The sequence below is a fragment of the Sebastes umbrosus genome, chromosome 4, assembly GCF_015220745.1.
Source record: "Sebastes umbrosus isolate fSebUmb1 chromosome 4, fSebUmb1.pri, whole genome shotgun sequence".
Classification (NCBI taxonomy): domain Eukaryota; kingdom Metazoa; phylum Chordata; class Actinopteri; order Perciformes; family Sebastidae; genus Sebastes; species Sebastes umbrosus.
In genome coordinates, this window is record NC_051272.1 from 16,561,607 (window position 1) to 16,705,785 (window position 144,179).

The 144,179-nt window shown below is 40.9% G+C and overlaps 2 protein-coding genes across 7 annotated transcripts; one reads left to right on the forward strand and one right to left on the reverse strand.

The window, feature by feature from the left end:
- Positions 1 to 1,793: 1,793 nt before the first annotated feature.
- tln2b (talin 2b) lies at positions 1,794 to 107,399 on the reverse strand. 6 transcript variants are annotated; one of them, XM_037767601.1, is made up of 58 exons: positions 107,251 to 107,399; positions 66,226 to 66,399; positions 66,042 to 66,139; positions 65,730 to 65,859; positions 64,602 to 64,757; positions 64,033 to 64,175; positions 56,225 to 56,352; positions 55,875 to 55,938; positions 55,563 to 55,667; positions 51,616 to 51,771; positions 50,886 to 50,987; positions 50,719 to 50,795; positions 48,961 to 49,144; positions 48,226 to 48,339; positions 47,687 to 47,795; positions 46,979 to 47,187; positions 46,684 to 46,782; positions 44,825 to 44,992; positions 44,217 to 44,511; positions 42,878 to 43,044; positions 41,021 to 41,149; positions 39,722 to 39,835; positions 38,230 to 38,343; positions 37,982 to 38,116; positions 37,640 to 37,768; positions 37,409 to 37,511; positions 35,384 to 35,592; positions 34,878 to 34,997; positions 34,506 to 34,703; positions 32,545 to 32,684; positions 31,958 to 32,051; positions 31,417 to 31,506; positions 31,176 to 31,298; positions 29,423 to 29,566; positions 29,005 to 29,190; positions 28,743 to 28,883; positions 27,538 to 27,719; positions 25,951 to 26,083; positions 25,736 to 25,837; positions 25,441 to 25,611; positions 24,263 to 24,409; positions 22,144 to 22,245; positions 21,895 to 22,014; positions 21,064 to 21,210; positions 19,261 to 19,427; positions 18,364 to 18,547; positions 17,812 to 17,937; positions 15,230 to 15,346; positions 13,972 to 14,157; positions 13,443 to 13,550; positions 11,545 to 11,650; positions 10,773 to 10,778; positions 9,486 to 9,610; positions 5,459 to 5,584; positions 5,298 to 5,360; positions 5,040 to 5,222; positions 4,835 to 4,960; positions 2,640 to 2,774 (listed from the first exon to the last, which is right to left on the reverse strand). In XM_037767601.1, the coding sequence occupies exons 2-58, from the start codon at positions 66,359 to 66,361 to the stop codon at positions 2,646 to 2,648; spliced, it is 7,665 nt and encodes a 2,554-aa protein (XP_037623529.1). In that variant the 5' UTR covers positions 66,362 to 66,399; positions 107,251 to 107,399; the 3' UTR covers positions 2,640 to 2,645. The 6 variants fall into 6 exon arrangements, with proteins under 6 accessions (XP_037623533.1, XP_037623531.1, XP_037623529.1 ...); XM_037767602.1 differs by lacking the exon at positions 107,251 to 107,399 and adding an exon at positions 77,686 to 77,822; XM_037767605.1 differs by lacking the exon at positions 107,251 to 107,399 and having other exon boundaries at positions 1,794 to 2,774; positions 29,029 to 29,190; positions 66,226 to 66,361.
- Positions 107,400 to 111,073: 3,674 nt separating this feature from the next.
- On the forward strand, positions 111,074 to 113,125 carry c2cd4a (C2 calcium dependent domain containing 4A). Its single transcript, XM_037767719.1, has 2 exons — positions 111,074 to 111,543; positions 111,666 to 113,125. Exon 2 carries the CDS (start codon positions 111,693 to 111,695, stop codon positions 113,034 to 113,036), a length of 1,344 nt encoding a protein of 447 aa, XP_037623647.1. The 5' UTR covers positions 111,074 to 111,543; positions 111,666 to 111,692; the 3' UTR covers positions 113,037 to 113,125.
- The last annotated feature ends 31,054 nt before the right edge of the window (positions 113,126 to 144,179 follow it).

Sequence of the window (144,179 nt, forward strand, 5' to 3'; positions counted from 1 at the left end):
TGTTAGTCATTCACTGACTGTGAAAAAGGACAAAATAATCTTAACGGTACTGGTTGTTTGAAACTCTTTATTTTTTGGTGAATACAAAAAATACTTTTGTGACCAGATAAATATAATACATACAGCATCAAATCATAATGCAGTCTGTTAAAGAAAGCACAACACCTATTCATAACAGAGCTAGTAACTGTTCCTAAATTCCGTTAATACTCGGACAAATCAGTTAGACAATATATTTCAGGGTAATTCTTACATTTACTGATAAAAACATATTTTTTTTTAATAGTGGTTAGACAATGAAACAAGGAAGTAATTAAGTCCAACATTTAAGAGAGACTTGGCATAATGATTTCAACATTTTCTTTTTTAACTTCAAACATAAATTGCCACATGCTCATGGAATGCAGTCTAGTGTTAGTCTCCCAACATCGTCTCTATATCCTAAGGTATCCACAGATGCCCTTTTATATCAGCATTATAATATTGTAGGCAAGTAGGCCACCAGCCAAGGCATTGTATTGTATGGCAAAGGACTAGGTGACAGTTTATAAAGACCCCGATGGGGATTAGACTGGCATAATGTTCTGATCCAGAGAGGACAAGGCTCAGGCTCCCACTTAGCCCGATCTTCAGCTGCTCGCAGGGCAGACTCATAAGGCACTAGTACACAATGCAGTCCAGACACTGGCATGGACAGACTGAGGAGATGAACTGCTTCCAATATATTATACATTAATATACTAAAGAAAGGGGAAAAAAAGCATTGAATTAGTTTCCTCAATCAGAGTTTGAAGCTATTTCCTTCTAGTTTGTAAGGAGAACGTCCTACATTTAATATTAATGGAAGCTTTGAATTGCCTTCTTCAGTGCGTATGTTTATGAGCAACTTCAGTGCATAACGTATGCTCGTTTCATTCAAGAGCCCAAAGCCAAACATCATTGCACAAAACCAATCTTACAACCAATAACAGCGCAGACTCTCGTTATTATTACCTTGCCAGGATATTCAGTGTAATGTATTGCTATAGACAGTCAGTCTAAAGTGAAAATGCCTTTACCGTGACAGGGCAGTGACTAGTGGTGGAGAATAGAACTATCTGTGTGTGTAAGTGTGTGTACAGTACAGTGGGTACCTGAACACAATCTGGCCAGTGTTAATGGGAGAGGAACTAAAACATGACGACAAGAGAGAACAAATAATGTAAACATAGATTCCTTACACAGCTCCGTGTATGTGAGGGAAGAACTGACGACATGATGTACAAGCAGCATGACATATTTGGTCACATACAGTCTCCGAATAACACCTGTTTGCTCTTTAAGAAAACAATCCGCCAAGAATAAATATCTTTATATCTAGTGTTGGCCTGTTATTTTTTTATTTACTCCAATCAGAACCCCCTCGTTGTTTGGCGTCAAGCTGGACAACACATAGACTGTATATAAAGATGGACAACGCGTCTCCACTTCCACAAAATATCTCGGATACGGGAGCTGCCATCGTGAGATTTTGACGTCATTTGGAGCCAGAGTCTGCACAGCGGTGATCGGGCGATGGAGCCGCGGTATCGAGGTCACCTGCCCGAACCAATTGCGAGCCGAGCACGGACGCAGCTTGTCAGCGAGAGACTCACAGCTGTCAATCATGATGTCTCACCCCCTTTTTATAGAATTAAATAACTAATTAAAACCAAACTTATCAGAAAATCAACACTTGAACATACATCAGCATGATAAGAACTACCTACAATGACAGAAACCTTTGGGAAAAATGTATTTGATATGTACTTTGACTTTTTATGGAGGGGGCGGGATTTAAGACCTATACTGCAGCCAGCCACCAGGGGGCGATCCAGATGTTTTGGTTTCACTTTTAGGGAGCTGTCATGTCGTCCATCTTTATATACAGTCTATGGGACGACATAGTTTAATCCTTGATTTCTAAAGATTTGCTAGTTTAACAGCAAACCCCAAATTCACATTTTTATTAGTAAAATACAAGTGCCTTTCCACGCTATACTACTCTATTGGTTAGTAGCTTCGTTGATATGTATAGACATTATGGTGCATGCAAGCCAGTGGTGATATGAGGCATCCCCCTGCTGCCTTTTTTATAACCCCCTTCAGGTTTTTTACATTTAGAATACAAGCTATGGACCCTTAGGTTTGTTCTGCACAGTTGCAGAGATATCATCAGTTCATTTCTATTTGCTCTAAAACCTTCAACAATTATAGAACATTCAGTGATTATAGAGGATTTCTGCATTCGTTAACATCTTCGAATCGTGATTGTAACAGTCGGTAATGCTCATGATGCAGTAACACTCACAAAGCAATGATAGGTTTATCATACAACTTTACCATACTGTGTCGACTTGCTTATAGTGGCAACTGTAACAACCTCCTCCATATTGACCTCTGAATGCCGTTCACTGACAAATACATACACACGTCACACACACACGCACATACACGCACACAAATACACTACAGAGCACAGGCACTTGTTTTTCTCACCAAACAGGCCTGTTTCAAGTGCTGTATATTCCTCGGTTATATGAGAGCAAAGCAGCCGATCGTACGTCGGCAACATCTCCCCATGAGAAGAGGGTGTCATCATCGCGGCTCACGGCCCCGTCTGCCAATCAGCCTTCATCCTCCCTCAGCTCGCTGGGCAGGAACTTGTACTGCTGCTGTCGGATCTGAGCCAGCTTCTTCCGAGCCTCTTCCAGCTCTCGCTCCTTCCTCAGCATCTCCTCCTGAGCCGCGATGATCTGAGGAGAACGGGAACAGCTGACAGAGAAATGTGCCTTCTATTCGTCATAATCCCGTTCCTGTGGATAGCTTGATATGGAAAATCAATAGCTGCACAGTAGCTCACACCGCACAGGCTGTTAACTCCAAGTTGCAGTTTACATCCATGTCTGTCCAAACTGTCATCACTTCATTACTTTATCCTTTTAGACATTTGTGTGAAATTGTTAGAATTAGCATATGAATTCTTGAGTTATGGCCAAAAATGTGTTTTGTGAGGTCACAGTGACCTTTGACCACTAAAATCTAATCAGTTCATCATTGAGTCCAAATGGACGATTGTGCCAAATTTGAAGAAATTCCCTCAAGGCGTTCCTGAGATATCTCGTTTACAAGAATGGATCGGACGGACAGACAAACCGACAACGTAATGCATCCGGCCACGCCAGCGTGGAGACATAAAAATACAGGAAACAGTATCTTATAGTGACGAAGTATGGCTCATGGTATATTAAAATGAACCAAAATGTCCTTATAATGTCTATAAGTGGAAGAGATTGGTTGTGATGCATGAAGAAAGAAGCGTTTAAACTACGGCTGTCGAAGTTAACTTGATAATAACGGGCGATTATTTTCTTTAAGGCATTAATGCAATCGGTCTTCCGGAGGATGAAGATACTGGCACTAAATGAAACTACAAAAAACCTAAGGAATCCATTGGTACCAACCATGTCATACTAGCTTGTTAATCTATATAATAACGCATTAACGCAAATTTGTTTTAACACCACTAATTTCTTTAACGTAACTTGTGATTTTTAGCTTGTCGCGAAGGAGGTTAAATAACGCTCCAAACTTACACTAAATTTTAGCGAGGAAAAACTGGCATGGCCATTTTTACAGGGGTCCCTTGACCTCTGACCTCAAGATATGTGAATGAAAATGGATTCTATGGGTACCCACGAGTCTCCCCTTTACAGACATGCCCACTTTATGATAATCACATGCAGTTTGGGGCGAGTCATAGTCAAGTCAGCACACTGACACACTGACAGCTGTTGTTGCCTGTTGGGCTTGAGATTGTCATGTTATGATTTGAGCATATTTTTAATGCTTAATGCAGTACCTGTGAGTGTTTGTGGACAATATTTGTTATTGTTTTGTGTTGTTAATTGATTTCCAGTAATAAATAAATACATACATTTACATAAAGCAAGCATATTTGTCCACTACCATGTTGATAAGAGTATTAAATACTTGACAAATCTCCCTTTAGGGTAAATTTTGAACAGATAAAAAAATGTGCGATTCATTTGCAAATTGCAATTAATCATGATTAACTATGGACCATTATGCGATCAAATATTTTAATTGAGTGACAGCCCTAGTTTAATCACTACAGCAAAAACTTGAAAAGGTAATTTCATGACAACTTTTGGACTGCATGTACTATATTGTTGCATTAGCTGTCAACCACTGGAAGTTCATCAAACTAATTTAAATATTTTATAAACTGATTTTAGAATAAAAATTAATAATAATAGTAAGGATAATACTGTTATCATGTTGAAAAAACAAAAAAGTGGTTAAATCACAGTCTAAAGTGGTTAAAGAGACGTCGTCGTCCAAAGCTCCCCTCAGAGCGACAACGATCAGACATCAATTAGACAGTGAGCCTCACTGACGCCCAGCTGGGGTGCACCACCGACTGAAACTGGAACTCAATCAATCGAGATAAAAAGTAAAGCTTCCTGTGGCACCCTGGAGTTTAGAAAAAGAGACACTCACTCATCAATTACTTTCAAAATATTCGCAAAGATGAAAAGGAAGCCAGTTCTCAAGTCTTCAAAATGTGTGTGATGTTTTGCAGCTGTGGCTGTCTGGTAAACCTGGTAAACAGCTTTGAAATGAGGCTGATGGGCTGTTTATCACAGCAACTCATCACGATTTCAGAGAAACGACTGTGGCATTTTAGCACATCAGCGAGAGGTGCAAAAACACAGTGAAAAGGGCAAACCACACAATAGCAATGATTTATGCTCCAGGTCTCGCATAAACATTTTTCAGGAGTTTGTCTCACCTGAGCTATGCCACCAACGAATTTGGTCTTCACCACCACGCTGTCATCTTCACTCTTGTCAAATGCTGCTTTCTGAGCCGCCTTCACCAGGTTGTCTGACGCGCGCTTCACGGCGTTGCCGGCAACCTTCAAACAGATCATCTCAAAGTTAGCACATAATCTGTATATGCACACAGTTTCCATGGACGAGTTAAAACTATGTTACCTGTAGTCTCCTCATAGCTTCAGAGTCCTGGTCAGCCTTCACCTTGCAGGCCACCAGCAGCTGAGCCGTGGAGGCCGCGACCTGTTTGGCTGAAGAGATGAGCTTCTCCTCGCTGGCGTGGCCCTGCACTGAGGCGTTGGCTGACTCACACAGGCTACTGGTGGCCGCGGCTACCAAACGTGCCTACAACGAGATATTGTTTTAATCTGGGTCACATTAAAAAAGTTTATATTTGTAATGGTGCTGAAGGGAACTTACGGCCGATATGAGACCTTGCGACCACTGGCCGTCATCCACTGCATTGGCTAGATTGGATCCCACCTGAGGTTGACATTGGGTAAAAAACATAATGTGTATGTTGCTTTATATTATTAGTAATGTACAGAATCTTGCATGTCAGAGTAGGTGCGTTGACTGACCTTGCCTTGAGCCACCAGTTCTCTCTGAGCTGCTGATGCAGATTTAACAAGAGCGCTAGTCGCTGCAGCGATGGACTTTGCTGCTTCTAAGATCTGCTCCTCAAAATCCAGCGTCTCATCCGCCTGCTGAAAGTAAAACCACATATTAATTTAGACTTACTACCATAATATCCTACAAGATCATGAGTCATGAAAAAAGATTCAAATTTTATTACCGTACGTGGAGTTTGTCATAAATGTTCAACTGTATTCCTTGTAAATTTGACTCCCCAACGTGATGGTCTGAATAAGCTATTCTCAACCACGGGGCCGTGGCCCACTGGTGGGCCTCAGAGCTCCATTTAGTGGGCTGCGGAGGTACTACCAAATGGTTAGATTAGATTAAAAAAATATATTTTATGGGTAATTTTAAAAGCTAGTTATTATATCTAAATGTACTCAAGAATTCACATGAATAAAAAACATGGTAATTCAAACAGAGCATAATTACAATCACCAGTTACGTTTCTATATCACCACGCCAATCACGACACATTATCAGGTAGCTTCGCGTTAGAGACAAACGTGTTTTGCAACTGTTAGATAGCTAAAGTTCCCTCGGATGCAGTGACGCAAAATGGATTTTTGAAATGAACTAGAATTATCGCCTCGCGGTTGTATGCCTCTGCCAACCAGTCAAGTTGCAGTTTACATGCATGTCCGTCCGAAATGTCATCACTTTATCATTTTATCCTATTAGACATTCATGTGAAATGATCATAATTAGCATATACTTTCTTGATTTATGGCCAAAAATGTGATTTGTGATCAGTTTATCTTTGAGTCCAGGTGGATATTTGTGCCAGATGTAATACAATTCCCTCCAGGCGTCCCTGAGATATTGCTTTTACAAGAATGGGATGGACATGAGGTCACAGTTACCTTGACCTTTGACCGCCAAATTCTAATCAGTTCATCCTTGAGTTCAACTGGACGTTTTTATGTCAAATTTATAAGAAATGAGATATCGCGTTGGTACGGGCGGTCAAACCAAAAACATAATACCTGTGTAGGAGGAATAAAAAGTGACATTGGAGGCGACCTTGCACCAGTAAAAGCTCCAAAGCATGTGGTGGGGAAATGATTGAATACATTAAATATAGATTCATAATGGCAGGCAGTGATGGTTGAGGGTAAGCAGAATATTTATTTTGGTCATTTTATGGCTTTTTTTTCTCATTTATTTGGGAAGGTGGTCCTCGGAATTTTTTTAACAACCAGACGTGGGCCTTAAGTTACAAGAGGATGAGAATACCTGCTCTTAGTGCTGTTTCAAACACACCCTAAACACTACAGTACACTGCCAGGAATAAACTTCTGGTGGGGAAATATTGAATATTTTATATTATTTATTAATAGGCCTAACAGAGGTAGAATTTGCATACAGAGAACATAAAAAGGAGCCTATAAAATACCCACCAAGTATTAAATTTTTATTGTAGCATGTAACCCCCTCCAGCTTCCTAAAACTCACAACTTACTGAGTGCATGACCTCTGTGTTCTCAAGCTACTACCTCGAGTATAATGTTCGATTTTATCTTTCACAAAAAGCACAACATGACGTCCCATTTCCCAAACCTGAACTAAACACCATTATGAAGATCCCAGTGCATCAGTCCAGAGACCGTTAACAGCCTCAGCAGTCAACAGCATGTGATTGACCACAGAGCTCCATAAACACATAAGGCACACGTGGCTGGAGACAGGGCGGGACACTGTAGGAATATGTTTGATATATAGTTGGACTGAATAACAACCTAATATATCAAACATATCAGACAGAGCCCTGCAGAGAAGGCTTCCAGGTCTACAACGGCTCAGAGAGGGAAGGAGGGAGGGGGAGGCAGGGGAAAGGGAGCATGCTGGGAGCAGAGGAGCTCTCCCTCCTTATAGGGCGGGAGGGACGAAGAAGGAGCACAGAAGAGAGGGAGTAAAGAGGAGGACGAAGGAGAATCCCAGCTGTCTCAGACAAATAACACCTGTTTCAGATGGGCTATTTTAAAGACTTAAAGGGATAGTTCGGGTGTTTTGAAGTGGGGTGTTGTGGACGGGGGGCAGCAGCAAAATGTATTTTAGCCACCTAAAAGAAAGGCCCACCCCCAAGTGTACACTATATTTAGAATATTTCAACCAGTTTAGCCTGACAGCTATACAGTCTATGTTTCTGATAGGAAACTGAAGCTGCTATCTATGCTCTTGCCAAAGCAACCAGACTCCATTGAGAAAAACTGTAATTTTACCTCGCAAAACACGGGGGCTGCTGGTCTACCGCTGCCTCGATCGGTTAGTTTGTTTGTGCTATTGTGTTACTTTGGTTAGTTCGGATTCACCAAGGTCACACAATAACACAAACAAACTAACCCATTGAGGCAGCGGTAGACCAGCAGCCCCTGTGTTCTGTGAAGTAAAATTACAGTTTTTTTCAATGGAGTCTGGTGGCTTTGGTAAGAGCATAGATGGATGTAATGGCTTCAGTTCCCCGCAAGAAATGGCTGTCTGACAGCAAGGTAAAGCAGTGAAAATGATCCAAATGTAGCGTACACTTAAACTAATTGATTTTTGACTCCTGTTGGTTCCTCTAAACTGGGGGCGTGCCGACCGTAATCTACTGTACTGTAGGTAATACACTAACTATGGATAATACCTCATACAACCCCACTTCAAAACACCCGAACTATCCCTTTAATGCCTCTAAGAATAAAAAAAAAACTAAGGGTAGAACATTATCATAATTTCAAAAAGATCATATATGGTGCTCTGAAACGTTTCAGACTACTTTGTGGACTACAATACTTGCTTTCAGGCAGGAATGAATAATCGCTCTGAGCAATAATCATGTGTGAACAGAATATGAACACAGATTATGGATGGAGAAATATTTTAGGTAGTTTCTGAATATACAATAGGCGATAGTAAGGCATGTTCATGAATAACAATTGAACTGTCCTCACATGAGGGAATAAACATAGTAGGATTCAGTGGTACTACCCCCCGTTAAATGCTATTTGGTAAAGCTTGTTTCCTATTAGATCACTAGAGGGAGACACTGACGTCTGAAAAGAGGTAAAGCCTTTCGCTCACTAATCCCCTTTCATAAACACAAAGGTTCTCATAAATGCAGTCTGTAGCTGTGGAATTACAGTATGAGACAGAGCATTATGTGGGCTTTATTTAAAGTGGGGTAACCTAAATATATTTTCATTTATATCATACAGGCCGAGGGGTGAACTGACGATCACTGTGTGTACAAGAGGAGGTATAGAAAAGGGGGAAAGCACTACAGGCACAGGAGGAAAAGGACTCAGATCCAACTATCCAGTCTCCAGAGACAGAAAAACAAACAACACAATCATGCAGTAGCACACCACAAACACAACAGAAAAGTCATTTCACTTCCCAAAAGCACTATGACTACCATCTCCCATTTTTTTGCCTATTATGTGGTAAAGTTGCTTAGGCAACACCACGGTGTGTGTGTGTGTGTGTGGGGTGGGGTGGGGGAGATGAATAACAGGCTGAAAAAACCTCCCTCAGTTTAGTTTAGAAATGAGGAACACCGCAATAAAACAAAAGCAAATAAGTTCAATAAGACAGAGGCCCTCTCTTTCGGAAAGGGTCACAACAGTTCATCACACATTTGAACTCTTTCCAACATAAGCTCGAGCACCCAGCAGTGTAATTGCGTCTCCTGGCAACCCAACTCAAAATAATGTCCGAAAGTGCCTTTGAAGAAAGTTTTCCGAGCATCATATGTTAGCTCACCGGACCAGCTGTCTGAGTCAACACGGTATGTGTGAGGAAGAAACGCTTTTTCTCCGTTAATGACATCGAGATAGCAGCTCAGTCACTGAAAAAAGATGACTCCACATCAAAGTCAGTGTCACCTTTTTCCTACGTTCGGCCCACATCGTCTCCCTGCTGATTAATGGCAGAAAGGCTGCGCGTGGGTTTGTGTGGGTGGGAAGGATTGAGAGGGGGCACTTATACCTTGGGCTTGGCTCTGGGTTTCAGCTGCTCTAGTTTCTTGGCTGCAGCTTCAATGGACGCTGCTGCTCCGAGGAGCTCGGTCTCGGCGATGACAGTGGGGTCCTCGGGGTCCACGCACTCTGAGCCTGAAAGGGACCAACACATAGACGTAGGTTATCACAAAGTAAACACCGGTGCAATAATTCTGGTGATAACTAGGGGTGTAAATCACAAGTTTCATCACATTATGATATTATATTGAGTCTTTGGACAACAATACAATATGTAAGGGATAATGTACAGCGAGCCGGTTATTGTTGTGAAATAAACCATGACAGGGCAATGTGGCGATGGACCCTGAAATGGTTTATTTCACAACAATGACCTGCTAGCTGTACATTATCCCACTTATTACACGGCTACTTACTTAAGAAATCAATAATTTGACACAAAAACGGTCCTTCAGAGTCCGAGATCAGAACTGCGCCCATAGCAACGGTCTGTTATACATAGCAACGCTCTGCTATAAAGAAATAACAGACCGTAGAACGCCGTGATTGACCAATCAGAAATGAGTATTCAACAAAGCTGTGTAATAATCGACAATATCACAAAGTCTGCCATGATACGATTTTAATTTGATTCAATTCAAGGGCCTGTGATCGATACGAGACAATATTATATGACCATTTAACACAATCGGTTACATTTATATCAACTCACAAAAAACAGCTAAATTATGATTTGACAATTTTATTACTTGGCTCTGTAGGAAGGAGGTGCGCTTGGATGGAAATGGTGACACAGACGTGCCATGTGAAGGTCAAAATAAAGGCGTATCTTAAAGATGATCGTTAAGCATTGAGTCAATATGTTGATCAAGATCGATGTATCGTTACACCCCTAGTGATAACATTTTATTTTATGTGAAAATTACTCTTCACAGAGATGCTAAATCTCCATCTTCTTCAGCTGCAGCAAAGCCCATGAGCTCTACACACTCACAACGAATTGTTTGCAGTGTGACGGTAATGCCTCAAAGTTAAATAAGATAAACTAAAAGTTAGAAGAAATGCACATTTGATGGATCATTGTCTTTTTATAGGCTTTTAAGTGCCCATAAAACGGAGCTGTTTGGGAACAGCTTGGTAAAGCAGATGGAGCGATGTTTTCATAGATTACGTTTGAGCTCTGGGGAAATCTGTTCTGCACCCCCACCACCCCACCCCAAGCCGTCCACTCCGCTACCCCCCTTCTGACTCTATGAAAGGTGATCCGGAGGAACAAAACACACCATATCTCACTTACCTCCATCTGAGGCAGCGAGGGAAGATAGGGAGGGGGAGAGAGAGGGAGAGAGCACATGGGGCATTAGAGAGGTGAAGTGGATAGCCCCGCTGGGTCTCGGGCTATACGCTGAAATCTAATTCTCATCCAAACACAATCTATTACTGCTGTCAGATGCAGCGGGGCAGCTTCTATAGGAAACACTCGCTGTCATAACCAACCTACAGAGCTTAATTTGGAGCAATTTGCACGGCAGTCACTCTACGGTGCGATTTCAATATTCTGAAGTGATTTTCATGACCTATCTTTATTACGGATTCAGACAGGTTTGGTGGCTTGACTCAATAACACCGTAATATCATTCATGCACAAGGGGATTAGGACTCCTTTGACTAATCTCTAACATCTCCACAATCCTGTCATGTTTTTTTTTTTTTATGAAATTGAGTTGGCTCCTCTCCTCATGGAAATCCTTTTGCTTCAAACTGACTGTATTTTTGCAATTTCAGCGTTCCCAGTTTTACACTGCGGTGGCTATAATGTCTCACAGTCAATTTATAATCTAAATCTGCTGCCAACAATTTTTGGACAGCACACAAGCTTCTGTCTCCTAATAAAATAACACCGTAATGTTTTATAAGTCACTATAAACACTTGGAATACTAAACATACATAGCTTTCATGAGCCCATTGGTCTGTATAAGCAGTCAGAATGGGGTCACCGGTAACTAAAGGTTGTCTTTTGTTTGGGAGCGTTGTGTAAGAGTGTGTGACAGAGTGTGTGTGGCCTCACCTTTCATGGCCTCAGCTGCCTGGACGAGCTCCGTCACACACGCCGCCACATGCTTGGAGTGTAAGGCCAGCTGCTGCTTCTGCTCGGGGACGGGCCTGTGCAGCACCTGAGAATACAAGAGCCCACCAACACGCACACAGACACACGGACAAGAGAAGAGGCACGAGTAAATGTGATGTAAAGATGAACGAGAGTGCAACTCTACTTCTAACATCCGCATGGCTGCCAGTGAAAATCATTTATATCTGTTCTGTAACTTTTCAACAAAAAAGAACTTGGCAAAGCTAATAATGGACTTGGCAATGTAGCGACAGCACACTCTTTATACAGGACCACAAATTACAACACAAGGTACTTTTAGTGGCTAATGTCCTGCCAGAATCAACACGATGTACTCTAAACTAATTATGTAAGTGGGATAATTAATTAAGTTCATCAATTAACAACTGTTGCCCTGGAAATACACTTGTCTTGACATGACGCATGGGGAATGTTTTGAACTAAGGAATTTAATGAAAATAAGTTTAGCTGATTAATATGCAGATTTATGCAACAATATGCTCAGAAATTAAATCAAATCCTCTGCAAGGTTATTACAGTAAACAAAAACTGAAACTAAAAAAAAAAATAAGAAGTGAAATTTTTTTTGTATCAACCAAAACTAAATAAAAACCATATCCTTTAAGAAAAACTGAAACTATACTGACATGATATTGCCAAGGTTACAAAAAAAAACATGCATAGAAATAAAATAAAAATGAAAGTAAATTAATTTCAGTTTTATTTTTTTTAGCTATAATATATCACAACCGAAAAAAATGGAGACAACCCAAATTTCCATCAACTCTTGTGACATTGAACCGCATAAACTGAATGGATTTGACATTCCAGGAGAAAAAACAAACAAAAAACTACTGTAAAACAAAAACTAAATATATAAAAACTAAAACTAAACCTTTATGAAAACTGAAACTAATTTAAAAACTAGCAAACACATAACTAACAAAACTAAATAAAGCAAAAATTAAATCAAAAAGTCAAAACTAAAATAAAATAAAAACTAATTGAAAATTCTAAACTATTATAACCTTGATATTCTGTAGGGGTACACAGTGGGATAAGATATACAAATGTTATATCTTATATCATTTCTAAGATGATTGTGATTACAGGCATATGTGTGATGTGGGCATAATGCAAATTTCAAGTCTTCAGTTTTGTCATTCATTGGTGAAGACTGGTAATCATTCATGAGATGAGGCAACATTATTCGACAGTTTTCTTATTGATAACAAGCCTCAAGAAAAGAACAAAACTAACAGCGTATTAGACTTCCTTCCCCTGACTGTGGCATTCAACCCCAAGCCTATTTGTTCCGTCAGGTCAACAAAAGGCTGAGTAATTTCCTAAGACAGCTGGGCAATGAAATTTTGAGTAAACATTACTCAAAGAGGAGTGAACAGTGCATTTGTTTGGGACTGTTTTAAGACTTGCCCCTCAGCATTTAGAGCACCAGGACTGTGTACAGAATGTGGGTGTGTTCAGAGAGTGTTCATACATCAGGCTTTGGCTACACAGATAATACTTGTTTGAAGGATCAATTTGTTGTTGGTTTTGGTATTTTTGTGGGATTTGTTGACAATAAGAAACACATTAGAATATCAGCAGCCTTATTCTTTTAGTTGAAGTGATGCTACAGTAAACTCCAGCATGACTGACAGGAAGTCAGGAAAGAATTTTCAAGCATCAGAGGATTTAATCCTGCAGATAAGACCTGTGACTGGTAATAGTAAATACCAGGATCCACTCTTCCGCATTGTTGCTACACACAAATTCACATACAAATGCAAGTCACCTCCATGCTTTATTCATGAGACATGTGACTGTCTCACTCTAACCTGCAGGACTTGCTCCAGAAGGTTGATGTATCCGGCTGTGCACTCAGAGCCGTACTGCAGGGCCTTGCTCCTCAAATCCTCGCCCACTTCTGGATGGCACGCTGCTTGCTGGAGGGGGTGGGAAAACAATGTTGCATGGCGTATTTAAAAGAGGACACAAAAATTAAGTTTGAATGTTAAGATTTAAGTGAAAATGTGCATGTGAGGTCTCTGATATGTAGATTATCTAGTCACAAATCACAATCATGGCTAATAAAAACTCAAATTATTCACTAATTTCAAAATCATAGCCTACGATGCTATTGTACAGTATTCCTTCGGTTTTTCTCTACAGTCACTGAAGGACATCCTGCCCGATGCTCTGCTGCATGACTTTGAAAAGTGACTGAGTCACGACCAGCGGGAGCAGCCATAAAGCAGACTAGACTCTCCAGTCCTATCTGCTCCCAGCAGGCCGAGCTCACATGTTCCCTGGCATCCCGTGATGTCTATGTGAGGCCTGCTCTGGCAGGGCGGTGTGGATTAGCACCTTGCAGGTCGCCAGCATATCGGAGATGGCTTTGCGGCTCAGGTTGGCAGTGGCGATCACGTCCTCCTGCTGAGCAGAGTTGCCTGCGGCTACTGCCTTGGCCGTTGCTATGGTGATGCCCTTTGTCATGCGGATGAACTCCTCGGGTGTGGTGGACCTGTCTGGGACGTCCTTGGACTGGAACACCTGACGTGATGAAGACCCATAGACACAGGTAGTTGGATTATAGGCATGACAGGGGCTCAGGGATGTTAATATACATGGGAATATTCTAAAGGCCCTGACACACCAGGCTGATTCAGCATGTTGAAACTGCGGAGCCCGTCGGTGAGAGAAATCCCTCTGATTGGCTGTTCAACTTAAACGAATCAGTGCACGAGAAGAGAAACGGAAGTGAGGAAAGCAAGCAAACAAGTAAAGCTCGCACACAGATCATTTTTCATCTTCATCTCATCGGATCATTCAAATACACGGATATTTTCACAACGACACGGCCATCTGGAATGAAGCTAAGTGGTGAGTGAGAGAGGTGTGAAAACGGTCGGCAAACGCTGCTTTGGTCCATTCATTCATAACAACGGCTTGTATATCCGCAGTTCTCGGTCTTCAGGTTTCCCTTTTTCAATGACGAATACAGACTGACGCTACCTGCTGGTGTGGAGAGTAATTTCCTCTCGCACAGGCGCAGAACGTATGTGGTAGTCAGCCGTTGGCTGTATTCTTTGCGGTGTGTTCGAGTGCATCTTTTTGGCAAATATACAGGCGACGTGAGGCGACGCAATTGTCGCCCTCGTCGCCGCTAGTTCTTTGGTGTCGGTTTGGTGTGTCTGGGCCTTAAGAGAAGAAATTAGGAAGTGCACATGTAAACAAGTGAGGCGGACAGGACATCTTGAGCTGTATAATAGGTAGACTGTGTTGAATTTGGCTGAAAGCTCTTGGTAAAGCCTCCTCTCGGGCTGGGGGTCCTCCGATAAGGATTAGCAGTAAATTACAAAAAATACAAGCTCCTGAAATCTTCATCTTTCTCACTCTGCCTGCGCTTGTTACCCAGAGGCTGATAAGAGCTGTGAGAAACCTGCAGGGGCTGAGAGGGAAGGAGCTGGACAGATAATAAAGGAAAAAGAACAAATAGCTCCCCTGTTATGCTCAGAATAATAGACATAGATATCCCTGACCCTCTTTGAGCCAGCTTTGCAAAGAGGCCGTGTCGCATCGGTTGACTCTCAAAAGACCACAGAGAAGAGGTTGGGCCTCTTACTGTCAGCTCCTGCTTGATGCACTCAATGGTGGCCTCCAGTGCCCTCGTCCCGCGAGTTGCTTCATCCTCCACTGCCTTCACTGTTTTTAGAAGAGACGTCACGTTGGTCACCATGACCTGTCAAATAAAAGGGAGGCAAGATGAGGCTTAGAGTTAGACCAGGAGGTGGAGCTCTTTCTCCTCAGCTGTAAAACATTACACAATTATTTCAGCCTCCTCCTTCACTGATTCCATTACAGTGAATAATGGTTACATGTGTTGAAGGTGCTTCTCTAATGAAAATGAAAGACATCAGCTGCTGATGAAAGAATGAGGGATGTATTTCAAATTAAAAGTGGATGATTTACTGCTTGTACTACAGTATATGCACTGACACCTAGGATGGAAGAAAATCAAGTTTTATTCATGGTGACACATTCTGCTCTGTCATTCAGCAAAGTTTACATTATTAGGTTAGGAATTCGAGCAACATGATCGGCAGGAGTTTGAGAGGGGTCCCATTTGGAGGTCACCATATGTTGGAGGAACAGAAACAATCTGTCAACATAACTAGGTCCATGGGTGGCCCTAATTCCATTTAGATGAGAAAACATAAGAAACCCCACGCAACAGTTAGAGTTACAAGCTGTGCCTGGGATGATAGTTGTGAGAACAATAAATACATAAAATGAGGAGAAGACTAGGAGATCTTTGTTTCAGAGGTATCTGAGTCTCTGACACTCTCTATTCAAATGAACGCAGCAGCACTGAAGTTAGATGCAAACGGTCTTATGTCCAGTTTTTATTCTTCAGCAGTGTGACAGTCGTCATGACGATTGAGAGTAAAATGACAACTTGTGTATGTATCGTCCAGATTCTCCCAGCCCTCGGCGGCACCTGGAAGTTGCTCAACATCTTGTCTCTGATTCAGTCCCCATAAGAACCAAAGATAAACGTACATTTTGCCTGAAACTCTAAAACTTAATTTTTACTTTATATTATACTGCATTTGCTTTAGTGTATATTACACCTCATATTATAACTTTTATATTGATTTCATGTTGTGTTGATGTAATTCTACGACTGCTATTTCTGTCTACTCTGTACATACGCCACCTACTGCATGTCTGTATGTTCTTCTTCTGTATGTTTCTTTTGTTTGGAGGTTTCACCCATTTGTTTCACGTTATAATTAGGGCTGTCAATCAATTAAAATATTGAATTGCATGATTGTCCATGGTTAAATTAATCACACATTTTGTATCTGTTCAGAATGTACCTTAAAGGGAGAATTATTAAGTATTTAATACTCTTATCAACATGGGAGTGGGCAAATATGCTTGCTTTATGCAAAGGTATGTATATATTTATTATTGGAAATCAATTAACAACACAAAACAGGTACTGCATTTAGCATAAAAAATATGCTCAAATCATAAGGTGGCAAACTGCAGCCCAACAGGCAACAACAGCTGTCAGTGTGTCAGTGTGCTGACTTGACTATGACTTGCCACAAACTGCATGTGATTATCATAAAGTGGGCATGTCTGTAAAGGGGAGACTCGTGGGTACCCTTAGAACCCATTTTCATTCACATATCTTGAGGTCAGAGGTCAAGGGACCCCTTTGAAAATGGCCATGCCAGTTTTTCCCTCACCAAAATGTAGCGCAAGTTAGGAGCGTTATTTAGCCTCCTTCGCGACAAGCTAAAAATCACAAGTTACGTTAAAGAAATTAGTGGTGGTAAAACGAATTTGCGTTAATGTGTTATTATATAGATTAACTTTGACAGCCCTACTTTGAAGTATTTTATGTGAGATTTAATAATTAGGGCTGCCCCCTCTCAGTCGATTAGTCGACTAAACGTTCAATTTGGTCTCAGTCGACTAAGATTTCTTTAGTTGATCAGTCATTTTTCATGCTTTTTTCATGCTGAATGACTTATTTCCAAGAAACTTATGAGCACATCTCTGGTTAACACAAGATTTAAAGTGGTGCTTTTGTGTGATTCTTTGTGGAGAAACTCAGTTTTACAGAGTTAGACTAAGAATTTCTTTGGTGCGAGGACAGCTCTACTAATAACAGAGGGTGTCTTGTACAGATTGTAAAGCACAAACTCGTGTTTTTGAGCTATATGAATAATAAAACTGACTTGACATGAGCTTTACTTGAAGCTTCACTTAGATCAGGTCTTGACAGACAAGCTGATTCAAAAACTACTCTAGTCTCAACAGTCACAATAGAGGGAGTCCTGTGGTTACAGATAAAGCATACTAACCCTCTCTCTCACACACACAAATGCATGCACACAATGTACATCTTAGTGATGGGTCTGGTCCCACATACAGATATGACAGAAAAAGCAAATATCTTGCAAACCCTGATAAGGACTGTCATATCATTCTTTACAAAAAGCCTCATGTGCTACCAGATATGTCAAACCAAACATAGCAATAATACAAAGAGAAAATTTGTAGAATGCATATCTACAAGCAGTGTCCTCTCAGTGAGGAAGCAGAAGCGGAATAATAAATTGGAGACTCGCGTAGCTGAAATCAATACACAGCTAAACTAGATATGACAGGCATGGTGTATTCCTTTACCTTGGCGGCACTCTTCAGCTGATACATGGACGGGTCGTCGGCTGGCTTGCCCGCGGCACATTTGGTGGCACCGATGAGCTCGGCCAGAGCCTTGGCCACATCCCGCACCGCGTTTATCAGAACCACCTGAGGAGATAGAGCTGGAATCAATACGGCACAATGGTCAGAGTATAGGTTTATCAGTAACACCCTGGGGAGAGGATTTAACACTGCAGCCCTTATCACTCCCACCTAGTCATGATACTTCAGACTTAGTGAAGGGCAGAGATAGAGGCGTACACACAGAGGAGGCACAATGTGTATCAGATGAAACTGCAATTACACAGATGCTGGGTGTACAGAAAGATAGAAGACATTCATTTTAGATGACTAATATTACAGAATATTATCATGATAATGGGTTATAATAGATGGTTACAGCTCTGTGCAGCTGAATTAAAAAGTAATAACAGAGCTTTGCTAGAAAATAACAGCGTACGACTGTGACTACATATGGCTGAAACATCTGTGTTTGTATTACACAATCTTTAGTGTAAAATGTGTTTTCATCACCTGTGTCTCGGGATCCTCAGAGCCCATGCTGGTTGCTCCCAGTTTGACCACCTCAGTGAGCTGAGTGATGGTCTTGGCTGAGGACTGGGCAGCCTGGGCCAGTTTCTCCTGGCTGGATGCGGCTCCAGCAACCAGCAGCTTGGTGTCCTCCACTAGCGCCTTGGCTGTCTTCAAGATGCTCTCCCTGAGGGACGCATTGGACACATTGTGTCACAATCTGCTCCACAGTCACACACACAAGCAAACACCGGCAATATGAAAGGAAGCTGTTGCTTTTCTGACAGAATGTGTGTTTAGTAAGGACAATTTTCAATTTACATTCCTTATGTGAAATGCATCTGAATATTGAGATTTATTGGCAAACCGCACTTCTCCTGAGTGAGTCATCAAAAGAAAAAGGGAGCTCTGATGTCGCAGTGTAAAAACAACTGTCATCTTAGTAAGTTAACTCATAGCACACGTTTAAGGGATAGTTCAGGTGTTTTGAAGTGGGGTTGTATGAGGTATCCATAGTCAGTGTATTACCTACAGTAGATGAAAGTCGTCATGCCCCCAGTTGGGAGAAACAGACAGGAGTTACCGCACAGAAACAAAGCAATGTACTATGTATTATCAGTTTAAGTGTACGCTATATTTAGAATATTTTCGCCGGTTTACCTTGCTGTGAGACAGCTATACAGTCTATGTTTCCAATGAGGAGCTGAAGCTTTTATCTATGCTCTCGCCAAAGCAACCAGACTCCATTGAAAAAAACTGTAATCTACCTCGCGCTTTGGTTAGTTCGGATTCACCAAAGTCACACAATAGCACAAATAAACCAACCGATCGAGGCAGCAATAGACCTGCAACCCCCATGTTCTGAGGTTTCACATCATGTCTTGGTCAAGGTCATTGCACCTGTGGTCAGCAAAGGACTCTTCATTCTCAGGGCTGAGTGTTCCAGCCGAGGCGAACATGATGGTGGTGTCCAGGTCAGCGATGATGCCAGAAACAGCGCTGGCTGCCGTGATACAGGCCTGGGTGCCTTTGTTCCCCGCCTGCAGTGCTGACAGCACCAAGGACACCTAGAACATGTGAAGAATAGCATTAGATATGCAGAGAGGTCCTTCAAACATGCTGTTTTCAGAGGTGTAAAAAAACAGCTAAAAATAACCCTAGTTTCTGTCAGCCGTGCATATTTTTAATGATTAACCAGCAGCTTTTGCTCTCTGTAGGATGTTGACGGAGCCTTTATAAATCAGGTGAGTGAGGTTGTAAATGTTTAGAGTGAAAGATCTGGATGAGCTGGGAGACAGCAGGGTTAAACATGCATCAAATCAGAGTCTGCTGCACAATCACATTAAGCCAATGAGGCTGACTCTGCAAATCACGCATCTCCCTTGAAGACTGCCGTCTGCCCATCCCTCCTAAACAAATGGAAAGCCCTGAGAGGTACATTTCAACGAGGCACAGGCTTCACGTATCAGCAAACGTGAGACCGCAAATTATTCAAGTTTGGTATGAGCCCTGAATCAAATCATAGCCTCGGAGTGGAAAGGAATGCTAATGTGTGAGCAGCGTGGCTAGCGGCTGCCAGGGTCGCAGCGGGGAGACATTAGTATTATCATTACCTGCACAGTATGAGGGTGATCAGGAGAGCAAGCTCTCATGACCTGCATGACTGGTACAATAATACAGTAAAGAACAAGTTATTACTACCTATAGTAACACACATTAACCTTATATTCTTATTCTGACTCTATACTAGTTCAACATTAAGGCTAAAGCTGAACCTTAATAATAACTACTGTAACAGGGGTGAGGGAAAAACACGATACAGCAAAGTACTGTGATATATTTGGCAATAGTTTATCAATACATGGATGTCAAGTATCGATCTTTTACTATATAAACGATTAACGTCTTAACAATCCGACGGCCTGCCGGTGGACCCGGCCGCTATTCTGTCTTTCAGAGGTTGTAGCGGGGTCAGTCTTACAGCTAAAGAATCGATTGGTACCAACCATGTCATGTTAGTTTGTTGGGAAGGAGGCTAAATAATGCTCCAAAGTTGCGCTCAATTTTGGCGAGGAAAAACGTGGTCATTTTCAAAGGGGACCCTTGACCTCTGACCTCAAGATACAGTATGTGAATGAAAATTCTGAGATGAACAGAGTGAAAACTGCCTCTATATAAAGATAAAACAGATGTTGACAAAACTGAATAATTTTGCATTTGAAAAAAGGTAATAAATCGCAATATATCTTACCGCAATACTCAGCTTATCGCAAAATATTTTAAATCCCAATAACATCGTATCGTGTCTTAAGTATCGTGATAATATAGAATCGTGGAGCCTCTGGTGATTCCCTCTCCTAACACCTAATGAATAATAATTAAAATACAAAGCATACCTGTCAGCTACAGTATAGTAATCAATTATTCACACCTGAACTGCTTCTTTTTAAATCCTGCAGTACAGCACATACCTATATGTTCTCTATCACTTTATTTAAATAGGTATATATATACAGCAACTGTACTGCGAGATGCATGAAAAATATTTCAATAAACATGCAAATGCTGCTTCCAAACTTCTAACAGCAGAGATGGCAAATTATGACAGCAGAAATAGACTTCCTTTAAAAAGTCAAGATGTATATAAAGCTTCCTACTGCAGGAGTTAAAGATGCCGCACCAGTTCCCATCCACAAAGCTTACCTTCTCGGTGACTGCGCGGGCACACTCGATGAGCTCCCTCTTGGAGAAGCTGTCAGTGGGGCTGAGCTGCAGGGCTCCAGCCTTCTGGACCATGTAGATGCAGCCGTGGCCCAGCTCTTGCACCCGTGTCTTTATCTGGTATCCAACCTGTAAAGCATAACCAGGCATTGACTTACATCCATCTTCTCATTTGTGTCACTGTGCTACACAATAACGATCATATCCTAAACTGGCATGTCTCTTATCGAACGGAGTGGATGAAAAATGATTTCAAGCACCCTCAGAGAGGGAACGCTGGCACTACACCTTTAATTTACAGACAGAGATTCACGGGTGGGTGGTACTTCATTATGAGCATCACTACAGGCTTTTAGACTTGTAGAGACACAATGTCGCTATGGTAACCAGCAGGGATTCTAGCAGCCTGTTATATACAAGATATTGATAAGATCTGTGTGCTTATTAGTGCAATGTTTCCACACATTGCTGTCTTCTGGACTACACAGAAAAGCTTTAAGAAAAAAAAAGACTATGTGGGTGCTGAGAGCGATGGATTCAGGAGGGGTATATTTCTGTTTGATCTCACAAAGTCGGGAGCAGCCTTGAGGAAGGGGCGTCATTTCAAAGAACAGCACACATCTGCTCTGATCAGTGTGTGAGTGAATACAGCCGAAAGCATTTTTGGTGTAAAATGCAGAACTACAGTAAGCTGATATTTCAGTCTGACATTTCAGGGGCAGGATTGCAAAAAGATATACGGCTCGATGTGTTAAATCTTTCATATGTAATTTTCCCCACGTACTCCATAGGACACAGAGCGTGGCTTCTCACCTCCTCTGGCTCTGCAGTGGCTGCAGCGAGGCGTCCTTGGTGCGCTAGCTGCCCATAGTCCACCGTCACCTGAGAGGCAAGGCCGCCGAGCTCTTCAGGGCAGGTTACCGACTTAGTCATCTGTCGACAGAGAGAACACACATCATCAGCAGCGGCAGATTAATGTTTCTCTGGTCCTACTGACAAATATTGTCATTGTAGATTGGAAATGTAATGGAAAACACACAGAGTAAGGCATGAATAACTTACCATCTCCTGCGCAGTGATAGCGATGGCCTTGGAGAACTTCACCATGGTGGTCTGGTAGTCCACAAACGAGCCCTCAGGTTCAGGAGGTGTTCCTTCATCCAGCTGTGAACAAAAACCCATTAGTATGAATATATCCATAGTACATAGCTGTCCTATGAGTTTTTACACTATATACTCCAATTTACTGTATGAGACTTTTGATTTAGGTTGGTACCACTTTACAATAAAACATACTATAAAGGATTTTGAGGTTTTAATTAACCTTGCTATTAATTGTTAATAACTATTCCACCATTCAACAGTGTGTAGCATTTAGGATGATCTATTGGCAGCAATGGAATATAATATTAATAAGTATGTTTTCTTTAGTGTAAAATCACCTGAAACTAAGAATCCTTATGTTTTCATTACCTTAGAATGAGCTGTTTATATCTACATAGGGAGCAGGTCCTCTTCACAGAGCCATCCGCCATGTCTCTACAGTAGCCTACAACGGACAAACCAAACACTGGCTCCAGAGAGAGCTGTTTGCGTTTTTGCGTCGGCCACTGTAGTTCTCCTACAAGGTTGTAGTTTCAGCTGGTTGCAATCTGCAACCTCACCACTAGATGACGTCAGATCCTACACACTGCACCTTTAAATGCCTGGTCTAATAGCTTAGTTAAAGCTTCAGTAAGAAGCTGTGAATTCCTGCATTATATTATTCTACATTCTGTATTTATTATGAATGTTTTATGGATTCGTATTAAGATATTAAAATGTTAAATATGAGGAGCTTTTGTTAGATTGTATCAGCGTACAAAGAAGTGAAGGATCACATTGATTGATCACCTTCCAATGCAGCAGGTATTACTACTGGACCCCTCGCATGGACTTTTTGATCCCTCTAATTTTTGGAAGATGGCTACAGACCAAACTACAGCCAAAACATTAAATCTGTTGGAACAATATATGGTGCAATATTAGCTATCGTAAAGCTATCTATCATGTGTGTTGGCTGACAAGTAACAAGAAATTGCAGTTCAGAAATGCCAAAGATATGATTTATTAACAGTGTCTACATTATACAGTTTGTCCAACAGAGAGCACTGACAATTGTATTTTTCAACTAAAAAGTAACTATCTTGGTCACAATTCTTTGATAACCAAATTTTAGAAATCCTTATCAAAATGCATATTTATGTTGAAAAAATAAATAAATACATTAAACTTATCCGATTTTTGAACTCTCAAATATCAATATCGGTATCAAAATCAAGAATCAGTCTTAGTACAGTTGTACAGTTTAGCACATTATGACGGCAAACTTGATGGATGTTGATGAAAGAGTTTTGGATTTTCTAAATTACAATAAACTTTTGTCTGCAACTGCAAATTTTAGTAAGTCATTAATAAATTGACCTTGACGCTATGTAGGCTTCATCTAGAGAGTATATTATTGTAGGGGATAATCCAAACTTAGGGTGGTTAATTTAAGAGGCCGCTACAAAGATAAATCGGGCTACGTTATTAATACCAGTATTGGATGCACACCATTTGGCAACCCAAGTTTTTCTTTTTTATAGTACAACATGTTAATTGATATTTAATTTCTTAACAATTAAAAAGCCATTAGTGAGAACATATAAACCTTTCTTATGTATGCATTCTTGTGAAATGGTTCCACTTTATATATGCTAATGGAGTTTTAATGATGGTTGCTCTCCTATGTTTAAGCTGAGGGTAAAATTAAAAATAGATAGAAAGATAGAAAAATAAAAATGAAGGATAAGATCTGAGCCAAGTGTATATGCGTGAGCGCGAGCAGATCATTGTCAATTATCAACTGTGCTGTCGACACAGTGACATGTCCCCCAGCAGGATGAGTGACGGCTAACATCACCAGTGGGCCTGTGGATTTAAAACTTGTCATCTACTGGACTAATGAGAGTCACTGACAAGGACACACTCACCGTGGAATTACTCTTAGAAGGAAAGCTCATTTTGCCTTCAGACAAATGAGATGGGGAGTAAGTGTCAACCTGAAATCCATTTAAAACCACCTGAGCAGACTTCTCATGAGGTGTTATTATCACACATACATGCATTCTCTATCAAAACAAACAAAAACCGTACTCACCCTGCCCATGGCCTCGGCGATGGACTCCACCATGCCCCCGACCATGCCCCCTTCGCTGGCCGCCTCGTTCAAAGTCACCATGATGTCGTCCACGGCCTCCTTCATCAGCTGGGCTGCTTCAGAGATGGCATCGTGGGTGTGGGACGCCTGGGGACACAGTCAGCTGATTAACGTCTCTGTGACACTGTCTTGGCCGAGCCAGAGGGAAATTTATCAGCTTGACAACAGCTCCAGAGTGTCCCTTCAGCACGCAGCATCTCACTAGAGGACACTTCAACAGGCTGGATTCTTGCTGCTTTAAGGACTTGTTCTACCTTATTTTCTAATAATTCAAACTCCAAGTTCAAATTGTAACAATGTTAACATGCGAGACAACAGTAATATCAGAATGTAGGCAGGGGTAGATACTAGATAGGCAAACAGAAGTTCCTCACAGGGTCATTATATAAATGGGATTAGAAGTGCATAAAAAAAAAACTAAAATCTTAAAATCAATTCTAACTAGGGCTGTCAAAGTTAACATGATAATAACGCTTTAACGCACATTCGTTTTAACGCCAGTAATTTCTTTAACGCATTAACGCTCAGTTTTAAAGCTAGAGCAGAGATACTAGCATCATATGAAACTAAAAAACCTAGGGAATTCATTGGCAACCATGTCATACCAGCTTGTCACGATGGAGGCTAAATAACCCTCCATGCAGTTTGGGGCAAGTTATAGTCAAGTCAGCACACTGACACACTGACAGCTGTTGTTGCCTGTTGGGCTTGAGTTTGCCATGTTTGTCATTGTTTGCCCAATAAGAAACATATACATACATTGGCATAAAGCAAGCATATTTGTCCTCTCATATATTAATAAGAGTATTAAATACTTGATAAATCTCCCTTTAAGGTAAATTTTGAACAGATAAAAAATTACGCGATTCATTTGCAATTAATGCAATCAACATTGGACAATCATGCGATTAATCGTGATTAAATATTTGAATCGACTGCTGCAGAACCACATTCCCACCCCCCCAGGCCGAAAAGCCCAGTCTGTTCTGATTGGTCAGCTGGCTCGCTCTGTTGTGATTGGTCAACTGAACCAAACTCTTTGGACTCCGTTGCTTAATATCTCAGTTGACCCTTCATGGTAGGCTAAACACACTGTAGCTACATGAACTGCTTAGTACCTTTGGGTTTCCCCCGCCTTCCTTGGCAGCATAGAGCATCTGCAGGGCCGACTCAGACAGGGTCTTGGTCTGGTCCAGAATGTTCATCTGCTGCTGGTGGTCGTGCAGCTTAGAGGCCAGGCCCACCGATGCCACAATGAGCGGATCGAAGTAACTTGCCAGCTGGGTCACCTGGGAAAAACGAGTGTAAGAGAGCCGTCTGAGGAAGGATTGGATCACAAGATAGAAAACAGACAGAATGGGTTTTTCTTTCTAAATCCAGAGGGGATGAAGGGATATATGGTCAGACCGGCACCTTGTGTCCTAGTTGGGCAGCTTCGCCTCGGGCGGCTGTGGAGACGGGATCAATCAGATGGCCAATCTCCTGCACAGAGGATGTCAGCTGATCCTGCAGCGCCTGGTGAGTTACAACGGCAGAGAATAACGGTATAAGTCACAACAGAAAGACTACAGATCCCATTAAGTTCGTTCTCTCGGACAAGATAGAGCTGATGGGGTACTTGAACTCACTTCCATGGAGATATCATCTCTGCAGGGCAACGTCTGCCCAACTGCAGCTAGGGAAGCTTGCTCAATGTCCCGGATACACTTATTGATGTTATCAATGGAGTAATCACACTCCCTCTGTCCTGGTGCCTTGTCCCTGCCAGCAGAAATGTTGAAAAATACATACATGCAGTTCTACATTATATTAACAGTATAAATAATGCAAAGAAATATGGTACAAATATCTACATTCAATTTAAAGGAAATGTTTGACATTTTGAGAAATACTTTTTTTTCGTCACTTTTCTGACAAGACTTAGATGAGAAGATTGACACCACTTTCATATTTGTACGCTAAATATGACGCTACAGCCAGCAGCCGATTAGCTTAGCTTAGTATAAAGACTGGAAGCGGGGAGAAACGGCTAGCCTGGCTCTGTCAAAAAGGTAAAGCACATCTAAAGCTCACTGATTAACATGTTATATCTTGTTTGTTGAATCTGTGGAAAAACTGGAACATAAAATCAACTAGTTGTGGTTTAACAGGGGGTTTTGTGCAGGACTATTTTTTGTAACGAGTGGTTATTTGAGTTACTGTTGCCTTTCTATCATCTCAAACCACTCTGCCCATTCTCCTCTGACCTCTGACATCAACAAGGCATTTCCGTCCACACAACTGCCGCTCACTGGATATTTTCTCTTTTTCGGACCATTCTCTGTAAACCCTAGAGATGGTTGTACGTGAAAATCCCAGTAGATCAGCAGTTTTTTAAATACTCAGACCAGCCCGTCTGGCACCAACAACCAAAGACACTTAAATCCCCTTTCTTCCCCATTCTGATGCTCGGTTTGAACTTCAGCAAGTCGTCTTCACCACCTCTAGATGCCTAAATGCATTGAGTTGCTGCCATTTGATTGGCTGATTAGCTATTTGTGTTAACAAGCAATTGAACAGGTGTGCCTAATAAAGTGGCCGGTGAGTGTATATTACAGCTAAAAAACTAAAACTGAAATTAATTTGTTAATTTTTACTTTATTTTTATTTATTTATTTTACCCAGGAATTTTTTTTTTCAGTTTATTTTCTTTTTAGTTTCAGCTTTGGTTTACTATAATATCCCTGGTCTTAACATCCCCATGAGGTTGCCAAGCAACCAGCAGACACTGCTAAACCCAGCTAATCAGCTGTTGGCTGCATATTTTGCAGACAGACATGAGATTAGTATCTATCCTCTCATCCAACTCTTGGCAAGAGTAAATAAATACATATTTCCTTGTATTCCTTTAAAGCATACATACTTTTGCTGCTGTGAGAATAGTGCATGCATCTGATTGGAGGATGATGACGAAGACAGAAGTGGGTGGGGAACTACCTTTGATAAAATGGCTCATCATCTCACCGCTGCTCTACTAATCTTTTACAAGGCAGCAGGAATCTCAGCAGATATATACTAATGTGGCAATTTATTGCTTAGCTGAGCAGATATCACAGGATAAGCCCTCTGGCTTCTGAAACATTTTTTTTCCTCTAACTGTGAGCAAACCGTTATACACTTAGATTCAGGATAATCCTGCAGAGACAGATGTGGCAGTAGGTGGGATTAATACCAACCTGATGGAGGTGATGAGACTCTTGATGGAGTCAGAGACTGTCCTGGAGTGGCCGGCCAGTATGGACCACGTGGGAGGATCTTTGGGGTTGAGGACCAGAGAGCGGGCTGTTTCTAAAAGGTAAGAGGAGCTGTCGAGCATGGAGCGGGCTGAGCGCACAATCGGCTCCTGAGCTGCTGAGCCCTGCGGAAATGAAAAGATCAGTGCAGGTGAAACAACAGCCCAGGTAGCAGCTCAACAGCAAAGAGCAAAGAGCCACACTGGTACGACAGAGTTGTTAATATTCCTTGACTACCTTGAAGAGATCAAAGGTGCAATCAAAGGGAGGGATGAGATTAGAAAGGCAGCTTTACACAGATGCAGGAGGAAACACCTTCAGTCTTTATGATCCGAGCCAAAGCCTCCCTCGACAATTAGATTAACAAGCTGAAGATTAGAGCAGCTGTGCTGAGAAAGAGTGCCGTTAAACACTGCCCTCCAACAGATTACAGCCATAAAGCTTCGAGAGGACTGTGAGGGAACTGTTCCGCTCAGATTGAAAAATAGAAATCCATCTTTTTCCCTGAGTCTTTTCTTGACATTAAAAGAAAAGGGAAAATTGGGCCTCAATTCAATTCATCCTCATGTTCGCGGTACAAACCTTTCTGTGTTGGCTCATATAAAAGTGTCTGTTTGAAGGAGATTGAGTGCAGAAGTCACAAACATATTCATGAAATCTCTCTGAAGAATAGCTTCAAGAAGAAAAAATGACTAATTGGATGTTTCTGACAACCTTCTTACCCGACGAAAGATTTCCATTTATTTTGTATTCAGCTAAATCATAAGGAATTGCGGAAAGAAATGAAAATGAACGTCCTAAAAGGGGCATTACAAACTAGGGTTGCACGATTTCGAAAAAATATCTTAGAGGGAATGATTATTTTTACATCATTATTCCCATTTTCATTGAAAAACATATTAACATGATTATGGTGTGATTTTTGTGGAGACCTGTTCCAAACAAAGACCTTTTTTTTAAGTCTGTAGAATATGATGTGTAGGCCAGGACATCTCTGCAGCATGACAATATTTAAATTAAAATTGTATTTTGACAAATATTGCGCCTCTTGCAATTTGAAAATTGCAAGAGGCCATATTGCAATTTTGAAAAAAAATTCTATTAATTGTGCAGCCTTATGACAAACAAGCCTCAAAACGGATGAATACCTCATGGCTGATTTGCGCTGGGATGCTCGCAAACTCAGGGTTGTTGGCAAAAGTTGACAGGTTTTCCACAGCCTCGAGGAGTGGGGTCGTAGCAACACGGCATCTGTTTCTGTTGTCTTCCGAAAAATCCCCATCTGAGCACTGAAACAAGACAACGCCATATGAATATTTGACCATTCATGTTTTTGTAAGCGGCTGAATTATACACACATTTACAGCTTCTCACACGACGAAAGAATTCTGTACCAAATTTACACTCAACGTTTTGATCAGTTGGAGAGTTGACCTTGATGGTTTTGACAAGGTTGGCTGTGGTGTTGGCCACCTCTTTGGCCGACTGGACAAACTGTCTCCTCGCCACGGGGTTGGAGGTTTTAGAAGACGCCAGGCGGCAGGCGTTACAGAGAGCCGAGGTGTGCTTGGCTACGATAGTTGCTGCGGACAAGATCTGACGAACAAAAGAAGCACCAACAAAACAGGAAGCAGAGCTGTATGAAATGAGGCATGCCGGTGAGCTGTGTAGACTAAATTATTTACGACGTTCAGGTCGATTTGAAGTTTTTCAAACTTAATGAGCCATTTAATCGCAGTCACAAGAGATCTATATACACTACTGTCCCAAGTCCATATGCCAGGAAATGGTCCTGTAATGTTTTCAAGCCCCACATGGACCGCCTTACCTGTGAGGGACTACTGGCTGGGTCCACTAAGTTCTGACAAGCCATCTGTATGGCCTGGTGGGCCCTCGCAAACTGGATGGGATCCACCAGCCCCTCATGGCCTGACTGACTGTTGGGATCAGACACACCTACAAGATAAGAGGCCTACAGGGCGAAGAACAAAAGCAGAGTTATATTAATGTAGCAGTTAATGGTAGCAGTCCACATTCTCTGACATAAGCACATGAATAGATACATACATAGATGTATATATTGTGAATAACAGGAGAGCTTTCTGCAGAAGCAACAAAAGATCTGTCAGAGGGTGCCCTTTTGCAGACAAGGCAACTGAATGTTGCATGGAGGCGAGGATGTTATTTTACAGCTTCAGGGTTGGAAGTCTGTAAAACCTCCAATGAAACCTGGCTCACTGTCACGGCCAAGTGTTCCGCTAAGGTCTAAATGCCATTTATGAATGGATTCCACCTTTACATGTATTGTTTAGAGCAGGGGTTCTCAAAATGTTTGAGGCCAGAGACCCCTTACTCAAGAGAGAATTTTCCAAGGACCCCCTCTTAATCATAACACCGACCAGGCATATGATTACAACAGTTTGTACTCTTAGACCTGTTTCATAGTGATAAACACAATCACATCTCAATTTGAATCATTTTAATACCACTTATATACTTTTACTTTTAAACAGAGGGTGATTTTATTCAAATTGCATTTGGACTCAACTTGACAGCATTTATACTTTTCAAGTAATTGCTCTTAAAAGCTTTCAGAAAATGAACAGCTAGACTGGCCTAGTCCTAATAAATCCAGACGTTTAAACTTACCAGTCTAAAGATGACTGTCAGTAAGTGCTTCAACTTAAAAATAATGAACTTAATGCTTTTTGTCACAATCATATGAGAGTTTCTATTGGCCCAAAGCTAATGTTGGTGGGAGTAATGGACACAATATGCTTGTTTTATTGGTGCAAATGGTCCCCATCTGTAAATATACATTTATAATCATGCAGCACAATTCTTATAATTTAAAGCTACTATTTCGCGGACCCCCTGACAGAGTGCCACAGACCCCTGGGGGTCCCTGGACCCCACTTTGAGAATCATTGGTTTTGAGGGCTGCATCAACCTTAAACAAACACCTTCTTAATTGAAATGTAACATGATTAATTCTAAGCATATATTAAACTAGAATTACCGCCTTGCGGTTGTATGCCTCCACCAACCAGTCAAGTTGCAGTTACATCCATATCTGTCCAAAATGTCATCACTTCATCATTTTATCCTGTTAGACATTTGTGTGAAATTGTCACAATTAGCATATAAGTTCTTGAGTTATGACCAAAAATGTGTTTTTTGTGAGGTCACAGTGACTTTGACCACCAAATTCAAGTGGATGTTTGTGTCAGATGTAATGAAATTCCCTCAAGGCGTTCCGGAGATATACTTTCATGAGAAATGGACAGACGTGAGGTCACAGCGCTCTTTGCAAACCAAAATCTAATCAGTTCATCGTTGAGTCCAAGTGGACGTTTGTACCAAATTTGAAGCCATTTCCTCCGGTCATTCCTGAGATATCGCGTTCGCAAAAATGGTACGGATGGAGAGACAACCCGAAAACATAAAGCCTTTGGCCACGGTTGTTGCCGGTGAGGAGGCATAAAAAGACAAGGTGAGCAAAAACGAGTGCAGAAGAGCTCAGATGAAAGCAGAAGCATGGTAACTCAGAGTGAGTAGTTAGTACCATGCTGTGATCTCACCTGTCCTCCAGCCTCCGTCAGCCCACACAAAGCTTTGGACGCCACACCCACGCTCTCCCCGAAGGCCAGCACATCACCTGTCTTACAGTGCTGTGAAATACCTGCCATTGACTCTCCCAGGACCTGAGGCGTGCGGACATGGAGAGAAAACAAATCAGATCTTCAGCTGCCTACTACAGTACGTTAAATATCTCTGACAGTTAAAGAATATAGTTCACACCATTATTTTGAAAGCCTGTACCTTTGAATTCTCCATGACGCTCTCGATGCAGTCAAAGTAGGAGAGTTCGTTGACAGGCTCGTTGGGATTTTCTAGGAGCCCTCTGACAGCCTGTACACAGACAGAGATGATAATCTACAATGGACACTGAACATTCCTGTTATGATTTTACACTTTTATTAGCCACTTCATTTAGAGAAAGGAAACACTATAAATGTAAATCAAGCTGATGAGAACATACTGCCTTGATAAATCATGGTAATCAAGCTTTTAAAATGCAGCCTTATTGTCATTTTCAATTACTTGAGCATAAGTGAATGCAGGCTTCAGTATGCAAAAATGCCCTGGTTCAACCAGTGTCACTAATGCACTTATTATAGTTCTGAATTTAATGTCCATCTACAATTAATGTCAGTGGGAGTAATCAAATGCAAAATAGATGGAAGGAAAGGGGGAACAAATGCACCTAGATTAAAAACACACAGGCATGTACAGGCAACAGAAAACAGGCCTGACGAGAGAGAGAGTCTGTGTGTGGTCCAGTGTGTGTGAGGACGGCTACCTCCAACTCCCTCAAGGCGTTGTCACACTCCTTTTGTCCTGCTGCTTGCTGGGTACAGAGCGTGATCAGCTGGTTAATACTCTCCGTCACTGCCCTGAAACACACACACAGGCAGCCGCACAGGCTTTTTTAGCTCTCACATGTGTCCACCGCCTGCACGCACAGCCTGGCTTCACTCACACATGATGCTTTAAGCTTCCCCCTATTCAAGCCTCTCGCTGCGATGGGCTAACACGGCGCGCATAGGAGTACTGAGATTGTCTTGAGTTTGTGTTCAGCCTTGCTGAGCACAGACAGGCCCTAGCCAAGGCTTCCATCTTCCTAATTAGACAGAGAGAAGTCAGTCAGGCCCAAAGCCCTGCGGGACCAGCTGTTGGCTTCTCACTACAGTACGTACTCCCTCCAGCATCGCCGAACAGACACAAGCTTGGGAGTGGCATACAGATGCGGCAGGGAGACGTTTTGTGACATTTAAGTATAAAATCTGTTCATAACTTGATGCAGACTTGTCATATTTAGGACAAAATGGTTCAGTTTTACTAGCAAATACTGAGAAAAGAGATACATATCAGATCATCTTATCGCACCTTGCTGCCACAGCTAGAAGATTCTTAGCATTGGCTGCACCTGGATCCACAGACAGAGACTTGGCAGCCAGCAGCAGCTTACTGGACGCCATGGAGATGTTCTTCAGGTTACCAATGACTTGGATCTGGTCGTCCATGCTCTGCACAGGCAAGGAAAGAGAAAAATACAGGTGATTTTTAAGATGGATTTAGAGTATTAACTGTCGCCGACAGCTGTCAAGGGATAAAGTATTGTAACGAATATATTTAAGACTCCCCACCACCCATATCCTCTTTCCTCACTCAGCAGGCCTCTTCGAGCCTGATTAAAGCTCGGGTGTCATGCTACATCAATTCCAATCCCAGACTATCTTTCCAAATTAATGAGCAAAATAACCAGAACAAGAACATCACAAGATCTCATTACATCTGACTGTGTTAGTGCTCTTGGGGACAATCATGTGGCAAAGTGAATTAGATGAAGAGGTCTAATTAACAAATGACTTAAATAGCTTAGGTAATAAAGTCACACAAAACTATGAGCTCGACCACTCAGCATTTAAAGGGTAACTTTGGTATTTGTCTACCTTTTTCCCCTTGTTTTTGTGTCTAACTGACTAGGGACAACAATTTCTTAAACTGGGGCAAGTTGACACCGTCATTTATGTCCACTGAATGTGCTTGTTTTTGCCATGACAGGCTTTGATTGTTATTATAATCGTTTGACATTATGGAAAGAGTCTCGCTCAAGGTGAAGTCTCGTTCTGAAATCTGGCGAAGTGATGTGTTACCGGAAGACAACGGTGGAATAATGGAATACACAAGGGTGAAAGTAGGTCGGTAAGGTCCAGTGCTAAAATTCAGTACCGGTACACAACCATGGAAACGGCATATGTGCACTACTGTAGGCTGTGTCCCTAATATATCCCTAATCACAGCTCATTTTGTTGACACATAAGGTAATGCTGTTTCACTTTCATTAACATTGCGAGATAAGGCATTTGTGCTGCTTTCTGGTTCAAGTGGTGTCGGAATAATCGTAAATACGAGTTCCCGACTGGTAAAATTCCCTTGAATACCCCCTTAAGTTGGGACAACAACTCAAAACTTTTGTCGACATTTATAAATTATTCTGCAGGACTTTAACCATTTAAATAAATCATTTTCTATACATAATGTCAAGTGTTTCTAATTTCTTTCTACACCATACAGGCATTGAATCGTGTGTTCAGGGATGCATGGGGGAGGGAGGAAAACATATCAAGCGATGAAGGTTGGGGTAGCCTAGTAGTACCAACAAGAACTTCAATCTACTTTCACCCTTGGGAATACATCCATGGTGGAAACGCAAGTGCCAGCCGGGCAGAGTTTGTTTATTTGGCAGAGATTTTCAATTGGAAATCTTGAATGAAGTCTTTAAATTTGATTTATTTTAACCAGAGTATATGGATATGCAGATTTCACAACGAGACTTCTCCTTGAGCGGGACTTGGACACAATAACAAACAGACCAGATCAAGCGAAAGGTAAGGAAAACATTCTATTTCTCTGAAGGGTCCTTTCCATAATGTTGTCAGACACTTATAATGTGATGTGTCAAGTAACGTTCCGTGTAGTTGAAACGACAATACTAATTTAGCTAACTAGTTATCAACAATAACAGTCTGTGGTTGGCATCAAAGACTAGTCGTGTCAACAAATCAAGCTGCGATTATGGATATTTGATACTCCACACAGTTGTACCGGCAGGGATACATACAGCTGTTTTCATGGTTGCCACGCATAGCACCAGGCATTTACTCGCGGGTCGCTTGTCTGCCTGTCTATCCACATGAGGAATAGACAGCCATTTAAGACTTCTGAGTTTGTCCATCAAAGGTTTGAACGCTCCTCTCTGTGTGTTAAAATACTGGTGACAGTGTATTACCATTGAACTGTTTCAATGGAGTGTGGAGGGGGGGTTGAGTGATCATGAAACCTACTTGGGTGTGTCCTGCCATCTCAACGCCAGCATCCAGAAACTCATCAAAGTCTTGGCTGAACTTCCCTGAGGCTGCAGCCAGCTGGCTGCTCGTTCCACGAGAGGAGTGGACGACCTCGCCTGCAGAGTGGTTGAGTTCAGCTGCTGTGTGGTTCAGATCACTCTGGGCCTCCTGGAATGTCTTACTGCAGGGAGGGAGCTTCAAAGACAAAGACACGCATCAATTAGGGCATACTGTAGTAGTCAAAGTCAAATGGAAATAACCTGCTCAGTTATGGGGTGGTATTTTATTTATTTTGTTCGATACAGATGTTTTTGTGAAAGTGCAAATACACCAAATGTCAAGAAATCCCAAAGTACATATGGGACTCACAATGTCCACCAGCAGCTTCTTGCTGGCCTCGCCGATGCTCCTGAGAGCCATGTCAACATCCTTCTGGCCTGGCAGGCAATTCACACAATTGTTCAGGGAGTGCGAAACTGCTTTGGCCACCTGAAACACAGTGCAACACCGTCAATGGACTGCCATTAGTCATTCTAACAATGTGATACACAATGCAATGTCCCAGAACAAAACTATAAGGGGAAAATGCAAATTAGGCTCACAGCGGTGCACAGTAATCCCTGTCACTAATTTATGCTGCTGTCACAGATATATGCCAAACAATATGTTTATCCCCTGAAGGGCTGCAGGAGAATGAGCAGTTTTACTCTGGAGCTCCTGAGAGAGGAATACCAGGCGAGCGACACAGCAGAGAGGAAATAGCAACGCTTAGAGGGGATGATTGTTATGGGAGGAAGAAATGTTTACAAATCAGTAGAGGAGAGCGAGAGGAACAATGCGATGAATATCATATATATCACTGGGAGCTATGCTACCTGTGCCAGTCTCTGCTGACTCTCCGCGTCTCCTGGATGAACCAGGGCCTGATGGGCTTCGTGGATCAGCATGGCCGAGCCCTCCATGACACACTGGGCTGAGTCCAGCATCGCAGCTGAAGCCTGCGGCTCCTTGGTGCTGGCCGCCACACCTCTCGCTGATTGAGCCAACGTCCTTAAAGCCTGTGCCGTTTCTCTGGCAGCCACACCTGCGAACAACAAAAAGATGCTCTATGACAAAGATGAACCATTACAAGCTTGGCCAGTGGTTTGAAATGGTATACACTTCCTGTCTCCTAAGTGGGCATGGTCAGGGCATGTCTCTGGAACAACCATGATGAAATGACAGTGAATCATTTTGATCATAGGGACAAAGATGGAGAGAATATCATGAAGCATAACAACAGTATCGTAACTACTAGAAAGGGAAGCTACAGAGCGTTTCATGTGCATTGCATGTTACACAGGTGTAATATTCTACAGCTATAGAGGAAATATGATGCTCACGTTCTCCTGTATTGAACATCGTTATGTAGTGAGAGTAAGTAACCATGTTCCTGTAGAAATTGAATGTGACATTTTACTAAACATTCATTTCGATCTCATTAGTTTCACTTTGCAGCAGTCCTGTTTAAGCAATCCAAACTGAGAGGTATGTGTGTATTTCCTATCTTTACTATAATTGTAATTGCATTGTGAATATCAGCTGGCAGGGGCTAGCCGTACCACACTGAGAACAAACTGTGATACTGAAATGCCCTCATTGTTTAAATAAATGAGTTAATACAATAAATATGGCTCCACATGGGAGGTGCCCTTAACTTATTATACACAGAGCCGAGAAGAAAAGCAGCAAATTGCATCAAATTGCATTAACCAGCCAAGTGGAGCCATTTGCTGATGGAATGTTAAATCTAGTGAAAATAAGATTAATGAGTAGCGAGCGGCACCGTGGGCCACAGCATGGAGTGCTGCCTGGAAGCGTTCATTGTTAGAAATCCTTCTCTCTATCTGTCTTCATCTCTCCTCCCCTGAGATCCTCAATTGGGCCAAAATTGACGGCGAAACAGCCAAGCCATGCAAAGGGTTCAGTTTAAAGCAATAGTGATGGCACACATAAAGAGTCATCATTGTCTCTGCCTGCTGCATCCTCACACTCTGTACAGATGAAAGAAACATTCAAAGTTACAGTCAGCGATCCACATATATTTATTAAATCTATTCTATCTGGCAATGTAACTATTCTAGACCATAGACTGTATATAAAGACGAACGACATGACAGCTCCCCAAAAGTGAAGCCAAAACACCTCGATTGCCCCCTAGTGGCTGGCTGCAGTATAGGTCATAAAACCCGCCCCCTCCATGTTAGCGGATGAAACACGTGCCAGACTAAAAAAGTAAAATTACACGTCACATAAGTTATTCCCAAAGATCGTGTCTGTCATTGTCGGTAGCTCTTATCATGCTGATTTATGTTAAAGTGTTCATTTTCTTTTGGTTTTAATTAGTTATTTGATGCTATAAAAAGGAGCTGAAACGTCTTGATTGACAGCTGCTCTGAATGAAGTAGTCGAGATGTACCTTTAACTTTCCATAACCATCACAAGTCTGTGTAATACAACATGTGTCAATGTGATCATAAATGTATTTATAGAGATATTATGATTGTGTCTTTATAGCCAAACAGCTACCGTGGTGCTTACATAGCAGCTAGGTGGCTCACACTAGCAAGCTGCGGCCGTGCTCGGCATGTTATTGGCCTCGGACGGGTGTTTGGGCGGGACCTCGATACCGTGGCTCCAGCCCCCTGATCACTACTGCGCACTCTGGCTCCAAAAGACGTCAAAATCTCAAGATGGCACTCCCAGGATATTCTGGCTTCACTTTTGTACAGTGGGAGGAAGTGGAGACAGGTCATCCACCTATATACACAGTCTACGCTATAGACGGAAGTAAATGATGTAACCAAGCGGCTACTTAAGCTTCTGAGACCTGCTTTCTGTGTAGAATACACTTCTCTTACCTGTATAATGTTCATTTCCCTGTGCAGCACATGTCAACAGCTGGGCCATGAAGGAGCCCACAGCCTTAGACGTACTTCCTAAATCCTGAGCGCACTTCTCCAGCTGTGGGAGCAACAGAGCACACAAATAAACCATTTGATTCATAGTCGTGATCTCATCATGTTAGTATGTTTACAGTTGGATATCTACAGTATAATGTTTCAATTGAACTTCAGAGCAGATGTACTGACCGACTCGCCAGGAAGAGGTTTGAGTTGGCCATCAATGACGGACATCTTCGCATCCTGAAGCTCACTCTTCAGTGTCTGTACAGTTTTGAGGGCTGAATCAATCTCCAGTGGACCACAGGCTTCATGGGCCTTCAAGCGACACACACATATAGTATATGTTACTTACATCCAATATGCAGCACAGACAGGATACCAGCCTATATCCTGTGCTTTGTATCTCTAAATGAGATCAAAGAACAGGGCTTACCTAAAAGCAGTCTTACAATAAATAACTGATAGCAACAAATTCCCTGCATCAGTGAGATGACTGCTGCGGTCTCTAACAGTGTGATGTATAGATACCTTCAAGGTGGCCGTCCTGAGCTCGGCCAGGCAGGTAGCCAAGTTCTTGGCACACTGGCCCAGTTGCATACCAGCGGCCTGGTCAGCCACCGTAGGAACTGCTGACTTTGCAGACGTCACCATCTTACTCCCAGGCTGAGCGACGGTGACAGCAAAAACAACAATTTCATAAGCACTAAAGAAGCAGTTTTTGTGTGATGACAGAGAGTTTGATAGTTGCTGACTGCATCGTGGCAAAAAGGTCTGACCTGTAAGAAGCTCTGGCTGGCCATGATGAGGGCAAGCTGGGCACCGAGCTCCTCGGGCTGAGCCTGGCTGCTCCTCATCCCCTGCACCAACTGGGGAATGCTATCTGCTACCCCCTGCATTGAAACAACAATAATGTATGCTTCATATCCACATCATCACGACTGAAAGAGAAAAGTCCTGCATAAAATATACATTATAAGGCTTGAGTTTTTTTGGTACACTATTTGACATTATTATTTCTTTTTTTAAGGCGAGACACCCCAGGCAGAAACATCGTTTTTCATGCTATGGTCAATATTGCTTCCATAACATGTCTTCTTTCAGACTAGTGGAAAGAAAACATCCAAAATACACAAATAGATGTTTATTTTACTACACTTTGTCTATTGGGATCTGTAGATTTCTCCTAAATTTATCAAAAGTTAGCATTAGATAATGCTTGATTTCCATATTTAAACATAACATTTCAGAAAACTTAATACAAAAATAATTGTCTTAATGTAAGTATTAAACTGGGGAAGTTTCATGGTGATATCTATTATTAAACATTTTACGATATTCACCTCTTGTGTCTTCAAAATATATGGAATTGTACAATCCATATCTTTAAAGGCCGTTTTCTTAAAATGATTTCCACATTATCTCCACTTCAGTAGCACTTACACACACACACACTAAACTTTCCATTTTCATTCCTATCTATATTCTGAAAGTTCTTACAGAAGGTTTTGTTCATATATATTATTCATAGCCTGATTTATAGAACATTTTATTCATAAAAACATGGCGAAAAGGATTTTTTAAATAGATTTTATTATTTTATATTTTATTTATGTATTTTCTGATTTATGGAGTTATATAAAGAGATATCCAAAATTATGTCTGTAAAAACCTCTAACCTCTAACACCTCTTCCTAACCTACAGCGATCGAGTAAACTCTGGCGGATGGAGTGCGAAAAATTGTTCGGATACACTACAAGCATCGTCACTCTACTACATAGAGAGAATGACATTAATTAACTGGCAGTTACTATCAGCATCGATTTTGACCAGTGAAAATAGGTTGGAGGTGTGTGAAACGTTGCATGAATAGAGCCAGGGCGAGCGGTTTTTCAAACAAGGGACACAACGCTTTGCCTGTTTGCTGAAGCACGGAGCAGGATAGGACATATTTATTGGGAACAACTGAAACAATCTGATGTTCACTCGCTAGGAGGAGGTGTAATATGTCAACAAAATGAAACAAGAATTTTGAAGCTGGCTCAGATTTGTGTTCTGGAAATGTATACAAATTAGCACATATTTGATAAAATAATACCTAATTTGCATATTCAAACATAAAATTTCAGAAAACTTGTAATACCAAAAATAATTTCCCTAATGTAAGTAATCAACTGGGGAAGTTTCATGGTTTTATCTATTATTAAAGATTTTGACCCTAATTACCTTGGCTGTCTCAATACATCAGTAAAAATAACACATGATCATACCTTGCAGCTGTGTACTAGGTGTTGGTGTGACACGGTATTTTTGTTGGAAGCAGCAGCATTTTGGGCAGCTGCGATGGTCTGAGTAGCAGCAGCCGCTGCCTGCTTAGCAGCTATCTATTCAGAGGATACAAATGGAAATCGTTTAAGCTAAAGTAAGAGAGTGGCGCCGGGCCGAGAGTAACATTCACTTTTGCTCTGTGCAGTATTACGCTGTCATGATCTGTACTCAGACCGAGTTGTTCTAATCAAACTAAGAGGGGCCACAGACCAAACCTTTTTATAAGAAAAGAGATTGCAGTGCTCAATCTTCATTTCAGGGGATGATCAGCATTGTTTCCCCCAAACTAAAGCACTGAAAACATACTGCTTAGCTCACATTAATTCATAGACACAAGACTAGCTTTGAAGTGATGACAAGATTGAAAACAGAGGGAGAAGACATTCCTTGTTGAGTGGATGAGGAGGCGAGGAGGATGATAAAAGAGAACCAGAAAACATGATATCATTATACTGAGAGAGAGAAAAAAAGACTGAACTGCATGTAGAATTGACATTGAGAGGTCGGAGTAGCATTTTCTACCTTTGGTGTAGCATGTTCTCTATATTTTATTCTGAATAAAAGCATATGCACATCTGCACAGCAGCTGGATGACAGGAGACAACAGGTATGATTAATGGGGTCTTAAGGGGTGACTGTGATGATTGTTACATGCACACTTGCGGATTCATGACACTTTGGTTTTCAATAGCTCACACATTTCCCTGATGGAGGTGACCATTAGCACCATTACTGTGACCATCTGATGCAAGCAGGCCGACTGAGATATATGTCTGATAGCAGGCTGATCCAAGCCCTGGGTAATGCATAGTTTATGTGCCTCGGAAATTGAGCATTGGGCGCTCTGGAGCTGAGGGGGGGGGTAGTCATTAGGGGCAAACTGATACCAAGGGCTAAACACAGATCTTTACACTCAGATAGCTCATTCACAACACTAATGGGATTTATAGCACTTTGCTACAGGAAAAGAGAAATAACGCAGACAAATATACTAAACGGGTCGTATTTGTACAAATGACTACTGAGGCACTTCATTATTCGCATTCTGGCATATGTTTCCTTTAGCCTAATGTATAAACTCTACATTTATTTCTACTATGTTTATAATAAAAGGATGAAAACATATGGGAAAGAGCTATTTACGTGACATCACTGCTGGCAGGGAAACAACGGAGAGTGTTGCGTTTTGATTCGAGGTCAAACAACACATAGATAAGAACATGTTGACTCCGATGACTCACCTCCAGCCGGTTGACCAGTTTTTTCTTTATGGCGTTTTGAGCTGCAGCGTTAGTGGCTACACGTAGCCCCTCAGCTGCCTCTCTGAGCCTCTGCTGCTGGTCCTCGTTCTCTGGGTAAGCAGCCGCCCCCTGAGAGACACACATGACAGTGACACATACATACAGTACATAACAATAGCTATTCAGACCTCAGCAATGATAGTTTAACAACTCCGGTAACACACATTGTGCAATAGATGCAAATAGGCGTTTAGCTCTGTCTGCGTTTCTGGCAGTTTCCAAGGAAACCGTCAGTGCCAGATTCCCACTTCCTCTTTGATAATGGCAGTGATGCGGTGATTAATGTGTCACAGATCAAAAACATCTAATGTGCCATAGGCAGCGTTTCACAACGCCTGGGTATTTCACACTGATGGTATCCTGCTCCCCAGTGCCAGGGGCTTATTAAGAACCACGGATGCTGCACCCTTTTATTTTTGGATGTGAAATGACGCTGGTAGCTAGTGCATACAGTACAGTGATGCCAAAATAGGTATTCTATCAAATGAAAGCAATTCAGTTCAGTTCATCTTTGCACGCATTCAGTATGACATTAGACATGCAAGAACACCAAGACAGTGCTGATAGAAAAAGAGAAACAATATCCCCAGTTGTAGATCAATCTGATTGTTTGTAATGGGTTTAAAGAGGACCTATTATGCTTTCTTGCTTTTCCCTTTCCTTTAGTGTGTTATATAGTTTTTGTGTATGTAAAATGTCTGCAAAGTTACAAAGCCTAAAGTCCACGCCAAAGGGAGTTACTCTCCCCCACAGAAACACTGCTCCTGAACTGCCTGAAACGCCTCGCTTGAAGTCCCGCCTTTTCTTCCGTAACGTGGTGATGTCACCAAGTTTGCATAATACCTGCCTAGCAGCTAGTTTGGCACGCCCTCAAACAAAGCTAGTTAGAGCGGAGCTGGAGCGGAGCCTGAAGAGTTTGGTTCAGTTGACCAATCACAACAGAGTGGGCCAGCTGACCAATCAGAGCAGACTGGGCTTATTGGGATGGGACAGAGGGTGAAAACAGGTGCTGCAGCACTGCCGGTATGAGAAAAATAAAGTGTTTTTTGAATATTAAAGCATGTGAACATGTTCTAGTAGAAAACCAAAATACAAGTATGCACCTGAAAATAAGCATAATAGGTCCTCTTTAAACTAACTACTAACTCTTATGTATTAATTTAGAATAAAGTACTAATTAAGCTACAGAAAAGGTAATGTAATAATGACAGAAAGCAATTCGATTATATTAAGTTGAGGTATTTAAAGGTCCAGTGTGTAGGATCTAGCGGTATCTAGCGGTGAGGTAAGGAGATTGCAAGCAACTGAAGCCTCTCCCGTGTGCCAAGCGTGTTGGAACGCTACGCTGACCAACGCGAAAACGCGAATGGCCCTGTCTAGAGCCATTTGGAGCAGAGTGTGTAGAGTGAGTGAGCAAGAGAGAGCGAGCGGCGGCGGGGACGACAGGAGCGAGTAACGTTATTGACTCCGGCCCAAGCAGGAACAGTAAACAGAGTTTGGTTTGTCCGTTCTGGGCTGCCGTAGAAACAAGGCGGTGCAGCATGGCGGACTCCGTGAGGAGGACCCGCTCCCTATGTAGATATAACGGCGCATTCTCAGCTAACAAAAACACAACGATTCTTGTTATCGGGTGATTATGCACTAAAGAAAACATACTTATTAATATTATATTACATTTCTGCCAGTAGATCCCCATAAATGCAACACACTGGTCCTTTAACTAAATGACATTACTAGTTAAATGCTCAATTATATTTATTGCATTACATTGTGTCAGTAAACCTGTTACACTCTCACCTTAGCTGCCTCCACCATCCGAGCTGTGGCATCAGCCAGGAGTTTGGCTGCAGCCAGCAGTTTCTTTGAGTTGTCCACATCAATTTCTGCCTCTGCGTCAGATCTCATGGCGTTGACCAGGTCGGAGGTTGCCTGGGCTAACACCCTGGCCTGACGCACCATCTCACCTGTTCACACATACAGACAAGAAGTAAGTAAGCACATGAAGGCAGATGTCCCAGACAACTACTGTAGAATAGCAGCACAAAGACACACAAACAGCTGAAATTCAGTTTGTGCTGCAAAGCTGATTTTTCTATTTATTTCTGTTTGTCGTGCAGATTGTTGTAGATTTGTATCCATTTCGACAGCCAGAACCTTTTGAAAGTGATATTTACGTTTCAGACTTGTCATTATCCATTTAGCCATTATATTTTCTGAATATTCAGTTGAGACTGTAGAGATAAAATAACCAAAGGAAATATCTATTTTTGACTAATCCTTTGACTTGAATAAAAAAAATAAAGATCCTGCACACTAAGCGTAATACAAGCTGATATACTAAAGGGACAACTATTTTAAGTAGAAACTGTGTGACAGACAAATTAGCATCATCTCATGCTATATATTATCATATCACCCAACTCTTGTGCCTCACTAAGACATTTCTGTCTGCTGCTTAGTCGCATCATTGTTTTCACCTTCATGAACTTGTATAGCTGAAGGTTTCTGGTGAGTCATCCGCTCACACAAATCAAAGTCTTTGGAATATATATGTAACATCTCCCCACACTCTCGCTATAAAAAGCTGTGTTTCCCAAACGCCCACCTCCAGCTTGAAATAACTCACCGAGAGAAGTCTGTGAAAGACAACACATCTAGGTGCTTTACAATCTACATCCAATGGCCTTGGGAATCAACTGATCCACTATCGGACTCCAATCACTGAATCTATGTCTACTATTTTCTCTTTTTTCCCCCTTGTTGATTTATAAAAGGTAAAAAGTTTGCCCTGCTAAAAATGCCCTGGTCATGTGTTTTCTTTTAAGTTTCAAAGCCTCCCTGATGCTGATTGAGACCAGATTGAGAGCTCTGTAGTGGTTTTGGATGACATGCTTTCTACAACCCCTTGAGAATTGGCTGGGTTTGGAAATTCTTCAGCATCGTGGCTCAAAACATAACAAATATCTTGAACTTTGACAATGTTTCCACAGGATTTTTTAGATCACTTAACATGGACACAAATATGGACGATATCTTAAGGCCCTCTTATGCACTCAAAACACAAGAATGAGTCAAGTGAAAGCAGGTATTCATGCCACTATATTTTCTGGCCTCCAGTATTTCTGTTTGTACTCACCAGCATCGCCCATGGAAGTGAAAATGTTTTCTGTCACGTTCATGATTGTGTCAGTGGCCTGGTCGTAGCGCCCGATGGGCTCTCCGCAGCTGGCGTAGTGGCGGACGTGCTGCAGCAGGTCGCTGAGGGCTTGGCTCACCACGCCGGCTGCTGCACCGACTTGCTTCAGCAGCTCGCCGTCGTCGCTGGCCGAACGGCAAGCCTTGACACAGGTTTCCACGGAGCGGTCCACCAGCTTCCCGGCCTCGACAAGCTGCTCCTGACACACTGGGGAGCTGATGGTCGGGCTCACCACCTGCACCGCACACAGTTGTTAGCAGAAACTCAGGCGAATTACAAGAAGACTTTTATGATATTAGACAGATCAAGTACAAGAATTCAGGTCTTTAAAATGAAACATTCAATTGTTATTCATTGGTTTCAGATAAAAAGTAACTTATTTTGTTCAAGATACGGCACAAAGACCTGTTTTAAAAGTTAAATATTGCACATCTCCATTGTTACCATAACAACGCTGTGATAACCAGTGTCAGACATGCTACTTGGATGACTGTTGGTATGTCCTCTACCTACTTGGCTACTGAGATCACCAAGTTTTAGATCAGTACCTTGGTGCAGGCTACCAGCTGTGAGGTGGACAGGGCACACTGAGTGGCAGCTGCGATCACCCGGTTCTGCAATATGGTGTCCTCGGCCACCTGGGCCACGTTCTTGGCCTTCAGGACCAACATAGCAGCTGCATTGGCCACCGCTTTGGCCAGATTCATCAGGGTGTCCTGCAACATATTAATCAATGTCCTTCACTGAAACACAGCACAGCTGCGCACATGTGAGTGAAGGGACGTAAAAGGGAAGTAAATGTTTTCATCTTGTTCAGTTGAAATAGCATGAATACTGGACATCTCATGCACAAAGAATAACTAATAATAGTAAAAATACCTTAAGCAAGAGACAGATGTTAATATTAGGAGGCGAATAATAAATTATATCTGTTATATTGTAAAGAAATTTGATCACAAGTGGTATTAAGGCCACAAGAAGACATCTAGGAACTAAAATGTGTATTTGTAGGTAAATGAAGTGTAAAAGCATAGATGAGGCAGATCTCAAAGGCTATAGAAAACCTTGTGTTATTGTTTACTACTAAAAGCTACCTTCTGACACCAGAAGGCATTGATGGAAGAGCTTAAAAATACATTTTACAAATATTGCTAACAGCAGCAATTAAATGCATCACAATTATGTGGTTGAAACCTGACCTTCCCAACATACAATATATGGACTGAGAAGTTATGGGAGATTTACCAGAGGGAACAAATAACATTTGACATTTTGAGACTCCAAAAAGATATATTCATTAAATGGTGGAGCCCTGCCATGGCTATATTAATACAGTGAATCCTTATATAGCCTTCTGAATCATCTCTCATTTCATTTCCTTATGAATATACACACATTCACACACAACTCCCTTCCCTGAACTCCCCCCTCCCTATTTTTTGTATTATTATTCATCCTTTCTTTCTAATTTGTACCTCTACTCTACTTTAACTACAATTTAATACTTCAATCTGAAGTGATTTTATTTATTTTTTGAATTTATAGTTTGAATTATTTAGGCAAATTATCTATAAACTAGAGCTGTCAAAGTTATCGCGATAACGCATTAACGCAACACGCGATTCTTAGGTTGTAAAAGCTAAATAACGCTCTAAATTTATGCTACATTTCGGTGAGAAAAAACTGGCCTTGCTGTGTTCAAAGGGGTCCCTTGACCTCTGACCTCAAGATATGTGAATGAAAATAGGTTCTCTGGGTACCCACAAGTCTCCTCTTTACAGACATGCCTACTTTATGATAATCACATGCAGTTTTGGGGCAAGTCATAGTCAAGTCAGCACACTGACACACTGACAGCTGTTGTTGCCTGTTGGGCTTGAGTTTGCCATGTTATGATTTGAGCATATTTTTTATGCTAAATGCAGTACCTGTGAGGGTTTCTGCATAGAGCAAGCATATTTGCCCACTCCCATTATGATAACAGTGTTAAATACTTGACAAATCTCCCTTTAAGGTACATGTTAAACAGATACAAAATGTGAAATTAATTTGCAATTAATCACGATTAACTATAGACAATCATGCGATTAACCAAGATGAATTATTTTAATTTGTTGACAGCTCTACTATAAACTATATAGATACAGCTGGAACAACAACTAGAAAAAACAGTAGGCAAGATTGTGAATATGATTGTATAAGTTGCTGAAACTGAAATAAAAAGTTCCAAAGCTCTCCTTCTGACACTTTGTTATAAACTCCACATAAAGTAACAGTCTAATAATAAAGTCTGAGGTGATTACTTGAGTGTGTATTGACTTTTTTAAAAGGGGGGCCAGAGAATAATGTATGTGTCTTCCTGTTTGGCCGGCAGTGTCATAGGAACAGTGAGTGGGTGGCGTCCAACCTGGAACTTCTCATCGGTCTCGCCCTCCCCCATGTGACGGAGCAGGTCCCCGCTGGCCTGTCCAATGCTTCCTGCTGCAGTCAACACCGTCTGTCTGGGCTGTACAACAATGACATCACCACATTCATTACTCTGGCCTATCTAAAACAGACTTCTGGATCAAAAGTCATCCCAGAATACCTTCATGTTCACTGATAAAAATCAAAACATTCAACACTGTATATGGCTTTGTGACTACCAGGATTACAGCGGAGGATGAAGTCCAAGTCAGTACAATAACCAGTGGGCGTCTCACCTCAGCAGACGCAGGTTCGACAGATCTGAGCAGATCCGACACAGCTCCTGCCAGCATCCTGGCAGCGCCCATGAGCTTGTGTCCGCTGCCCACCTCGTCGTCCATCAATGCCGCAAGCAGCTTGACACCCCTGGACATTTCCGTGAGGTTGGAGGAGATGGTGGTGATGGCGCAGCCCACCGCCGTGTAGTCGGTTTCTGTCGGCTCACCTGTGAAGGATGGATCGCCATTATTTACAAACTACACCTGTGCTGCGCATCTCAATTTGTCGTGATGCTGCTGCCACATTGATTTAGCTAATACACAGGGCAGCATGCGTGTCATATGCTGTAACACACACATCAGCGTCAGTGTCATCATTAGAGCCTATTTCAGATGGTTCCACAGAGATGAGCACGTTGATGAAGCAAGTGGCCGTGACGAAGAAAAAAAATTGTAATAGCTAGTGGAGGGAGTGTAAGTGCAACCAAACAGATGGCGAGGTAAGATTAAAACTCCACAAAAGACTGGCAGGAACTTGACTGGCGTTGAGCCAAGCAGCAAGGGGAGCAGAGAGAGACACTGCCAGTATGTTGAGCTTCAGCACAACAAGTTCAAGATTTATTTATCAGTAGAATATCTATCAGGAAAAAATTACTCCATAAACCAGAATTGTGGTGTGTAAATACATGAATACTGAAGCTGTTTAGTATTCTCCTGGGCACTCACCTGCTGTGAGATTGACCACAGATGCCGTTCCAGCGGTGATGGCATCAACCTGAGAGTGGATTTCATGTTTGGATTCGTCCACTTTGTTCTGAACCCAAACCCTGGATGCCTTTCGGTGGAGGAGGAAAAAGCAGAGCTGTTGGCTTTCATCACAGTGGGTGATTTTCAGCTCAAATAAACTTTCTCGTGTAGGATTAAAGGACTAAAGCTGTACAACACCTACGGCTTCGGAAACACTCGAGCATTAAATGCAGCCTCCATATTTACAGTCAGTTCTGTATCCTAATTATATTTGAGAAATGTGATGGACTTTGATGTGATGCAAATGCTTAATTCTATCTAATCTATCTTTGCTTTGCAAAAAAACAGAAAAGCTGCGATATCAGAAAGCACACATTCATGAGAGTCAGAGAAGTGGAACTTAAGGAGTTGCTGTGAATGATGGGATGTGGAGGAGTCGTAGTACGGTAAATATATCCATGCTGCATCTATTCTAAAATATTTCCCAACACTGTGTAGTAAGTGGGAAGGAGACTCACCAAATCATGGCCCAGTGGAGGCAGATTTTCTACATATCCCAGGTCAGCCTGAGCCTGCTGCACAGCCTGCATACTGCTGTTTATGGTCCCCATCAGGGCCTGCTGGGCCAGACTCTGACAACAACAAACAATAGACACAGAGTGCAAATGACAAAAGTGATCTAAATACACAATATGTATAGTACTGTGTTTGTGCAAAGCTGTGAAACTCTCGGTCTTGCAGTCTATGTCTATAAACGCAGATGGGCTTTTAGTGTGACTATGAGGTACGTTTCATTCCCTATCACACTCTCTTCATATTGTTCATTGTGGTTCATTGTTGACAGCCGGGACTAAAAGCAATATATCAAACGCCGCAGATCAGATTTACATGATGTTACATGATGTACCTCGACACTGTGTTCTGATATTTAAAATAAATAGAGAACTGAGCAGAGCGGCGGTGTGGTGCTACATCATTTTCTCATTCCCTCGGTTCAGTATTTTTGGTTCACACACAGTATTTTAATTACACAGGTTGGCCCAAGGTTGGATGTTACCATGTCATGTCAAAATGTGGTCAAAGTTCAAGGTGCAATGTTTTGATGAAATAGTACTGTATGTCCCAATTGTATGCATACTGCATGCAACAGTACGTACTTTGTAAGGGTAGCTGCAGTATGTACTAAAAGTAAAGACAAATGCGATTTGGAATGAAGCCCATGTTTGCTTGCAAGTGCAAATTCTCCTACTCACCAGTGGGGGCATGTGTCCTCTGTGCATCTGCCCTGTAGTGATTTGCTGCTGGGCAGAGGGCATTGTACCCATGTTGAAGGTGTCAGGGCCGCCAATAGACCCGGACCGAATTATACCTGGAAGTGCTACCGAGCCGTGCTCCACACGACCCACTCGATTGAACTGCTGCTGCAAAATTGTGGACCTTATACAGGAGGAAAAGAGATGGGAAGTGCATGATGACTTTCATAATATATATGTACAGTATGTATTAGGGCTGTCCCGAATACCATTCTTTGGGCTTCGAAGCTTCAGTGAGAAATATTCAAAGGTATTTGAAGCTTTGCTGTACGGTGCAGCACGCTGACATGTTCTTCTGTCTGTCGGTCTCCATCTCCCATCAATACTTACAATACAATAATTAATAATAGTTTATGTTGAATATGAATAATGAAAAAATGTTGTATTATTCCTTATTTCATGGGCTACTTTGGGGTTTATACATTATATTTATTACATGGCTCTGTTGAATACTCAATTCTGATGGTCAATTACGGCGTTCTACAGTCTGTTATTTCTTTATAGCAGACCATTGCTATGTATAACAGATCGTTGCTATGGATCCAGTTCTGATGTCGGATTTCTTAAGTAAGTAGCCGTGTAATAAGCGGGATAATGTACAGCTAGCAGGTCATTGTTGTGAAATAACCCCCTTCAGCGTGATGGAAGACCCCTCCACTTTGCGTCAGGGTTTATTTCACAATAATGACCGGCTCGCTGCACATTATCCCTTAAATATATATCAACGAAGCATTTAAATACTGATTTGGATGTCAATTACCATGGCAACAGTCAAAGCGTTGAAGCATTCGGGTCAGCCCTAGTATGTATGTTCAACCTACTTGAATAGGGTGTACTCATTTTCCTTTGTGTTACTAGTGAGTGTATCTTTATATTCAGATAATTGTCCCAGATGACAACGCAACTGTTCCTAATTTAGACGATGAAAATTACAAAATTATAATTAAAACAATTATCACGGTGAGTAGGCATTGTCGGAAAAAATATTGTATGGGAGAAATGTCTGTTTTCCTGCCCAGCTCAACAGATGCTCCTAACTCCATTGGTTAATTATGGCTTGTTTTGAGAGGCAGCAATTATGTTTTTGTGCTGAGAACCACAACATGAGTCAATTGGCTCATAAGCAGCAGGAATATGACGCCCCATTCTGCCAGAGAGCGGTTTCACTAAGAGCCGTGTGGATTTCCAGTGACAACAAATTTCCAAGCTCTGCGTGATAGAGCCCCGGTCCATCAGCGTTATACCTTCATTCCTCATCAGTTACTAAGCTACATGGGAAAATCAGGAGAGATGGCTCCCAACTGGGAGATAAAAATTACTGAATAAAACAGCTTCCAACGAGATGATATCTTAACCTGCGTGGTATCTTAACTTCCAGGATGATGCAGCTTTCTTTTGTGCAATAAGATGATAATTTTTCTTCACCCTGAGGCAGGTTTTGTGTTTAGGTTTGCACAAACAAGGAAGCAATTTAGAAAATTGTATTCAGGAATATCGAGAGCGGCGTTAGTGTTATTTTAAAATTCAAACTGCTGTTTTTGTGCTTAATTCTAACATTACCTCTCTTGGGGGAACTATGCTGGGCTGGCAGAAATGTAATTACATGCACAATTAAACAGTGAGGTTTACATTCATGAGGAATAACTAGACTGTGCTCGCTGAATCAGAATGGTCAGATAATACATGAGCACTGCTCACTTCTTAGGGGACACCGATTCCTCCAGCATGGTGGATTCCTCATCTCCCTCAAGACCAAAACGATCCTTACTCTGCTTCTGTAGAAGGAAGACATCACTGTCAACAATGTAGGATGAATATATGGAGAATGAGATGATTTTTTTCATATTTAATTTTTAATTACTTGCCTTCTTAAGAATGATGTCAATGTATCCAGCAATAAGCTGGGATATCTGCTCTCCCTCTGTAGTCTGGACGGAGTAGTAACTCTCCTGGTACTCTCCGAAATCCTTTGTAATGCATTGAAAGCAGCAGAGATTCAGGGCAGTATTTCAACATTCATCTGGCACTGCTAAAACATCCTATAACTAATAAGCTTCTATGGCGCATCCCATTTCTCCAAAGACCTGATTAAAAACGAGACGTAGTGAATCCCAAAACTGCTCACTTCAAAGCATTTTTAAAGAAACGCAAGGGTGAATATTTTTAAATCAATGTTGGCAAATATACCTTAGAGTATTTCTTTTTACAATTAGCATAATCTATTAATCTTTAAATGGAGAGCTCCTTTCCAATATGGGAGGAAAACAGACAGTACTGTTGCCAACAGCTGGTAAAGAAAATTGGAAAAGCTTTCAGATAAATAATACATCTAAATTCTGCACATTCTTCCCCGGGCATCTATTGTTAACGCAGATGAAATAGCTGGCTAGCATGCTGAAATCATTCAATATTGGAGTCTGAGGTCCCAACAATTTTTTGTTTGTATTGGGAAATGAGAACTGGGGGAAAAGATTGAATGTGTGATGTGGAGCCGTGTAAATCAGTGTTCACAGAATAACTGAATATGTGCACAGGATAAAGAGTCTATAACAACTGCATATGTGAGTAATGTTGATGCAGAGAGTCACACAGTACCAGGGTGAAACTTTTGGGGGAGGCGGCCCATCGCTTGACTGTTGTCAGAGGCCACTCCTGCACCACTTCCTTCGTCTTCTCATCCACTCGCATCACCGACTCTTTGGTTATCCCCAGCAGCCGCGGGACCAGCTTATTTTTACCCTTCATCTTTTCCTGTCAGATAGGAAAAACAAACATCAGACAGCATTTAAACACCTACACAGATGATTCATTCAAGGCGCGAACGCAAAAATCATTGTGCCTTTCTACTGGTGCTGTCGTAATACGCATGCTGTGTCCGTGGCTTAAAGCCCCGAATAGAGGAGGAGGAGGAGGAGGGCAGCTGTGAAGTGACCCAGCAGAGTCGGGCCTTGTTTAACTGCTGCTTTATTGAGCAGGGTCTCCACAGGGTTTAGTCGCTGTCAGCACACCAGCATGGTGCTTCCACCAGCTCTCTGCCTGAGAAGCTCTGGTGTCCTCCACTCTCTGCCCACTGAAAATCTATTACGGCTCACTCCAGAGACGGAGCCTACACTTGGCTCCCCTCCAGGGGTGCAGAGGACGACACAAAAATTAGCGGGTTTGTAGAGACGGGGGAGTTCAGAATACGTACATTTTATGTCTCCGGGCTATTGTTTTTTGGGGTTTTTTTATCACTGATCGCACAAAGGCCAATAAGTAGAGCGGCTTCTAGGTTCAGGGCTCCTCAACACAAGGACAGATAACATTATCCTGCAATATCTTCGCACAAAGGTTTATTAAAAACTTCCATTGTTTGAGGTCACGTTGCTTGAACGACATGATCAAGGCTGCGTTCAAGCAGGAAGCTTGATTTTCTAATCTGAAGTGGGTAGCTGAGGTATTATACTATTTTAAATAGCCTGACCTTGATTATTGTTGGGGGAAATCTGCAAGAAATCTCGGTAACACTTTATAATAACCATCATTAATAAATAGAAAATTAGTTTATTAAATTAATGTTAATAGTTATTTTACTGTTAACAAACAATGAAATGACAATTAATAATGTTTTCTAATTATTAATATTGTCATAATTTACTTTATTTTAATAGTTTATTGTTGCAAACATTATAACATTTTGTATACTATATTAAGCATCTTTTAATGATTACGAAAGGATTTGTTAAGAAATTGCTTGTTTAAAACATATATAAACATTACACAGATATTTGTAACACTTTGTTCAATGGTTAATAATGACTAATGGTTAATAATAATAATAATAATAAACCACCTATAAACATTATTTGGATGGCTATTATAAAGTTTTAACTGATGATTATGATACCTTGTTAAATGGTTGATAAATACTTTGTGACGCATCTATTAACATTAATTAGATAAATAGTTAATAGTTTGTCAATGGTTAATAATTTGTTTCTGGTCCATCAATCTACGTAATGTTTATAGATGTTTTAAAAATGTTTTTTTTAAAAGTTTAAAATCATTTGGTTATCATTAACAAATACTTAATGTAGTATATAAAATGATAAAATAACAGAAATTATAGCATGACTAATAATTAGTAAACATTATTAATTATTTTTTCATTGTTTATTAACAGTAAAATAACTATTAACTAAAGTTTAATTAGCTATCAATTTACCATTCATTGATGATGGGTATTATAAAGTGTTACAGGCTCATTAACTTCCCATGTACAGTATTTCTGTGAAGACAACAGCAACAGAGGGCTCGCCAACCCGGAACCTGCAGCGATTAAAGACTGACAGATGAGAAATGGAAGGTAACAATAAACTCTCAGATGTGCTTCGACAAAGCCAGGTCTGTGCTTTCTGCCTCTGCTCGCATCAAGAGCAGAGTGCAGCTGGAGTGAATTATTTAACAGAGTCTTGAAATCTCCATCACTACATCTCCTCATCGAACGCAGACAGGCAGCGCTCGTACATGTCGATGCACTCTTCCATACACGATAATCTGAGCCCTGCAGTCTGCTTTAACTATAGGGCCAAACATTCCATTTATCGTCCATTAAGACCCCAGCAGACAACGGCACCGCTTCCTCTTTTCTTCCTCTTTCCTGCAACTTTGTAGCCAAATGGGTTGCTGTCAGAGAGCTTTTATAATACCTGCTGGGGCGACTTCATCCCATTCGCATGCTGCACTTCCACTCCACTTTTGTGCTCGCCAAACCAGAACAGAACAGAATTGCTATTGTCACGAGTGTTTCACAGCGTTGAGTGTGCTGCTGAACAGCAAACTGGAGCTTCTGATTGGTTGTGATAATGGGGTTTTGTGGTGTTTTCAACAAGGTTTCATACCTGTTTGACTGCACGGTGCAAATTGGAGCAGCTGCCACTCAATAGCACAGAGGCATTATGTGCCTGTTTTCTATAACCAGGTGTTCATTAAATTGATATTGCTCAGCAATTACTAAAGGGAAATCCCTGGTTTTATTTTCATATCTTTGGCCCTCAAGTATCAGTTATGGTAACACTGGACTGTAAGTACTGTAGGTTAACTGAGGTCTGCTACTGTGGCACATTACTGCAACAACGTTAAACATGCAAGAAAAATACTTGTAAGCAAGCCAATCTACCACTTTTTTTGGAGGTAAAACAACAAGCATGGCAGAGCAAAGCTGAACCAGGAAGTCTGTCTGTAAATTCTGATGAATGTTAACAATAAAAACAGAGCGCAATTAAGTCCCGCTCACCCCGGAGGGGAAAACAACTCATCGCTCTCCATTGACTTTGTATTGCATCAAGGTGCCTCAATTCCGTCTGCTTACAAACAACAGAAAAATGGAAAAATGCCTAAAAGCTGCTGTGTGCTGGGCTGCTCTACCAACAGGGTAAAGAACCCAGAGCTAAGTTTTTATAAGCTGCCGAACCAAAAAACTGAGGCATCAGCAGGAAGAATGGGGAAACTGTGGGATCCTGAGACTCAGTATGCCGACGTGTGCAGCAAGCATTTTGTCCAAATGTCAGTTTTAGGCTATAGTGAAGCTAAAGCACTTTGACAGTGTGCAACTTATATAGTTATAGTTATAGTGGAATGTGGATCAGAAAGCTATGCAGTATTATGTTTGCAAGTGCCTTAGCCAACTACAGTAGCTTGCTAACAGCTAACTTCATCATCTTACTCATCATCCATCATCATTTTAGTTATCAACTGCACCCCTGGTAGACATAGGGTGCTAAAATAATCCCTTGACATGCTGAAATCTGATGTTTTTAGTTAGCTACAGGCATTTTCTTAGCGTTTCATCCCTTGGTTGCATATTGCAGCGCTGATTGTTTTCCCCTCCAGTAGGAGGCGTCGCGCTCTGTCTCTATGGAGGGTTTGGTTTCACCATTCCCCCTTTGTTTTCTCTTCCAAATAAGTTTGTTTACGACCTGTAGGATCATCTGACTGCTTGCGTCTCTTCTCTCGTCTAAATTCTTTTTAGCAATGCCGCTGACTTTCAAGATCTTACGCAATAAACTTATAACTAATAGAAATGTTGATAGGAGAATAAGATTGTAATTATTCTTCAATGGCTTTTTTGGTGGGAATGCAAGCATATTGTCTAGGGCTGCAACTAACGATTATTTTCATTGTCAATTAATCTGTTGATTATTTTCTCGAGTAATTGATTAGTTGTTTGGTCTATAAAATGTCAGAAAATGGTGAAAAATGTTGATCAGTGTTTCCCAAAAGCTCAAGATGACGTCCTTATTTTGTTCTCAACTCAAAGATATTCAGTTTACTGTCATAGAGGAGTAAAGAAACCAGAAAATATTCACATTTAAGAAGCTGGAATCAGAGAATTTTGATTTTTTTCCCCCTTTAAAAGTTAAAAGTTACTCAAAAAATTGTTGGCAATTAATTTAATAGATGACAACTAATCGATTAATTGTTTCAGCTCTAATATTGTCTGCTGTGCTTATGAATCCAATGACCTCTCTGCTGGTGTAAAGTAGCATGGTTTTAGTTCTTACCTTCACCAGGAAGAAGGACACTCCATATGTCATCAGGGACCTTGCGAGTTTCACATACTTCACTTTTGCCTCAATCTCCGTCATCTCTCCACATTTTTGATGGTCCTGGACAAACAATAGAAGTTACATCCCCACTCCCACGATTGACTCAACATTACATATGTTATGTGTTATGTTCAACATGTTTTGAATTTTGTCAATTTATGCCTCAACAGAGAACAAATTACTATAATTCCCATGGGCCGCACGCAGTTTCAAACATGTTTTTTTTTTCTTTTTAAATGCAGCATTCGAGCAACGTCATGTACATACTTGGAATATTTTCTTCTCGGATCCTCTCGCCTTGATGTACTCTTTAGGTAGGAACTCCTTCAGGCTACGGAGATAAATTACATTTTTGCACGGTTACTCTTTTACAGGCATTTCCTTTTCTGTTAACATACCTCTACATATGAGGTCATTCTTGCCCTACTGCCTACATATCAGAAAACAGTTGTAACAGCTGACATCATCCCTGAGCTTTCCACTGGAGGAAATCCCTGAAGCAAGAGATAACCACTATGTATGCACAGCTGTGAAACGAACATATAAAAGTACAACACGCCCTGCGGAGTCATTGTGAATGTTGGTGTTAATGCATCTTAATGATAAAGAAAGCTTACTCCAGGAATCCGGGCTTGTGTTTGTGCTCCACGTGGGGTCCAAACTGGATCTGACACTGGATGCCCGAAAACTCACAGGCTTTATCAAAGGAGACGGGGTGGGATCCATTCAATATATCATCCCTAGCCTGAAGGAGACATGATGAGAGAGAGAGGGTAAGTGAGAGGCAAAAACACACGTCCAGGAACTACAAAGACATGAGAATTATCCAAAATTCACCCAACAGGGCTCCTGTAATGAGCTCTTCATTGTGTGCTTTGAATGCACTGTGGCTTCAGAGAGAGGATGTCTTCTAAGTGAATGACTAAGTGTATTTCCAGAGCAGGGACATCATCGCCGAGACTCACCCACACAGGGGAGCCAAACACGATTTGTTTGTGACAATAAAAGCCATTCTGCTGGCTTTCAAATGTAACAGCTCCAACAATTTGTCATCACAGCCCATTAAGTGTTATTAAAAAGGAAAACACATTACTGAAATGCATCAGTCTTTCACGATATCCCATCTGCATTACAGAACGGCCCTCAATATGTTGCTAAGAAATCTAATGACTGGAGGGGGAAAAAAAGAAGAAGAAGGCTTGTTTGGTGCTGTTGGGACATCACTTATGTTTCAATGCTTCTGCAGCCAGGCTGTCTACATTATCTTCACCATTTAGGTAGATGGAAAGGGAGAAGCCTTTGTTGACATATTTCAAATGGTTGTCAGTGTGTGCTGTTTTCTCCAGGGGGCAGTCAGTTCTGCTTCTCTCTCTCTCTACCCCTCTTTCTAGTTCTCTGCTGCAAAATTAATGGCTCCAAAAGCTGAGAGGCCTCGCTGCCAGTGTGAGAGCCTCCATCAGTGCTTTTTAGCATTAGCATATCAGCGCACAGCGTGGACCCGACTCATTCTTACGTCCCATTACATCAATGAAAAACTAAGCAGCAGCTTACTGCTGTAATTAGGACAACAATCTCCTCCACTCACAATCAAGTCCTCTCCCCAGTGCAATCCACAGTGGAGTACATAGAGTAAAGCTCTTACTGAACACAAGAAGACACTCTAAAATTAGCCCTCACATATGCCATTCACTCTGGCACTAACTGTTCACTGGGTGAAGTAAATGTACATTTTTACATTTTAAACTAAGTATTGCTTGGTGGGCGCAGATTGGTTAAAAGGCCCCAGTTATTTAGAAAAAAATAACTTAGGTTGCAAGAGCCTCAGTGTGGGTTTAGACACACAGAGACGCAGGGTGTAGCACAGCAACTGTAGATACCAGTGGCAACTGTAGATATACCAGCGGCAGCAAAATTGGGGAGGACAGGAGGAAAACCAACCCACGGCATCATGTTATTTTACACTAGTTGTCTACTTATCTCTACTTTCTTTTTTATTAAACAAAAGAAAATAATACAGATTAAGTAAACAGGGGATATTAGCCAAATAGAAACAATAAAAAAAGAGCCAGGGGTATATGACATTAGACATAAATATTACATAGATATTCAAAGGTCCAGTGTGTAGGATCTGGCGGTATCTAACGGTCAGGTGAGGAGATTGCAACCAACTGAAGCCTCTCCCGTGTGCCAAGCGTGTTGGAGAGCTACGATGGCCGAAGCAAAAACACGAATATCCCTCTCTAGAGCCATATGGAGCAGAGCCAGTGCATAAAGTGTGTGTGTACTTGGGAAGTGAGTGGTGAAGTAAGAGAGAGAGAGAGAGAGAGCGGCAGCGACGGGAGCGAGTAATGTGATTGTCCAGCCCAGGAAGGAAAAGTTAACAGAGTTTGGTTTGTCCATTCTGGGCTACTGTAGAAACATTGCATTGCAACATGGCAGACTCCGTGGAGATGACCCGCTCCCCATGTAGATATAAACGACTCATTCTAAGGTAACAAAAACACAACAATCCTTATTTTCAAGTGATTATACGCTAATGAAAACACACTTATTAATATAATATTCCATTTCTGCCAATAGATCCCCCTAATTGTTACACACTGGACCTTTAAGTGTCTCGATAGCCTTTTTGTGAGTTGAATTTGAAAGTGGTTTTACATATTGCTCAACATCCTTCAAGGAAACAACAAAACATATATTTTTTATTGTTAAATTATATATATATATATATATATTATGATTAAAATATTTTGCCAACATCATTATCAAATTTATTTAAATAAAGATGTCTTTTTTTATTGGATTTTTTGAAGAAACCAAACACCACATTTTCTCATGTATCCTGTATCTACTTGATACCCTATCATATTATTATCATGTTTTTGGAGTAACCTGGTTATGTGTTTCGCATATGTAAATATGGTTTCAGAAACCAGGTCATGCCTTCCCTCGATTTGAGAAACTCAGATGTGCTAGCTGGAGCACTGACAGAAACTAGGATGTGGCTGGATGTAAACACTTTAACCAGGTTTCATAGATGCATCCTCAACTCCAGTTCCCATTTGCCAGTAAACTAAATATACTGTATATGATGCTCTACACCTTAAAATAAAAGCGAAAGTTTATTGCAATGATTACATTTTATCGGTTGTTGCTCTCATCTTCCATTACTGGGGAAAAGATAAGGGAGCCAACATCCTGCAGAGAGGTAAATGCAACAGTGGCCAAGCAGCCAGAAACCAAAGTGGGTTCTTCCTAAATTGCTGCGTCAGTCAGTCGGGAAATGATGGTTTGACACACAGTTGATCAGCAAGTGAGATATATTGTGATATGGTAAGCAAGGCAATATATTGCGATTTAAAAAAAAAAATAGTTTTAGGAAACCTGTCATAGTAAAGAACACACCAACAGATGCATAAAATCTGAGTAAAGAATAGTTTAATTTGTGTATGCAATCAGAACAGTGGGATCTGCATTTGCGTTTATCACAGAGGGCACATACACCAAGATGGTGCATATCTTTGCAAATAAAGCATTGACTGAGTTAATCTTTGCATGGAAACTATTAATTAAAATCGATACAGTATCACAAAACATAATATTGCGATACTCGATATTTTTTTACACCACTAGTTGGCATGTCAATATACTCGTTGCTTTGCTTACAATACAGAATATAATATATAATATCCAGTTTGGCATTGCCACATACAGTAAAGTTTACTCTGAACACTGAATGAATCATGGGCCAGGTGGTTTCAAATCAATAAGCAAACATCAGATTAAGCAGCCAACTATACAGGTACTGTATTTGGTCAAAGGACTGGCCAGATTATTCTGTCATGATTGTCACCAGACGAGACAGCGAGGACAGACCCCGACTTTCCTCAAAGCGGATATGGCAAGTGATACAGGCGCTGGTTCTGGGACATTTTTTTTTGAGCTGCATGAGTGGAAGTGAAGCACAAGACATCAGAAGCCGTGACACATACAGCCTGAGGCTCAAACACTGAGGTCAACGGGTCCACCGCGGCCCAACAGAGCGCACACGGTGTAATGCAGCCTTAAAAATAAATGCTGACATAGGGATACACTAAAGTGGCTAAATGCACACACGGTGCTCCATAGGGACGGTATAAATAAGTGGGTAAAGGAATATTTAATAGCTTCGTAACCTGGACAACACAGTTCTATTCTGGAGACATATCCTAAATGAAAACATGATTCGGGGGGGCGTTCTGTTGTCTCACTAAACTACAGCACTGAACCTGAACTGACCGAAATCCAACCTTTGATTCTTCTATTTTCTCTGTTCGTTTTCCAATAAAGTAGAAATGCTTCATAAGCTTTTAAAATGCTGTCACAAACTCTTACAGAACGATTGATGAAAAAAAAATAAAAATATGATGAAATGGCAGCTGGCAGCAGGATACATTTCATTTTGACAAATTCATTTGTCCCTGCTTTGGACTCTCGTGGTACAAATAGCACAATTTAAGAATAAAAGAGCAAAAGCAAAAGAGCAGAGTACACACAGTGTGATGCTATTGCTACGGAGGTTTATCCTGGTCTTAGCACAAATACATGACAGAAAGGGAGTGGTCGAGTAGTAAAGTAGATTAGTCTGTTACTGGCAGAGCTTCCATTATGTGTGTGTGTGTGTGTGTGTTTGTGTGGGTGGGTTTGAAATCATTGAAGCTTCAAATCATTAGTAAACATTTGACATCATCGCCGATTCGCGGGGATGCTCTGTCAAATAATGCCAGCGATAATGTCATCATCCGCACAATCTGAATTCAATTACTCCATCCTGCTGAGTTTCTGAGAATTACAGGAACTGTGAATGACGGAGGATGTTAAAGAGGAAGAAAATGGAGGGAGAGTGAAAAAGCTGTGCAAAAAAAAATAGACAAGAAGTGAAAGAGAAGCCCGGGGTATGTTCCACTCTTCTGGCTCCGTTTGGCCTTTTTAACACAGTGACAAATTAGAGCCGCGGCCATGTGAAGAGTCTCTGTGATCTGCCTGTGTAACAATCCGAGTGTGTGTGTGTCAGAGAGAGAGAGAGAGAGAGCGAGAGGGAAAGATAGATGGGGAAGGGTAACGGAGAGGCAGAAAGGAGGCGGGGGCGAGAGGCGGGGTTGTTATTGCGAGAGGAAATATGAGTCTGTGTTGAGAGGAGAGCATGATATGCACGGCGCTGTGATGTGTGCCAGGGTAACAGGGTGGGGATGTGTGCGATTATGTCAGAATGTGTAGGAGATGGAGAGGGAGTGGAGACAGACGAACGGGAAGGGAAGGAAACTGGAGGGTAAGAAAAATAGAGGCAGAAACAGGAACAGACAGATAGAAGGGAGGAGAGCAGCAGGAGCAGGCAGAGAGGGTGGCTGGATGCTTTTTATGAACATATTCAGGAACGCAGCGGGGATCGAGAAGATGAAGAGAGGCAAATTCCAACGACTCCACACATTTCAGACATGGTATATATATATATCTAAGTGAGTGCTGTTTTTGCAGAGATTCTGTGTGGGAGAGCAATCTTATGTTTTAGTATTTCTTTTAAACAATATGCAGCATCCACTTCTGTGAGTGTATTAACTCTCTCCCAAACTCTCCCTCTATTTCACAAGATGCATCAGTATGTGTGGGTGTGTGTGTCCAAAACACTGCTGTTTCCAGGAGGGGTTAATGTGCATGCAATGATGTGTGCAGTGAGCAAACCCTGACTAGTGCGGTACCGGGCTCAGCTGACCCCCCTCAGGGAACCCCCCCGGTGCCAGCAGGGCTCCCTCGGTTTAAACAACTGGTAGAACCAACACATGCAGGCACACACTCGCAGAGAGAGCGAGAGAAACTAATTTAATAAACACACACCGCCTCATCCAGACGTAAACTCCAAGAAGCCAGATATATGCTGCGTGTTGGACAAATCTGCAAACAACAGGGAGTGTTAAGGTACTTATGTGACTCACTGCCCCTGAAATCTCCTGAACCTTATGAACATCTATTATACTATTATAGATATAACCTCTTCAACCCCACTGAATCACTGGTTGGTTAGCCACTACAAATGTGTGCTGTACAGTCAGTCAGTCATTGTTAAAACCCACAGAGCTTTTGTTGCTCCTAACGTTTCCAAGGACACAAAATATGTCAGGCTGAATTTTGGGGAAATGCACAAGAAGACTATTAGAAGAATAGAATATTTCCATTTGAGGAATGGTGGAGCCATAAAAAACACTGAATATTTCAGTCCACACATTGTGAATTAAAGAGCTGGAATAAGTGGATACAATAAAGTGTTGATTAAGATGATTATTAGGGGTGTGGGAAAAAATTGATACAGCATAGTATTGTGATATTTTGAGTGGCAATATTGTATCGATATATGGACGTCAAGTATCGATCTTTCATTATATAAACTATTAACCTCTTAACAATCTGACGGCCTGCCGGCGGGCTCAGTTTTATAGCTAGAGTGAAGATACTGGTATCATATGAAGCTAGAAAACCTAAGGAATCGATTGGTACCAATCATGTCATGTTAGCGTGTCGGGAAAAACTGGCATGGTCCTTTTCAAAGGGGTCCTTTGACCTCTGACCTCAAGATATGTGAATGAAAACTCTGAGATGAACAGAGTGAAAACTGTATCTTATTAGATAAAACTGATTTTTAAAAAAACGCATATTTTGCAGTTAAAAAAGGTAATATATCATAATATATCTTATTGCAATACCCAGCAAATCGCAATAAGATTGTATCATGATAATATTGTATCGTGGGGTCTCTGGTGATTCCCACCCTAATCATTATGACCTTAAAGCTACTTAAAGTGAAAACTGTATTTTATGGTGATAAATTTAAACACGCTTGCCAAAACACAAAGAACGGTGGGACGATGTTGCAAAGATAATCCAGCAACATTAAAACATCTGGACATCTCAAGGTTAGAGCCCAACAATGGCAATGCAAGCAGCAGCGGTGCTGATAACTACATGTATGTATGTATGGAGAAGACGGGAGAGCAAGTAACAAAGGTAATGTGATGGTGGGAATCACAGAGGAACTTTAAGCTGCACTAATCAATATTTCTATATTAACAATGGATCAAATGAGCATATGTAATGGGAAAGGGGTCGCTTGTAGTGACAAATCCACAGATTGTTCACATGTTGTCAACTTTATAAGATGATAATATGTCAGTGTTTTGTTTACAGTTTGTTCTGCTGTGCTCAGACCAAGCAGCAACCTCTGGTGCTGAGAAATGAAGACCAACACGGAAGTGCCAAAAACTGCAGTTCTTCAAATGGCCACTTGAGGCTGGCTCCAAAAGCGAGTCCATCCATCCATTATCCGTAACCGCTTATCCCATTCGGGGTCGCGGGGGTCTGGAGCTGATCCCAGCTGACATTGGGCAAAGGCGTGGTACACCCTGGACAGGTCGCCAGCCTATCACAGGGCTGACACATAGAGACACACAACCATTCACGCTCACATTCACACCTACGGGCAATTTAGAGTCAACAATTAACCTAACCTGCATGTCTTTGAACTGTGGGAGGAAACCGGAGAACCCGGAGAAAACCCACGTGGGGAGAACATGCAAACTCCACACAGGAGGGCCCCTAGCCGGATTCGAACCTGCAACCCTCTAGCTGCCTCTTGCAGTGCTAATCACTGCACCACCGTGCAGCCCTCCAAAAGCAAGTCAATCCACATAAAGCTCCATGTTAAAATGCCCAACTTTACAGCAGAAGAAAACATGTTTACAGCCTGGTACAAAAAACGGTTTTGGTCTCTATAGCTAGTATCCCCGTCCATGACAACCGCACAGGGGGTGAATTTTAATATAACTCACCCATTTCAATTATATGAAGACTTAAAGTTAGGCATAATTTAGGGCGTGGCCGCGTTAAGTGACAGGCGGGGGCCGTACCAGGTCGCTCTGCTGCATCACTCGGCTCGCCTCAGCTACACAGGCGATCCACCTCTCTGCCCATTTTTTGGATTAGTCGGATGTGTTGTCACTGCCACAATGGCAGCCTATGTCCATTATTTTATACAGTCTATGATTCAGACAAAGTGCAGCTGTTCTACCTGGAACTAAAGCTTTTCCTTCAAGGATTCATATTGTTGTGTCCCTGTACAGTAAGAAACAAGTCAAACCTGTCTGGACCACATCTGAGGTTCCCACATCTGTCTGTCCAGACCTGGCCAACAGTTAGATGCAACAACATAGTGATTGAGCGTAATTACACTGTCTCGTTGTGCCTTCTGAAAAACATCGAATCCCCCCGCCCCCTCTGCTTGGGACTCATTTTTCAGGTTGGGCTGTAACAGCAAAAAATGTGTGTACAGTAGGTCACCCTCTCTCTCCTCTGTTTTGTTTTTGCTACAGCAGCATAAAGGTGTGTGTAATTGTTTTACCTGAACATAGAGCAGGTTTAGCTGGACAGGGTCCCGCGAGTCCACGTTCTGGTCCGAATAGAAGAACTTGCGCCTGAGCAGCAGAGTCTCACTTTCCTCCACTCCCTGCTCTCTGAACGTCCTGCTGTGGTCCAGCCAGTTCACTGCCCAATCAATACACACACTCTGTTAGCACACGCACTGAAATGAATAGACACTCACTTTACACAGATGTTACCAGAGGAGGATACTGAACTAACGTGAGACAGACAATCAACCAAATGAATCACAGGGAAGTGAAAAATCTTGAACAGTGTCATTTGCATTATTTTCTGTGGAGACGAAAGCTAGTTTCCATCCAAAGTCAAAGGGTGATTTATGTATTTGCATGTTTCAAAATTTAATTGGTGTCCTTTGGGAAAAAGATAACACTTGTAATTCCATTAAATTTTGATATGTCAATGCAATAAATTAAACTTGAGTGATGAAGCACATGTCCATGAACATGATGGTGTTGAGTCAGATTCACTAATGTGAAAATAAAAAAACGGCCGTAAAAGCCATCAAGATATCAACGATCTCGCACTCACGCTCATCATCCGTGTGGAGTTTGGCTTTGAGCTTTTCCATCTTCCTCTCGTCTCGTAGCTGCAGCGTTCTGTCTCTCTTCAGCGTCCCCATTCCTTCCTCCTTCTTGTCCTCCGTCACCTCCTGAATGAGGGAGTACTCCTCATAGTTGGTGATTCCTGAAAAGAGGGCAAGTTAGCCAGGGGATTCTCAGAGGAGGAGAGGCACGATAACCAGTACCGTGATAGAGAAAGCGCCTCTGCAATTCTCTCGCACTCAGTTTTTTTTTTTTTAATCTCTTTCTCTCTGCTTTGAAACAGAAGTGAAGGAAAGCTGGTACAGAGCCAGAAAACTAAAATGGGAGCAGGGGAGGAGGAGAAGCCAAGCAGAAAGACCTACTCTAAACAAACATTTTCCAATAAAGCTATCTGCCAGGCACACATCCCTCTCCTCCTCACCCAATTGAGCTTGATGGCAGCTCCATTATAATTGAAATATACAGCTTAGGGAACACCTCTGTGACAGGCAGGGATGGCACGGTTTGGGCCTTGGGAAAAACACTTTAGCATTTATTAGAAACAAGCTTGTTTGAGCTTGATAAATCATGCCCATCGTGCTCGGAACAAAAAGTGATTAGGACTTTATCAAGCATACATGAATGCTCCGAAGTACTTAACAAATGCTGCTGCTTAAGTCTGGGTAAAGCAAAAATAAATATGTGTTCTGAGTTTGTCACACCACAGAAAAATGTGTTATTAACCACTCAGCCAAATTTGTATTATTAAAAAACACCAAGAATATAAAATTAGGTTTCAAAATCATGAAAAAATAAGCAGTATTCTCTGCTCTGAATCACTGGAAGCGTGTCCATTGATGGCCAAACCACGCCCCATTCGCGGGTGAGGGTTGATTAGTTATATATATATACAGTACACAACAGGGAGCTGCGGTAGCTCACCTGGTAGAGCAGGCGCCCCATGTACCAAAGCTTTAAATATGAATTAATGTAATAACACAGTAACATAATGCAACTCAGTATGAAATCAAGTGGTGTGACTGGGACTAAAAATAAAATAGAGGATGAATAATTCAATCCTTGGACGATGGCTTGACAAGATTCATATTAGCAGCACTTGGAGACTATCACTAACCTATTCTGCTGCATATGGTGACGAGCAGCTCCCCGACCGTTTTGGAGTCGTCCACCATGATGGTTTTAACTGCACCATCCAGCATTTTGATCTTTTGCGGCCTTTGTTTCTTCTTATACTCCAAAACGTCCTGCGGAAACAGGAGACAAGCACAATGACATCCGCAACCCCGCTGATAGTTCTCGGCGGGGAAATGCAGTCGCTCCTAGCGAGCAGTTATGCATAAGATCCCTCTGGAAAATGTAAATCACTTTAAGAGACGATAAATGACACTGACAGTTCTCCACCCCAAACTATATGACTTAATCTTACTCCGTTTCGCAGCATGTAGTAATCCAGGGTTCTTCCAGACTCGAGCCAGATTCCTTTCCGGGGATCATCGTCAGACAGGAACAGGCCGTAATCTGACGCTGAAACACAAAGTGAAACATGCAAATGTAAACGCGCCTATAGATTTTGATTATGTAAATTACATTTTAATGAGTCATCCACCCACCTTGTCCTGTCTGGGCTTCTGGGACTCTCTCTCTGATGATCCTGCAGGCGTCATACACGGGCGTGGACGGTTCAAACTGCATCGTCTTCACCACGTTGCACTGGCGCACGCAGATCTTTAGTGACAAAGCCACCATCTTGGTGGGTAGTATAATGGCCTCACCGACCTACACACCTGGAAAATACAGAAGTAGAGACATGTATATGTTATTATAAAGTAGGGCTGACAATCGATTAAAATATTTAATCGCAAATAATCGCATGATTGTCCATTGTTAATCGGGATTAATCACAAATTAATGCACATTTTTATGTCCCTTAAAGATAGATTTGTCAAGTATTTAAATCTCAAATAGACGGCCTGTGCTATGGCAGGTATCACAAGCAAATATTAAAATGTCCTCCTCTCATAAAACACTCCTGCATGAATGTGTGAAGAGAAAATCTCAGCTGCAGACTACAACATCACAAAGCACAGAACAAATCATCACAATTATCTCCGTGGGGACATTTTCACCTGTGAAATTGAATATGTAGCCCTGCCTCAGCAGCTCCTCATTCTCCCCTGCTGTTCTGCTGATATTAAAGGGTTAAGTGCATGGGGAGCTTCTGCCTGATTGCTGTGTGTGTAGAATTATCTGAACCAAGGCAAGCGACATAACCTTTCAGCAGATAAAAGAGAAACGAGTGCAAATCTCTCTAATCGTCAGCAATAACAGGAGCCGAGTCAAAACACAGAAAGTGACATTCCACCGCTGCATCATTATTCGCTCTTCTCCTGGCTCGCACTCTCGCCCAGAAGCCGACTTCACTGTGAGACAAATCAGTGGGTGTTTTGTCACATACTGCAATTAGGATGAATCAATTCAGATATTCTGAGACTCGTATGCGCAAAAAAGGAAAGAGAGAGACTGATACTGCAGAGCGTTTCTCCTCTTCCTTGACCTTGGCTTCAACAGGGAGAGGGATGAACATGATAAATAGGGCCATCTATACTCGCAAGGCTCTCTGCCTCATTCTTAACCACATTATAGACCTAAAATCTAGTTATTACATTTTCATGAACAAAAATGAGTCTGTGACACATTCAACGCCAACCCATCTCTTCTAGAGAAGATGGGTGTATCATATTAGCATAGATACAAGTTCCCAAGTACTGATGTTGCTATATTCTAGCACAGCAACTAATGGTTATCTTTAGAGCTGCAACGACTAATCGATTAGTGGTCAACTATTACATTTATCGACAACTATTTTGATAATCAATTAATCGGTTTTAGTAATTTCTCAAGTAATTCCAGCTTCTTAAATGTGAATATGTTCTGGTTTCTTTACTCCTCTATGGCAGTAAACTGAATATCTTTGAGTTGTGGACAAAACAAGACATTTGAGGACGTCATCTTGAGCTTTGGGAAACACTGATCAACATTTTTCACCGTTTCTGACATTTTATAGACCAAACAATTAATCAATTGTTCAATTGATCGACTGGAGCCGATCCCAGCTGACATTGGGCGAAGGCGGGGTACACCTTGGACAGGTCACCGGAGTATCACATGGCTGACACATAGAGACAGACAACCATTCACACTCACATTCACACCTACGGGCTATTTAGAGTCAACAATTAACCTAACTTGTATGATGTCCATGTGCATACTCCACACAGAAGGGCCCCAAGCTGGAATCGAACCTGATACCCTATTGCTGTGAGGTGACATCGCCAACCACTGATTTTCATTATAAATTCATTTGTTTTTCTCTCTGGTTCTGTAATTTTCTCCATTAGTTGATTAATCATTTTGTCCATAAAACATCAGAATGGTGATAAATGCCCTCACAATTTTCCAAAACCAAAGTTGGCATATTCAAACTGCTTTTTTTTGTTAGATATCTATATTAATACCATAGAAGACTAGAAAAAAACAGCAAATATTCACATTTGAGAAACTTGAGGGAATGGATTTTTTCGGGTATTTTGCCTTTAGAAGATATACTGAAACAATAAAAGCAAAGTTTGGTAATCTTAAGAAACTAGCAAGAGTACACTAGATTTTTCAAAATGGTCCAGCCGAAATAACCGAGCCCAGTGTTGTCAACTCTTTTCTAATGCTGGCAGCACTAGCTCCAAAAGTCGCTAAATCTAGAGAGAAAGTCGTCAAGTCGGCAACACTGACAGTTCATCCGTTCCAAAGCCACACCCCAAAAATGATCATTATGAACGTAAACATATCATAATGAACATAAACAACGAACATGGCTATTGTTAGTACTCACAGCTGTCAAACTAGCAGCCTTTTGGAAGACATGGGAGGAGCATGTGCAGGCAGGCAGGTAGCCCGTCCAATCATTTCATTTGAGCCAGATCACAGTCCTGTGACAGCCACAGGTACTGGATTTTTTTTCTTTTTTTGTTAAAGCATTTAACTTATTGATTGATGTCGGGATGTTATTAGAATTTGCACAAAAATAACAAAGAAAATGTTTTTGAAGAAGATTACCAACCCTAGCTTTAAATCGATTATCAAAATAGTTGCAGATTATTTTTCTGGCGCTCAACTAATCCTTTCAGCTTTACTGTACTACATATCCTACTTCAACACTCAAAGAATTTTGTATTTCTCTCCACGGCTAAAGTTCAAGTATTCACACTGACATGATTCAGATCTCAGCCGCACTTGGAAACAAAGAGTTTTTTTGTGCTCCGGATTCGCAGCTCATCCACAGACCCCCTTTGAGCCGCAGCAGAGAAAGTCTGAGAGGTAAATTTTCTATAATGATGGAGTTGTGAATGAGCCCACCTGTGACTGTGGCTCTATCATGGCCATGGGTTCCTTTCCATCCCTGAGATTTTCTTCATACAAAGTGAGAAAGACAAGCACAAAGAAGAAGGGGTAATGGCGCTGCGTGAGCTCTCCTCTCTACAGGCTGGCAGAGGAGCCCCACCGAGTTTTTGTCATCCAGCTCTTCCTCAGACACTTTCTTCTAGACAAGCAGCTTCAGCAAACCCCAGACTGACAGCACGACAGGCCCCATATGCGCTCACAATGTAGACTCACGAATAACAACACACACACACACACACCGAAAATATAGATTGTGAAATGTTTGTATTTTTGTGGAAGTTCTGCACGATTTTCAGACGGGTCCATCTCTGCTAAAAAAGCCAGTGTTACCTCGCTCTGACGACGGGTATTTGCTAAAGCAACAGTCACTTTAGTATCTGCTGTGAGTAGCATCAGTCACTTCAGCGAGTAAGCACTGCAGAAACCACATGATGAAACCCGGGAGGATAATGATAATCCCTGAGCTTACAGTAGTGCGAGAGCACATTTTTCACTACGATTCTCGTGCAAACACTCCAACGCAGCCAACTCCTCATTAGCTCTGCTTTAAAGCACGGATGGCTCCACGTCTGAGACAGGAGCAATGAGTAACAACTCACTTATCTATTTTATTACCTTTTTCTAGATCACTAGGTAGACCTAAAAATGTAATTTCAAAACACTATCTCCCGTAAGTGCATCAGAAAAGAGTCCTGCTTTGAATTAGCTGCCTCTACTCTAAATATTAAGACATGAAAACGGCCAAAGAGCAGCTTGCTGGGGAGTCTAAACATGGACAATTCAATAGAGACCAGGGGAGGCAGGAGCCATCTGGAGAGGATACAGCTCTAATGATTGACTGCAATACCAGCACCAGCGGCGCAGAGCCCGAGAGAAACAACTGCTGCCACCGCTGCACCAGTCTGTCCAGTCTGTCACACAGCAACCAAGGAGGTTACTTAAAACAGTGTTGGTTTGTTTGGACCTGTTGTCCAAATGCTTCTAATAGAACAACGCACAGTAACAGGGTGTGGATGAGAATGAATAACATCCCTTAAAGGACACCATGCAAACAATGCTGTACAGGGGTGCTTCAATTTCGTGTTTTTTATTAGATCAATACCAGAGTAAACGCCTGGTTGTTTCTCACGCAGTGTGGACGTGAAGATGTGGGACGTGCGGAGCAAAACAAAAGCCGAGATCAATTGTTCTTCTGAAAGAGATACGTCCGGGCTACTCAGAACCACGGCCATGATTTCCAACTGTGAAGCATACAAGCTCTTTACATCCGCTTTGAACGTGTTCAATGCAAAAATCATATGGCAATTACTCTACTGTATGTGTCATCCATACTGCGCAGGATTGTCCCCTGCAATTTACATCAGATGTCAGGGTGCTGTTGTCTATTAAATCAATTTATGCTGAACCACAAGATAGAAGGGTTGTCCTCAACCAAAAAAAATCTTAGTCGACTAACACTTCTATTAGTTGATTTAATCGACAGATCTGTAAAACTGAGTTTCTTCACAAAGAATCACGCAAAAGCATTTTTGTGCTTACCAAAGATGTGCTCATAAGTTTCTTGGAAATAAGTCATTCAGCATGAAAAACGTATAAAAAAAACGACTAATCGACTAAAGAAATCTTATTTGACTAAAACCAAAACGACCCATTAGTCGACTAATCGACTATGAAGAGACAGCCCTACAATATATGTTCTTCAAACAAAAAGCTGGAGATCCAGGAGGTCACAGTGCAAACACCTGACATGCTCTGAGTTAACCACGTATTAATTAGTAGGGCTTTGTATTGGCAAGAATCTATCGATACGATATGGATCATGATAGAGGGGTTATTCAATGTATTGCGATACTGTAAGCAAGGCGATACATTGCGATTCTTTAAATCCAATTTTAGGAAAACTGTCATAAAGAATACACCACCATATTCATAAAATCTGTGTAAAAGAAGTTTACATTTTTATGCAATCAGAACAGCGGGATCTGCATTTACATTTACTGCAGTTCCTTTAACATCCAACATCATAGCACTACTTAAAGAAGGCACATTTACTGAGATGGCGCAGTATTGACTGAGTTAATCTTTGCATGAATACTATTAATGCATGAATACTATTAATGAAGTATCAATACCATGTTTTTGAGAATGAATACAGCGTCACAAAACATAATATTGTGATACTTAATATTTGCTTACACCTCTATTAATTAGTGTAGGAAGGACTTTTAGAAAATTGAGAGGAAAAGCAACTCGAGTTAAATTGGAATGAAAAATAATAACACATTCATAATGCATATAATCCCTTATTCTTAAAGCACCAGATTTAAACCATCCCCCCACATTGCTACAGGATTTTCAAGGTCATCCCATTAAACTGAGATAACGGAAGGAACAGTAATGATTCCCTGGTAAACAAGGCTTTGTACACGCTTATTGCTTCAGCAGAAATAGAGATGCAGATGCAAACACCTCTTGTCTTACTTACACAAACAGCCACTTAACGGTAGACTGGTGTGGCCAGTCTAAAGCAAGTATGATTATTGTAAAGGATGATGTTTAGATTTTAATTAAAAATAAGCCCAAATAGCCGACGAAGAAGCAAGAGACTACTGTGCTGATGCCTTCACTGAATCGGCATTTACAAACACCATATCATCTCCAGCCTGGTGGACTATTTTTATTGTTTAAATTAAGCATGTAGCATGTCAATGGCATCGAATGGAGGGCTGAGAGTAACTCCGACCTCAGCAGTTCTCAGGACCGTTGAGCAGCAGGATTAAAGCACGTGTGCGTTGAGAAAATGCAAATTGGCTAAACTGCTCCACACCACACCTCCTTTTCTCCGAGCACAACATCAGCCTTTTATCCCTGTCTGATTGAAAGCAAGGTCAGCTTCCTGCAGGACCGTAAGTATGTCCCTGGAGACAATTACGTCTTCCTGGAACACAGACAATGGCGGGTCACATAACGTCAAACAAGGGTTGTTGTTTGGATCATCTGTGTATTCAAATCCAATAATCCTGCAACCCAGGAACTACACACATTTCTGTTCGACTCCACAATGGAGAGAAATGTGTCAAGGTCAGGTGGGTTATTTCCACCAGATGTGAAAGCTGTTTCTAAATTTAATAACTGCTTGGATATCACTTTGAGTTCTTAAGATCCTTGTTTGAATTTGGTGAATCATAGCTCCTAAAAGCACACAAGAGGTATGCATTAATCAATCACTATAAATAGATCTTTATTATGAGATGTGAGGCATACTAGATTTACAACTAACGTATAGCAAATTATTATACATCTCTTTAATAGCCCAGGGCTGTAATCTAAGTAGCAACATGGGGCCACGGAGACGTCATTCTGTCACCACATTAATAACACGGAGGAGGAGAATATGATTATGGTACACCGGGGCCAAAAGTAAAAATATTCTGCCAAAAGAATGATGGATGGAGCAGGTGTATTCTTTTACAAGGTGTGGAGGCTGTAAAAATATATTTATTATAGTACTTTTCAGATGGAAGATATAAAATCAACCATGCCCTTCGTTATATTTCCAAATGACCACTTTCTTACGCCCTGCAGAGACCATATTCGTTTCTTTATCAAGATGTCCTTGTGCTCATTTCCTTGCAAAGAACACCCACTGAATCTGGGGTCTACCTGAGTGCAATTTGAATAATTAATAAGTCAAAAGCTTTCACCTCCACCCTTATCACTTCCTCCATACGTTTCATAAATGAATTAATCATTGCTCCGGCAGAACACAGCAATCACCGGACAACGTTATGAAGCAGAGCCGACCCTTGACATTCAAAGTTCACCAGGATTACTATAAACAAGCTGTCATATTATAAGTGGCTTGCATGGTTTTATTTCACTTAATAGAGCGTTAGTCAAGCAGCGATTGTCGATCCAGATAAAAAAAAAGGCTCAGGGCGCCTGGGTTAGCTCAGTTGGTAGAGCGGGCGTCCATGTCTTAAGGCTTGGTCCTGACCGCGGCGGCCCGGGTTCGAATCCGGCCTGTGGCCCTTTCCGCATCCACTCTCTCTCTCCCCCTTTCAAGACTCTATCCACTGTCCTGTCATAAAAATGGAAAATGCCCCCAAAAAAATAACTTTAAAAAAAAAAAAAAAAAAAAAAAGGCTCTAAATTTAGAGCCACTCACAGTTACACTGTTTTCAGTTGCATTAAAAAATGAACCTTGCCGCCGTGACCCAGTCTTTGGACTGCAGGCTTTGCTCCTGGGCGACACACTCTGCTCTGCTGTAATGCAATTTGAGGGTATGGATGCTGACAGAAATTATGAATCTTGCCCTTGTCGCGGGGAGGGAGGGAGCAGCTCCTCTTACGCTAAAAATATCCAGCGAAGTAGAGCGTCCTCCGGCAGCACCGTTTCAAAAGGATCCAGAGCAGAAGAATGAACCTAACGGTTTCTTCCTGCTCGTTAAAAGACAACGGCCGTTCACTAATACCTACGATAGCTGCAGATTAAAATTCTTAAATTGTAATTCTTGAAGATAAGATGGCAAATCCTTCAGTATATTGATAAATGATAAGAGTGGGTATCGAATGCGCTTGGCTCGGTTACATTACTGTTGAGATATTATTGGTTTAGACTGCCGAACAGCCTCACAAAGTCTTACAACACACGGAGTGATTCAATATGTACCATCCCTCATTTAGAGATGTGAAGAATGAGCTTCCTAATAGATGGAGACAGAAACAGCTACTAGAGGAGGAGAGCTCCGCCCAGCAGCTGCAGTCAGTCAACCCAGTCGTCAGACCAGTCGCTCAGTGGGAGTTGTTACTGGTGGCTCAGACAGATGTTGCCCAAACATTTTTCTTTCAGTACATCCTCTGATGGATGCAGATCGGCCCGAAACAACAAAGGACTCAGCCCACAATGATTTAATTATCATTATTAACCGCATTTTTAACCATAAATCTCTTTAAGAGCATTTACAGTATGCGGCCTCTGGTCCACTGGCGTACATCTGGTTTTTGACTGTTAACTATGCCAGAAGAAGTGATGTAATGATATCAAAGAGGGAACATGTTTGAAGTTAAAAGTAATTTGAGTCTAAAGAATAGTTTAGAATGTAAAATGTAAAAACTACAATCAAATACTCTCGGTATTAGTAAAGTGCACTTCTTTGTGTATAAGGGTAGATCACATAAATTAAACCTACTATGGGTTAATTTCTCTTTTATTAACATAGTGAATTCCTTTACATATGTATCTCAATCCACAGATAATATGTGGGTATATGTAATTGCTTTATTTATGTCTACTGAACAGCTTGTTAAGTGGCCTTAACCACTCGATCCACACAGGTTTGCCTATTTCACACTGTTCACTGCATACCATACGGCTGGTTTCATCTCAACATACTGCGCAGTATGTTCAAGGTGGGAGGCATTTATTCCCCACGATTACATCCAGAATATAATTTCCTTCCAGCAAAAATGCAACACATATACATTTTTTGTTCATTAATCTGTAAAATATCTCACATACAGTATAATACCTATACACAGTATGCACTTACTGCAGTTTAAAAGGCAAAAAGGCAGCTAACGTTTATGTATTTGATCCTTTTTTTTCATCTTATTGTATTTTCTTTTATTTATTTATGTACTTTTATTTACTATTTATATCTATATTTTTTTCTTCTTTCCCCTAAATTTTAATCTTGGCAATTTGCTTAATGTCATAGTTCTTTCCTTCTGATTGCGCTCTTGGTTCCAGGGAAGGTAGGGAGGGATAAGCGGTGGGTACAATGTGGGGTAATGTCTGTACAAATTTGGTATGTTTGTATATGTGTGTATACTGTATGTTTATATAATGCAAAACTCTTTTAATAAAGTAATACAAAAAGCAACTTCACCTTTGTCAAATACAGTATATCAGCGCTCACACTGCAACATAAACCTGAACCAAAATACAGTAGATAACAGCCACCTTGATATTACTGTTAATGTCACTACATGTATGTTTTCCAGCTCAACTAACACATCAGCATTTTCAGTTGTTGCTCAAAGAAACAAACGAAAGGACAGCTGGGCTGATTGAGTGTTTTGGCACTCTGGACATGATTTATTCATTTTTGTATCTATAGAGGTGCCTGCGCGTTGTTCGTCAAACGACAAACCGACCGAGAAGCTCACGTTTGCCTGTCGTCTGAGATGCGACCTGTGAGCAATCAGTGAAGTGTAATCAGCTCCTTTATGCACGGATCACACCGATCACAGGAGGAATTATGATGAAGTGTGGTGACCGCACATTCTGCTTTATTTACTGAGGTGATGACGCTATTTGTGATGAAGACATTTACATTTCTACCGCTTGTATTTTCTCATAAATTACCCTTCCATCCTCAATGGATACCCATGAGTCTCCCCTTTACATGCCCACTTTATAATAATCACATGCAGTTTTGGGTAAAAAACATGCAGTTTTCTTTGCATGCAGTATAATTGTGTTATTTTTGCCTATTCTAAAATGGTGTATTTTAATATTTCTGCATACTGATGTCCCTAAACAGTCTTGAAATTACATAAATTGGGTATTACTGGAAAGCTGAGACTCTTGTGGATCCAATGAGCCCAACTGTATTCATATGTGATGATGTTAGTCCCCATAGTAGCCATTTCATATAATGAGATCATTTTTTAAAATTTGACCCCACTGTATAAAATGACTTGTGGTGACCTCTAGGATAATCACAGCCCTATGAAACTTTACAACCAAAAGCTAAAGACCTAGGGCATTCAGAGGATGGATGGCTGTCGTAGTTGTATTCAAAATAAGGGGGTTTCTGAGCAGTTTCCAGAACAGAAGTTCTCACCATCCAATCGCCGAAAAATGCAATTCTTGCAGAAATCTCCAAATGTCAAAAGTTTTTGAAACCAATGGTGTTCCTCACGGTTTTAATGTGGTATTTTAGAGGGTTTATTGATCACTTTTATCAATTTCTCGAGTGGTAAAATATTGTCAAATTTATCACCAAATCTGTGTAACAAATGGTATCAACCCAAAAATTGCTGCAACAACTTATGAGACATAATAGAGCACGGGAACGGCCATCAAAAACTTCCATTATAACGTTCTGAACCCTTTTACACTTTCATAATTAATTCGATTATTTCTGATTTATGACCATAAAACAATTTGACACAAAGTGCTGAGCTGCATCTCAAATTAATCTTCAGGTTCCCAGCTTTCAGATGATGTACACCACTTCTATGTGACATCTACTGTTGACCTGCTATGTCCCCCTAAAGACCCCCTATACCCCCCTAAAAGAAAGACTAAATCGGGTCTAAGTGGGTCTCTAATGGTTAATGACTATTTCTAATTCAGCATCACTACATCCTCATGGACCCTTGACCCAAATTTCTATTTGTGATTGACACAGCCTACCCCAAAAAGAAAATATTTCAGTAGATTGCAAATTCAAACCAAATCAAAGACAGTGTCCTCCTATATATATTCCTTCAGCCGGGTCACTCAAACCAATAGGGAGACTTCCAGTAATAAGCCTTCTGTTTCTCCTCTCTGCTACACTACACAAAGTGATACAAGTGGGACTATGTGCCAGCAATATAGTATGACATAATTGAAATGCTATTTTATCAAATGTCGACAGACAGGCGCAGGAAGATAAAGGAGTATCACGAAAAGACTATGCAGATGTGACAGTAATTAGTGCAAGAATATGTAAGTACAAGGCAGACGAAGAGAAGGCTCATGAAATCATTGCATCACAACTACAAAAAGGTCACAATTAAGATGCCAACCCCGCTCTTTGTATCTCAACGTCAATCTGTCTCTCTACTACACCATGCAACAAAATCAAACTGATGCAGCCCTCTCCTTGTGTGAAGCAGCGGCTTGTGAGAGCTGCCTGCCACACATTTACGTTATTATACAACGGAGTCAGACGAAACGTGTGAAAAAAAAAAACAAGCACAATATCTTATGAACTGTGTAACAAATTGTGTGGGAGTTAATGCCTGAGCTTGTAGCACAAGTAAATACAGTACAATAGGTAGAAGGTGAGGGGGATGTGGGAGTTTGCGTGCATAACAGCACACACACAAACCAAACAGGCTTCATTCACTTAAGTATTCAACATGCAGTGGGCTGTGAGTATTAGACAACACACCTCTGGCTCTCATCAGTACATTCTGCCTCAAGTGTCATGTCCTGTAAATCAGGCGACTCCAATCTCCGGTCTGTGCTGCCTCCCCAGCACTGAGCCTCTCTCTCTCTCTCTCTCTCATACTTCAGTAGCTGACTGCCTTCTACCACTCACATGCTGATTACAGTATCAAGAGCAGTGGAACGGAACATACACTGGCTTCTCTCCAAAGTGTGATACACAGAGGGACTCTATCAGCATTTTATATCCTCTGGCATGCTGTAAAGGAAGACACACAAAGGCGGAGATTCACTCTTCTGGCTCTTTAAGCAAAAGCAAACATTTAACTAAGAACGCCATAAGAAGCAGACATACATCAGTTTAATCGTGGCGTCGCTGTTTCTATTCTCCTGCACAATGTTTTGTGTTATTATCCCGTACTAGTGAAGCATTAGACCTCCCACTTACCAACATGGTAATGTATAACTGTATCAAAGAGGTCTCGGTAACAATAAAATCCCCAGTTGATGGTGAGTGAAACCATGCTGTTGCAGGAGACGAGGTTCAGGGAGAGGTCATGTTGTTGGCCCATTGTTTCCAGATCAGCAACTCTGCCCACAGTTGCCATGGCTGCTGCTGTGCCCACCTTTTCCTGGACATATAAGGCTGGACAGCAGCAGCAGCCACTCTGCCCTCAGGTTCACGGCTGCAACTACTTCCAGGGTCATCTTGGTGTACTTTAGGGCACGCTCCGCAAGTGATTTCAACTGAAGTCAGCTTTTAAATGTCAAGCAGACAAGGTCAAAGAGGGAGCTTTGACAATGTTAAAGGCTGCTTTATCGGTGTACATGACTGTACTTTACAATCCCAGTTTTCATCCAGAAGGCCTCTCAGCTATCCTGTCATAAGTACATGGAAATGTTGAGCAGAAAAAGAGATTGAGGGAGTTGACTTTGATTCGCTTTGATAGAGCGTGTCTGAAAAATGAAAAAACCTTTATGTGAGAGTGTCACTTCAGTTTAACTGCTTTGTAGGAGGTTCTACAGAGAAACATAATGTAACATGCTGCACTTTGAGAATAAGAAAATGTCTGTGATATCGTCTACCGGCACATTGATCCACAGTGTAGTGAAGAAGACGTACGCGTACAAAAGACAGACAGAATGTACAGAGAGAACACTTAAGCAAGAACCTTTTCCCTCCACGCAATTAGCCAAACAGCTTTCCAGAGGGTTCCCTCCCAAGATGATGGATGATTAGTCAACATCTAGAGCGAACAATAAAAGTTGAAAGCAAACTGTGTGAGGCCAAAGCAAACGAAAAAGCCCATTATTCAGTTAACTTGGGAGTTACATTCCAAGCGCGGTATCGTTGTGCGACTCCTCGCAGCTTTGTTTTTCTCTCAGCGAGGACTAAAAGCACTGGAGAGTCAAATGTTTAAATTGGCTGAAGAAGGCGTATACAACAACTTTCCTTCAGACAAATACTGTACACTTCAGAGAGTTCTTCAAGCGGAGGCTGGCTGACAAATTGGAAGTCTTTTCTGAAGAATGCTTCAAGACAAACGTATTTTTAACAAGATAGTTTTACTGGTATATTCTACTGGAACAATCCCAAAGTGAGGAGAGGATGAAAGTGAGGATGCTATATAAAATAAGTGCAGTACTTCGTCATGGACGAGACTTTGGGACACAGAGGTTTGATAAATTCCCAAAACATCCATGGACATCCTGCCAGGCTGTTGCTGGATCATTTGACGAATCGTTTTTTTTTGGTCTTAGTCAATTAAGATTTTTTTAGTCAATAAGTCATTCTTTTATGCTTTTTTCATGCTGAATGACTTATTTCCAAGAAACTTCTGAGCACATCTCTGGTAAACACAAGATTTAAAGTGGTGCTTTTGTGTGATTCTTTGTGGAAAAACTCAGTTTCACAGATCGGTCGATTAAATCGATTAAGAGGGAGCTTTGACAATGTTCGATTAGTTGAGTGTTAGTCGACTAAAGGCCCTGACACACCGAGTTTGGGGTCGTCGGTGAGCGTCTGTCAGCCTAGTTTTTGCGGTGTGTGCCGCACCATTGGCTCTAGTCTGCTTGAGTCGGAGGTTTTTTCACTGATTCAGCATGTTGATTCGGCTGATTGGCTGTTCATCTTAAACGAATCAGTGCATAAGAAGAGAAACTGACGTGAAGAAAGCAAGAAAACAAATGAAGTCAAGAGGGCACACACAGAAGGCTCTTTTCATTTCCATCTTCATCTCATCCGATCGTTCCAATACACAGATATTTTCACAACGACATGGCCATCTGGAGTGACGAAAAGTGGTGAGTGAGAGTGGTGTGAAAATGGCAAACGCTGCTTTGTTTCATTCATTCATAACAACGGCTTGTATATCCGCAGTCCTCTGCCTTACAGTTTCAAGTTTTGAATGATGAATACAGACTACCACTACCTGCTGGTAGGGAAAGTTATTTCCTCTCATGCAGGCGCAGGACATACGTTCTAGCTGGCCGTCAGGTATAGTCTTTGCAGTGTGTCCGAGTGAAACACAGGCGACGTGAGGCGATGCAACAGACGGCCTTTGTCGCTGCTAGTTCTCTGATGTCGGTTTGGTGTGTCTGGGCCTTTAGAATTTCTTTGGTTGAGGACAGCACTACATTTGTGCTTGCATATTTGAATATGCGATTGAGAAAAAAGTAAATTTCAGGTTCATTTAAATTCAATAGAAACATTCATAATGGCAAAAACTTGCTCTCACACATGCTCTCCAAAGTATCTTTCTTCAAAGCATCTTTTCTTTGCAAGAAAGATTTCTCAAATATTGAAAAGGGAGGAAAAATCGTTCAAAGAAAACATAAATACATCCTCCTGATTTTGCCATAGGAGCACAAGTGTAGACCACTCTGTTATTCTTGCATTTCCAAAAGAAGTTGAGAGAAACATAATATGAATATTTACTACAGAGTATACTCTGTGCTTGAAAAGTGCATGATAAAGTGACAGAATTTTGCAATCACAGTAACAACAGCTCTTGTAATCTGTTACTTTCCACCCCTGGGATCAGCTTAGGACATGTGAAAGATATAATGCAGAACCAAGTGAGATAAACTAAAATGTCACAACAAGGACACAGAAACCCCCCTCTCCATTTCTACCCCTAAACTACGCCCAAATGTTCCTGATTACTAGAAACAAACATCTCTGGCTTAAATCCTCCTCATAAACATCTGGTCAACTAACCACCCACCCACACTCAGCATGGATATCCTCAGCATATTGTGCAACAAGGTCAACTGATGAGAACCACGCTGACTACTTTAAATTCTTCAGAGCCGAGTGGACGGATGGGAAAACACAGCGATGCACCTCTGGACACATCTTGCGGTTGGACCCATACTGAGATAGAGCAGCCACACGATATGGAGTGGAGCATGTAAGGGATGCTGCCATGCTTAGTTAAGGACTCACAGGCTCACTATGTCATGCTCCACATCTGCTGGTTACCATAGCAACCCCGTTTTTTTTGGGCAATTCCCAGGTCAGGTGGCTTCTGTCAGCTCTGAAAGGGAAAAAAAAGTGGGGCCTCTTCTACGCAGTGCAGTTTACAAAAGAAACCAATGAATGATAAAAGGTTCTGACTTTCATTAGTGGTTCTTAAGATGGTCACTGAAGTTTCTTCAATGGTTACACACACAGTGTTTAAAGAGACAAGCTGTCACTGCTGCACATCAACTGTCACTTCTGCGGAACTTGCTCTGCAGTTTCTCACGAGGCTAGATAAAAAGACTCGGCTGTAAATCTTCAAGGATTTCAGTAGATATTCTACAACTTGAAAAACTAAATAAAACCAAGGCACAAACAGGAGGGGCATTATGCGAGACAGACACTATTATTACTGCTGAATCATAGCTTTTGTGACTCAGCAAAACACAAGCTCGAAAACTGAAAGCAACAAAAGCAAACAAAGACCTCTCCTATACACAGTCATGCTACATTTGTAAACACAGTCACTATTTTAGCAGTCCCACTGTCTCTGCACTTTTGTGAAGATAAACTAAACTAAAAAACTCATCTGTTTTTCATCGGCGCTGCATCGTTTATGCTTTCTCCGTGCAAAAACACAGTAAATTGCAGAAAGCAGGGATTTGCTATTTACTACATGTGTTAGCGTGAACCACGATAAATGGATCAGAAACTTTGAAAAGAATGGGTGTATATCAGAAGGGCTTTACAATTACAAGCTGGTCATTATGACAGCATGGGTGCAGTTGAATGCCCCAGTGTGGGTTTCATACAAACAGAAGCAGCGGGAGTCGATCATTAGGAGCAGGCGTCTGCAGGGCCGGGTCCCAGTAGCTCAGCCAGAGCCTGTGTGAGAGGTTCCCCCATCTCACCGGGGAAGTCCAGAGGAAACATGCCGCCGGCCAAGCGCTCCCCAGTTCCCCTCTCTTTAACCTGATTACTGTAATGAGCTTAGAGACTGGTGGATGCACAACATCTTATGTGGATGTGGACACACAACACACTGCACTCACTCACTCTCTGCACTCTCACTGGCAGCTGAGTGCGAAGCCCATCATCAGACTCAAACCCAGAATAGCTAGATGGCTCATTGACCATAGGAACCGTTATGGGTAATGGATGAGAACAGGAAAATTTCAATTTGGTCAAAGGTGAAGCAGGTTTTAAGGGCAGCTCAGAGAAAAAGGTGTTCAAATGCCAAGGAAATGATGCCAGCCAAATAAATATGAATCCTTATCGTGAGAATTGTGCATAAAGAAGCCCACAGTTACTTAGCACTTCTCTTAAAGTAAATCATTTTGACCCTCGGACCTTGATTTTAAGTTGCTAAATGTGAGATTGGGAGCATTTCTATTGCCTCTGCACGGCACTCAACATGGCGACAGCTGAGCTGGTAGTTCGTAGCTGACAGAGCTAGTAACGGTGTTACCCTGGGGGGGAACCGGAGGGTGGGTGCTACACTTCTGTGACAGCGCCGTCGGTCGGGACGGCGTTATCAGCTGTAATCGCAATATGAGAGCAGTTCAGAGCGGCGGCCGTGAGCTAGCCAGTGGGGCACGCTCACATGCACTAACATGCATTAAAAAGCCCGCACAGCTGGATAACAATACACACAGAGGGAGAGTGATTTCATTCTCTGCTCAGGTAGACATTACTCCTCTACATCTAGTTGTTTAATGCTATATTAATGATCTGAATGTTGTATAACGATCCTTCAAGCACTACACACCCTACAGCCAACTCGATTCATACTGTGCCTCCTGCAAACAGGTGAGACATGCTTAAATCAAGGTGTGTCCACCTTTAGTCACTATAAACAGATAGATTCTGACTCTGTATCTGCAGACTAATACATGTTAAGGATAGGTTATTAGATCATCTGAGTCATAAAAACTCAAAAGTCATGATTTTGGTTGTGCCAAGCTGACAAACCAACAACAAAGAAAGACACCAAGATGTACCAGACCAATCATGTTCTTAGGACATAAGTTAACGTCTACAGAGGAGAACGTTTTTAGCACACATGGAGGATACCAATAACACTGAGTTTGGGATAAGTCCTGCATCTAACTATAGTACTTCATCATGGATGGGACTTTGGGACACAAAGGTTTGATAAATTCCCAAAACATCTATGGACATTCTGCCAGGCTGTTGCACGTGTTGCTAGTTCAATCAAGAGTATCAAGAAGGTGCATGTTTGCTGCATTTACATGGGAGTAACTCTGCCAGACACCATGTGTGAAGTTGTTGTAATATATCTGCCTCTTGCTGCCAGGTGCAGCTCTAAATTATGATTAATAGACCCATCACAGTTGTGTATGTTGACTAAACACCAGTGTACAAATGCACAGTAATGAACAGATTCCGAATGTCATGATAGCCGCCACGTTATCAGGCTGCACAAACAGCTTTAAAGAAACAGGGAAATAAAACTCCATTAACACTACGGTATGCAAATTTAGCAAAGTATGCAAAGTTCAGATGTATTAAGTGACAAAAAAATATATTATGTTATTTATTATAATTATATATAAAAACATTTAGTGATTTCTTACAGGCTAAATAGTTTCAAATTTTGGGTTTATTATTGAATTTGTATAATTAATGTCCAAAGAGCCTCTAGCCAATCGGATAATCATGCAGTCCTTCCAAGAAATTAAAAGTGTACATATTTAATTGCAATGCTTCGGCAAAAAAACATGGACATACTACTGTATACCGAGAAAGGAAAGAGTGCAAGCTTAAGGCACTACTAGTCATTTTCAGAGTTGCTGTGCATAACAACTTTGCAGAAGTGAGGGTAGATTTAAACAGCAGTGTGGGAGGTCCTCTTGTCTACAATCACTGCATTTATACATAACTTTCATAATATTCTTACTCACATTTTATGACATAGAGATTTTTCACAATATAAGTACTAAGTAACCTTAGTACCAACCGGTTTACCCAATTTGTTTAGAAGATTAACAAATAAACAGCAAATAACAACCCTCTGGAAACCTGGGCTAAAGGTGTTTACATGGTTTAGGGCAGGTTATTTTCCTCCCTGCAATCCGAGTGTAATTAAGTCTGTTACCCTGCCTGTCAAGACAGAACATTTGGTGAAGGACATGGTGAATGTAAGAACAGTTCTCAAATTGACTGAAAATGAGATTATTCTGTCCTTGAAGAAAATAATTTTTTATGGCTTACACTTTGCTGATTAAAAATACATGCAACTGCAACAATTCAGCCAGCCTTGGTATGGGCTGTGTCATAGACTGTATGGTCGAAAAAACAAGGACGACTCCCAGACCGAACAACACCGTGGCAGCGACCTGTCAATCACAAGGTATCTCGATAACGATATACATGGTGATATAGCATGTTTTCTGGTAATTCAATAAATAAATAGTCTATATGAAATAACCACATGGTAAAGCCTGTTTTTGTACAGTATATTCCTGTGTGAATCAAATACTTGACAAATGAAAAGTACTGAGTATTTTCTCATTCTAAGAACTTGAGTGCAAAATGAACATAACAGTGGTAAGTGGATTTATAGAGAAAAAAATAAATATATATACAGACCTATTGCGACAGAAGCAATAGAGAGAAATATATACAATTGACATTTTGATATCATATATTGTCATATTGCCCAGTCCATGCCCTAAAGCATCCCCTGCTTTATGGTCTATTCTACTTTAAATGGGACCATAATTTATTAAATGAACATCATGCTGTATTGAAAAAGACTTGAAACTAGTGATTGAGACCATAAACTCATGTTTACAATGTTTACTGAGGAAATAAATGAAGTGAGAAGTAGGGTCATTTTCTCATAGACTTCTATACAATCAGACTTCTTTTTGCAACCAGAGGAGTCGCCCCCTGCTGGCTGTTAGAAAGAATGCAAGTTGAAGGCACTTCAGCATTGGCTTCACTTTTCAGACCCAGAGGTAGCCCACTGGGCTGTATAAAGATACACATGGTACTTTCTGAGGGGCTATCAGATGAAGATGGGGTTTGATCAATGCTAACAAGCAAAAAGAGAGTTTGTTACTGACTGACTACCACTTGGAAAAAAAATCTCATCAGTTTCTGGGTACGCGTCCCTTGAATCACACCACTTATTATCTCACAGCTCTGCAAGTTTATTCTCCTTCATCCTCCAAAAGAGGAACAGGATTTCATTAAGTGGCACAAAGACACTATCCATTTAGGGTTTGTGTGGTGGTTTGCCGGATGTATAAACAATGCAATACAGAATTGAGCCCGGAGCCAGCATGTGGCATCTCGAGGTTAATGAAACTCAAGCCCATTACAAAAAAAGAAAGCTATTCACTGTGTTGATTTACCTGAAGTCCACTCAGTGATTGGTAAAGCACACATATCCTGAGAGAGTGAGAAGGATCCCTGGTGCACGATGCAGACTCCACAAAGCAGCGATGTTTACAGAAAAAGACATTCTACCTCTGAGATGTCGTTAAATTACCCTTTGCATCACAATGTCCACTTATACCACAGTGTTTCCTAAATGATCAAACTTGCATCTGTAGTGAATACAACTCACTACAAAATACCACAAAGTCAAGTTTCTGCAAAGATGTGTAGTTATTATCCTCTGTGTTGGAGATATGTCTTACTGTAATAGCACAAAAACAACACATCTACCTTCCACAATTGTCATGCTAATCTCAGTTTCTTTCATCGTGTCCTGTCCACAGGAGAACAGGCTCATTTGTAAGATACTGCAGCTTTGCAGAATCACTTGAAGCCTCATGTCGTTCTGTACAAGTCTGTTAGCTTTCTCTGACTAATGCTACTCAGACAAACTGAAATGGAACTGCAGGGGAAGACAGTCTTATCACTTCTGTCTGAGAACCAATTTTGAACCAATGTGACCGTCAGGCTCCGTACATGCAGACAGAGAAAATGTAGCATACAAAGAAAATCCTGTATTACAGAATTTGACGGATGGCATTTACGATACAGAGGGTGTACTGTGAAAGAATATATTCTAGTCTATTTTTAGACATGCCAGCAGCATGACCCTGGGGACGGCATTGTAGGTCGGTTGGTCCACCACTTTGGTCCAGATTGAAATATCTCCACAACTATTGGACTATTATTCATGGTCCCCAGATGATGAATCCTAACAACTGCCAGATACATGTCACTGCCTCTCATACTAATATCCAAACATGCACACACACATACCCAAACATACCCTTCTTAATACAATCTAATCTTTGCTCCCGGACTCTTATCATATCATCGCATTTTTTGCATTCAGCTGTTTTTTTTGCACTGTCTTCATTTTATGTGATGATGCTTTTGTGTTATTGTCCCACTGTTTCTATATATTGTTGTATTATGTGATTTATATATTTGGCTGCAACCAAATTTCCCCTGGTGGGATAATAAAGTCTGACTTGACTGGATAAATCATCATAACTGCTTTATGTTATTGTCTGTCTGTCCATTACGCCTGTCTTCTATTCTATGTACATATGTCACTGTGTATTTTTTATTTTTTGTCATGTCACTCACCAATAAACAAAAATAAATAAACAAAAATAAATTAACAAAAATAAATAAGAAAATGAATAAATAAATAAATAAATAAATAAATAAATAAATAAAAAATAAATACAAAATAAATAAAATAAATAACTTTGGTGATGCCCTGACATTTCATCTACTGAAGCGCTATCATTAGGTCAAATTTTAATTTGTCCAATAGATTGGTTTATGACCAAATACCTGCAAAATTAACGGCATTCCCATCAGCCTCAGATGTAGGCCTACTTTGTGTTTAGTGCTAATTAGCAAATGTTAGCATGCTAACACGCTAAATTAAGACGGTGACCATGGTCAACTGTATACCTGCTAAACATCAGCATGTTAGCATCGACATTGAGAGTTATGTTAAAGTGGACATGAAGCAGTCAACCATTTTAAGCCGATTTACTAAATGGATTTTCACTCTAAACAACAATTATACAACAAACATGACGAATGAAGCCAGTGTTATAGCATTTATTGAAATGGAACTTGCCGGTAGCTTCCAATAACTAGCTACCGGCTCAAAATTAGCATACCAAAACCACGGTCACAAAGTAAAACTATATTTTCCTGCAATTTATTTTCCATATTAACTGCCAAAAGGTGGTTTTTCTAATATATTTGAGCACTACAAGTGACAAAACGTGTTTCATGTCCTCTTTAACATGTCGGCATTAGCATTTTGCTCAAAGCTCCGCTGTGCCTTAGTGCATTCTCACAGAGCTGCTAACATTGCAGTAGTTACATATTTTGGGACAATACATCATAAAACCAACTATTTGATATAATACATTTTCTATAATGTTGCTTCATAGACAACTTTGGTTTTATGTTTTTGAACAGCTCATTCACTACTTCAGATAACTGAATTACTTTGATGTTGAGGCCTACAAAAGTCTCTTTCATAGCATATTCTCATCATCTGCTGATTTCTGGCTACGGCAAGTTAATTGCTCTCTCAGCTGAGCAGATTTTCCCACCACATGCACAACAAAAACAGACTTTACACATCATAATATCATTTCATACAGCATGACAACACGATGCCTCAGCGTAATGGTGAATTTAACATTTTTCGTGCGGCTGATTGTCACATTGTGGACACCAGGGGCATTCCCGGGGCAGCGTATTCCTGATTGCTGTCAGCTATGAGTGACCCAGCTACTGTGTAGCTCAGCAATTTGCCGCGGCGTGTCATGCTTTCTGAGATTCGCTAATTGCCTCAATGAATTCTGCCACCATAGCACACAACTCATTAATGCTGACACAGAATCCTAATTAGTTAAGTGGGGGCATTCAGCCAGCTGATAACTTGGATTCTTATTATTTCTGCTTTTTGAGTAACTATAATAACATTTCATTATCTGTACTAAACACAACACCTACATCAACAGCCTATTAGGAATAAATGTTATTTCCACGGCAATTCATCGTTAATTGAGGAGTGATAGCACACATTAGAACATGGCAAACATCTGCTACAGAGAGTGTGTGGATGTGAATTGCAAGTAAAGACGAGGTGAAAACAAAGAATCAGGACATCAAAGAGGTGATAATCTACCCGAGTTGTACAACAGCTTCTCCTGTACTTACTATTTATCCTCATATCAGTTAATGTCCTCATTAAAAAGCCCAACAACTGCTCGTCTCTTGATCTATTCAGAAGAACATCTGGGAATCATCAAACTATCACTACATGTATTTAAATTTTTACCCCTTGGGGATCAATAAAGTAAAAAAATGACAGAATTAACTAGGCTCCAGCATGGATTTAATTGGCTCCTTTGTCCAAAATATGATTTACAAACTTGTATCTTCATTGAAGGGCAGAAAATGTGCTCAGGAGAGGCAGGAACAAAAAGAGGAACAGTGGCTAATAGGGCTGACAACACGGGGAAGCATTTAATATTTGGTCTGTAATGATCTGTCTGAATTCAAAATTCATAAATGCAACAGGCCATTCCTCGTATTCCAGCTGGGGGAAGTTTGTAAAGTGCACTGTCACTTTGATCTATTGCATGCTGTAAATTAGGCTTTTGCTGTTCTCCCCTCTGACACAAAATGGAGGACATTAGCATGTCGTGTCAAACGGGCCAAATGAGAAGCAAGCATTTTGGATTCTCCACCGTTATAAATCACAATAACGGTGAATGTAAAATGCAATTGCCTTACAGTAACATTAAGACAACAAATCTGAGGAGTCAGCTTGTAACCAAAGTGAGGCAGCGGATGAAGCATCAGTTCGACAGCGACAGTGCAGTTTAGGATTAGAGGCTACTCACAGTCAGTTAATTCAATCTAACTTGTTTTGTTTTAATGGGGAAAGCCCTGGTGGGCATCATGAGGACATTCTTGTTGTATAGTAAGTCAGGAGGCAGACTCTAAAACTATTTAGTGGGCTAAAGGTTGAAAGTACACAAGTAAACACAGTGCAAGTCCCAAATTGAGCAGCACATGATTTCCAGACAGGAATAATGGAATCTCTCACTAAAAAACCTTAAAGCATTTGCAATGCTTGAACCCAGTAATGTGCTAGAAGCATGAGAGTGCAGAGCTTTCAAATGCCCCAATTGTCTTCAGTGCCTTAACATAGAAATACACTCAAGGCACTTCAGTGCATCTGCTCCAAACGTGATTGGATGAATGAGTCAGAAGTGATGCTTTCCATGTCCCGCCTGCAGTGTGCCACAGACGCGTATCAAATTATGTGTGTCAAAAATTATGTCCACCAGGGCATTTGGTCTTCAAACACTTTAACATTATAGTACCTGGAGGGGAAATACAAAGTGAAGAAAGCTGTTTCAACTGATAAAGCCCCAAAACAGATTTGTGAGATTGTGTGTGGCAATATTTCATGTGAACAGTGTTGCAGACAATACAATGTATTAATAGTCAGAATGTGCTCTACGACACTATGGTGCACATGCCTACATGAAGCATCCAAAGAGACTTAACTGGGGCTTTTATAGGAGCAGTGTGTAGGATTTGGCGGTATCTAGCCGTGAGGTTGCAGATTACAACCAACTGAAACTTCTCCCGTGTGCCAAGCGTCTAGAAGAACTACGGTGGCCGACGCGAAAATGCGAATGGCCCTCCCTAGAGCCATTTGTTCCAGAAGTAGTGTAGGTCGTTTGGAGCAGAAGTGGGAAGTGAGCGGCGAAGACGGCAGCGAGTAACGTTATCGACTCCAGCCCAAGCAGGAAAAGTTAACAGTGCTTGGTTTGTCCGTTCAAGGCTACTGTACATGCATGGCGGCCGGCTCTGTGAAGAGGACCCGCTCCGTTTGTAGATATAAACGGCTCATTCTAAGGTAACGAAAACAAGATTCTTATTTTCAGGTGATTATACACTAAAGACATACTTGTTAATATAATATTCCATTTCTGCCAATAGATCCCCTTAATTGTTACACACTGGTCCTTTAACACAATGTTGCTGTTTGATTGTAATAGAGTTGCAACTAGGGCCGTCAATCAATTAAAATATTTAATCACGATTGATTGCATGATTGTCCATAGTTAATCGCGATTAATCGCAAATTAATCACACATTTTTTATCTGTTCAAAATGTATCTTAAAGGCAGATTTGTCAAGTATTAAATACTCTCATCAACATGGGAGTGGTCAAATATGTTTGCTTTATGTAAATATATATGTAAATTTATTATTGGAAATCAATTAACAACAAACAATTACAAAGTAAACTCAAGCCCAACAGGCAACAACAGCTGTCAGTGTGCAAACGTTTCCTCGTCACGATTCCACGTCAGCTCATGTCTGTGCAACTGTCCTTACGGAAAGTATAACCAAGGTTTAACACACTGCGCTCATTGAACCACGCGGTGTACCTGTGTCATGTAACTCACCATTTCTTGACAGTCATCATATTGAAAACTGCAGTTAATGCAGGTAGGCTTTACAATGCAGTAAACATGAAGACATTTCAGCCCTAATGAGATAAGCATCTACCAACAAAATGTTTTGTTTAACAGTTAAGAATGAGATAAAAGAAATACATTTGGTTGAAATCCTTCATTAACATCCAGTCATTGATTCTACCGCTAATAGGAGAGACAGGCAGACAGACTTCAGGCACTGGGTGAGCACATGGGCATGAAGGCAGGCAAGCATGCAGGCAGGCAGGCAACGAATTGTGCCCTCCTCTGTTCTATAATAACTGGACAACCCATCCATTTCATTGTTGCCTCTCCGCACATCTCTGACAGGGAGTAGCATCATCCGATTCATTGGCAGAGATGTGTGGGAGAGAAAAGATCCTGCCAACCTCCACATCCAGCTCGGGTTAACAAGACAAAAAGTTACGCTCCAAAGATCTGTAGGAAAAGAGAGGAAGCCCGTGGTACGACCGAGCGCCATCTCCGCTGCTCTCTCTTAAACTTCTGCATCTAATTGTGAGGCTGAGCACACAGCTGTGACACTCCAGTTGGATACAGATTCTTTAATCTCTCCTTTTATATGACATCGCCATGTAATCTCCATCTAGCTACCCTGGGAGCAGCCAGAGAGGCAGGAAATGAAATCAATGCTGTGTCTCTGCACTGGGTGTTACTTCATTAGCATGGGCACTACAGATGTAGCAGTAAATCTGATTTATGAAAGGGGTCGAAAACCAAAGCGCCACAGACAGACACAGGGATTAATAATAACAGATGAGAGGGACACCCAATGTTTCACCACTGCTTTACCAATGTTTGGCAGAGGGCAAACGTATACAGCATACTTTACTTGTTGTTGCAGTTTAGCATTTAGATGCAGTCATGTATGAAATACTATTAGAGTCTGATTATCTAAGCTTATAACTGATTTTCATTGCTTGAATAACATGACTAAATAATCTATTTACTGTAAATGGAAAAGGCAGGTAAAGTATGACCTCCAGTGATAATCACAAAACATACATGACACAAAAATCTATTATAATTTCCCCTGTATGTGTTGTTTTCCCTCTCTATACACGATACATCCGTTTCATTACACTGGCTGTAAATTGCACTGTGGATGTTGGTAACAAGGCTTCATACCAGCCAGAAACAGTTAAGTAAACTGGGTTTAATTGGGCTCAGTGTTAATCTTCACGACATCCTTCGTTACAATGTTAAGCTGTGAGCTTAGGACTTCAGGCAGGTTTGACATTTTACAGTGTTGTGCTTTAGCGCACACCTCTGCTTCACAGCACAGGGCAGGGAAAGGTCCATTATCCTAATTACTTTTTACAATATTTCAGTTTTAGTAGTCGGGCTGTCCTCGATCAAAGAATTTCTTAGTCGACTAACACACTAACAGATTATCGACTAATCTATTAGTTGATTAAATCGACAGATCTGTAAATATGAACTTTCTCACACAAGAGCACCACTTTAAATATTGTGTTCAGCAGAGATGTGCTCAGAAGTTTCTTGGAATGAAGTCATTCAGCATGAAAAAAGCATAAAAACGACTAAAGAAATTAGGGCTGTCAAAGTTAACGTAATAATAATACGTTAATGCAAATTTGTTTTCAAGCCACTATTTTCTTTAACGCATTAACGCAATCGATCTTCCGGAGGTTGTAGCTGGCTCGGTTTTAAAGATTAAGTGAAGATACTGGCATCATATGAAATTAGAAAAACATGCTGTAAGGAATCCATTGGTCATATTAGCTCATCTTGTCTATCAATGTTAATGCGATAATAATGCGTTAACGCAAATTTGTTCTCAACACCACTAATGTCTTTAACGCATTAATGCAACAACATAGATGCATCATATGAAACTAGGAAACCTAAAGAATCCATTGGTACCAACCATGTCATCTTGTCACGAAGAAGGCTAAATAACGCTTTAAACTTGCATTAAATTTTCGCAAGGAAAAACTGTCATGGTCATTTTCAAAGGGGTCCCTTGACCTTTGACCACAAGATATGTGAATGAAAATGGGTTCTATGGGTACCAACAAGTCTCCTCTTTTACAGACATGCCCACTTTATGATAATCACATCATCATAGATATAGACACAGATAAAAAATGCGTGATTAATCACGATTAATCATAGACATCATGCGATTAATAGCAATTCAATATTTTAATCGATTGATAGCCCTAAAGAAATCTTAGTCGACTAAGACCAAAACAACACATCAGTCAATCCTCAAAATGTAGAACATAATCTATACACCATCCAAATAAAGTAAATGTCTGGAGTGAGGTCACATATATTGTTATACTTCATCAACTTTAAATATTGTGCTCCGGGGAAAACTCATCAGCCAACTTCCTAAATTGAACTCTTCTTTCATTAGCGAGCAACTTTGTGGGGTACATCTGGGCGCCAGCTGTGGCGGGACCGCGTCCTTTAGAGGTCAAAAGGTTTGGAACCCTCTGGGGGTGATGACATCTATCCCACGGTAGCTATGGAGATGTTGTGGAAAATTAACGAAAGTGGCTATACAGTTGGCTGCTCATAGGAGAAGCATTGATACGCCCGCCCATCCCCATTTCTGAAAAACAGAGATTCCAAATGATTAGTTGTGCGCTCCCATGGGAGCGAGAAGCTAAGGAGGGGGGATGTGTAATTCAATTAGTCCCACAGTTCTGCACCAAAGGGAGGCAGACAGATTCATCTCATTGAGACATCCAGGATGTGCAGGCCTGGTGTATGCACAGAAGATATTGGCAGTGCATCATTAGTGCTGTTGGTCGGAGTTAACAATAGTCTCACTCACTAAAAGACTGCATGGGAATAAATAAACCCAGGAATCTCTGCTGCACTAGCATCACCAAGCAGTTCCTCCTAAAATACCCATAGCAATCCTTATCTGCACAAAGAATGGCTGAATGAGAAGGGCTCGCAGGCTGGAGCTAACAGAGTGCAGAGTGAGCCGCCTTACATGACAAGCCAGCCACAATCTAAGCAATGCCTCTGAGCTCGTGCCATGTGTCGAGGATGCCGTCTCCCACTGAAGTCGCACACAGATCGCCCTTTCAGAGCACAGCCTCCTCCGCCGTCTCTTTGTCCCACCTCCCAGTGGGGAATTTATAAAGCTTCACAGTGCCTCGCTCCGTGAGATTCCTGTAATTTATGACAGCCTTTTCCCAGGCAGAGAGAAATCAAATCAAACTGTAAATATAGTGCATGTTTCCCCAGTGTGAGCTCCTCACATAGGCCGTAAATCACAAATAAATGCCAAAGATCCTGACAGTCATTAAACAACCACATCAATAATCCCACTTGTGACAGCACTACATTTGATTCTGGATTATGAAAAGGGCAGAAAGCATGGAGAATGAATAAAACACGGCAGAAACAAATCAGAGGTAATTATCAGAAAACCCCAGATCAGCCACTTTATAGTGTTTTCAAAGGGAGGATCCCCAGCTGTGATCATTAGCACTAGAATGACCTTTGACCCTCAGGCTGGCACACACACCTGGCTATGTTATATGACCCCGTCCCAGCCAGACTGCAGTGAAACGGTGTCATCTCGTGGGTATAATCTCGTCGGGGTAGCATGTCCACTGCGGGTGGGCAGCTACCCTCTATTGGCTGCAGGTCCATCAATCTCCGAAGAGGAAACTGAAGACTCGACAGAGAGAGAAGCAAACAGCTGCCATATAGTGGACTGAACAGATGGTAATAGTGGCGAGAAATTAACACCGTATCATTTTAAATTTATACACTGTATCTCCATTTGGGCAAAGAAAGGATATGTCTGCAACTTCAACACTTTTTCTAATATTAGATCTTAAAAACTGTACTTCTCAGGCTGTGCCATGTATTGTTGAATGATTTTTTTGCATTATATATTCTTTTAGAACATTTTTGGAACAGTACACTGCATGCGGACCTAGTTCACATCTATTTGTTCACAACGATCAGGAGAAAAGGTTTTGATGTTTTCTTGATGAAAATGAATTCTGCTTATTGCACTAGAGCCTTTTAGTGATGACAACGGCTCAGACAAGATCATTCTAATTCAGTGATGCAGGTTTGTCATGATGAATGTTGCACAGTGAGACAACATAGGAGTCTTAGCTGCATAGTGTTGCAGCAATTCTTGTCCTAAACCATATATATAATAGGGCTGTCAATCGATTAAAATATTTAAGCACGATTAATCGCATGATTGTCCGTAGTTAATCGCAATTAATCGCAAACTTATCGCAAGTTAATCACACATTTTTTATCTGTTCAAAATGTACCTTAAAAAGACATTTGTCAAGTATTTAATACTCTTATCAACATGGGAGTGGGTAAATATGTATGCATGTATGTTGTAAAATGTATGTATGTAATGTATGTATATATTTATCATTGTAAATCAGTTAACAACATAAAACAATGACAAATATTGTCCAGAAACCCTCACAGGTACTGCATTTAGAATAAACAATATGCTCAAATCATAACAGGGCAAACAGTTGTCAGTGCCAGTTTCACTCACCAAAAATTACCACAAGTTTGGAGCGTTATTTAGCCTCCTTCGATTAAAGTTGCGTTAATGCGTTAAAGAAATCAGTGGCATTAAAGCAAATTTTAGTTATCCCATTAACTTTGACAGCCCTATATACAGTAACATTAGTCACGCTTTAATATATTCCTTATATTGCATTCACAGAATGAACAAAAGACGGGGAGAGAGTTTGTATGTATATGCACCGTGTGTTTGTGCAGAAGGAGAGATAAAAATGATCCATGTGTGCTAGGCCTGCAAGTCATCCTCTAATGCCATGGAATTAGGTACTACAGTATGTGACTGCTGCACAGTGTCCTCAGTAATCCAAATCAGCAGCATCCACTTCACCTGTGCCAACTGCATTGACAGAAATATGACAAATGCTTCAGTATTTCATGGGGATGTTAAAAAAAAACTCCCCTGCCCGCTGCTGCACTCAAAACTGAAAATGTTCAACTTCTTCCCTGAAGAAAGTGGTCAAATTTGAAAAAAAAAATTCAAGGTGCCTTGAGATGCCCACATTATACTTGGTGCTAAAGTTAACTTATGCTTATATAACTCTTAATTTCATGATTAACCTTTAATATGCATGAAATATCCCTTTCCCACTGGGGACAGAATATTCCTTATAGATTTAACATCAACTGTATCGGTAGCACACAGGGCTGCTTTTCTCGCCGTGCATACAGCAAAGCACATTAAGGTTTTGAAATCAAAGCCATTAAACCGTTACTTTGTCCAAGTAGCCCTTCATTTTATCCAATTAATACTGCATACAGTTATTAGCAGTCCGGATATTATGCTTTCACAAAATCAAAAGAAGCAATTCTTACAGCTTGAGTGCCAGAGAAGCCGTCTGTGACAACATGCAAGCACACGCATGAAGCAGGCATATAATGGTTGCTCTATTTAGGGCATTTTCAAGATGTCTCATCTTACATAAAACACTGTCCATTAATGTTGTGCTGCATTGAACAGGCGGGGCATCATCGGGACAATGACCACATACTTTGATGGCTCACTGACTTTGACAACATGATTCAGAGCTGTAGATTGAATTTAACAACGCTTCTATAAATAACGTGATTATTCTACTGGGTAACTGTATTACTATTATTGTACCGCACATGTTCACAAGCAGGTTGAACCAGTGTCACAGCAGAATAGCCACAGGGAATGTGTTAGAGAGCACAATGGAAGGGAAACAATCAAATAGGTAATGTACACATGATATGATAGGCTATTAGTGTTGACTGTGCCATCAGCTCCTATAGCCCGGGGTCTCTTTTTTTCCTCCACTGTAAAAGCCACATGATGTGATGAGACTCCCATGGTACACTTTACAGGAGATGAATGAACGCTGGCTTCTATTTCTGTTCTGTAAATGCTACGCTGATTTCTTTTCAGTGTAATTATGCACAAAATCACACAACATCCAGGAGGCGTTCCTGAGAAACAAAGCTTCAATCCAGCTTCTCAGCATGTTAAAGTAACCCAGCATCACTAACAGGCCAAGATGCATAGATACAAGTGAAAAAACAAAACACTGAGAGACGGGAGATTATATTAGAATCAGCTTTTCGGAGGATGTTGATATCTCCCTCACTTCAGTGGATGCTGACACAGTCGCAGGAAATTGAAGACAAACTCAGGTCAGCTCATCGGCTCTGATTTGCCAGAAAATGCATGTTCTGAGGAAAGTCAACATTTATATTCAGCTCTCGTTCGGCTCTAAGAACAACAGCGTACCGATAAACAAGGTTACGGTATGAAACATCAGGATTTCGTATAATTAATTCCTGACATGAATCAAAACGTCCTCCTTTGCTAATGATTTTGTGCCATCAGGCCAGGTGACCTTATTCCCACAGCGACCGTTTAGAAGTTGTGTCGCACTCGACCCAGAGGAGCAGCATAACAACTAAGGTTGAGTCAACGCATTCCTGAGGGCAGATGGATGTAACAGTTAAAAAAATAAGTTAATAAAATTAGATATTAGAAAAGATGTTGGATATACTAATGAGCTATAGCTCACTATGGAAGCATTTTGAAATAGTTGTCTAATTCCAAGTGTTCCCGGTGCTTTGTGCTGCATCTTAGTAGAGCTGCAGCCTGAAACAGTAAAGTAATTGGTCACCAGGGCTGAGTATTGTTTGCAGTCTTTTGACAATTGTGCTCACGGTATATCTGAGTATGGTACTGACACCAAAACCCATTCTTTTTTTCGATACCTTACTGTCGAAACTGAAATGTTTTTTCTATAATCCCCTCTTTTCACTTCACTTTCAAAAAAAAGAAGCCAAAGTTCTCGTATGTTAAATGCTGTCTAGAACGCCAGCAGCCTTAATAAACAAATATTAAAAAAATTGAGAATTATGATTTGAATCAGAAATTATCTGACCAAAGAACAAGTAAACAAAATAAAAATTCTGACCTGTCATTCATTGTGGATGAGTCAGCGATACAGACACATTTCGGTCATAACTAAGAAGGTATTGATTCGACCCTATTGGTCATTAGGGACATTTTTTGTCACTTAGGTTTTGGCAATTTTTTAAAAAGAAACATTAATTTATTTTTACATTTTTTTGCAACCTGGGGTCAGTGCAACAAGCCATAACACTGACATGTTATCATCTTATAAAGTTGTTAAGGCTAACACGTTAGCAAACAGTTGCCTATTCAACTGTACATATCTAGGAGACACAAAGCTGCATTCGCATTAATATTTGTTTTTTGTGTTTCTGGGCACCTGGCGAATGTCCAAACTTCTCTTTGTCTTTTAGCCCTTTTTTAGTCCCCACCAGCTCCTATATATTGTATTTGTTAATAAATGTTAGGGATGCACTGATATAACTTGTCAGTCCCGATATTGATAGAGATACCTGGGCTTTGGGTATCGGTCAACACTGAGTACCAATACGTTACTAGTGTTTAATTAATAAGCTGCAAGCCTCACTGTGTGGAAGTGACTGGATCCTTCCTTTATGTGTAAGGCAACAGCAGGTTTGTCTTCAACATTGCTTTCTTAACTCTGTTAAACCAAAATGTAACAAATAAATGCATAGATATAAATTATCTAATTGTTATTTATTATTAAAATAATAAATTGTACACCAGCAACTTGGTAAATAAATCTTAAAAATGAACAGGAATTACATTTCAAATGTAAACCTTTTTAATGCAGCAACAAATTGGCCAAAACTTAAACAGGGATTCAAATTCCAGTATAAAACGTGTATAGTATATAAACATAGAATTCAATAGAACAGATTGGCTCCATTGTCACGATACCCGATCCAGATATTTGAATCAGTACCAGCCCCATATCTGATATCAATATCGGTGCATGCAACCCTAAACGGCTCTTTAGTGGCTAAATGCTCTGCTCTGTTCACCAGCTAGTCACTAAGTCTGTGGTGCTGGGCAGGAAGTGTACAGTGTCTTTTAGAGCTTTGTCATTGAGAACAATTATCTACTGCCACCAGAAACCGCTTAAGTGTGGCATTATGAGTGATCCCTTTCACATCCACATTTCATCTATTGTTCATATAAAAAAGTATTAGTGCAGATTTAAGGAGAATGAGCTAATAATCATTAGTCATTAGAGAAAAATGACAAGGGTTTTGTTCTTAATTAGCACTAGGTTTTGAGAGATCCATCTGCATGACTACATCTGTGGAGAGACAATTTGATAGATTTTTCAGTTAAATCAACTCTTCAATTAGTCGAAGAAATTCCATGACTACTGGTTAACTAGAGATTTCTTTGGTAGCGGAGAAGCCTACACCTTTGTGCAACACAGTAGAGAATATGTGTGCTGTACTAGCTCTTCAAGGTTCACTCTTCTCATACAAAATGTGGTCCAAGTTCAAAATGGTCACTGTAAAATAAAAGCTTTATGGAGAGAACCAATACAAATCAAGCCACGGTCTCCTGAATCAACTTTATCATTCCATCTCCAAAAACAGAGCAACGAATGTAATCCTAGCTATTGCCTTCCACTGAGGGTAACCAGAGAGTCCCTCTGCCCTTAATACAAGGTCACTGCACTGCTGATGAGCTGAATATACAAGGCTAAAGAAACACAATCACTTATACAGTACAGCATCCAGCTGCTAGATGCACTTCCGCCAGGCCAATGTGAAAGGATTTTGACAAGAGTGTGTCAGAGCGGTCTACAGTTCTTCTTTGAGACTCGAGGTGCTGACACTACATAGCCCTGAGTAGAGAAGGAAGGAGAGAGAGAGAGAGAGAGAGGCAGAATGAGAGAGAGAGAGAGAGAGAGAGTTCTTGCTCGGTCAGCAACCCTCGCAGCCTGCAGAGGATCAGAGCAGAGGATAGCAGTAATTTCAGTGCTGCTCTTCAGACAGGAGAGTCCTTCCCCCCAGGCACTCACAAAAACAGCCTGACAGCTGCTGTACACACAAAAGGACCTGACGGCCCTCAATTAACCTTGATGTGAAGCTACTGGCTTGTCAACTCTCCCTAAAACAAGATGAACGGCGCCATTCAACAGCAATATCATTTTGTTTACTTTATCTGTCTGTTATTCCATCTCGCCTCTGTCCCGGTGCAGCTAGCCTTTGCTCCCTCTGTCCGAAAAATTGTGTAAGCATCTCAACCTCTGGACATCTCCCATCGCGGGGCAAAGACTGGGATTACTTCATACGCTGCTCTTTGGTGTAAAAGGGTGTAAAAAATCTGCGTGTCATCAAGTGATTATTGTCTTACTGTGCTGTGGTGCAGGACCCCCTACCACTCAGCTGTATTTGGCTGTGATGCATCATTGATGCGGATCGATGGCAAGTGCCTCGCTCACTAGGATTTCTGCCCCACTGTCATTGACCTCTAGCTCCTGTGGCGTTCCTGGGAGACCCCCCACCCCCGCCAGTGAAAAACACTCCCAGCATGATGATGTAGGAGGCAAAACCATCAGAGCCTTTAAGAGCGCGTGTCTAATGTGCTTTCTTTGTGATACTGGCCACACAACAAACGCAACCAAAGGCAGAGCATATAATTACACCTAAATGATAATGTATACTAAAACAAAAGCTCTCAACATAGACTGTATAGTGCAGGAATGTCACAAGAACCGATACTTCGGTATCAAGTCGAAGCCAAAATTCCGAAACCCTGACGGTACTCATTTTTCTACAGTACCGTAGGTACCGGGGATCAGGGCTCGAGACTGCGCTGGGCTTTGAAACAAATTTTACATAGTGACCAAACGGTGGAATTACAACTTCCGTGTCCGTCACGTGATGCCATTAGACCCAAAAAGGCTTTTACTCATAGACTTACATTGGGAAACAGACGTCTGTGAATCAGTGGATATTTTTTTGTTGTTGAGGTAAATCAACTTCCCAGTACAAACACTTGAATAACCTTTATTTAAATCATTAGGTCCTAAAAGTTGTAAAATGCACTAATAGCCGAATCCAGATTTATTTCCCTTCCTCCGTTTATGTGAATGAGCCCCATACCGTGGCTGGACCAAGGATTGGGAGGCGGGGTTAAAGGAAAACGCTACTGCACTTGCTCTATGGGCCCAATGGATGTGGAAGATCGGCAGAAGATCCGGGTAATTTTATACTCGGAAGTCAAACTTCATGCGCCACTGAGTTCTCTTTATACATCCATGGTTGCATTGAGTTGCATTATGATGCATTCAAGCCATATTCAGTCAAAACGAACTGGGCGAAGGTAAATTATAATGTTATCATAATGTGTTCAGATGTAATCTTGTAAAATGTAGTTTGAGGCAGATCATCAGGGTGAAATAATATATTCGCAAAAATCAGTATGCAAACGGTAATAAAGGAGTTTATTGTTTAATTTTTTACCTTGGTATCAAATTGGGTATCCAGAATCGTGGAATTTCATTAGTATTGGTATCGACTACTACATTTCTGGTATCATGACATGCCTAGTAAAGTGTAGAAGAGAACTTACATTTCTTTGATTATGCATAACACAGCCAAAAAGACACTGTGTATGCACAAGAACATTTCGTTCTCAATCCTTTTTTGAGTGTACCTTAAAATGTACTTCTCAGCAAAGAGACCGCTAGATGCTCCGAGCACTGAAAATAAGCTGGGCTTGTTAAAATGATCGGACACAAGCAGCCATTATAACTGAACAAAGACTAGCAGGTGATAAACTGTGTTCTATGGATCCTGTGACCATTAAAACCCAAAGCAGCGTTTTGCACTGTAAGAAGAATAGAAGGCAAAATATTGACTTGAACAGAATAATGTACATCAGCTCCTGCAATGCAATGCAACGCAAAATGGATTCCTAATTGTATTCACTCAGACTTGTTCTACAGAGAAACATGTCAGAGACAAGAAAGCATTAGTGGAGCCACTCTCCCCTTTCTCAGAGGAGGCTGTATATCACATGATCTTTAGCACAGGTATCACATGGTCTTTACTAGCACTGATAATCAGTTTGCCTCAGGCAGAGTGGCTCATGTTCCGAAATCATTCCAGTGTTCCTCTGTAACACCAAAACAGAGACGTAACAAAATTACTACTGTCAATTGCACACTTACTCTCTCTGACACTTCACAAGTGAAACTGAATGTTAATGAAGTCATTTACGCAATTTACACAAGAGCAAACTATTTAAAATTTCAGCAAAAATGCTCAAGCTTTTGGCAGATGCTCGCTCGAGGCTAAATTAGCTCTACCTCAAAGCACGCGCGCACACACAGGATTAGGTGAAAGAATATTAATTAAATGAATCACAATTGAAAAATGTACCTAGATTTACTACAGTTCATATATTAAAGCAGCCAAAGCGTAAGTAGACAGCTATTTACTTAAGCTGACAGCTGGTGCTCAGGGAACCCTCAGATCACACCTCTTTTCTTTTATGCCACTAACCAAAATTGGTACCATGTACTGTGTGCATGACAGACCTGTCGTCTGCTACTTCAAACTGGCATCTCATGTGACCTGCTGATGAGACGTGCCAGCGGCCGTACCACTGCTTCTGACCTAAAGCACAACTCGCCGGCATCCACTGACCTACTTCTGAGTCTGCTGCTTACGCATCACTAGCACAGTCGCGTCACTTCAGACCACATGTACAGTAAATACTTCGGGAAAAGAACTGTATCTGCCACAACTGCCAGCTCTGTGAAGATTGTGTTCAATATAGTACCACTTGACCTATTGGTTGTTCTTCACATTATGCTCAATCATAACAAATGATGTCATGTGCTGCAAACATGATCAGCTGACCTGATCACAAATGGAAAGATGAAACAATTAACTGCTTTCTTTCTATTAGGGCTGGGCAATATGACGTCAAAACAATATAAAAATGTCAATCATATATACTTTTCTATATTGTTTCTAATGCGATATAGGCTAGGCCTATATTTATTTATTTATTTTTCTCTATAATTTCTCTTAAAACTGTTATGTTCATTTTGCACTCAAGTTCTCAAAATGAGAAAATACTTTTCATTTGTCAAGTATTTAATTGACACAGAAGTATACCAAAATAGGCTTTACCATGAGGTTATTTCATATAGACTATTTATTTATTGAATTACCAGAAAACATGCAATATCATGATATACATATATCGTTATCGAGACTTGAAATTATCTATATCGGGATAGAATATTTTGGTCATATCGCCCAGCCCTACTTCATTTCTACCTTCAATTAAAAAAATTAAAAAAAACTAGATTGTTGTAGATATTATTGACAATTCTGCAAGTTAAAGGTGCTAAATGCAAGATTGGGAGCATTTCTATTGCCTCCGCACGGCTCTCAACATGGCGACGGCTTGTAGCTAACGGTGCTAAAAGCGCTAACAGTGACAACAACGGCAACAGAACCGGTGAGTAGGTGCTACACTTCTGCAATGACGCCATCAGTCGGGACGGCGTTTTCAGCTGTAACCGCCGTATCACAGTAGTGCAGACAGTGGGGCACGCTCACATGCGCTCACATGCATTAAAAGGCACGTGCGGCCGGCACGGCTATGTCAACAAAGCAAGGAGGAGGCTCAGATTACATCACACACAGAGGGAGAGTGACTTCATTCTCTGCTCAGGTAGACATTACTCCTCTATATCTTTACATAGCTAATAGTTGTTTGCTGCTATATTAATGCTTTGGATAATGTATAGAGCACCTCTAAAAACAATCAAATAAAACTGTAGAACATTAAACTGCTGGTTCAGGATCATTAACTGAGTGACCTGTGGATGTACTAATATTGATACGCATAGATATAATGGCCAACAATTATTAATCAAGCATGCAGCCAATTTAATCTAATGTGAGACCAACCTTACTTTAAATGTGAAAGCACATTGGGAATGTGGTCAAGTGCTTGCTATTGAAAAAAATGTCCCATCTGCATTACAGCTCTCTCACATATTGACTGCCTGCCACAGTCATCTGCTGGGGAAAAATACAGGAAATTATGAATTCAGATTGATGTACAGTACTAGTGGAGGAGCGGGGATGGCAGCCAGCTTATACATCTACCTCTTATTCTATAGAATCAGACCTGGAGGCGAGCCAGGCCCTAAAGAGGCTGCGATCACAGAGAGACAGCAGAGAGAAAATACATAGGAGAGATCTATTTCACCGCTAAACACCAAACACAAAGGCTGGGTCACAGCGACAGCATGGGGTGTGTTTTAGTTTCCACCTCCTACACACTCGTGCATTAAATATGGTTCAACAATCACACTCTCCAATGACTCTTAAACTCCATACCACCCCACCCCGAGCTGAACATTTCCTGGGGAATTCCGACCAGGAATGTATTCTTGATGACGGAGCAACTGCAACAGCTGAGAGGAAAATCACTTTCTAATGAACAGCACGGAAACACAGTCGAGGCTTTGTCTTTAACAGTCGCATGTTCTCAACACTTTGTGGATCAAAATGCTTACATGGGAATGCATGACCTTGTTATAGTTATTTATGGAGCAGTTTAAGGATTTTGTGTTTCTCCCTGGGTTGCACAATTTGCAAGAACGCTGAGTAAAAGCACTTCATGAGAGCACGCGGTGCATTTAAAGACCATGTTTGAGACTGTGATTCCCAGTAAATTGGGCGCAGAGTTGAAAGAGTGAACTAAAGTTGTTGTAGCAGAGATACCCTTAATAGCTTCCCATAATACGGAATCACTGTGGTAATGGCCTCTTCAATAGCTGGCAATGAGTGGGAAAAACGGCACCGTTTAAATAGAGCTCGGTTTTAATTACCACTGCAAAGCCAAATTGCAGTATCTTATATTTCAAAGGATTAGGCAGGAGGAAATGTTGACGATATCGACGACTTTGTGCTACTTTTTATGTTTTAAAACTTTTCTGATTTCTTTTGGCACAAGCTTACAAACCCTGCTTTTATAACCTTGGGTCTTGTGAATAGTATCTAGTGTTGTGTTTGATGGAACAGTAGGCTTTTATCAGTTGCCGCTGGCAGATGCATGCTGCATATGAACTTGTGACATTGTTGGTGCTGTGATCTAATTATATCTGCGTACCGTGTGGTGGGAAAGTGTGCAGTGTTCGTTGCAGATGCTCAGATTGGGAAGGTCTCCGCTTCTGTATGAAACATGGGCAAGCGAAGGGGCTCGTTGTGAACCAACAGGTGCACTGAGATTTACATAGCTTCAGTATATCCACAAAGTGAGATATCTGAACGCATGATGCTATATGCAAACACAATGAGCAAATATGTTGTGGCTAGTCTAAACATAAACACATTAATCCTATAGACAATCCAGCTCAATTCCATTATAAGGGGAAAGGTATTTACGACTCATAAAGCCTTCCCAGCACTATGTAATCTGCAGATTATTCTCTATTGGCACATTTAACCAATCTGCCATTCAACAAATCTTTTTTTTTCTAGACACTATGACAGATGCACACATGATCCTATCACTTAATATGTTGACGAACATAAAATATAACTGTGAAAATGTGTATGTCGTCATCTTTATCATTATATAAATCATTTCAACAGAAACGTTTCATGGCTTTAGTATTTCTAGTAAAGGACCAGTGTGTAACAATTAGGGGGATATATTGGCAGAAATGGAATATAATATGAATAAGTATGTTTTCTTTAGTGTATAACCACCTGAAAATAAGAGCCGTTGTGTTTTTGTTACCTTAGATTAAGCCGTTCATATCATATATAGGGAGCGGGTCCTCGCGTTTTTGCGTCGGCCACCTCAGAAATCCTACACCCTTGGCACAAGGGAGAAGTTGTAATCTGCAACCTCATCGCTAGATACCGCCAGATCTTACAAACTGTTCCTTAAATGTAAAGCAATTCGCAAGCTGCAACGATTAATTGATTTGTTGTCAGCTATTAAATTAATCGCCAACTATTTTGATAATCGCTAGATTTGAGTAACTTTTTAAGAGAAAAATTCCAGCTTCTTAAATGTGAATATTTTCTGTTTCTTTACTCCTCTATGACAGTAAGCTGAATATCTTTGAGTTGTGGACAAAAAAAGACATTTGAGGACGTCATGCTGGGCTTTGGGAAACACTGATCTGCATTTTTCACCATTTTATAAACCAAACAACTAATCGATTAATCAAGAAAATATAATCGACAGATTAATCAACAATGAAAATAATCGGTAGTTTGCAGCCCTAATTTGCTAAGACCTCTATTCCATCACACCTGAAGCAGACTTCAGCGCCAAAGCAAAATTGGTCTGACACCATCAATAGTCAACCTCCAACCTGTTTGGTTTTGACATACTGTATGCACACTGTATACTTTCCAGGTCGCCTGGGTCGCCCAGGTGAGGGTGTCAGATGATCAAAGACCTGAAACACCTGATGACCCTGGGTTCACCACTGATGATGTGTCCAAGCCGCACGATCAACATGCAGATGGTGTTTCTTCAAACCAGAACATGTCTAACCAGAATCCAGCCCTCTTGCATTTAATTGATACTTAACACACATACAGAGATCCTATGTGGAAATTGCACAAATTCATTAAGCAACATGCAACAATGCTGCCGCTACTGAGGAGCCCATACCAACCATTCCCTACAGCGTGGTTGGTGGATGCTTTTATCCTCCACTAACTGGTGCCTAACAGTACCACCAGGGAGTACATTTCTAGTATGGCTACTCCCAGTTGGAATCAAGCCCCTATTGTAGCACCCTCAGCGGTGCCTTACTGTATAAAGCCATCCAAAATCACAGCTGTCTGCTGATACAACTCGACTCTTCTAGTTACATCACTCGGGCAAAAACATGTCACTCTACAATATCACTTTGAAACCCCCCTCACGGCTTGAGTATCCTTGAATTGACCCTTAATAATCCAAGATGCCTCTCATAGAGAATGCTCAGCTGCTCTATACTGTAGAGGGGCGGGGTGGTCGTATAGCAGCCAAAAGCTTCTTCGGTAAATGAGAATATCAGAAGGGGGCTGACGTGTAGCTAATGTGGTAAGCCCGACACTCATACATCTGTTCCACAAACTAATGTACTGTCTGTATGTAAAAAAACAACCATGGAAAGATATGTAGGGGTGTACTGCATGGCCCTACACCAACATTTAATGCTCTGTACCTGTGTGAAACAACCACATCACAGCTCTTAAAATATCTCTAGACACAAGTGCAGCACATACACATCTGTATGAGGCAGCAGGGCGGCCCAGCAGTTAAGGAGTCATGTCCTTCGATCCAGGGATGCACATCCTCCCTGCTGGTGTCTGTATATAGCCAGCAATCTGACCTCTGTAAGCAGGCAGGTGTCAAGCAGTAAAAAAAAAAAAGGATTTTTCTTAAAGGGATCCATGAAATAGCAGATTTTTATCACAGGGGCAGAGGATTAGTGGGCTGGCAAGCTTCACAAACTTGACCAAACAGACCATTATTATAAAGTATTCCCCTGACTATATTCTGCCCACATTTTCTGCCAGCCGATACAGTACATCATCAGTGGTTACATCCCTGCATGCACTACTACAGCCTCACACACACAGCTTTGATGCTGAGGCGATCCAGATAACATTCAGGTCAAGTCCAAGTTACTGTACAGGCACATTTTCTTTTGCAGAGCAGAAAAGGATGCTCCATGGAGCTGGAGCTGGGGCAGCATTAGTTGCATATCATTTAGCCCACTTCTATAAGCACCAAATTGGGCTAAATCTTTAAAACATGCAGCAACAAACAAGTAGGTCAATGAAATATTCATCTTATTATCTGTCAATGTCAAAAAGCAGTCATGTCACACAGGCTTATAATAACGCATCGGATGAAGCAAAAACACGACTGGTGTTAAATCCAAAAGAAGAGCAAGGAGGAGATGAAGTGGAACACATCTAATCATGTGCAAAAAAAACATAGGGTTGTTAATATGAAAAGGTTTTCCAGCGCTTCTTGCTGAGCCAACATCGAGCAGTCCGCCTCCCTGTATATAGTGGGAGGAACAGCACTTTGAACAACAAGATGATTACAAAAATGAAGGTGAAATCCTACCTGATGTCTGTCACTCGCTAATGCATGCGACCTGGTTTGGGTTGATGTAGGCTAAAAGGCGACACGAGCGGGTCAGCAGCAGCTCAGCCTGCCTGCCTGCCTCCTCTCTGCCTCCTCCTCGGCATCAAGCCCCTCCTCGTTGATCAGGAGTACAGTGGAGAGGAGGAAAAAAGAGAAACGACCGCATCTCATATCTATGCGCCGAAGAGAAAAAGGAAGCGGCGTCACACAGTCATCCTGATGATCAAGAGAGAGACGTATGGCCAGATCGAGATGGGTTTAAAAAAAGGCTCAAGATGAGGCTGATTGAGATAAAATAGACCTGATAATCGTGCGATGCATCCGCGCGTAAAGATGAGAGATTTTTGAAGGGCTTTTATTTTGAAAATGCTTTGGATTTGTGCAGGGAAGTACACCTGCTGTCTGTCAGCAGACCAAACCATCAGTGTGTAGGACAAGTCCATCCATACACTTTGACACAACACACACATAGATGATGTTATAACTGGGATCTATACAGAAAAAAACAAATAACACAAATTAATGGCATCCAGAAAAAGAACATGTAACCTGTTATAGGATTATTGAAAAAAAATGGCTGTAATGGAGGTTTGCAAGTTGAATGATGAATTCATAAATTTTGCTTTAATTCAGTATTTTGATGATCAAATTTTGAGATAACTAGAGAGTATTTAATGCATCAGTCAGACTAGCATCTCCCTCTCTGGTTTATCATCTCAATGGGTGTACTGGTGTGTTTTTTTTAATCTGAGCATAGACTGCCCCCTAATGGAGATGTTCAAACATCCATGCAAAGATCAACTCATCAGACACTTGGAAAAAAGGCAGTCAATATTTATCAATTACATTAACATTATTCATATATTAAAACATCACACGATGATTGATCATCTGTCTCCCTGGTTGGTATGGGTATTGTTTGCTTGCATACTTCCCTTCTTCTGAATCTCATAAAATGCTGAGCTATACTTCCTCAAATCTATTGTTGATGGCAACCAGACAACAATGACAACTTTGACATTAAAACATTTTTGCCTCCTGCTAATTATGCATGTTGTGTTAAATTAGGTAAAAGTGTAATAATTGCGGGTATTATGCACACAAACACAGAGCAGACACTCACACAGACCCACAGTATATGTCTGTGCATGTGTGTGTTCTGATCAGTTTAGATACTATTTTCAGAGTTAAAGCAGCAGTCGGTAGAAATGGAGCAAATGTGATTAAAAAAAGTGATTTTATAAAAGTGTCAGTAGTGCATGAGACAGGTAATCTGAAAAAAAATCATGTGCCTCTGTGTCCTCTGGTGCTCCTAATGGCATCTGCAAGATTTCACAGACTGGAGGAAAACAACCAATCAGAGCTGAGCTGGAGCCTGCCGTCTCTGAGCAGCTGTCAATCACTCATAAACTCCGATCAAATGGTCAAACTAGGCAGCGCTAATCAAAAATGAATCAATATTCTGTTACTGTAATGCCTATTTCTCGCCTCAAATGTTTTCAGAAACATCTCGTAGTGTACTGTTTAGCTGTAAAATGAGAAAGTTTGTGACCCGGCAACCATGTTGAGATCAGTTGAGGAAATACCAGCCGGAGCAAACTTTCTAATTGTACAGCTAAACAATACACTACGAGATGTTTCTAAAAAATATTTGAGGCAAGAAATAGGCATTATAGGAACAGAATATTAATTCATATTTGATCAGCGCTGCCTAGTTTGACTGTTTGATTGGGGTTCGCGAGTAGAGTACAGCCAATAGGAACACTCTCTCTCTCTCTGAAATGACCTGTGATTGGCCAAAGTCTCCTGTCACAGGCGAGATTTAAAGCCTGTAAACAGAGCCATGAGGAGGAGCAGAAGTCTAGTTATTTCTCAGAACACTTGAATTACAATATGCTGAAAGGTTATTACGGAATGTTTGCCCAATGATGGCAAAAACATTCTGCCTACTGCAGGTATAATATTCATAGCATCTTTGTAATGGACTATCAATTCATTATATTCTCACACTTGGTTTGAGAGGTACACTTGAATTACTGACGTGTCTTGAACATTTTGGAAAAACATTTCTGGGAAGTTCCCCCATTTAGGACACTTTCCTGGTATAGTGTTAGCACTGACATCAGTCTGTCTTTTAGTGCCTGGTAACACATGGTATCCAAGTTGCTCCACTTGAACCTTGGCCAGGACAGAGAGGAGCATTGTGACATCATCTCTCCTCTCTCCCTTACCACCTTTCAATGGAGAGCTAAACTATGAAAGGACTGTCCTTGTTGCGTTAGCATCTTACTGTAAACAGACAAAAACGAGCAGAAGTGACACTGGTTTGTTTGATTTCTCAGCTGCACTGCTTAAGTTTGTGTCAAGAAGTTTTTTGGGGGGATTATAAATATATAGTATACATTAACCGCCAAATTAAAGCAGTTCCAGTGAATAGAAGACCCACCATAAATACAGCTTTCTGTCATGCATTTAGGTGATCATTCATAATACAGCTGCTTCAGGTGCCACCACAAGAGGGTAGCACTGACATGACAATGTTTCAAAGAAGGTTGAAGGAACAATGTGCTTTGTGTCTGTGTTTAAATCAATGTTCTCAGTGTCCTTTTTAACACGGATGTTGACTTTTCAGAAACGACATCTCTGATAACGAGGAGTTATGATATCTGCTCTACAAACACTGGAGTTCTTTGCTAATGGGGAAGTGTTGGATGATGAATGATTACACTCTACTGTATATATATATATAGTATACACATACAGTAAATATGACATTCATTATTCACCTCTACAAGATGTCATTTTAAATTTTAAGTCCAAGATCCAAATATATCAGGCTGAATGACGGGGACATTCATATGCAAATTCTGACAAGAATTTTCCCAGTGAAGTGATGATGCAGTAGTAGAAATGTGCCCGGCATCTTAAACGAATAGTGTGTAACATTTCGGGGGATCTATAAGCAGAAATGGAATATCATTTTCATAACTATGTTTTCATTAGTGTATAATGCCCTGAAACTAAGAATCATTGTGTATTTGTAGTGTTATTATGGTAAAGATGGGCTCTCAGTGAGGCAAACAGCGTTACCGCTGTTTTGCACTCGGCGGCTCACGTTACCGCAGTCTTGGAAAGGGAGGAGTGAGCGGAGGGGCACTCCGTTGGTTGCAATCTGCAACCACACCACTAGATGTCACCATATCCTACACACTGTACCTTTTAACATTTGTGAAGATGGTTTAAAGTTAGCAATAATCAAACAAATCTAGCTTTTCCTGAGTCCAGTCCACCTGTCACATGACCTATATCGTGGCAGACTGCTTGCCTAACTGTTTAGTGACTATTCAGACAACATTGTGCAAGCCCTGTCCTGATTGTCCTAATGCATTTAACCATCTCATCTGTTCACAAGTGTGATCAGACATATCAGTGGGGTCAACTGAGAAATTAACACACACAACTGGTGTGTTACACAAGGCCTCATGATGAGTTATTATTAGCCTCCACAAATCCACGCCAAATCGCACACACTGTACCTTTAAAATTTCTATTAAAATTTAGTGTGATATACCGTCAATGAAGCACTGGAATAAGCAGATATACAAAATACTAATACCAGATGGTTCAACCAATAGCACATGTCACATTTATTTAAATACAATAAAGATGTCAGTAGTAAGTTCTTAAGAGATAGACCTGTAGCTCTCCTAAATACAGTAAAGCAAGGCCAGCTTTATCAATTGAACTTTCGCCTTTAAAAATGTAATGGCCCTTCAAAAGTTCTTAAATTGTTTAGAGTTATTATCTTATCAGATTACCTTGTTTAAGTTCACAGAACAAGGTCAAACACACTGTCTAATTTAAATGAATGGAAAACAAACACGTGAATGAAAAACCTGCCATTTGCTTTTAACCAGTTGTTCACTTTCAAAGTAGTAAGCTTATCTCACTACACAGTACAGCGGTTACTACAGGGGCACTGAGCTCTGTTGTGGCTTGGATATTTCCATGGGAACCAGCGGCCAAGGAGAGAGGGAGGATCCTGTTCGAGCAGCACAGGGGGGCGTGTGTTACATCCACTGGTTTTCTGCTTCATTTAAACTGTCTTCACCTCTCAAACAGCCACAGATGTGTTGGTCCTGACAAGAGAGAAGAACCTCTATCTGCTGTCAAGAGAGCCTCGGAGATTTCTCACAACAGCCTGAACTTTTAGCTGGAGCTTTCCGCCAATCCTGCTCAGGAAAGACTTGTGGATTATCTTCAGAAAATAAGGTAAGAAAACCTTCCTGCAAAGTTTATGATTGTAGATGATTTTTTCATATGATGACGTTTTTTTTTTTACGTGTGTTTGATCGTGGAACACAACTTATAAGCACATCTGTTTGGTTTTACAGAGTTTCCTAATTTCTATCTGAGGACCCATGTGGGTGGTGGAGAAGATCCGTGTGTCAGTGGAGAGATCTAACCTGCCTGTCCCGTCAGCAGAACTCAGCTTTAAAATCAGCGACATCATGTTTGGAGAAAAAGGTGACAAACCCAAAAGAATTTCCCTCTGTCCTAACGTCATCACCCCCGACAACATCCCAGAGTTCTGCATCCCGCCGACGATCCCATCCCTGCATGACATAAAGAACATGGAGCCGAGCCGAGCTGCTCGTGTTACCAAGGTGCCCTGTGAGAGGGCGAGCCCTGAAATAGAGGTGACACATTATGAGCCCATGAACCCGCACATCATCCAGGTGGAGAGTGTGGATGACACCCCCTATGACGGCTGCAGCGATGAGGAAACCACCAACGCCGATCCCCAGAGCCAGGCTGCTTTGTCCCTTCCACACATGGCCAAAGCTCAAACCTGCTATGGCTTTTGCACCTTATTGGAGAGCCCCCACACCAGAAGAAAGGAGTCTCTCTTCCACTCCGACCCTGGCTCCTCTCCCCTGCTGCTGCCCAGGAGTCGATCCAGCGTGTGCTCCAAAGTCTCCCCCTCCACCTCGCCCTCCTCCTCTCCGTCCTCATTCAGCCTCAACGCCCTGACCTCCAGGCTTTCCCCGAGAGGATACGCCCTGAGCTGGCAGGCCACTCTGGACAGCGATACCACTTCCTCTACTGAATCCTCTCCTTTCAGCTCGCCACTGCTGACCAGGTGCCCTGCCAAGTCTTCCCTCTTCAAAGCACTGAGCCATGAACTGCTGTTGTCAAGGAACATGAGGAAAGCAATGGTGTCCAGGAACAATTCCCTGTCCACAGATGAAGGCAGCTCCACAGACAACAGCCCCAATGTCATGAGGAGGGCGTCAGACGGGTTAGCCGAAGGCCTGCCGAACAGCTACAGCCTGGCGCCACCCAACATCTTCCCCATGGACCTGACTCTGCACAGAGAGAGGGTAATGAAGGAGAGAATGGCACCCATAGGGAAAGATGGCAGCCTGAGACTCTCAGCAGAGTACTGCCCAGATAACCAAAGACTACGGGTCCGACTCATCAGCGCCGAGGGCCTCTATCCGCTCTCTGTAGACCCCAAGATTATCAACTGCAGCGTCAGCCTCTCTCTGGTGCCCGGAAAAGTCCAGAAGCAGCGCAGCACGGTCATCAGAAAGAGCCGTAATCCCATCTTTAATGAGGATTTCTTCTTTGATAGCATCTCAGAGGAAGACATCAGCCAGCGGTCCCTGCGCTTTAAAGTGGTGAACAAAATGTCGACCCTGAAAAGAGACTATCTCCTTGGCGACTGTGATTTGCCTCTTTCTAGCATTGTGACATCATAAACCTAAGTACTTCCTTAACTGTTTATTTAAGTATCGAATTATTTATTTTCATTTTTGTATTGTACAATTTTCTAATGATTAAATTATGGAAAAACACTGAGGTTGTTTGTCTTTAATACATTTCAAAATAAGACTAGTTTCATATCTTAAACTGTCTGCAAAAAGAGTTTCTCCTCCATATGCACTTTCAGAATTCAATGCTTGAATCCCCACCTTCTAATTGTTTATAAACAAATACAAACATGTTAATATGATGATTTACAGCCTTTTGGTGTGTTAATGTGGCTGCAGAATCAGCTGGCCTCAGACAACCGTCGTGTCGTATTTCTCCTAAGCCTGTTGTTCTCTTCCTGACCTTTCCGATGATTAAAAATATCACTAGAAACCAGAAACCTTAGAGGGGAGTTTTCACCGTTGAGTATGCATAATTTTAATCAATGCACAAAAGAAGCTCTATCTGCTTTTTCTCCACTATGATACAGAAGACTTTACTGTTATATTTCATGAAGAAAGAATAACAAGTGAAGCTGTTAGAGATACCCACATTCTACAAGGTGAATGCATTTTTTATCAGATTTCAAATACAAGGCCAAGCATTAAGTTATGATATTTATCAGTAAAATAAAAAAAGTTAAAACAAATAAAAAATAAAATAAAAAATAATATTACAAGTAAAAAAGTAATAATAAAAGGAAAAAGTAATAATAATAATAATAATAATAATAATTATAATAATAATTATAATAATAATAATAATGATAATAACATAAAAAAGTGTTTCCCTTTTTATTTATTTTTTGATAGTCTTCCATTCAGGTGCCAAGAATTTTTCATACTTAGACTATTTTTACAAAACACCTCAACTAAGCATGACATCAGCTTTAAATTAAAATATCAATTAGGCCTAGAATTTGGAAATAATGAAGGCAGCTAAAAGGTTAAATTAAACATTAAGAATTTGAACTCAAACATGCCTTTTTTTCAGAAAGCTACAGAACAAAACATACTCTATTTGTGTTGAAGTCAAAAACAGCTTATTTCTATGCAATATACATACATGTTTACTCAACTGAGCAGAGCAGGAGCTCTTAATGTAGACTCCAGGCGCGTATATCCTGCTGCTTTCAGCAATAAAGATCAGGCTTAAAAGCACCGGCTGCCACTATAGCGCCTAGTTAAAGATTAATAGGTTTCTCAGGGCTCAGGAAAGCTCTGATAGGGGACTGACAACTGCTGCTTGTACAGTATATGACAAAACAACATACAGTATTGTGAGGAAGTGCATATAAATAACTATTTCCACCCAAGCTATAATAATAATAACCTGCTGGGAGATTGGTTTTAAAGCTCAATGTCTGTAACGATGCAAATATGTTACTAGATTTTGCAGTTTGGTTTGCGCCACTGAGAAAAGCCTTTGGACAAATATAGCTCCTGATCCACTTTCAGTTTGAACTACAGATTCAGCGTCGCCACAAAGACCTGCAATCCCCTCTCAATTGTTTCGATGGAAATAAGGGTTTTGTGTCTCTACAATACGAAGCCTAACACGCAGGCTCTTGTGTTACTGTAATACATAGGAGCATCTCATTTCTGACAAAGACACACATAAACATCCCACACAGACGACCTACATTTTTCAACAATACGTCTCTGAAAAGGATGTGTTTCCCGACCCTGTGAGGAGGCTGATATACTGTTGGACACTTTTGTATCGAGTGTTGACTCAGCTGTGAAATACCCTGTAATAAATGAGAATTACCCGTGATTCCCCTTGCTGGTCAACCACTGATAGGATTCGGAGGGATTTCCACTGATCTATCATCGTTGAAAAGAGCAGAAGCGCTGGTTTTATATAGCACATTGGTTACAGCAGCATTAGAGCCGCGATCCAAGCCATGTTATCCATCAATGGGCACTGAATAAAAGCTTCAAATAACGCCTTGTTAGCAATTCATATTACTCCTGGAAAACTGCTACTTCCTAAAAAACAGTCAAAATTGATTGCATGCTGCGACCAAGGCTATAATAGTTTGGATTTTTCAATCATTTCATTTTAGATTTGACTTTTCGATTTCATGTTAGTTAAGTTTTAGTTAGTTTTCAGATTGCGTTTGCAAGTTTTAGTTTAGGTTACATTTTTCAGAATGGTTTAGTTTTAGTTTTTATATATTTAATTTTACAGTAGTTTTAGTCTGTTTTTGTTAGGGCCAGGTATAATGTCTCAGAAGTATTTAGCTAGCTATGTATAAATACAAAACATGGAGGACTGTGTAAGAACGGCCATAATGTTTAATGTTTAATCTTCGCGCTTCTTTAGTGAAGCAAGTGCGGCACAGCGCCATCTCTTGAAAGGTCAAGTCCATTCAATTTCTGTGGTTCAATGTCACGAGAGTTGACGGAAATTTATGCCATCTCCTTTTTTTCGGTAGTGATATATTATAGCTAACAAAACTAAAACTGAAATTAATTCATGTTCATTTTTATTTTATTTGTATTAGTTTTTTTCCCAGGTAATATTGTTTCAGTTTAGTTTTTCTTAAAATATTTAGTTTTTATTTAGTTTCAGTTTTTCAGTTTTAGTTTCAGTTTTTTAAATATTTTTCACTGCTTGTTTCCGTATTAGTATAATAACCCTGGCTGCACCATGTGTAAGTCCAACCAATAAAGTCATCACATTGATTTTTTTTTTTTTAAATATTCCATCTTCCTACCCTTTCTATGAAACCAAAATGCCAATCTCTCCATTACTAGTTATAATTAATTAATAGTCGTTGGTATAAACATAAGTTTGATCTCTCACTGACCTGTTTTAGCAGGAAGTACATCAATTAAAAAAATATATCTATCTCAACACCTCACCTCTGTCTAACAGAGAACTCCTAGCTTTATAGTTTCTGTCTCAACCATTCTTCTTCAATAACCTTGCACATGATGAATTTGCACATCATCATACTACCTTATCTAATTTCTATTTAAAACAGAAACAGCAACACATTTGCACACTTTGCTAATGTATATAGTATGTAATCCTATGTGTATATTTTATATGTTAGTTGTAGTAGTCTGGTATATTTATAGTGTATTCTAAGATACTTGTTATATTGTCTATATTATAGAGATATACCTCTAGTGTTGATGTGTATATTTACTGTGTAGTTACTGTTCTTCTGCAATGCCTGGATAACCTGCTGCTGTAACACAAGAATTTCCCAATCTGGAATCAATAAAGTACATCTATCTATCTATCTATCTGGACATTTTGATTAGAACATACTGTAATATATTTTTAATACATTTTTACATTTGCCATTTGAGCACAAAAAACATGCTGCAACACTGGAAATATGAGATTGTGACTGTGTACAGAATTCGCAGTGTTTTGTACGTACTGCTGATTGCTAGAAATGATTTCATATTATCTGTAGGAAACATCTGTCTCCCTCAGAGCTGTGCATCATGAATGCAAACTGCGCAACAGGGGAAGTGCACTGGCTTAATCTCAAGTGTCTGAAGACAGTTGCCTGGTTACCTTCGTTCACCGGGATGCCTTTTACAATTTCAAAGTAATGAGCTGGAATCGACAACAACTACATCTAGAAATGATCACCTGGATATGTTGTACCTCCTACTTCTATTCAGCTCTCTATTTGCTGCAAAACCTATTCAGTGCTCTCTGGTTTCTTGAATTGGAAAGAACATGTTTTCATACCAAGAAATACAAACTAACCCCTTCCCCTACCATATCTCACTTGTCTGTTTTAGGGCTTCAGTCAGTTCAAACCAGTTTCCTTATCTCATTTTCTGTTTTACCAGGCTCTTATATTGTGCCAAAACATATAACATACACAGTAAAACGTCACTGTAAACATGTTTGACTAATGTAGTCACCGGTAGGTACTACACCCCACCTACTTATGTTCTCAGGGTAACAAGTGCTTTAGAATTGGAGTGACGAAGGCGAGTGGGCCCCTTTTGTCATTTGTTATCCGCCTCTCACTGCAATCAATCAAATGTCCTGTGAAAGTGGCCTTCAGATGTCACAGGCATGATGTAGTCAGGACAAATTATTCTGATGTCTAACAGTGATAGAGCAGTAAGGAAGTTCTTTTGTAAGTTGATAAGGAGAGGAGTTGAGCTTATTGACTGATACCCAAGGCAAAAACACTGTTTTTCATGCACTGTCAATTTTGCGATTTTTGGGCTTCCATAACATGTCTACATTCATACTGGAAAGAAAACATCCAAAATACTCATTTAGGTGGTTAATTTACTACTTTGTCTATTTGCGTCTGTAGATTTCTCCTAAATTCACCCAAAGTTAGCATTAGATAATGCCTCATTTGTATATTTAAACATACAATTTCAGAAAACTTGTAATACAAAAAATAATTGTCTTAAGCTAAGTAATCAACTGGGGAAGTTTCATATCTATGAGTTATTTTTTTACCCCATTCACCTGGGGTGTCTCCCCCCCTTGTCTTCTAATAGCTGAGCATAATGTATACATACACGTCATATTTACTTGATACGAGAGAGATAAATCCTTTCAAAAGCCAGATTTGATCTTTGGTTACAATATTAAACAGCTTTAATCAAATTACCTGATTAAAAGAGAGATCTAAATATTCCATGATGTCAGTAGTGATGCTGCGAGTGATTTGTTTTTTGTGGGTCATGACATCACTGTTTATGGCCCCACTCTTCAAATTGGTAAACACCGCCTTCAGTGTTCAGCTTCGCACCAGATCAGTGGAAGTCATAAGCAGGCTGTACGCTATATTTGAGCTGCATCATTAGGCTGTGTGAGGACACATCCGGCAAGATGAAACCAGACCTGACTGACACGTGCGCTGCCAATGCCTGATGATGCTCCAACCTCACTGGAGTCTGCAGTATTTAATTAAGGTTGGACACTAAAAAATCATGTGGGAATGAATTTCATTTGTTTATAAAATGTTATTTTTAACAACATAGTCTGCTTCGCCTGAAATTATTGAATGACTCACTATTTGTGTGCTGAGATTGGTAGAACCAACAAAAGCGACTTTATGGTTTCATTACTCAGAATTATGATTTGACTAAATATATCCCACCTTGTTGACATTTCCAGTGTCACTGTGACCATCCAGGTCATTCATTCTGCCTCTGTTTAGTCAGTTACAACATCTATTTAACAACGGCACAAAATCAACCTGAAGCAACAGCCTAACATTTTGTTATCTGTATAGATATTCCCAGTTTACGATAAGGCCGAGAACAAATCATGCTGCATCTACACGTAGCAGACTCATCACTTAGCCTGTGCACCTGCCCTGTGTTACACCACCCACTCAATCACCTCAGGCAGTGCATGCAGCCGAGTCCAAGCGTGACCTGTTCAGTACATAACAACCGTCCACGCAGTAGGTTGGACTTCCTCACATTTGATCAGACTTATATAAACAGAACCGAGGTGTTTGAACTCGCTCAACCCTGCTCTGCTTCGTAGGTGCTGCTGAGACTCCACATAAAGTAATCACTCACGAGCATGGCTGTTTGATTATTGTGTTTCTCGCCAGTATACGTCAGTAAAAAGTGGGGGCTAATAATAACTCATCATGAGGCCTTGTGTAAAGCACCAGTTGTGTGTGTTAATTTCTCAGTTGCCCCCAGTGATATGTCTGATCACGCTTGTGAACAGATGAGATGGTTAAATGCATTAGAACAATCAGTGCAGGACTGCTTGCGCAATGTTGTCTGAATAGCCATTAAACAGTTAGGTAAACAGTCTGCCACGACACAGGACATGTGACGGGTCGGCTGGAGGAAAAGATAGATTTGTTTGATTATTGCTAACTTTAAACCATTTTCACAAATGTTAAAAGGCACAGTGTGTAGGATTTGGAGGCATCTAGTGGCGTGGTTGCAGATTGCAACCAACTGAGTACCCCTCCGCTCACTCCTCCCTTTCCAAGACTGTGGTAACGAGTGCAAAAACGCCGTAACGCCGTTCGGCTCGCTCAGAGAACATCTTTATAGATATCACTACTTTAGGAGCAACAGAAGTCAGACGGCGGCTGGCGGTACCACGGTTTTTGCACTCTGCGGCTCACGTTACCACAGTTTCATAAGCGGGTCAGAGAACTATGGTGGCCTTCAGATAACGTTAAAAACTCGAAAGGCTCTCTTAGAGTCAGTGTTTGGTTTGTCCGTTCTGGGCTACTGTAGAAACATGGCGGAGCAACATGGCGGACTCAGTGAAAAGGATCCGCTCCCTATGAAGATATGAAAGGCTCACTCTAAGCTAACGAAAACACAATGATTCTTATTTTCAGGTACGTTAATGAAATATAGTTATGAATATTAAATTCCATTTCTGCTAATGGATCCCCAAAATGTTACACACTGTTCCTTTAACACAATTATGGTGATTAAATACTAACATATACAAAATAATAACTAGAGTTTCTTTCAAAATTGTGATAACATCACAATGACGAGCATATTTAAACTCAAAACATAATAAACTGCGCATGATTAGGCACTGAACATGGAAAGATGACACTGTCTTCCTGTCTGTCTTTCTGTGTTTTTTACCTCTTGCAATAGCGCCTTCCACTCCCATGGCAACGGGGGCCCAGCTCCAGGGGAAACCATGGAGATCCTGCCTTTCATGTGTGAGATGCTTTTATTTCGACACATAAGTTGATAGAGGCTGTCCCTGTCTGTTTGATTTCGGATGCATCTCGGCTTCAGTCATGCTGCTGCTTGCATCCAGAGCCAACTGTCAATAGATCCTTGCTGTGCATTCGAAATGAAGTGGGGGGCAAAATCTGGATTACACGTTGTGAATACTCCACGCCATTCTGAGACAAACATGCATATGCATAGAATCATAACTACTTTGTCTAACTGGATAGAACACATTTAAAATTAAGTTAATAATGACACCAAAATCCACCAATCAAGTGTCAAGACTCTTAAATTTGTTTTTATTTAATTATCCACAGACTTAATTTATCTGTTGTCCTTAAATGGCACTTTTTAATGATTTTTTTTCATGGTGTGACATTTCAAATGAATGAAATCTCACTTTAGATCGAAACTCTTTGCTTTGTATGATTATGTTCCACAGCCATTATGTTTTGTCTGCCCAGTGTCCACCCACAGTCTGGTGCTTGATCAGTTTCCCTGAGAGAGAGCGGCGATGAGACACATCCAGGTCTGTCTGTGTCATTTTAACTGTCCTACTTCCTGTGATCCACTTCCCCGACCAACATCCAAACCACAGAGGGGCCTCACAGTCCCGATTACCTCGACTTTGTTCGTCCTTGACTTTGAGATATCATAAAAGTTGTGAACTGTAGAGCAAAATCTTTATTTGCGGAGAGTCGATTTATGATCTCATCCTATATCATTTGTCCATGCAATTATCATATTTTAGAGGAGAAATCCAATGTCACGACAGTAGGTCTACGAACACCAACTTCATTGAATTGCCATTTTCATTATGATGAACCAGGGAGACAGATAAAGGTCTCTTTTAGATGACGCACAGGCCCTTCTGCTTGCATTCTGAAGAACCAACCAATCCATTAAGGCTTAATTATGATTTCAAAGCACTGTAGTGCCTTAAAAACTACTCTATAAAAAAGGAAACCCTCTTCCTAATTCACAGATTTGAAGTGCAATAAGGATTTCTTCAGCTTATCTTCTACCAGTACTATTAAGCAACCCAAACCTCTGTCGCTGGTCTGCTGATTTATTAATGTTTAGATGTGTTGGGCGGTCTTCAGCAATGGGACGGGGGAGAGAAATGTCTCTTATTGTAGCATACATCAGGCCTATTCAATTGGCCTTTTAACAACCTCAAACTGGCCCTTTAATAATTTATAAAGCATAAAGTTAATTTCTTCCAATAAGAGAGTTTATTCCTGTTCATCAACATCACCACTCACACTATTACGCTGTTACGGACTGTTGAATTCAATGTGTTTTTATTAAACCCTCTGAGACCAACTTTACTTTCTTTCAGAGGTTGAAGCAGGTTCAGTTTTAAAGCTAGAGTGAAGATACAGATATCATATGAAACTACCTAAGGAACCCATTGGTATCATGTCATGCTAGCTTGTTGAGCTAAATAATGCTACAAATTTAGGCTAAATTTTGGCGTGGAAAAACTGGCATGGCCATGCAATTTTTTTAATGCAGTTCTATGTGACATATACTGCTGACCCTCTATCTCCCCCTAAAGACCCCCTATGCCCCTAAAAAAGACAAAAAGGGTCTCAGAGGGTTAAATAATCTGCTAACATAAAACCAAGTTTAGGGGTATAGTATATTGTATAGTATAGTATATTATTATACTATTATACTTATTAGAAGATCATACATTTATTAGTAAGCTAATTAACCCATTCCTTTGTTATGTCTTGTTAAGCATCCATCCATTATCTGTAACCGCTTATTCCATTTGGGGTCGCGGGGGGGCTGGAGCCGATCCCAGCTGACATTGGGCGAAGGCGAGGTACACCCTGGACAGGTCGCCAGACTATCACAGGGCTGACACATAGAGACAGACAACCATTCACGCTTGCATTCACAATTACAGGCTTAAGTCAACAATTAACCTAGCCTGCTTGTCTTTAGACTGCTAGACACGTGGGGAGAACATGCAAACTCCACACTGCAACCCTCTTGCTGTGAGGCGGCAGTGCTAACCCCTGCACCATCGTGCCGCCCCCTTGTTAAGCATAGAAATACCTTTTATTTTAAAGTTTTAACCCAGGCAATGCCTTAACTAGTAGGCTATATGATCAGATGTTCACATTTTCAGTTTTGTGTAATTTGAAGCACACTGACAATCAAAAAATGGAAAATCAATTCCCACCGGTACATGTGTATAGTCATATGATTCATAAAAGGGTTGTAAACAATGCATCAGGGACGATAGATAACAAATGGTCCACAGCCTGTAGTCACGTTATTTAACTGGTAAACATGGAAGCTAGGTGATGGGTCTTTGTTTGCCAATTTGGTTTACTGGGCAACCGACTGATGTTACACAACCTGTGGCACTGAGGAGAGAGTTTGCCTTAAAGACAGCTGAGTTTAACAATGAAAAATTCACGCTTCAAGCTCTGAGACTTTACTTTCAGGTGAGCATAAGCCTCATTTGCCATGGTAGTCAACGTCTTAGAATTTAACTGCCACAATAAATCTGATTCGGGAAGAATTGGCTGCTGTTGAAGCACTGATACTGCTTTAATAAATGTCTCAACTTTGGTTGTAAGCAAGGTGTTGCTCTGGTTGTTGATGTCAAGACTGCACAGACTGACGTGTCTTGGGGTTATAAAAATGACAGCTGAGAGCTTGTGGGTGCAGCTTTCATCACAATCCAAGTTCTGTTTCAATTAGGTATCTTTAGATATGTATTCTTGTCACAGAGTGTCAGAATTATGTCTTGCACCAAGGGACTAATAAAAGCATTACACCTGTATCCTCCTTACTGTATTATTAATCTAAAATAATGGTTTCTTTTTCAAAATACGTATGCCATTTTGACAACAGAATTTTTTGCTTCTGCCGATATACAGTCACAATATGAATAGTTCAGTGCTTCAACGTGTTATTTACTATATATTTTCTCTATACTGAAGATAAAACTATCTCAGATCGCTTTGTCAAACCGGTGATAGTATAACACCATGTACAGACTACGATCAAAGTTTAGCTTTTCATCTCCGGAGGAGTAGAATTGCTGTATCAAAAGTAATCTTGGATCGACAAGTGCTGTCAAAACTGTGCAACCCTCATTATTCTGTGATCTAATCTTCAAAGTCCAGGATGCACACAGACAGTGTGCAGTTTGTCTGATAAACAAGGCCCTGTTTTATGTACTCAGTGCTTTGTGAAAGATGGGAGAGAGTTTAAAGTGTGGGTAGCCCAAACTAATGAGAGTGATAGGTGGCAGCCATGCAAGAATGAAGAAAGACATTTTATCAGCTTAGTTTAATTACAAAACCTGACTCCAAATCTATTATCAAAACTGCAAATTAATTATATTCATATGTTTTTTAATGAGGTTTTATAGTAGCAATGGAATTCTAATCATGTCAGCTGGAGCTTAAAGACATTACTAGCCCTGATGCAATTTGTTTAGAAACTATATATAGGCCTACCGGTATATACTGTACCATAGATTAGATGGGCGATGTGTCTCCCTTACCTTCTAGACACGACCCCAAAATATTCCGGATATGAAAGATGCCATCTTGAGATTTTTATGTCATTTGGAAATAGAGTCTGTGCAGTAGTGATCGGAGACTGCTCATTGGACAAAAATATTAGTTTTTTTATATCCAACTGGCAAATTCCACTTACATAAAATGAAATGGACCAATAGTAAAACAAACTTCACCTTATTTCTATTGGCAATTAACCTCTATTACAATTCTCCAGTCAAGCTGAAAAACAGAAAAGCAACCAAAAAACAAACAATATTTGAAACTTATAAAATGATCGACTAATGTAAGTAATCTCTGCTCCTTAATTTATTTATCTACTTTTTCATCCTCCTATGTATTTTGTTTTTATTGAATGTAAAAACCTTCTTACACAAACCACAAGCGAGATGGTTAAGGGCCCTATTGAAACTCTTCTTTTTATTTTTCCCAAAAATGAATCGCCCTTTTGACGACCTTAACATGCTCAAAAAGCTGTTAAACTTGGCACACTTATCAGACCCGGTAAAAAATGTGATATTGTCATAGCCTACCTTGTTGCACCAGGTGTAACGTTAGCTTAAAGGCACACTTCAAGACCAAGGAGGAGCAACGTTACCTTCTGGGATATTTGGAACCATCGCAACCCTTCCCGAAGAGTCTCCGCTGGATATCACTGCTTCTCTTGACCAAGGTGGGCTAAACAGTTGCTTTTTGTGTTAACTCGAATATCTTAAGTTAATGTCTGAGCTGTGCTCTGTGGGCGTTTAATGCTGCTAAGCTAATGCTGCTGGTTACCTTAGTGATCCGCTAGCGGGAAATGTCATGGTGTTTGCTAACCGCCCATGTATGCGAGCTGTCTTTAGTGTGAAATATTAGCTTGTTGTTGAGCTTGGTTTTTCCTGTGGTTGTGGTTTGTCTATTGTTTGACACATGCATTATGATGCTTTTAGGTTGTTGAGTTATGTAGTGGTGAAATATACTCATCTTTGACTATCTTAGGTTGTTGCTGTAGTTTTATGTATAGGCTGTTTTGTGTTTTTACCTACTGGCTCTACTATATCAGACTAGGAAATGTTTTTTATATTTTAAGGGTCTCGGGCTTGGGTGTTGCAAAATGCCTCGCTGACCCCTCTAGAAAGTTGGAAAAATTGAGCCTCTCGCTCCGGTTTCACCTACATGTAGGAAATTTGGCAGACAGATGTAACATGTGGAGATGCACAAAAAAGCCTTTTGGAGGTATGCTCAAAACTCAACAGGAAGTCAGTCATTTTTGAATTTAATGTGTGATTTAGACCCATTTTTAACGTTTTATAGGACTTGTACTATAACGGACTCCTCCTACAGATTTAATCCGATCGACTTGATATTTGGTCAGGACCATTTTAAGACCTTAAGGATGAAAAGTTATTCAAATGGTGAGTTTTCACTGAACGACCTGACCGTGGCGTGGCGGCCATTTGAGCCATGAAACAGGAAGTTGTTGTAACTCCACTGTACATAGTCTGATCTGCCCCAAATTTGAGGACATTTACATGCAAATATAGACTCATAAGCCAGTCCCAAGACGTTAGCCACGCCTCCTTTCATAACTCATTAACCGTTTGTCGTAGAGTCTTGTGGCAGGCGAGTTCCGGGTTCAGTGTGCCTGGCCGCGTCGATCGGCGTCCCGCCAGTACCCCCCAACGCGCGTGGAGGTGCGAGGGTCCGTTCATCGCTGCTCACAGCTTTAATTTGTGTTTGCTTTCACATCATCAGGGATTTAGCTAAATATGATTGTGTCTTGCACACAGCCCAGTCACATTTGTTTTTCCTGTAATATTGGCTTCATGGGAAACTTGTGGCTTTTTGTCATACATGGGTACTGTAGTAGTCCCACTTACATTTTCATCACAAACTTTATATTTTTTTGGGTCACTTTGCTGTACTATCCTCCATTTCAAAATAACATCTAACTAAATAGCTGAGCCTCTGTGATGCAGGTGATGTATTAATTGGTTAATCATTTGACATTTTTGAAAATTATGTGGAAAATATCCATCAAAATTTCTAAAAGTGACACCTTACTATTAGTCTGACCAACAGTCTTAAACCTTATTGTATTCGATATACAATGATATAACTGAGAAAAACAGCAAATGCTACAACCAAGGAATGGTTGTCATCTCTAAATGATTTAATCAATTATGAAAATTGGAGACGGTTAATTTTCTATCAGTTAACTAATGAACAACATAACAATTAATCAACTGTTAGTTTCAGAACTACTTGATGTGTCCAAGTCTGCTAATGCATTTTAGGTGGACTGTGTCAAAGTGTTCCTTATTCCGCTCATGGCCCACACTTAGTAGAATCCACATAATAGCAGCTGGCGTCATCTCTGTATTTAATGTCTCTGCTGTGTGGGCCTGGTGTGCTTATTGGGAGTGATGAGGTCAGAGCCTAGAGGCCACTCATAAACTCTAGTCTGTACATAGTCTTTATTCACTTAATTAGAAATCCATTCTCTATGAGCTGGTTGGCTAACTGACTGAGCTGTTTTGTAGTCTGATTTAATATCAAGGCTTAATATATATATGTTTCCTTGGTTATGGAGTCATTCTTATGTGAAAACCTGACCAATATATTAGTGTTTTGAGCTGGGTGAAAAGAAAAGGTTATTATGATTACCTAATTATATGTATATTGTTTTTTGACAGTTATTTGGCATTGAACAAAGCCTCTACACCACATCGCCTCTCACACCACTGTATATCTGTAAAGTGTTGGACAATTATTCGCTTCATTTGCTGTTCTGCCCCACTGTCACAATGCACAATGGAAAAAATTGTGTTTTGATTAGCAATGCAGGCATCCTAATCTGCTGGAAGCTTAGTGAATCACTAATTTGCCCCACCGATCGAAAACCATAATTGATTCAATTGGTGGGTTATTGCTCCTAGTTTGTCTCAGAGAGCTACAATACTGCATGTTTACCACAGCTGGGCATCCTTTGCTTCATGCAGCGAGTTGAAAGCGAGGGTTTTCAAAGGCCACAAAGCTCAGATCTCAGCAGGGCACATGTTTCTCACCATGTGAGGCTGCATGTGTTGGTACACATGTCAGTGGTAGAGTTCAGAGCGAGGGTGAGTGTGTGTGGGTGTGTGTTTGTGTGGTGGTGCGGTCTGTGTTTATGCATGCACAACTTTCTCTGTACTGTGCCTGATCTGTCCTTTGAGGTGTGGTGAAAGGATCACTCCCTTGAACACTGAACACACTTTCAGAGTCAAAAGCAGCTGAGACAGGGCAGTTAGGGAGACTCCTTTAACATAGAGATGTCCTGAGCCGATGGGGACAATATTTTAATGGATCAAAGCAGATTAAATCCCAATCCTTTTTTAACTGTACTCTTCTGTGTTTTGTCCACTTGTGTTGCAGCGCTGCTCTTATTTACAACAGTTTTCGAGCATTTCAAATTATAGTGTGCGTTATTGTGAATGCTCCGGTGAAGGAGTTCTGACAAAGAGGTTGGAAAAATACATGGATTCACTAAATTAGAAAGCTAACAAATATGTTATCTCTCCTCTCTCTTTCTTATATGCAAAGAACAGTGTATAAAACATAATTTTGAGCCAGCATAGACCATGACTTTCTCCGATTATAATGACAAACGTCGCCGACAGCAGGTCATATCAGCTGTGGTTGACTGGTGTTAATTCTGAAAGTAACTTGACAGAACAACAGGGAATCTTACTGTTGTTGAAGTGCTGCACCTGTACCTTATTTAATGTCCATTATTTAGGATTTATATGAGGCCTAATATGGATACACTGTGGTGTAAATCTCTTCATTTCTTAGAATTGTCCACATACAAATAGCATGCATTGTGGTGTTGACCCCATTAGGGATGTAATGATACATCAATATGGAATAGATTCAATGATCCAATATCATCAATTGTGCTGGAAAAATACAGACATGCAGCACATTCCTAAGGTCCTGACAGGTGACACTCATTGCCCTTGAAGTCTATTTCAGTTTCTGTACCTAGTCAACAAACATGTAGTGCCTATTTGAGGACAAGTACCTTAAATGGACAGAAGTGTCAGACAGAGAGGACCATGTGAGATATACAACTGTGAGCATTCATGCAAGGGTATAAATGTCGCCAAACGAAGAAACTCGGGGCTCTCAGCCCTGAACATTTTATGTTGATGGTTGTGTGCCCACTTGCAAGTGTGTATCAAAACTCTAAAAGACGCTGTCTTGTTTTTGAGTCCTTATTAAACAGAAATTGCCTCCACATCAATGCAAAGTGAAAATGGCTAGTCTGTGTCACCATTTCCGTCCAAGCGCACCTCATTCCTACAGCGCCCAGTAAAGAAAATTGTCAAATCATATTTTAGTGGCTTTTCATGACTTGATGTAAATGTCACTGATTGAGTTGTGAAATGGGCATATGATATCGTCTCATATCGATCGCAGGCTCCTGAATTGAATTGAATTGAATTGAATTGAAATCGTCTCGTGGCAGACTTTATGATATCAGCAAATATCATATTGTTGTCCAAAGAATCGTTATAATATCGTATCGTGATGAAACTTGTGATTTACACCCCTAGACCCCATTGTTTGGATTAACTTCAGTGTGTAATGATTTTGCTGCTGAAAGTTTTAGAAGAAGCAAAAGACACTATTATTGACAGAAATCAAATGTCTGTGACCTACAACTGTTGTTGAAAGAGACAAATGAAACTTACAACCTAAGTCACAGTGACATCATTAGCATCAGTAAATCCCCAGCTGTCTGATTGACTGTAATAAAGATCAGGTATTATCTGATATAAGTCATCATAGTAGGGTTAAACCTCCTGTAGCTGGCCTTATGTGATGATGATATCATTTTCATTTCATTAGTGTTCTGTGCTGTAGGTGAATGTGTTCCTTAACTTGAAAGAGTTCAATACTGAATTTGTTCCTCCTCGGGTCTGATTGGTCCTTTTCAGTTACAATACACACCCACACAGCCGACTCCTTATTCTCCCAGGCTCACATACACATTGTCACAGTTTCCATGTCCGGTTCTAGTGAAGTCAGAGTATCAGCCTCGGGCACATTCTCTTTCTTCAAAAAAGGAAATGACCCTGGCATATGGCATATTTGCCACATTAGTGTGGGCCTGCATACAATTGAACACACTTCCTTTTAGTCCAAGAAAGTAGTATTTGGCCCAGAATAGCAAATTAGCACCAACTTGGCTCTGAATGTTTCCTTTTACACATAATTACACACGTAATTACCTGTTGTTGGTTACGTTTGAGTACATTTGACTGATCAAGAACCAAGCTAAAAGTAGAATACTGATGTTTATTGATGAGAAACGTCATTGCTCTGACTGCTGAAGAGACACAGTGATTGATTGGATTTAAATGTTTTTGAAATGGACTGGTCTACTTAGTATTTGGCACTTAATGTGAGGAATTGAATTACTCTATTGCTGTAGATTGAGCTGATGGCCTATTGATCCCAATAATGAGGACATTTAACTATTACTAATGGCAATTCTTTTCTCTTAGGAGAAACCGTGAACACCAGTATGATGTTGTTAACAGTATAGTTTGCACTTCAACAGCAGCTTGACGTGTGGCGCCATCTGCTGGTGATACTTCCTCAACCCAGTCTGAACCACAACCAATTTGTCTTTGTGGAAAGCAGCACGAAGCACATGTGATAGGATTTTAAATGTACTCTCACTGCCCACCAAACATATTTAAAAAGGCTTGAATGTTACCAATTTCCCTCAGCTAGACTTGCTAATTTCACCTCTACACAAAACCAGGCTTTTGTTAAGGCACGTCTGCTCGCGGACCAACACATATACTACATACAAAGGCACAAACACATGCTCACAGACAGTAATGGACATGTACCAGCATACCCCCTTCACACCAATTCACCGACCACCCGGAGATCTCTTTATTGAGGTGTACAAACACATAAAAGAAAATTGAGGAATGCATGACTCTGTTGATTTACGCCACGCACCTCGAATATCTCTTTATTCTGGCCCACAGCAATTATTTACAAGTGTTTACTCAACAACATGAAGCATGGTCTCGGCAAAGAGACACTTGTTTACACCCAATCACAGGGACTGGGCTTATGAATGTTAGGATACACAGCAGTGTGAGACCCTTTCTCTCACCATGCTATTTTTAGTAGACACCAATGCCTTCCGGCAAAAATCACATGAATATGGATAGTGTGCTCGGCTGTACAGAGTGGTTTGCAGCAAGAGAGCAATGATTCAGACAGACAGCCTGCACGTACTCTGTGTGTGTTCAATAAATACTGGACCAGTGCTGGAGTATCATTGGGCTTTCAAGGAACAAAAAACCCAAGGATTATTGGACACTAAACATCTTTATTTAAAGTGATGTTTTGTGAGATAACTGCAGTGTAGAATTTGGGATTTATTTCATACTTTTACAGCATATTATTGAAATAATGTTGTGATATTGCTTTATTTCTGTAAAAAAAATTACACTTGTTTTACTGGTGGTTTAAGTTACTAGATTTCTTGCACCAATCACCAATCAAAGATTATGAACTCACTTAATTCTTATATTCTTAAAGATATCACAATGACATTTAGTATCACAAAAGACGACCACATAAAACGTCAGATTCCTCACTTGGTACCATAATAAGGTTTCACAGCTTGCTGCAATATTTTTACCTTCGTCTAAAGCACATAATTCTTGTGATCATTAGAGCAAAAATAGCACCACCACACAATAAAAATTAATAAATTAATGATGCAGAGATATACTGTTAAAAAAAATAAAAAAAATGTAACACTAATTAGCTTTGAATTTTGAATTTAATTAGTTCTTAAACATGGGCAGTAATTATTAAAATCTTAATTGAATTTGACTACAAAATACTACCACGTAGTTGTTTGTTTTCCCTGTGAGCTTATTTTCTTCTTGCCAGAGAACCCAATCATTCATTATTTGTAAAAATAGCACTTGACTTTTTACTTTGCGCCGGTCCTAAATGTATCTGGTTTACTTTCCATCACTCTTGTGCCAACTAACGTGGTCTAGCTTCCTGTCCTTGACCTCAGCATAGTTTGCAAGTCAATATTATTCAAAGGCTGTCTATGGTTATGCCTTTAAATAGGCCAATTTAGGCTTGGAGCACATGCATCTTGGAAGACAGGTTTATTTTGGTGTAACTCAATTTTTCTCTAGTCTCCTTGGCCATCGGGATATATCCTTGAGAAAGAGGCCATAGGCTTCTATACTTTTCTAAACATGTAAAATGAAGTTAGCAAAAAACCCACAGTGTCTACCTCTAGTAGATTACATGTCCTGCAAGTTTAGCAATGTCCAGCAGAGAGTGCCCTGACTCTGTTTAACACTGGATTGCTTAGCACCAACCACTGGCTGAAACTAGCAAGACACATCCTACATTTCACAAGTTAGTGGAATGGTTATTTGTATTATGAGCATATATATTGAAATACTGCAAGTACTTGTGTGTGTAAATATTTGTTTCATACCTTATATGCTTAGGGGAATACAGTATTCACTTAGCAAATCTAAATGATTCATTTGTCATGCAGTTTAAAGCCCAAGGCTATGGTAAATCATTTTGCCAAAACATTTTACAGAAATCAGTATCACGGCTCTGCTAGTTGATGTTTCAATTCCACTGATTAGCATTGACTTCACCTAGGGAGCACTAAAGTGTTCTCCTAAAGCCTCCACACTCCTCTCTTCTCACCCTCCTCTCTCCTCTACAGCATTCCTACTTCTTATCTCCTTTTATTCTTATCTGCCTTGTTCTCTTCAACTGTCCTCTCCCCACGGAGTGGTCTTGTTCTCCTCACTTGCAGATGATGGTTTGGAGGGCTGGAGCTGATGCAAAGTGACGTGTCTCCCCATCACAGGAGTGGAGCTGAGGCTGGGCCTCACTTCCCCCGCACTGGGCTGTTTTTGTTCGCCGCAGCTCATGCGGATAATTTGCCGGGATGCAGTGGAGGGCTGTCACAAGGACTTGGCTCAAGGGGTGTGGGAAAATAGCAGAAGCGTCTTCAATGCTCAAACCCTGCCTTAATGATGAGCATTAAATATGAACATCTTCTTTGTGTAAGCGATGCATTAGGCGCCCTACATGTCTCTCTCCTTGCTTTCGCTTTTTCTCTTCTTTTTGGTCCCCTCTTTTCCCTCCCTGATTCTTCGCAGCCTTGTCCAGGGTCTTGTTTGAGAATCAGTTGAATAATCCGACTGACAAGCAGCCTTTAGGTCATGGCATCTCTGTTCAGAAAATATTCTCGATTCTTTGTGAAAGCCCAGCGCAAACACGGCGATGTGCGACCGAGCTAATGTTCCCCTACGAATGCAGCTGAAATGACTTGGGAGACAACGGTGGCTTTGTACTGGCGTCCTTTACCGTTCTCTTTATCTCTTCGAAAGGCTTTTAATGTGATTGCCCGATGTATTGTATTCTACTCTATAGCGGTTTGCTATTACATCCAACAAGTCTATCTTCGTAGCACTGCTAGTGCCACATAGTAGGACGAGACGGAATGATAAATTAACAGGCACAAAGCTCCTTCATACCTTACTGATCAGAGACAGCAGTCCCAGTTCAGTTGAACAAGTCTATGTAGAATTGTTACAATGACAGTTACAGATAAAGTGATCTCAGGGAACTAAGGAAGAAAACACACCACCCTCCCTTAAAATAGACCTCCCTGGGTACTGAAGCAAAGGACAGAGTGACATTGTGAATGCTAACATCTGTGCAGAACCTTGCAGTACCAAATGCCCCAACCCCAAGTTTGAGCAGACTCTACCGTCATCCTCCAAGGAGCAGCCATTTTGGAAGGCTCTCCCGGCACAGATGTTGCATATTAAAATGTAGGGCTGTTTTAGCAGAGGAAAACGCTGTGGAGAGAGGGGGCTGCTCCTCTGCGGGCCTCACCTGTGCCTTCATCCGAGAAGCCAATCCAAGAGAGGGTACTGTCTAACCAACCAAAAACAAAGTGACATTCAAGATAAAGTCACCCTGCCGCCTCTTTGACCCTGGGAGGCTGTGGATGTGGACAAATTATTTCACACATGAACATGCCTTGTTTACAACAGAGACAATTGGCTCACATGCTAATTTCGAAAAAAATAATTGCTGTTTACCATAAAGATGCTCTGATATACCTCAACCATATGTGTGGCTGTATAGCCTATATAAAGAGGAGTCAACGACATAAAGAGAATCAGTGATCTGACCCTGTCTGACCAGTACTTAAACAGACAATGCCCCACTATAAAATGAAACAAACATTGTCCACAAGATGGAGATATTCACCAGTTTAATACTGAGCTCCACCACCTGGCTCCACATGAAACAGACAGACAGAGAGGAGAGAGAGAGAGATGCACTACATGGCTGTGTGTGACAGATTGTGTTTGCATGAGGCAGTATGTGATGCCTGTATAATGTTTGAGTGTCTCTCTTTGTTTATGTGTACAGTGTACGTGCCTGAGTGGGTGTGTGTTTGTGAACAGTGCAGCGCTCTCCGGCTGAGGTGCTGAGGGGGCAGAGTGTGCTAACAGAGAGGTTGTGAGTGGTCCCTGAGCTTATTGGCCGGGGTCCCAGGGGGCCCCAGAGCAGAGGAGAGGTCAAAGCAGGTCGGCCGTCCTGTGTGTGTTGCCGGGCCCCGCGGCCCACTGTGTGCTGGGGAGGGTTCAGGTGTGCGTCGACCTCTTGCTCCAGCGGGCTGTAAGTAAAGAGAGCGGGGTCTGCCGCTCTTATCCATGAGGCAAGCTGCTGCTGCAGGAGGCCTGACCCGAACCTAGAGAGGCCTCTTCATCCCACCTCCACCTCCACCTTTAGAGCCTGTGGAGGGTTTGGAAAACCCAGAGTCACCACCAAACTTCAGAATCATAAAACAAAACCAATAAATGAATTGGCAGTGCTTGTAAAAATCTAACACTATCACTAAAGGTTACTAGCTATGGGTGACTTAAGATGAAATATTATATATTTGTATTTGAATATATTTACAATGTTTGGAATAGGTAGCAATTGGTTAACACATTTTTTTACCTTTAATTATTCGTATTAGAGCTGCAACGATTAATCGATTAGTTGTCAACTATTGAATTAATCAACTCTTTTGATAATCAATTAATTGCTTTGAGTGATTTTTTAAAGAAAACATTTCTAAATTCTCTGGTTCCAGCTTCTCAAAAGTGGATATTTTCTGGTTTCTTTACTCCTCTATGACAATAAACCAAATATCTTTATGACTTTGGGAAATACTGATCGATATTTTTCACCATTTTCTGATATTTTATAGACCAAACAACTAATCGATTAAACAAGAAAATAATCAACAGATTGACAATGAATGTAATCGTTAGTTGCTGCCCTATTTCTTATGAATGTATATTTATTCTGGCATGATTAGTGGATCACTTAGATTGATAGAGCAATTACAATTTTGATGGTTGGTTAATTGTGCAAGTCATTTATCAAGCAAAAATAAACAAACAAGGCTAACATAATCTGGTTTCAACTTCTTTTCTCTGCTTTATGTGGTATTTTTCTTTTAAATAAAAACACATTATTCACTTGTTACAAATAAACCAATAGACATGTTTCATATGTCTGCAGTATCACTGGGTTCTCATTTAAATTGGATACAAACAAGAGAAACAATTGTTCTGTTGTTGCAGCATAAAGTGCAGAACATTTCAATGCTTTACGTCGTTCTATGTGGAAAATAAGAGGACCCATTTAAAAAATGAAAGAGAGACAGAACGTCAAAAAATACCAATCAAATTCATTCTTTTCACTGAACACTAAGCTCCAAAACATCATTAAAGAGGCTGGCTTAATCGCCAAGAATATCTTTGCAAAAAAAAGGCCATTTCTCTCGTGCAGCATAATGATGAAAAGCCATCGTAATGATGCTACAACTATGGCACTGCATGTTCTTTTATGTTGGGTTGCAGTCATATTTGCTCCTCTCTGTCATTGTGTCTTTATGTGAGTCATTCAAGGATGCCAGCTAGCTAATCCAGGCAACAGTCATAATAGCTTCTGTGGACAGTTGAGTGCACACACCTTGTCCACGGGTGCATTAATTAAGATGGTTGCTTGAAACCACTAGCAATTAATGTACTGTATCAACAAGCGCTGTGCACCACAATAGTGAATGGTAGCCAAATGGTATTACTGCAATGGCACCTGGTCCTCGATAGGCATTGTTTGGCTACCTTTTGTGCCCATGTAGTGTGACATATTGCCCTCAAGCATTGACCATCTGACCAGGGAGAGGGCTTAAACGCTGGGCTAATAATAGGAGCGCATAGCCAGGCAAAGGATTCTAGTAATTATGCCCCACTGTGGGACATGATGGGTGAAAAGAAGAGAGAGAAGACAATATTGAGGAAAGAAACAGCGCAAGTCGGAGCAAGTTGAGTCAAGAAACTAGCACTTTTTCTGATGCAAGAGGATGACAGCCAGAACAATTAGTGGTAGGTTAGACTTAGAGGTTAAGATGGCAAGGACGGTCCAAGTACCTGAACTGGATCAACACACCTCAGCCTGATGTGGGAGAGTTGGGGCTCCTGGTCAGCGCGGCGTAGACATGTTCAAATCAGGCATAAAACGGACTAGGCCATTTCCAGGATCTGAAGCCAAGGTCTTGGCAAGAGTCTGTCTCTCTGGGTTGCACAGACCTGCCCTTGAACTCAGTTCCCAGGGAATAGACTCATTCTCTCTTGAAAAGTGGAGAAAGGAAGCTATTATCTGACACAGCCTGTGGAGGAGGCGCTGGGCGATGATAGAGAACTCAGCCAGGAAAATGAGGCCGAAGCAGACCACCAGACCAAAGTTTGTTTGCACAGTGACTTTCATATTGTTTGTGTTTGTGTGCGCTGCTCTGCCGTGCATGTGAACTTGTGTGTGTGCGTGTTTAATTTGCAGTATCACAGTGTATATGTGAGAACCCTCACTGTGAGCAAAGGAAGGATGCAATTTACATTTTTTGTGCACATGTACAGGAGCAGCAACAAATAAAAAAACCCGAGCCTAAAAATAAAATGACTTGAGAATTAATTAAAGTCAGAGAGTGTGCAGCAACAAACAGATGTGTCCTATTTAGGGCTAATATCAACTTTAGCTAACTAGTGTAGGGAACTTGTGATTGATGGCGTCTGTCACTGCAGCTCCAACATGCCTTAATCCTATCCAGCGGTTGCACAGCACCCAGATACACAATGCCTGATCTTTTATTCCTTTATTCAAATCCCATCGATTGAATAGAGTGATCAGAGGCGTTGCCCTCTCTGGAAGAGCTTAATCTCACCCTGACACATGGAAGACTTGCTGGACTTTGATGATGCAGCCGCATATCCTTTTGGGCTTTCAAACAACTCTGCGTGCGCCGCTACCTCCGTCAGCTGTCTGGAGAACAATCATTCAGTACAAAGCACTGTCAAGGCTTCAGCAAGCAGAAGCTTCACCCTGCCAGCCTCTAATTCACCCCCCTGCTCCTCGCCCCGGCTGCAATGCACTGTGGGATTGGATAACCAAATCCCAGATGCAATTAGTGGTGCTTTCAGAGGCCGTGGTTTAAGCAATATGCTGGAATACTCCATTGTGCCCCTGTGCACTGGTTACTGGCAAATTGGAGTATCATCAGATCTACTGTGCTAAAGACATTTACAAAAAGCTGATATCATGGTGGACAATTCACTTTGTTGCACTCATGGCGCTAAACAAGAGCAGTCCTGAGGATTTTTTAATTGATGGGTCTATTGTTTCTTTGTACTCGCTAAGGATAACATAATTACCCTGTTCATTATCCCTCTGTGGTTATGTTAAAGAGCCTGTTATCAGAGCCAAATGGCTCCGCAGCTCGCTACTCTTGTTCACTTGATGTTTTTATGGTATGGAGCCTACTGCGTCTATGTATGGTTAACGATATCTTAAAGCATTCGTCTTGAAAGAGTTAGTCGGGGCACAATGACATTCGGTCGATACCGAACGAACAGACGATGATATATTTATCCCTCAAATAATCCTCAGGTCTGACTACTTCTCCATTAAAATGATAGATTTGACTTGAATAACACCCACACAGCAACGGATGTCAGAGCAGAAAAATGAGCCCGTGTTGTCGCAGCAGGGAAAGAATGTCATCTGTGTATCAAATGTGATCATCTTCATGGGCTTGTGGTGTGTGTGTGTTGAGCGGTACAGTACCGTATGTGCTGTCTGGTAATATCTTGTGACAGCCACACAGAACCCCATCCCTCACGGTGTGCCCAGATCTACCTGGGAAATGACCATCCCCATCAGACCGGGCCTGTCATCTACATGTCAGTGTAAGGCAGCCTCATACGGTCAGATAGGCTGTGTGCGTAAACAAAGACACAGATATTCCTGGGCCTCTACACATGAAATGTGCACTTCAAAACACATGCACAAATGCTCAAAGAAAGTCAAAAAAATTGAAAATGTTGCACAGGTATGATTTCATAGTATGAATGTCCTTATTTAAAGATGCTGTTGATAACATTGATATCGTATGGTGCCTTCAAATGAAACTCGTGAGCTCCTGTTTACAACACCGGTAGTCGTGTACACAATATGCTTGGCGTTCAAGTGGTTAAGTCGTGAGAACACCGCTGCTAAGCAACGGCAATATTAACATTACTGTCGCTGCTAGAAGCCACAGAGCCTAACAATTTAGCAAGCTAGCAAGCGGGTAATATAATGCAGGAAAAGCAAAGGCATAATGACAGAGGAAAAAGATGAGACTATTGGGAATGTCAACATTTTCCTCAGACATATTAATTACAATGAAAAACAATATACGACTAAAATTACAATATATTAACTTATTATGCAACGAAAAATGAATTTCCATGGCCTCCGCCATTTCTGACATTGTCGACAAACATGTCACAACTCGTGAACTCTGAGCTTTCAGAACCTTTTCACTTACGAGGTCGTGAAAACCACAAGTTCAAATGGACTCTTCACATGAACACGGTAAACACGACCCCATTTGAAGGCACCCATTTAGCCACTAGATGTCGCATTCTCCCTCCCCGTTCCATTACATTTACTTCACAACATGTCATTGCCAGGCACTTACCGTCAATCTCAGCCATTTATCCGTTTTTTCCACACTGACTGACAACCTGAGATACCACCTGATACCAACGTTGTTATACTATTGGCTCACAAGCCTTGTTAGAAGTGGGAACCGAACTTCAGATATCTTCCACAGAGATAAACGAAACATTAATTTTGGACCCGCCAACATTTTTAAAATGATTATTTCACAATCATATTATTTCTTTTCCGGAAAAGCGATACCTTGGCTTTGGGTACAGGCCAATACCGAGTACCGATCCGATACCATAAGCTGTATGCCTCACTGTGTAGACCTGACTGGGATCATTCTTTTATGTGTAAGGAAACATCAGGCTTGACTTAAAACATTGCCTTTCTAACTTTGTAAAACAAAATGTAACAAATAAATGCATAGATATAAATTTACTGAATTATTATTTATTACTAAAATATAAAATTGTGCACCAGCAACTTTGCAGAAAAATCCTCAAAATGAACAGGAATTACAATTCAGGTGTAAACATTTTTAATGCAGCAACAAATTGGTCAAAAATAAAACAGAAATCAAAATTTCAGTATATAATGTATTTAGTATATGAACATAGAATTGAATTTAATAGATCGGTCCCATTGTCACCGATATCCAATTCAGCTTTTTGAGTCAGTATCAGCCTGATATCTGATCTGGTATCGGTATCGATGCATCCCTACTAAAGCTCTGTGGATGTATTGTTTAAAAAAATAAAAATTGTCTACGTAAAAATGTTATCAATAATACCTTTAATAATGAACCATAATTATATAAATATCCATTGCTCGTATAACAATGGACTAAATGTAAAAATGGTATATAATATAATCAAAGCTGTACAGTACCGTATGAATGTGCATCCCTGTGGAACAGTAATCCTTACCCTGGAAATGCCCCTTTCCCACAGCTTTTACTGATAGCCGTTAAATAAATAGATTTTAATAAATAATAAGAAAAATGTCTTATAAAATCAAATGTCACTGCTAACTGAAACCACTGTTTCTTAGTGACATAACAGATTTGTTAATGAATTTTGAAACTCCCATGCAGTTAGCGTTAATGGTGGTTCATTTTCAGAGTTTAATATGATCATTAATAAATAACTACGTTTTACAGTGACTGTGTTCATTTGCATTTGTACAAGCAATGAACTTAAGAGAAGTTTAAATTCTCACTTGTCCTTATTTAATTGTTATTTTGCACAATTTAATTTAAATAGTATCTCAGGAGCTTGCTGGTACTTTGGACTGTTTCTAGTGTATCTTAATCAAATGTTTATTTTTAATATCTATTAATCAGAAACTAAATTATTAAGCAAACTCACAATCAGAAAAAAGGTAAAATGGACAATTTCTTATCTGTTATCAAAGTCTAATAGCTAAATGTAAGAGCAGTTTGTAATATGTGACTCCTGTTGAGTGTTTGTTGATTATGTCAATTACCAGCCTCAGCCACACGGCCCGGGGCATTAATTTGTCATGATTGTATCTGAACAATAAACTATTCGCAGGTCGAAGAACCATTTGACACACAATATGGAATAGAAATAAGGCACAGATTATTGGCATTTGAATCACTCTCAAACAGCTGCTGAATGTTGGAATAATTTACAGCTGAAAACTAGAAAAGCTATTTTCTGTAACGCACTAGGAGTTGTTTAGCTTGAAGTCATAATTGTAGGTTATTTGTCCGGCTTTTGTCATTTTCTTTCTGGCACGGTTTATTTTCTGATGGCACATCTTTTGAAACTTCTTCATCTGTTCCACAACAAAGGAATGTTTTTCAGCTATTTAAAGAGCAACAAAGGCCACTTTGCTATTCCCCACCTGACAAATGACATAAAGTTGCAAGTGCAAAAAATTCATATTTATCTTGCTGTTTGCATTTTGCAATGCTGATCATATTTAAACAGGGCTTTGAACAATTTGCACTTTTTTCCCTGTCAAATAACTTTTGAGCATTGTGTTGGATCATGCGAAACTAAAACCCCATCCTATCATTGTGTGCTGTCTACTTGGGTTGAGGGGCTTTACAGAATAAACTAGCTCCTTTTGGCTGCATTAGAAGACAGAAAGTGTGCTGACTCGCACACTTCTGAAGAGAATTCTACATTTGTATGGCTGAATCGATACAATTAAAATTGCCTTTTTGCGTTAAGCAGTTCGCCTTCCAACTCCAAAGTGGGGACCTCAGCAAAGTTGTTGTTTTCTCAGTCTACACCATTTACCTCAATTCTATCATCACTGACAACCTGCTCGCAAACTTCAAGGCCAAGTGTGCATAAAACAAATCATTTGTGGGTGTCAGCAGATAATGTGGGGTAGTGATGCAAATCTGTTTACCACTTTTCTTCCAATACATTAAAGGTGCTTTTGTGTTGCGTGCTTTGACGGCATGTCATAGAGCAAAGAATATGTGTGTGTGATGTGTGTGTGAGGGAGACAGAAAGGAAGAGAGGGTGATTAAGTGGGAGCTTGTTTATATGCTTTTTTTGCTTTAAGTGCGAGCAGGTGGATTTTGAGGAAGCATCTGCTTTCTTTAAGTGGTTTTTGAAGTTTACCTGCATCACATTTCAGACCGTGAAGTGAATATGGAGACTAATTATGATTAGTCTTAATATTGTGTGTACAGGATAACAAGAATATCATCACCCTTTTGATTCCATGTCTTCACCCATTATAAATGCTCCATCAATTGAGGGTTTGTCACTGTTGCAGCCTTAAAGGGATAGTTCAGGTGTGTTGGAGTGGGGTTGTATGAGGTACTTATCCATAGTAGGTGTATTACTTACAGTAGATGACAGCCGGCGTGCCCCCAGCATCAACAAACAGACAGGAGTACCGACACCAGAGCAAGTGCAGTGGACGGCAGAAAAAGAAAGGGCTCACTGACGGAGAGATAAAGCGGTGAAAATATTCTAAACTTAGCGTACACTTAAATGGATATATGCATATATGTATATTTATGTTTTTTTTTTTTTTTTTCTTTTACGTGAGCCTTTCTTTTCGGTGGCTAAAATGGATTTTTCTGCAGTCCCTGTCCACGACACTGTATTGTTTTGCTCCGATGTCGGTACTCCTGTCTTTTTCTCGATGCTGTGGGCGTGCCGACCGTCATCTACTGTGAGTAATAGGGGTGTCACAGTTTCGATTCTAAATCGGCCATCAAAATCAAAAGCAGGATCAACAATATTTTTTCTCTGTCCTCGCCTACTTGAACGCATTTGAGAGAAAATACAGCTGTACTCAAGAGATGTAACAGCCAAGTCACTCAAGGTTTGAACAATAAATCAGCACCTCTGTTCTGAACAGATTAATTACATTACAAACACTAACAAAAGTAACATTTGCATTTTGGAACATAGAACCGCAAACTTAAACTACTCAGTGCAGCAATCCGGACTAGGCAGGCTAATAGGAAACGTGGGCCGTTCCTGTCGCTATGATACTCAGGGCACTTCCTGCATGCCTATGGCATTTTACACTGCATGAATTACCCTAGCTGACTTCAGTAAGTTAGTTAGTTAGTTTCCTTACTCATCATGGCTCTTTAACTCTTACTTGGTTTAACGTTAAGTCACTACATCTCCCGACAGATCAACACCACGGTTGAATTTCAGCCTATATGCATGTTTTTTCTAATCAGAGCAGCTGATGTTGGTCCGAGAGCAAACTGCCGAGTGCTGTCTCTCTGCTCGGTGGACGGTGTTCAAAGCTCCACTGTTGTAATGCACTGCAGAAGGATTTATGTTTTGTTTTTGTAATTATTATGTTCTGAGGTGGGTCACACAGATACTGATATTGAAAAGATGCAGCTTTTTATATTGTAGACTATTTTAGTCTAAATTTTGAAACGGTTTCTAAATAAAAAGGGAGTTCAGTTCCCTTTTTAAAGAAGAATTTTAGTGTGTAAATGACAGTGGCACAAAGGGTGCATAAAACCAATGATCTGTAGACTCCATAGTCTAGCAATGGCATGTTGAAATCGAAAGTCAAATCGAATCGTGGATTTGGAGAATCGTGACACCCCCAGTAAGTAATACACCTACTATGGATAAGTACCTCATACAACCCCACTTCAAAACACCCAAACTATCCCTTTAACTTGCTCCCTACTTCAGAGCAGTGTTTCCAAGGTTGGTAATTGTAGCCTGGCTCTTTTTTAATTCAGTCTCTGATGTAAGTTCAGACAACACAGGAAAAGTTGTGACAAAGCTCGCGTTTTGGTGCAGCGTCTCTCGCTGACACTGTTTATCTTTCAGAGCCTTAGTTCACCCTCACGTTCAGCAGCCCGCTCTTTAATTATGATTAGGCTGTTCACACTTCTCACCCTCCTCATCGCTCAATTACAGCACCATATTGATTTGTTCCTAGAGAAACCATCAAGGATGCACGGCCAGGAAATCACTGATATGCTCTCTAATATGATAAATGTGTTTTAATCCGACGTTACATTAAAACGCCATCTCACGCTGCTATTAGTCACTAAATTAATGATCAGAATTAACTAGTTTGGCAGTTGGAACGAGACTGGCCCCTGATCTCCTGTTGTTGGTCATTTCGCTGTAAAACTTTGTCCTCATATCTAACGAACCCATTTCTTGAAATGGAACTCATGATAAAAAAACGATTCATCATCATCACCCATAACAGAGGTTTGTTTTTGGGATCTTTTGTTCCTTTAAGTTTAAACATCCTCCCTGAGGTGCAGTATAAATAGGATCCCAGAGCAGTCAGTTGGTTATAGATAGTCTCTGCAGTGGCACCTTAACGTGAGCGTATCATATAGACGGAGTACGCAGGCTTGCAGGCGAGCTCGGCCACAGAAAGAGAGCATGTGGCAGTGTCAGCAGCCTAGTGCGCCGCGGCCAGGTTTCCTGGGGCGAGGGCTGTGCTGTGCTCCATACGGAGGGCCTGTGCTGGGAGCCCGAGGGCCATGCAGTCCCAGGTCAGCAGATGGGCCTGTGATTATTATTTCCAGGCCTGTCTTACCTGACCACTTCCTCACTCCGTGAACAGCTGTTTCACTCGCTTCACTGAGACGCTACATGAACAGCCATTTTTCTTCTGTTCTTTACTTTGTACATAGTATAAATCTTTACTGTGACCCTGCTCTGGGCTCCATCCACCTGTGTCTTACCTCGGGCAAAAGCTCCCCCGGAGGATTGGTTTTCTTTTTTTTGTTACCAACCCAGGAAAAAAAAGACTATTAGGATTGTTTTCTAGACAATAGGACACTTAATTTTACCACCTAAGCCTTCTGTCTGTTTCTGGCTTTGGCACAATGTTGCGATTGTCATTTTTAGTGACATCCCCATCATCCATAACACTTTTTCAGTTTTGATACTGAACATTTATGATGACAATCATGAGAATTTTTGAGATTCGATATAGAAAATATTATTTAGTTTGCTCTTGACAGTGTGAAATAGATGTGTCATTATAATCTTTCAGAATAAGGTTGATGTATTGCAAGTTGTTAGAACATGCCATTTCTCTTAGACTGTGTCAGGTTTAGCAATCACATATTGCAGACTACGGTGCTTTTGGATGAATACCCTCTTTAGTCAACCAATTCATCACACTGCAGGGAATATTGTTCTACAGCACCTGGTGTTCAGACTATTTCTGTGTTCTAAACACTGTTGGTACAAACCATTTGTTCTCCATCCAACAAAGCTTGCAAAGCCTCATTACTGCTCCATTATTCTTGGAGGATTTTGCACCCATCTTAAATATTACTGTTACAGAACACATTATTTTCAATTTGCATTCTGTTTGGACGTCCAAAAAGGGTAATTCACTTTCACCATTATTTAACATTATTTCTGACTGGATGCTGGATGGGAAAGTAATAATCCATGAACAAAGAGGGACAGCTACAGCTCTAAATGGAGCTTGAAAATGTCCTTTTATGAAATATTTTCTGAACTTTTTGAGTGTAATATTGGACATCCCAGGCTATGGTTCAATACACCAACAGACACAAACAGCCTTTGGTCTGAGAGAACAACATCAAAAGTAATATCTGCAATCTAAGAGAGAGTTATTTTTCTAGAGAACAAATGGTTTTAGTTTAACAGCAACAAAAACAAACTGGAGGGAAACATTTAACCAGGAACACAAAGAGAACTGCTGAGGCAGTTTTAAGCCCCTCAAATCATTCAACATAGATTGAAGCACTGAATGAAAGAGCAAAATCTGGCTTATTTATTGATGGAAATGAAATGGCTGAGAAAGGGGATTTCTTTGAAATGCGCAACATAAAATAATAGATTTTTGCAACTGTATAAACTCTAAATCCAAAAAGAATGAGGGAGGAGGCAGAGCTCATTTTTGACTATACTTACTCTGCCTGCACTGAAAAAAAACTCCTCCTTGTTGGAAAGATGGGGAATACACCTGTAAGGTCATGTGGTTGGCTTTCACCATAAGGCCCCAGCCACTGAGCTGTTGATCAGACACCTCTTTTCACACAGCTGGTGCATTTAGATTCCCAGCTCCTCCCTCAAATCCCACAGTGTGCTCTCAAGGAAATGTGTGGAAATGAATTATGGAAATTTCTGATGGGAAACTTGGTGCATTAGTGTTTCATTTAGCTTGCTCGTATCCTGAAGCGCTGCTCCAACCTACGAGGGACAGAGCTGGAAATATAACTCTCAGCGGCAGGGAAGCCCACAGGGGTGCGTCTCCCAGTCAGGGCACGGGCCAGTCGATTTATCTGCCAGTGGCCTGGGCCTGTCTGATACAAGCTCTCTCACAGGTG

Coding starts and splice junctions, on each gene's coding strand:
- tln2b (XM_037767603.1), bottom strand. CDS start 66,361: ATGGTGGCTTTGTCACTAAAGATCTGCGTGCGCCAGTGCAACGTGGTG. Junction 37,769..37,981: donor TCAGGACGGCCACCTTGAAG/GTATCTATACAT, acceptor TGTCGCTTGAAG/GCCCATGAAGCCTGTGGTCC. Junction 22,015..22,143: donor CTATCACTGCGCAGGAGATG/GTAAGTTATTCA, acceptor CTCTGTCGACAG/ATGACTAAGTCGGTAACCTG.
- c2cd4a (XM_037767719.1), top strand. CDS start 111,693: ATGTGGGTGGTGGAGAAGATCCGTGTGTCAGTGGAGAGATCTAACCTG.